We start from the raw sequence: 133,746 nt of genomic DNA, 5'->3' as shown, positions 1-133,746 counted from the left end.
GGTCGCCATCTGATACTCTGCCAGCACCAGTTGTGTCATTGGCCATTCACAGAGTGGCCTAGTGGTGCCACCACTGCTCCGTGCCTCTGGAGACCTGAGTTCGATCGCGACTCTGGGCACAGTTTGCTCCTGCTCAGTGTGACCACGCGGGGTTCCTTTGGGTGCTCCAGTTGCTTCCATGTCCCAACGACACGCCAGTTTGTAGGTTAAATGGCCTCTGGTATGTGGATATGTGGGTGAGTATATGGAGGGGGTGTGGTTGATAGGAATGTGAAGAGAATAAGATTATTAGGATTGATATAAATGGGTGTTTGATGGTCAGCTTGGATGGTGGGGGCTGAGGGCCTGTTTCTCTCCTCTATCCCACTGGTAATGCACCTTCACAGCATCTCTTTTTACTCATCCCTTTACTCTGACCTTTCTCTCTTTGACCTTTTCTTGGACAGCCTTCCTCACAGATTTCTCCTCTAACATTCAAATGAAAGTCACAGGCCTGAAACATTAACTCTGACCTTTCTCTTCAGGCACTCTCCGACATGCTGACAATTCATTCCACGCTTCCCACCAGTTACCAGTTTTGCGACTGGTTTGTAACTCAGTCGCATTTGTTTCCTAGACAGTTTGGTATTTATTGTGTGTTTTGCTGTTGACAGATGATGACAATTGTAATATGCAATTATACACCGGCATAGTAGGAAGCGATTCTTTATACGTGAATCGGAATTGCACTGTACCACTGCACAGGTAGTTGTGTTTTGGTAAATAAGAGATTGTTTCATACAGTGCCCATTATTAAATGGACTGAAGCTCCAAGTGGACAATCATGGCTCAAGGGCTGTGTTTTTTTCTGTGTGTCAAATGTAGTAATTCTGGGAGACTTCCAGCCCCCGGATAACCACACCAGGAGCAGCTCCTCAGATCATGTGATAAGGAACTGGAAATGCAGCTCGATGACCTTCCACTCGTACAGAAGTGATAGATAGGAGCTACAGAGAGGCAGTCACACCTAGGTTGCTGGAAGCAGGCGACTGTCAGGAGAAGGGCAGCCCCTGTGGCCATTCCTCTCAATAATCTGTTGAGAGGGATGACCTACTGGGGGGGAGCAGCAGTGACCAGGTCTCGGACACAGATTCAGCCTGGTGCTGTGGCTCAGAAGAGTAGAGAGCTGAAAAGCACTGCTGTACTAATAGAGGAATAGAGAGGAGATTCTACGGATGCCTCCTTTGTGTCAGGGTCAGGATTGGGTCTATGACATTCTAAAGGGGAAGGTGAGCAGCCAGAAGTCTTGGTACATATTGGCACCAATGACATAGGTAGGAAAAGGAGGAGACCCTGAGGAAAGGTTTTAGGGAGTTAGGTAGAAAACTGAAAATCAGGACCTCTGGGGTAGTAATCTCAGGATCATTGTCTGTGCTGCACGCCAGTAAGAGTTAGAATAGGATGATTTGGCAGATTGATGTGTGGCTGAGGAACTGGTGCAGGGGGCAGGGTTTAGATTTCATTGGGGTCTCTTCTGGGGATGGTATGACCTGTATAAAAAGGGACAGGTTACATTGGAACCCGAGGGGATAATGTCCTTGCGGGCAAGTTTGCTCGAGCTGTCCAAGAGGATTTAGACTAATTTGGCAGAGGGATAGGATCCAGAGTGAGAGGGCTGAGGATGGGGCAGTTGGTTTACAAACAGAAGCACTGTGTAGTGAGACTCATAGCAAGGAGAAGCTTCCCTCGCTACATCGACGACTGCATTAGCGCCGCTTCCTGCATGCGTGCTGAGCTAATTGACTTCATTAATTTTGCCTCCAACTTTCACCCTGCCCTCAAGTTTACCTGGTCCATTTCTGACACCTCCCTCCCTTTCTAGATCTTTCTGTCTGTATCTCTGGAGACAGCTTACCTACTGATGTCTACTATAAGCTTACGGACTCTCACAGCTACCTGGACCATTACTCTTCCCACCCTGTCTCTTGCAAAAACGCCATCCCCTTCTCGCAATTCCTCCGTCTCTGCCGCATCTGCTCTCAGGATGAGGCTTTTCATTCCAGGACGAGGGAGATGTCTTCCTTTTTTAAAGAAATGGGCTTCCCTTCCTCCACTATCAACTCTGCTCTCAAACACATCTCTCCCATTTCACGTACATCTGCTCTCACTCCATCCTCCCGCCACCCCACTAGGAATAAGGTTCCCCTTGTCCTCACCTACCACCCCACCAGCCTCCGGGTCCAACATATAATTCTCCGTAACTTCCACCACCTCCAACGGGATCCCACCACTAAGCACATCTTTCCCTCCCCCCCCTTTCTGCTTTCCACAGGGATCGCTCCCTACACGACTCCCTTGTCTATTCGTCCCCCCCATCCCTCCCCACCGATCTCCCTCCTGGCACTTATCCTTGTAAGCAGAACAAGTGCTACACATGCCCTTACACTTCCTCCCTCACCACCATTCAGGGCCCCAGACGGTCCTTCCAGGTGAGGCGACACTTCACCTGTGAGTCAGCTGGGGTGATATACTGCGTCCGATGCTCCCGATGTGGCCTTCTATATATTGGTGAGACCCGACGCAGACTGGGAGATCATTTTGCTGAACACCTACGCTCTGTCCACCAGAGAAAGCAGGATCTCCCTGTGGTCAGACATTTTAATTCCACATCCCATTCCCATTCTGATATGTCTACCCACGGCCTCCTCTACTATCAAGATGAGGCCACACTCAGGTTGGAGGAAGAACACCTTATATTTTGTCTGGGTAGCCTCCAACCTGATGGCATGAACATTGACGTCTCTAACTTCCGTTAATGCCCCACCTCCCCCTCATACCCCATCCGTTATTTATCTATTTATTTATTTATTTATTTATTTCCCCCTCTTTTCTCTCTCTCTTTTTTCTCTCTGTCCCTCTCACTATAACTCCTTGCCTGCTCTCCATCTTCCTCTGGGCTCCCCTCCCCCTTTCTTTCTCTTTAGGCCTCCCATCCCATGATCCTCTCCCTTCTCCAGCCTTGTATCTCTTTTGCCAATCAACTTTCCAGCTCTTAGCTCCATACCTCCCCCTCCTGTCTTCTCCTATCATTTCGGATCACCCACTCCCACTCCCACTTTCAAATCTCTTACTATCTCTTCTTTCAGTTAGTCCTGACGAAGGGTCTCGGCCCGAAACGTCGACTGCTTCTTCCTATGGATGCTGTCTGGCCAGCATTGTGTGTGTGTTCCCTGAATTTCCAGCATCTGCAGATTTCCTCGTGTTTGCAAGGAGAAGCTGATGACAGGGCAAAACTGCAGTCAATGGGATGAGTTACAATGTAAGAGAGGGACAAAATCAAAAAGGGTGCTGTTGTGTGCTGGGGCAGCAGGCTGAGGGTAGCAGACACCAACAGAATCAACAAACTCATTCCTAAGGCCAATGATGTTGTAGGGATGGAACTGGACTCTCTCACGGTGGTGTCTGAAAAGAGGACGCTGTCTAAGTTGCATGCCATCTTGGTCAATGTCTCCCACCCACTACATAATGTACTGGGTGGGCACAGGAGTACATTCAGCCAGAGACTCATTCCACCGAGATGCAGCACAGAGCATCATAGGAAGTCATTCCTGCCTGTGGCCATCAAACTTTACAACTCCTCCCTTGGAGGGTCAGACACCCTGAGCCAATAGGCTGGTCCTGGACTTATTTCATAATTTACTGGCATAATTTACATATTACTATTTAACTATTTATGGTTCTATTACTATTTATTATTTATGGTGCAACTGCAACGAAAACCAGTTTCCCCCGGGATCAATAAAGTACGACTACGACTATGAATACAGGACTGAAAGTTCAAAATAAAATTTATTATCTGAATACATATATGTCATCACATACAATGCTGAGATTCTTTTTATGCAGACAAGTCTACAGAACAGTAACTGTAAACTGTAAACAAACTGTGCAAATACAGATATAAATAAATAGCAAAAAACAAGCATGAAATAACAAAATAAAAGAGAAGATAAGAGTCCTTAAGTGAGTGTAGCTATCCCCTTTTGTTCAAGACTCTGATGGTTGAGGGGTAGTAACTGTTCTTGAACCTGGTGGTGTGAGTCCTGAGGCTCCTGTACCTTCTACCTGATAGCAGCAGTGAGAAGAGAGCCTGGTTTGGGTGGTGAGGATCTTTGATGATGGGTGCTTCTTTTCCACAGCAATGTTTCATGTAGATGTGCTCAACGGTGTTTTACCTGTGATGTAAATGCCATACCAGGCCGTAATGCAGCCAGTCAGCACATTTTCCACCACACATTTATGAAAGTTTGCCAAGGTTTTTGATGACGTGCCAAATCTCCGCAGACTCCTGAGGAACTAGAGGTGCTGTCGTGTTTTCTTAGTAATTATATTTATATGCTGGGTCCAGGACAGGTCCTCTGAGATAGTGACACCCAGGAATTTAAAGTTACTGACTCTCTCCACCTCTGATCCTCTGATGATTACTGGCTCATGAACCTTTGGTTTCCCTCTCCTGAAGTCTACAATAAGTCTCTTGATCTTGTTGACATTGAGTGAGAGGTGCTTGTTATTACACCACTCAGCCAAGTTTTCAATCTCCCACCTTTAATATGGCCCACGACAGTGGTGTCATCAACAAACTTGTATATGGTGTTAAAGCTATACTTAGCCACACAGACATAGGTGTAAAGCAAGTAGAGCAGGGGGCTAAGCACACATCCCTGTGGTGTTCCTGTGCTGGTGGAGATTGTGGGAGAGATGTTTTTGCCAATCCTAACTGACAAGTGAGGAAATCCAGGATCCAATTGAACAATGGGATCGTATTGGTCCCAGGTCTTGGGGTTCACTGATTATTTTTGAAGGGATGATGGTTTTAAATGCCGAGCTGTAATCGATAAAGAGCATCCTGGTGTATGTATCTTTATTGTCCAGATGTTCCAGAGTTGAGTGAAGAGCCAACGAGATAGTGTCTGCTGTAGACCTGTTGTTTCAGTAGGTGAATTGGAGTGGATCTGAGTTTCCACTCAGACAGGAGCTGATGTGCTTCAACACCAGCCTCTCAAAGCACTTCATTACTGTAGATGTAAGTGCTACTGGGCAGTAGTCATTCAGTCTAGTTACCATGCTCTTCTTGGTCACCAAGACAATTGAAGCCTGCTTGAAGCAGTTGGGTAAGGCAGTGGTGAGGCCTCACTTGGAGTATTATGAGCAGCTTTGGGCCTTTTATCCAAGAAAGAATGTGTTGACATTGAAAAAGGTTCAAAGGAGGCTCATGGAGATTATTCTGGTATTGAAAGGTTTATCAGATGAAGAGTGTTTGATGGATCTAGGCCTGTACTCACTGGAATTCAGAAGAATGGGGGGTAACTCATTGAAACCCATTGAATATTGAAAGGCCTTGATAGAGTGGATATGGAGAGGATGTTTCCTGTAGTGGGAGAGTCTAAGACCAGAGCACACATTCTCAGAATGGAGGGACGTCCACTTAGAACGGATATGGAGAGGAATTTCATTAGCCAGAGCGTGGTGAATCTGCTGAATATGTTGTCACAGGAGGCCGTGGAGGCGAAATCATTTGGTCTATTTGGCAGAGGTTGATAGATACTTGATTAGTCAGGGCATGAAGGCAGGACTTTGGGTCCGAGAGGAAAATGGATCAGCCGTGATGAAATGGCGGAGCAGACTCAATGGGTCAAAAGCCTAATACTATATCTTTTGGTCTATATCTTCTGCTCCTATATCTTATGGTCTTAAGACAAAGAAACATTTTCCCTAGTAGTTGCAATGCTCCATTCTGACCCAGAATACTGGTTTATGCAGTGAACAAATCAGTCAGCATCTGTGATCAAAGTGTTTTTTGAGTTGAGACCTTTTATCTGGACTAAAAGAGTAAAGTGGAGCTAGGTGATGTTGGAATTGGTTGTCTTTGTATGTTTTTATTAAGATATTAGTGAATTAATGCAAAAGTAAAATCATAGTTTTACTAATACACAATTGGAATTTTTAACTTGTCTATTTTCACAATATGTAGTATTTGTCTCCACCGATTGGCGGAAGAGTGATATAGCAGATATGTTATGGTTTGTCACCTTTTCATTTTTCATTGGTTACCTCGACGCGTGCTGTAACTGACTTTTATTTGGTCTTTCTTTATCCTAGGAATTTGTCTTCACTCAAGTTCAAAAGTGCCAGCCTCTGAAAACATTGCCATCTTTGTCTCTTTGTCCCTTGTGGTTTCATATGCCCTGTATCTGTTCTTTTGTTTAATTTTAAAACTAAACAGTTGTGAAGCAATACATTTTCACTTACTCTTGGACTCCTAAAAGAACCTGGCTATTGAGGAATCACCAGATCCCACAGTGGATCCCAGTGAGGAGAGGTACTGAGCAGACATTGGAGGAAACAGTGGAACAGTGACAGGTTGGGAGTGATAGATGGAGGTGACAGAGGGCAACAGGTGATGGAATCTGATTGGAGATGAAGATGAGCATGGAACCAAATAATGGAAGATAGCAATATCAGGGGAAAGGAGACTCCGCGGGAGAAGTAAGTGGGTGATGGATTAGGTGGGTTGTGGGGGAATAACTGGGAGATGGGTTAGAAAAAAGATGGTGTAAGAGAGGGCCTGGGTAAAGCACAAGGAGAGAGAATGGAGCAGAGGGAGAAGCTACCCAGTTGGAATACAAGATGCTGATCCCCTAGTTTGAGTTTGGCCTCACCCTTTCAACGGAGGATGCTGAGGATAGACATATTGATGTGGCAATAACAAAGGGTTGGGCAGATGTTGAAATGCTTGGCAAATGGGAGCTCCAGATATCCATGGTGGATAAAGTACAGACTCAGAAAAGCCTCGCCTGGTCTGCCATGTGGGGTGGGCAGGGGAAGATGTAACTTCTGTGAATGTGAAAGGAAATGAATGGAAAGATGCTTCATCTACACGACCAACTGAGTTTTCTGTAGCACCCTGCATTTTGTTCTAGGTTCCAGTCTTTAAAATCTCTGAGAAAATGCTGCATGGTCACAGGTTCCATATCTGGAATTCATTTAACTGTGGTTTTATTTTTAGAGTAGGAGAGTTTTCCTGGCAATCCAGAGAGCACTTAACTTCCATCAACATTAGTATGCCCTGCTGAAGGGTCTTGGCTTGAAACATTGACTGTACTCTTTTCCATAGATGCTGCCTGGCCTGCTGAGTTCCCCCAGCACCTTGTGTCCGATGCTCTGGATTTCCAGCATTTGCAGATTTTCACTTGCTACTGTGCTGATTATCTGGTGGCCCTCATATTGCTGATGTGGGATCTGGCTTTTCTACACCACAGCCAGTCACCGGGCTCAAACACAGCCTGTGCTCTGCTCAGAATGTTTACCTTTTTTGCTGCCACAACGTTTTTACAATCTTGTTGTAAAGCTAGACAGGATGGTGAAGAAGGTGCTTGGCATGCTGGCTTTCTTCAGTCAGGGCACTGTGTACAAGAGTTGGGATATCCAGATACAGTTGTACAGGGCATTGATTATACTCCAGTTAAGAGCATTGTGTGCAGTTCTGGTCATCCAGCTAAGAGAATGACAGGAAGGGTGCAGAAATGATTCAGGAGGATCATGCTGGCACTGGAGAGTTGAGACTTTCATCCCCTGGAGCATAGGAGACTGAAGGGTGACATTACAGAGGGGCATCGATAAAGTCAATTGAGACAGTCTACCTTTCCCGAGTGGAGGGGAGCCCCAAAACTAGCACAGGTAGATTTCAGGTGAGAGGGGAAAAATTCAGGTTAAAGGGGACCTGAGGACAAATTTTTCCACACAGATGCTGGTGGGTGTATGGAATGAATTGCCAGAGGGAGTGGTAGATGCAGCATTTACAGCAAAGTATTTAAAAGACATTTGGAAAAGTTAATGGATGAGGAGGATTCATTGGGATATGAGCCAATTACAGGCAAATGGGACTAACTTGGGTTGGCTACTTATTTGGCTTGTTTGAGTTGGGCCAAGGGGCTTGCTTTGGTGCTGTATAACTTCGTGGCTCCATCATTATGTGTTTGAAGTGATTAATTTTGCAAATCAGACACTGGCATGGTGCTTGGGAAAATTTTGTACGACTCCTTCCTGAATGATGGAGGGCAATACGGTAACCTGGGTCAGTGTAGAATCTGGGATTCAATATCACATTCAATCCAAATGATAATGAGAGTTCCATAGTCAGAATTCAGTCACGGGATAGCATGCAGACAATGGGTTGTAATTCAAAGGACTGTACGCAGACCTCAACAGACAATGGGTTGTAATTCAATCAGAGGACTGCATGCAGACTATTCAATGGACAATTGATTGTAATTCAGTCACAGGATAGCATGAATCAAGTCAAACAAGTGGAAACAATCAAAGGTTGGAGTTCAGTACTGAGAGTAGAAAGGGCTCTGGAATTGGTTAAAGAAACACAAGCATTGGAGTTAAATATTGACACAGGCAAAGGGATTCAATGAATTCTATATGGTCATGAGATTTGATACAAGGTAGATCGCAGGCAGAGGGACTAGGATTTATTGCAGGGCACAGTTTAAGGTGAGGGACTGGGATCCGAAGGTTGGTGGTGTGATGTAGAAAGTTGTCATTGGTTACATTAATAGGATGCTGAACTGTGCTGTGAATTGGAAGATGGAGTTCAATTCAGAAAAGTATTAAGTGATAAACATGAGGCTACTAAACGAGCTAAGAGCCCATGGTATTACAAGAAAGATACTAACATGAACAGAAGATTGGCTGACTGGGAGGAAGCAAAGTGGGAATGAAGCTGGTATTTTCTTGCTGCCTGCTGGTGATGAATGGTGTTCCGCAGGGGTCGGTGTTGGAACTGCTTCCTTTCACATTGTATGTCAATGATTTGGATGACAGAATGATGGCTTTGAGACCAAGTTTGTGGACAATACAAAGATGGGTGGAGGGGCAGGTAGTGTTGAGGAAGCAGAGAATTTGCAGAAGGACTTAGATTAAGAGAATGAGCAAAGAGGTGTCAGATGAAATACAGTATCGGGAAGTGTATGGTCATGCACTTTGGTAGAAGGAATAAAAGCATAGACTATTTTCTAATTGGGGAGCAAATTCAGAAATCAGAGTGTATACGGCCTTGGGAGTCCTCATGCAGGATTTCCTAAAGGTTAACTTGCAGGTTGAGTCGGTGGTAAGGAAGGTAAATACAATGTTAGCACTCATTTCAAAAGGACTATGGTAGGGGATTCTAAAACAAGAGGGCATGACTTCAGGATTGAAGGATGCTGTTTTAGAACTGAGATGTGGAGAAATTAACTTTAGTCAGAGGGTGGGAAATCTGGAATTTGTTGCCACGAGTGGCTGTGGAGGCCAAGTCATCAGGTGTATTTAAGGCAGAGATAGATAGGTTCTTGATTAGCCAGGGCACAATGGGTATGGGGTGAAACAGGAGAGTGGGGATGACTGGAAGAATTGGATCAGCCCGTGACCAAATGGCGGAGCAGACTCGATGGGCCGAATGGCCTACTTCTGCTCCTATATCTTATGGTCTTATGGACTAGAATATAAAAGCAAGGATGTAATACTGAGGTTTTATATGGCATTGGTCAGATCGCACTTGGAGTATTGTGAGCAGTTTTTGGCTCCTTATCTTCGAAAGGATGTGCTTGCCTTGGAGAGGGTCTCGAGGAGGTTGATGAGAATTATTGTGGGACTGAAAGGGTTAATGTATGAGGAGTGGTTGATCACTTTGGGCCTGTACTTGCTGGAGTTAGAAGAATGAGGGGAAATCTCATTGAAACCTATTGAATATTGAAAGGCCCAGACAGAGAAGAGGGGGAGAGGATATTTCCTGTAGTGGGAGAGTCCAGGACCAAGGGCTGCCCATGGTTATAGACCGCACTTGGACTATTGTGAAGGTGCAGAGAACATTTACCATGCTGCCGGGATTACAGAGCATGTCTTGTGAGAAAGGTTGTGTGAGCTAGGATTTTAATCTTTGCAGCAAAGGAGGATGGGAGGAGTCGTATAAGATGATAAGAGGCATAGACAGAGTTGACAGCTAGTACCTCTTCCCCAGGAAGGAAGTGGCTTATATGAGAGGTGATACTTTTAAGGTGATTATAGGAGGAATATCAGAGTTAGCTTTTTAACAAAGAGAGTGGTGGGTGCATGGAATGTGCTGCCAAAGATGGTGGTAGAGGCAGATACATCTGGGACATCAGAAGATTATTGGATGGGCACATGGATGTAAGTAAGATGGGGGCTAGGTGGTAGGAAGCATTGGATTGACCTTGGAGTAAGTTAAAAGGTTAGCACCACATTATGGGTCGAAGAGCCTCTCCTATGTATGCTCTATGGGGAAGGACACAGTGCATGGACTGGGACAGGGATCAGGTGCAGGACGGTCCTTAAGACATTGGAGCATAATTTATCCATTTGGCCCATCTGCTCCGACATTCGATCATGGCTGATCTATTTTCCCTCTCAAATCCATTCTCCTGCCTCCTCCCCATAACCTTTGATGCCCTTACTAATTAAGGCCATTCAATCTCTTCATATCCAATGAATTAACCTCCACAGCTATCAGTGGCAATGAGTTTCACAGATTCATCACGCCCTGGCCAAAGAAATTCTTCCTCATCTCTGTTCTAAAGGGATGTTCTTCTATTCTGAGGTCATGCCCTTTGGACCTAAACTCTCCCACTACTTGAAAATCCTCTCCATGTCCACTGTACCGAGGCTTCTCAATATTCAGTATTTTTCAATGAGATCCCCCCTCATTCTTCTGAACTCCAGTGAGTACAGGCTCAGTGTCATCAAACACTCCTCATGCATTAACCCTTCCATTCCTATCACTCTTGTAAACCTCCTCTGGACCCACTCCAATGCCAGCACATCCTTTCTTAGGTATGGGGATCAAAACTGTTCACATTACTCCAATTGTGGTCTGACCAATGTAGCATAATGCCTCAGTATTATAAAATCCTTGCTTTTATATTCTCATCCTCTTGAAATGAATGTTAACATTGCATTTGCCTTCCTTACTACCAACCCAACCTGCAAGTTAACCTTTAGGGAATCCTGCACAAGGACTCCAAAATCCTTTTGCAGCTCCGATTTCCGAATTTACTCCCTGTTTTGAAAATAATTTTCACCTTTTATCATACACTTCCTGACAATGTATCCATCTGCCAATTCTTTGCCCATCCTCCAAATATGTCCATTTCCTTCTGCAGATTCCTTGCTTTCTCATCATTATTTGCCCCTCCACCTATCTTTTATCATCCACAAACTTGGCCACAAAGCCATTAATCCTGCCATCCAGATCATTAACATATAACATGGAAAATAGCAGATCCAACACCATTGAGAAACACTGGCAGCAAAACCAAAAAAGGCTCTTTTTATTCCTACTATTTGCCTCCTGCCAGTCAGCCAGTCTTCTGTCCATGCTAGTATTTTCCCTGTAATACCATGGACTTTTAACTTGCTGAACAGCCTCACGTGTGGCATCTTGTCAAAAGGCTTCTGAAAATCCAAGTGAACAACATCCACTGACTCTCCTCTGTCTATCCTGCCTGTTATTTCCTCAACGAATTCCAATACATTTGTCAGGCAAGATTTCCCCCTAAGGAACCCATGCTGACTTCGGCCTGTTTCATTGTGTGTCTCCAAGTACCCCTAAACCTCATCCTTAGTTCCAGGCTTGGAATGGAATTTGGTGCGCAAGGTGTCTAGGAACTGGGATGGGGTTTCAGTGGATGAAAGTTCATATCACTAGATTTTTGGCACGGGTTCTTCCTCATGCACCAATAACAGTGGATTGTTGGCCTTGACTGTACATCTGTAATCTTTGGGGTGTATTGGTCACTGCTGTTCTCTGGTTTCATCAGCTGCCTGGAGAGGTGGGGCACGTTGCTCGGGCAACAGCTTGCTCTCCATATCATACTGAGTATCACATAGACAGCTGAGATACAACATCCAAGGCCGACCCCAACCATGGAGATCCTTACTATTGTAATCTTTGTTAGACCCTGAGTGGTACTAGAGTAAATGAGTAATGAAAGGTTTACAGAATTAAGTTTTCATTTACTGTGTAAACTGCACACATACCATACACAAATAAGAACAAATCAGATATAAAAATAGAATCAATTTAACATTGACCATAAGAGTATATTCCTTCCAAAGATATATCGGTGGAAAATAGGAGCAGAGTGTTTCCAGTGGGATTGGGAAAACTGACCCAATGGTTAAGTGGCACCACTAGTGCTGGATAGCTTTGCCAAGTTTGTTTGCTGCTGGTTGTCCTGCCACAGGCATGCGATGGACAACTGGTCTTTGGGGGTTTCCACATGCAAATTTCACTCCACATTCTGTTGTTTATCACACTCTGAGTCCTCTTCCTGCATTTCTGGTGGCTTCCTGCTGGTTGCCTGCCTGTGTCCATCTGCACTGTCTGTAGCAGTGGAGTCCAGAGGCTGTCTTGTACTCGAAGGTCCTCTGCTGGGATTGTGCATTGCCACTGTTGTCCCACTCACAACTTTGGGTAGCAAGAGTTTGTTGGCCCCGACCATCAGTTTTAGGAGTCTCTGTGCTTTGATCTTCTTGCAATTCACTGCAGGGTTGATGGCTTGAGATGCTGATGGACAGGAGTCAAGTGAAGTTGGGACCTTGGAGATCCCATCCTCAGTATTGTTCACACCTCTGTCAAAGTGTCACAAGATACCCTTGTTATTGTACATAAGAGAACAGTAGTGTGCCAATACCATGCAAACTTGAAAGGTAATAATCCAAATTTAGACAGGATACTTTATACTGCAGTCCAGTAACGGGCTTCCTCCTCGTCACAGTCTGAAAACAGAGACTGGGATATGATGCAGGATACAGTCCAGGGATAAGGTTTTTGGACAGAGGTTGGGATACATGCAAGGGGCAGGGACTAGTCTTTAAAGTAGGACGCTGTCTAAGGATAGGCATTTCGGATTAGGATTAGGATCATTGCAAAGTACCGTTCAGCATTTACTGTCGGCTACTGTCTAGGCGTAGGGATTTGGGATTGATGTAGGATAATACAGCGCAGAGACAGACGATACAGTCTATGGTCAGGGTCAGAAACCGAGGAATACAATGCCTAGGAAGAAAGGTATAGGGTGCTACCCACATTCCCTCAAATTCTCTTCAGCCTCTTCCCCTCCCAAAAGCCCCTCTTCATCCCTGTCTGCCATTTCATCTCAAACACACACATTATAGCATTTTAGCATCCTAACGTAAACCAGAAAAATGGGGCTTGTTGAGGTTTGATCTTAGTCCCTCCTGGTATCCTGCCCAGCTGTATCTGAGCCTTGGCTGCTCACAGCAGCTCAGGAACCAGGATACTGCTGTGTAACAATGGGTAGTCTGTTTCTCAGGAGACAGTCCTTAGCCCTCAGGGCTCCTGGATACGTTTGTTGCTTGATAGCCCTCCCTCCTCCTCCTGCTATAGCTTCCAGTGATGGCCAATGGAACATAAAGTGGGCAGGTGTCAGCAGGCCCAGTTAGGTTCAAGATGGATGCTGAAGGATGAGAGAATATGAGTTGGAGGACCAAGAGATGATATCCCAGTTCAAAATACAACAAAAATTGGTGCTGAAGAAAAAAAAGTACAATTTTACAAAACTGGAAAGTTGCACAGACACACACACACAGACACACACACACACGCACGCACACACACACACACACGCACGCACACACACACACACGCACACACACACGCACACACACACACACACACGCACACACGCACACACACACACACGCACACACGCACACACACAAAAAGAACAGGTCAGCCAGAATCTATGGCGGGAAATGAACAGTTGATATTTCGGGCATCAAATCCCGGCCTGAAACATCAACTGTTGGTTTTCTTCCATCGATGCAGCCTCACCTGCTGACACCGTCCGGCATTTTGTAGATATGCAGTATCTACAGAATCTCGTGCCAACATCTCAGAACGGGTGTAAGTTATCGTACAAGGATGCACAAGATTTGGAGCAGATGTATTACAAATTAAAGCAGGAGCACACACATTTAGGGTTCAAGGACAGGTCGTATTAACATAGCCTGTATTCTCTTAAATAGAGCAGGTTGAGATGCTGTGATTAGGATTAAAGGATTAAGGATTAAATGCAGGAATGGAGAGAAATCACTCCCACTGGCAAGAAACTCTGAGTAAGCCAGCCAAAAAAACAGGATGTTGAGAGGTGCAAACCCTCAGCTCTCCTCCCCATCCTCACCCACCTTCAGGTGAGCTGAGCCCAGTTCCACCTGGGGCAGGGAGCTCCCAATGTCCTGACACAAACAACACCTGCCTCCGAGATGACTTACTCATTCTGCTCCTGCACAGTGTCCAGGCTGACCAGGGAAGCTGTTGCCATCTTGAGCATGACTGGTGGTGCCTGCTTCCCCTTCTCAGTCTTGCGCACCCTTGATCCACTGCTACTCTGAACCATTTTCGGAGACTTGCTGACATCAGGCAAAGCTTTGATATACTTCCTGTATACAGACAGAAACCGAGATTAATAGAAGAAAGTACTACACCAGGCACATCAAGGACTCTGCAGAGGATGACAGCATGCAGTCTGGGCACTGGCCTGAGTGTTGATACTGTGTGGGTACTGGACTGAGTGACCACACACAATGTGGGCATTGGACTGAGTGCTGGTACAGTGTGAGTGCTGGGCTGAGTGTCGGTATAGCGTGGGCACTGGGCTGAGTGTCGGTACAGTGTGGGCATTGGACTGAGTGACGGTATAGCGTGGGTACTGGACTGAGTGTCGGTACAGTGTGGGCATTGGACTGAGTGTCGGTATAGTGTGGGCACTGGGCTGAGTGTCGGTACAGTGTGGGCACTGGGCTGAGTGACGGTACAGTGTGGGCACTGGGCTGAGTGTCGGTACAGTGTGGGCACTGGGCTGAGTGACGGTACAGTGTGGGCACTGGGCTGAGTGTCGGTACAGTGTGGGCACTGGGCTGAGTGACGGTACAGTGTGGGCACTGGGCTGAGTGTCGGTACAGTGTGGGCACTGGGCTGAGTGTCGGTACAGTGTGGGCACTGGGCTGAGTGTCGGTACAGTGTGGGCACTGGACTGAGTGTAGGTACAGTGTGGGCACTGGGCTGAGTGTCGGTACAGTGTGGGCACTGGACTGAGTGTCGGTACAGTTTTTTTTACAAAATTCTTTATTGCAAATGTCGGTGCTATACAATATTTACAAGCCCAGTGACTAACACATTTACTACACTACAAACAGACAATACATGTTAAACCAATATATTGCCATCCTCATCAATGATGGCATTTACACCCCGCGGAGCCCAACGGTCCCAGAACATCTCGACGGTCGCCGTGGATACTGGGCTAGTGTGGGTACTGGGCTGAGTGTCGGTACAGTGTGGGTACTGGGCTGAGTGTCGGTACAGTGTGGGTACTGGACTGAGTGTAGGTACAGTGTGGGTACTGGACTGAGTGACGGTACAGTGTGGGTACTGGGCTGAGTGTCGGTACAGTGTGGGTACTGGACTGAGTGTAGGTACAGTGTGGGTACTGGACTGAGTGTAGGTACAGTGTGGGTACTGGACTGAGTGACGGTACAGTGTGGGTACTGGGCTGAGTGTCAGTACAGTGTGGGTACTGGGTTGAGTGTCGGTACAGTGTGGGTACTGGACTGAGTGTCGGTACAGTGTGGGTACTGGGCTGAGTGTAGGTACAGTGTGGGTACTGGGCTGAGTGTCGGTACAGTGTGGGTACTGGACTGAGTGATCGCGCAGTGTGGGCACTGGGCTGAGTGTCGGTACAGTGTGGGTACTGGGCTGAGTGTCGGTACAGTGTGGGCACTGGGCTGAGTGACGGTACAGTGTGGGCACTGGGCTGAGTGTCGGTACAGTGTGGGCACTGGGCTGAGTGTCGGTACAGTGTGGGCACTGGGCTGAGTGTCGGTACAGTGTGGGTACTGGGCTGAGTGTCAGTACAGTGTGGGCACTGGGCTGAGTGTCGGTACAGTGTGGGTACTGGGCTGAGTGTCGGTACAGTGTGGGCACTGGACTGAGTGTTGGTACAGTGTGGGTACTGGACTGAGTGTAAGTACAGTGTGGGTACTGGACTGAGTGTAGGTACAGTGTGGGTACTGGACTGAGTGATCGCGCAGTGTGGACACTGGACTGAGTGACGGTACAGTGTGGGCACTGGGCTGAGTGTAGGTACAGTGTGGCCACTGGACTGACTGTCGGTACAGTGTTGCCACTGGACTGAATGCCATTCAGTATGGCCACTAGACTGAGTGTAAGTACAGTGTGGGTACTGGACTGAGTGACCGCACAGTGTTGACACTGGACTGAGTGTCGGTACAGTGTGGGCACTGGGCTGAGTGTAAGTACAGTGTGGGTGCTGGACTGTATGTCAGTACAGTGTGGGCACTGGGTTTTCCGAGGCTCTCAGTTCACCTTGATGACATGTCAGATCCCATACACATCTCATCTTTCTCATTGCTCTGGGGCAGGCAGGTTGTCTCCCTGATGTGTAGACGTTCCCCAGCTAAGAAAAACATATTAGAGAAGAGAATTATAATAATATATAGGACAATAAGTCACTGATCAATAATTGATGGAAATGCTCTGAGAGACAGCACTGACTCTGGGCAGAATGGCAGGAAGTAAAGAAGTGCAAGAACAAAAGTGAAACAGTATACCCGCAGCCTCTGCACTCGGTGGCCACTTTATTAGGTACACCTGTATGCTCGCTCGTTAATGGAAGTAGCTAATCAGCCAATCATGTGGCAGCAACTCAATGCATAAAAACATGCAGAAATAGTACAGAGGTTCAGTTGTTCAGATCAAACCAAACATCAGAATGAGGAAGAAATGTGATCTAATTGACTTTGACTGTGGAATGATTGTTGGTGCCAGGCAGGGTGGTTTGAGTAACTCAGAAATTGCTTATCTCCTGGAATTTTCATGCACAATAGGATTTACAGATAATGGGGATAAAATACAAAAAAAACATCCAGTGAAAGGTAGTTCTGTTGGTGATAATGCCTTGTTAATGAGAGAGGTCAGAGGAGAATGGTTCAAACTGAGAATAAGGGGCTAGTAACTCAAATAACCATGCACTACAGCAGTTGTGCACAGACATGCATCTCAAATAACAACACATTGAACCTTGAAGTGAATTGGCTAGCAGCAGAAGACCACAAAAATACACGCAATGGTCACTGAGTGTATATTAGTGATATTATACCCGATCCGGATTCTGATTCTGATCTTGTATTCATTAAGGAGAATGATGCTATAACTCAGGCACGGTGGTGTGGAATTTGTGTCCTGTTTGAGTACTGTTTGGGGGGACGGCCTACCTGGGGGAAGCAACAGTGGCCGCGCCTCTGGCACAGAGTCTGGCCCTGTGGCTCAGAAGGGTAGGGAAAGGAAAAGGATGGCAGCAGTGATAGGGAACTTGAGAGTTAGGGGGTCAGACATCGATTCTGTGGACGCAGGAAAGAAACACAGATGGTAGTTTGCCTACCAGGTGCCAGGGTCCGGGATGTGTCGGATCGCGTCCACGATATCCTGAAGTGGGAAAGTGAACAACCAGAGGTCATGGTACATATTGGTACCAATGACATAGGCAGGAAAAGGGAGGATGTCCTGAAAGCAGACGACAGGGAGTTAGGAAAGAAGCTGAGAAGCAGGACCTCAAAGGTAGTAATTTCGGGATTACTGCCTGTGCCACGTGACAGTGAGTATAGGAATAGAGTGAGATGGATGATAAATGTGTGGCTGAGGAATTGGAGCAGGGGACACGGATTCAGATTTCTGGATCATTGGAACCTCTTTGGGCAGGTGTGACCTGTACAAAAAGGACGGGTTGCACTTGAATCCTAGGGGGACCAATATCCTGGCAGGGAGGTTTCCTAAGGCAATTGGGGAGAGTTTAAACCAGAATTGCTGGGGGGTGGGAACCAAACTGAAGAGACAGAGGAAGGGGCGGTTGGCTCACAAATAGAGAAAGCTTGTAGGCAGTGTGAGAGGGAGGATAGGCAGGTGATAGAGAAGGGATGTGCTCAGACTAATTGTCTGAAATGTGCCTATTTTAATGCAAGGAGTATCATGAACAAAGCGGATGAGATTGGAGCATGGATCAGTACTTGGAGCTATGATGTTGTGGCCATTACAGAGACTTGGATTGTTCAGGGGCAGGAATGGTTACTTAGAGTGCCAGGCTTTAGATGTTTCAGAAAGGACAGGGAGGGAGGCAAAATAGGTGGGAGGGTGGCACTGTTGATCAGAGATAGTGTCACAGCAGCAGAAAAGGAGGAAAGTCATGGAAGGATTGTCTACGGAGTCTCTGTGGGTGGAAGTTAGGAACAGGAAGAGGTCAATAACTCTACTGGGTGTTTTTTATAGACCACCCAATAGTAACAGGGACATTGAGGAGCAGATAGGGAAACAGATTCTGGAATGGTGCAATAATAACAGGGCTGTCGTGATGGGAGATTTTAATTTCCCCAATATTGATTGGCATCCCCCTAAAGCAAGGGGTTTAGATGGGGTGGAGTTTGTTGGGTGTGTTCAGGAAGGTTTCCTGACATACTATGTAGATAAGCCTACAAAAGGAGAGGCTTGATCTGATATTGGGAAATGAACCTGGTCAGGTGTCAGGTCTCTCAATGGGAGAGCATTTTGGAGATAGTGATCACAATTCTATCTCCTTTACCATAGCATTGGAGAGGGATAGGAGCAGACAAGTCAGGAAAATGTTTAATTAGAGTAAGGGGAAATATGAAGCTATCAGGCTTGGAAGCATAAATTGGGAGGTGATGTTCTCAGGGAAATGTACAGCAAAAATGTGGCAAATGTTCAGGGGAGATTTGTGTGGTGTTCTGCATAGGTACGTTCCAATGAGACAGGAAAAGGATGGTGGCGTACAGGAACCATGGTGTACAAAGGCTGTAGAAAATCCAGTCAAGAAGAAAAGAAAAGCTTACGAAAAGTTCAAAAAACTAGGTAATGATCGAGATCTAGGAAATTATAAGGCTAGCAGGAAGGAGCTTAAGAATGAAATTAGGAGAGCCAGAAGGGGCCGTGAGAAGGCCTTGGCAAGCAGGATTAAGGAAAACCCCAAGGCATTCTACAAGTATGTGAAGAGCAAGAGGATAAGACATGAGAGAATAGGACCAACCAAGTGTGGCAGTGGAAAAGTGTGTATGGAACCGGAGGAGATAGCAGAAGTACTTAATGAATACTTTGCTTCAGTATTCACTATGGAAAAGGACCTTGGCCATAGTAGGGATGACTTACAGTGGACTGAATTGCTTGACCTTTAGGCATTAATAAAGAGGATGTGCTGGAGGTTTTAGAAAGCATTAAGTTGGATAAGTCACCGGGATCGGACGAGATATACTCCAGTCTACTGTGGGAGACGAGGGAGGAGATTGCTGAGTCTCTGGCAATGATCCTTGCATCATCAATGGGACAGGAGAAGTTCCAGAGGATTGGAGGGTTGCAGACATTGTTCCCTTATTCAAGAAAGGGAGTAGAGTTAGCCCAGGAAATTATAGACCAATGAGTTTTACTTTAGTGGTTGGTAAGTTGATGGAGAAGATCCTGAGAGGCAGGATTTATGGACATTTGGAGAGGCATGATATGATTAGGAATAGTCAGCATGGCTTTGTCAAAGGCAGGTCGTGCCTTATGAGCCTGATTGAATTTTTTTGAGGATGTGACTAAACACATTGATGAAGGTAGAGCCATAGATGTAGTGTATATGGATTTTAGCAGACATTTGATAAGGTACTCCATGCAGGGCTTATTGAGAAAGTAAGGAAGCATGGGATCCAAGGGGACATTGCTTTGTGGATCCGGAACTGGCTTGCCCACAAAAGGCAAAGAGTGGTTGTAGACGGGTCCTATTCTGCATGGAGGTCAGTGACCAGTGGTGTGCCTCAGGGATCTGTTCTGGGACCCCTACTCTTTGTGATTTTTTAAAAATGACCTGGATGAGGAAGTGGAGGGATGGGCTAGTAAATTTGCTGATGACACAAAGGTTGGAGGTGTTGTGGATAGTGTGGAGGGCTGTGAGACATCGCTAGGATGCAAAACTGGGCCGAGAAGTGGCCGATGGAGTTTAACCCAGATAAGTGTGAAATGGTTCATTTTGCTAGGTCAAATATGATGGCAGAATATAGTATTAATGATGAGACTCTTGGCAGTGTGGAGGGACCTTGAGGTCTGAGTCCATAGAACACTCAAAGCTGCTGTGCAGGTTGACTCTGTGGTTAAGAAGGCATACGGTGTATTGTCCTTCTTCAACCATGGAATTGAGTTCAAGAGCCAAGAGATAATGTTACAGCTATACAGGACCCTGGTCAGACCCCACTTGGAGTACTGTGCTCAATTCTGGTCACCTCACTACCGGAAGGATGTGGAAACCATAGCAAGGGTGCAGAGGAGATTTACAAGGATGTTGCCTGGATTGGGGAGCATGCCTTATGAGAACAGGTTGAGTGAACTCGGCCTTTTCTCCTTGGAGCGACGGAGTGTGAGAGTTGACCTGATAGAGGTGTACAAGATATTGAGAGGCATTGATCGTGTGGATAGTCAGAGGGTTTTCCCCAGGGCTGAAATGGCTAGCAAATGAGGGCATAATTTTAATGTTCTTGGAAGTAGGTACAGAGGAGATATCAGAAGTAAGTTTTTTACGCAGAGAGTGGTGAGTGCGTGGAATGGGCTGCCGGCGACGGTGGTGGAGGCGGGAACGATAGGGTCTTTTAAGAGTCTCCTGGATGGCCACATGGAGCTTAGAAAAATAGAGGGCAATGGGTAAAGCCTAGGTAGTTCTAAGGTAGGGACATGTTCAGCACAGCTTTGTGGGCCGAAGGGCCTGTATTGTGCTGTAGGTTTTCTATGTTTCTATGTTCATTGCCTTGAGGTGGAGACTGGAAAGGCATGGAAAGAAACTTTTTCCCTTAGTAGAAATGTCTATAACAAGAGGACATGGGTTTAAGGTTTAGAAGGGATGTGAGGAAGATCTTTCTCTTCCAGAGGGTGTTTCGAATCTGAAACACTGCCTGAGGAGTGGTGGGGGCCGAGACTCCAGACAAGCACTTGAATCATGAAAGCATGGACAGCTATGGACCAAGTGCTAGAAATGGAATCAGTTTGAAAATCAGCACAGATGCACCGAGCTAAAGAGCTGTGTGACTATAATCGATCTATAACTAATTACAAAACCCTATTTACTTTAGTGATAACCAGCAGGATTGAAAACATTCAAAACTGCCCTCTATGCTTCTTGGAAGAAAATGGAACTTGGATCTTTCTGGCCCATACTCTCTGAAAAAGGATTAATTGGAGACAGTATTGAGTACGAAGTCGATACGTCAGAGGGCACAGAATAAACAATGGAAGATGCACACTACGTCACAAACTCCCCAGCTGCCTGTCTCACCACCAGCATCCCAGAACCCACCTGTGGCCGACTCTGGCCTTCTTACACTGGGCTCATCAATCACCTCCGATCCCACAAAACCGGAACAGGTTTCGTCCTTGTACCAAACTCTCGAGCCCATGGGACTGCCTGAGGAAAAAGATCAGGAAGCTCTGTTACACAAATCTGCAGAATCTCATATCTGTCAGTTACACACATTGCGGAATCTACACCGCAAGACAATTTCCTGTGGAAGATACTGTACAGGGAGGGCGCAAGGGTCCAACTACCAAGGCAGGTCAGCAAGAGAGCTGTGGGAAATAGAGATGGGCTAGTGGTGAGGGGAGAGGGGAAAGGAATGGGAGGAAGAGGGGAGAGGGGAAAGGACTGGGAGGTAGAGGGGAAGGGACTGGGAGGAAGAGGGGAGAGGGGAAAGGACTGGGAGGAAGAGAGGAGAGGGGAAAGGACTGGGAGGAAGAGGGGAGGGGGAAAGGACTGGGAGGAAGAGGGGAGAGGGGAAAGGACTGGGAGGAAGAGAGGAGAGGGGAAAGGACTGGGAGGAAGGGGGAGAGGGGAAAGGACTGGGAGGAAGGGGGAGAGGGGAAAGGACTGGGAGGAAGAGGGGAGAGGGGAAAGGACTGGGAGGAAGAGAGGAGAGGGGAAAGGACTGGGAGGAAGGGGGAGAGGGGAAAGGACTGGGAGGAAGGGGGAGAGGGGAAAGGACTGGGAGGAAGAGGGGAGAGGGGAAAGGACTGGGAGGAAGGGGGAGAGGGGAAAGGACTGGGAGGAAGAGGGGAGAGGGGAAAGGACTGGGAGGAAGGGGGAGAGGGGAAAGGACTGGGAGGAAGAGGGGAGAGGGGAAAGGACTGGGAGGAAGAGGGAGAGGGGAAAGGACTGGAAGGAAGAGAGGAGAGGGGAAAGGACTGGGAGGAAGAGAGGAGAGGGGAAAGGAATGGGAGGAAGAGGGAGAGGGGAAAGGACTGGGAGGAAGAGGGGAGAGGGGAAAGGACTGGGAGGAAGGGGAGAGGGGAAAGGACTGGGAGGAAGAGGGGAGAGGGGAAAGGACTGGGAGGAAGAGGGGAGAGAGGAAAGGACTGGGAGGAAGTGGGGAGAGGGGAAAGGACTGGGAAGAAGAGAGGAGAGGGGAAAGGACTGCGAGGAAGAGAGGAGAGGGGAAAGGAATGGGAGGAAGGGGGAGAGGGGAAAGGAATGGGAGGAAGGGGGAGAGGGGAAAGGAATGGGAGGTAGAGGGGAGAGAGGAAGAAAGACTGGAGGATGGGGGAGTGGGGAACAAGGGCTTGGAGGAACAGGGGAGAAGGGACAAAGTTGGGTAGAGGGGCTGCGGGGAGAAGGGTTGGGATAGAATTTCCTGGCTGTAACAGAGAGGAGGAGGTGGAGGATGGAGGGAGGGTGCAGTGAGGAGGAGAGGTTAGAAGGAAAATTGCGGGGTAGAGGAAAATTAGAGATGGGGAGGTGAGTATGGAGGGTTGGAAAGGTGAGAGTTGTCGGTAGGGGAGGAAGTGAGGGATTTGAAAGTGGAGCAGGGCGGAGAGGAAGTGGCAAGTTGTGGCCTTACTGTACACGTTTCCAATCGTATCAGTGATCATTTGACAGCCATTGTATCTCACACAGGATCAGATTTCCTGGGAATCTGGGAATTGAAACCCTGCCCTGGTCATGGGCTGATCAGAGCCAAATGAACACAGCTGGGAATTGAAACACTGGGAGATGTCATGTGAACCCATTGACAGTGGCCTCTGTACCAGGTGCGCAGGTATGGAGGAGTCTGGTGTGGCTGGTCCTCCATTCAGAATCTGGTATGTATATATTGAACAACAGTATTAGACCAGAAGACTATAAGATATAGGAGCAGAAGTAGGCCATTCGGCCCATTGAGTCTGACACGCCATTCAATCAAGGGCTGATCCAATTCTTCCAGTCATCCCTACTCCCTGCCTTCACCCGATACCCTTTGATGCCCTGGCTAATCAAGAACCTATCTATCTCTGTCTTAAATGCACCCACTGACTTGGCCTCCACAGCCGCTTGTGGCAACAAATTCCACAGATTTACCACCCTCTGACTAAAGTAATCTGTCCGCATCCCAGTTCGAAATGGACGTCCTTCAATCCTGAAGTCGTGTCCTCTTGTCCAGATTCCCCTACCATGGGAAATGACTTTCTTCCTCTCAGTCCTTTCCCCTCTCCCCTCTTCCTCCCATTCCTTTCCCCTCTCCCCTCACCACTAGCCCATCTCTATTTCCCACAGCTCTCTTGCTGACCTGCCTTGGTAGTTGGACCCTTGCGCCCTCCCTGTACAGTATCTTCCACAGAAATGAATCTGTTCAGGCTTTTTAACATTCGGAATGTTTCTATGAGATCCGCCCTCATTCTCCTGAACTCCAGGGGATATAGCCCAAGAGATGCCAGACGTTTCTCATATGGTAACCCTTTTATTCCTGGAATCCTTCTCGTGAATCTTCTCTGAACTCTCTCCAAAGTCAGTATATCCTTTCTAAAATAAGGAGCCCAAAACTGCACTCCAAGTGTGGTCTCACGAGTGCCTTATAGAGCCTCAACATCACATCCCTGCTCTTGTATTCTATACCTCTAGAAATGAATGCCAACGTTGCATTCGCCTTCTTCACAACTGATTTAACCTGGAGGTTAACCTTTAAGGTATCCTGCGCAAGAACTCCCAAGTCTCTTTGCACCTCTGCATTTTGAATTCTCTCCCCATCTAAGTAATAGTCTGCCCACTTATTTCTTCCACCAAAGTGCATGACCATACACTTTCCAACATTGTATTTTATTTGCCAATTCTTTGCCCATTCCCCTAAACTATCTAAGTCTCTCTGCAGGCTCTCTGTTTCCTCAACACTACCCACTCATTCACCTATCTTGTATCATCGGCAAATTTAACCACAAATCCGTTAATCCCATTGTCAAATCATTGATGTACATCGTAAAAAGCAGCGGTCCCAACACCGACCCCTGTAGAACTCTACTGGTAACTGGCAGCCAGCCAGAATAGGATCCCTTTATTCCCAATCTCTGTTTTCTGCCGATCAGCCAATGCTCCACCCATACTAGTAACTTCTCTGTAATTCCATGGGCTCTTATCTTGCTAAGCAGCCTCATGTGCGGCACCTTGTCAAAGGCCTTCTGAAAATCCAAGTACACATCTACTGCATCTCCTTTGTCTACCCTGCTTGTAATTTCCTCAGGAAACCACGCTGGCTTTGGCCTATCTTGTCATGTGCCTCCCCTCTCCCCCCACTTTGTGAAGGAGCACAGTACCTGACTCTGCAGCGGTGATTGGCTTGGGTTTCACTGTGGTGCCCAGGCTGGCTGTTAACCCATCAGCAGCTGGATTTGGAACTTCCGAGGGTGCCAGCAGCTTCAGCTTGTCCAGATGAGAAATCGCTGAGCTTGACGTGAGCTGTCGATTTGTTTGCCGGGCCCTGCAGCCTGATGCTGAGTATGTGTTTAGAGGTCTGCGCAGGGAAGAGCCTGTCAATGTGGCTCTGCATACCCTGAGACACCAAGAACAAACCAGTCTTTCTCTCCACCTAAGGGGCACATCAATCTGTGTCCCACCCCGCTTCAGGGACAATTCAATCTGAATCCCCATTCACCCCACCCCCTCCCAGGCCCACCAGTCTGTGTTCCCACCTTCCCTGAATAATACCAAATTGTGTCCTCACTTTCCCTGGACACGTCCCCACCCCTGAAGATTCATCAGTCTGTGTACCACAGCTCTTGGGGTACCCCATTCTGTGTCCCCACCCCCTGGACACTCTAGTCCAAATCCCCTTCCCCTGGACTCACCAGTCCATGTCCCCACAATGACCTGTATCTCTATGTATCCCTGTTCCCCACCCCCCCCCCCCACCAGTTACAGAATGTTTTGTCTCCCCACCCCTCCACCAGGACACATAGGTCTGTGTTTCACACCTAGGCTAAGAAAGGATGTGTTGGCATTGGAGAGGTTCCAGAGGAGGTTTACAAGAATGATTCTAGGAATGAAAGGGTTAATGTATGAGGAGCATTTGACTAGCCTGTACTTGCTTGAGTTTAGAAGAATGAGGGGGAGAATCTCATTGAAACCTACCAAATATTGAAAGTCCTAGACAGAGCGGATGTGGAGAGAATGTTTTCAATGGCAGGGAAGTTAAGACCAGAGGGCACAGCCTCAGGATAGAAGGACATCGTACCTTCAGAACAGAGAAGAGGAGGAATTTCTTTAGCCAGAGGGTGGTGAAATCTGTGGAACTCATTGCCACTGACAGCTGTGGAGACCAAGTCATTGCGTTTATTTAAAGCAAAGTTGATAGGTTCTTGATTAGTAAGGTTACGGGGAGAAGGCAGGAGAATGGGTTTGAAAGGGAAAATAAATCAGCCCTGATCGAATGGCAGAGAAGATCGATGAGTCAAATAGTTAAATCCTGTTCCTATGTCTTACTGTCTTGAGACTCAGCAATGAGTGTCTCAACCCCAGTCACATTGATCCATGGCTCCTCATTCCCACCCTTCATGTTCCTTCCTTATGGTGTGTTGTGTTGTGTCACATAACACAACATAACATAACACACAGTTATGTTGTGACTTTGATGACTGAAATCTCTTTTGCTCCATCATCAGGCAAAGTTCAGGTGTCCAGAAAGCAACATGCCTGCTGCTGATGGCACCCTGTGACAAGTGGAAGCCTGTGGTCCTAGTCCCGTCACATGCCCTCACCACTTACTCTGACAAGAAAGAGGGGTCAAAAGGTTGGTGCTTGTTGCAAACAGAGACCTTCAGAGGCTGAAGCCAGACTGAGACACTGCAAATATCTCCAGCTCCAACATATATATTATAAAAACTAGGAGTCTCAGCAGTGATTCCAGCAGTGAGAATTCAAGACAAGTATGGCAAAGTTCAGAACATTGGCTGATAAGAGATATTGTAAGTTTAGCCGAAAACAAAACGAAGGTTGAGGAAGCTGAAATCATACAAAGGCATTGAGAAGTATAATTGAAGCAGAAAATAACTTGAAATTAGGAGAGCTTAAAAGGTATCATGAAATTTCCTTGGTGAGTAGGATTAAGGAGAATCCAAATGCATTTTATACGTATTTTAGAAGCAAGAGGCTGCTAGGGAAAGGGTCAGTCCATTCAAGGGCAAAGGAGGAAATTTATGCGTGGAGCCTGAGGAAGTGAGGTCTTCACAAAGAGAACGATATGGATAATGAGTTCTGGGAGGTTTGCTGATAATCTAAGCATGTCATTATTAAGGAGAAGGAGGTGTTGTAGGGTTTTGAAAAACATTAAGTTGGTTAAGTACCCAGGGTCTGATGGAATCTATCCCAGAGCACTGAGGGTGGTCAGAGAGGAGATTGACAAGATCTTAGTGTTCTCTGTAGCCAAAGGAAAGGCACCAGAGGACTGGAGAATAGCCAATATTGCTCCATTGTTCAAATTATAAAGGGATACACCAGGAAATTATAGGCCACTGAGCCTTACATCAGTTGCTGGAGAAGATCCTTTGGAGTAGGATTTACTTACATTTGGAAAATCACTGATTCATTAAGGAAAGTCAGTATGCCTCTATGCTGGGGGATGCTGTCTCACACATTTGTTTGAGCTTTTTGAGAAAATGATGAAGAAAATTGATGAGGGTAGGGAAATGGATGTTGTCCACATAGACTTCACTAAAGGATTTGATAAGGTCCCTCATTCAGAAGATTGAGTCACATTGGATCCACAATAAGTTATTGAATTTGCTCCAAAATTGCCTTGGTTGCAAGAAACAGAGGGTATTGATAGAGGTGCATTTCTCTTGACGGTTCTGCTGGGACCTTTGTTGTTTGTAATATATACTAATGATTTTGATGAAAATGTATTCAGTTTGATTAGTAAGTTTGCAGACACAAAAACTGACGAAGTTGTATTGTGAGGAAGGTTGTTAAAAGATACACAGATCAGTTTGAAATATAGGTGAAGTTTTATCCAGACAAAGTATTGTACTTTGGAAATCCAAATGTAAGGGGAAAGCATACAATAAATGGCAGGATCTTAGAAGCAGAGAGGGATCTTGGGGGTGCAAGTCCATTAAATGTCCTGGTCCAAACATACAATGGATGCCATGGCCAGAGCTTTACTTTCCCAGCAAGCTAAAGAAACTTTGCATTACCTTTGACCTTCATCAATTTATATTGAATCACTGTAGAACACATCCTTTCTGGATGTATCAGTGCTTGGAATGGCAACTGCTCTGCCTGAGACTACAGAGAGTTGTGAGCACGGCTCAACACATCATAGAAACCAACCTCCACTCCATGGTCTTCTCAGTGCCTTGGTAAAATGACCAAGTGCACCTACCCCACACATTTCCTCTTCTCCCCTCTCCCATCAGGCAGAAGATATAAAAGCTGGAAAACGTACCACCAGAATTCTATATCCTGCTGTTATTGAATGGTTCCCTTGTATGATAGAATGGACTGCTAACCTCACAATTTACCTCATTATGGGCTTGCACACTACTGTACTATACGTCTGCACTGCACTCTCTCTGTAACTAGCACTAATTTCTGCAAACAACAGGAATTCTGCAGATGCTGGAAATTCAAGCAACACACATCAAAGTTGCTGGTGAATGCAGCAGGCCAGGCAGCATCTGTAGGAAGAGGTGCAGTCGATGTTTCAGGCGCAGACCCTTCAGTTAGTCCTGACGAAGAGTCTGGGCCTGAAACGTCGACTGCACCTCTTCCTACAGATGCTGCCTGGCCTGCTGCGTTCACCAGCAACTTTGATGCGTGTTGCACTAATTTCTGCATTCTGTTACTGTTTTCCCTTGTGTTACTGCACTGTGTAACACAATGCTCTGTATGGATGGCAAGCAGAACAAAGTGTTGCAGTGCACCTTTGGAGATGTGACACTAATAAACCAAATTACCATAGCTCCCCAGAAGAGACAACATACAGTAAGTGGACAGGGTGCTGAAGAAGCCTGAAATACAAGCTTACTTGCTTATATTGATCAGGACACTGAATATAAAAATTGAAAGATCTTATTGCAGCTGTATAAAACTTTGGTTAGGCCACATTGCAGTACTGTGTGCAGTTTTGGGCACCACAGAGGGTGCAGACGATGGTCACCAGGATGTTGCCTGGATTAGAGAGGATTAGCTAGAAGGAAAGGATGGACAAACTTGGACTGTTTTGTCTGGAGTGTTGCATGCTGAGGGATGACCTGGTGGACGTATATAAAATTATGGCAGATAGATTAGGTAGAATTTCAGAGTTTTTTTCAAATACTAGAAGGCATTGCTTTAAAGTGAGAGTGGGGAAAGTTTAAAAGAGATTTATGAGGCAAGTTTATTTTACACAGAGAGTGGTAGGTGTCTGGAACATGCTGCCAGGAGAGGTGGGTGGAAGCGAATAAAATAGCATTAAGAGGCACTTAGACATGAGCAGGCAAGGATTCAAGGAACATAGACCATGGCATTGGTTAGATTAGTCAGTGTAGACATGGTGGGCCGCTGACCCTGTTTGATGTTCTATGTTACTACGTATAACACTTGTTATAGAATACCAGTCAGAAAAATATCCCTCCATCACCACTGACCCTGTTTCCTATTATCAAGCCAGTTAAGTTTGGCAACGCATCTTATATTCCTTGTACCTACCATATGGGACCTTGTCAAAAGTATTTTGGAATAGCAATAACAGATGCTGAGGTCCAGCCTTGATTGAGGTGAATTAATTTACAAGTGTTTCGGATAAAAGATTACTTGTCCATTAGCAAATCCACAGAGCATTAGATGTCAATTAGAAGGAATAGGATATGAAGAAGAATTTTCCACCTAGAAGTTGCTGGGCTACAGTACACACTGCCTGAAATGGTGGGAGCAGCAGAAATTGGCACTATGTGTCAATTTCAAACCTAGACCTCGAAGGGCAGAGTATGAGGTTAATGTCAAGATTTTTAGCATTTTGGAGGAACAAAGAGATCTTGGGGGTCCAAGTATATAGATCTCTCAAAGATGCCACACATATGGAAAGGGTGGTTATGATGTGCTGGCCTTCATTAATTGGGGGATCGTAAGGTAGTGTTAAGCTCTATAAAACTATTGTTGGACCAGACCTATTGTGTTCAGTTCTGGTCACTTCGTTGTAGGAAGGATGTGGGAACTTTATCGAGAGGTTACAGAACAGACTTGCCAGGATGCTGTCTGGATTAGAGAATGCGTCTCTTTGAGGAATGGTTAAGTAAGCTTGGGCTTTTCTCTTTGGAGCGAAGGAAGATGAGAGGTGATTTGATAGATTATAAGGGGAGTAAACAGAGTGGATGGCTGCACCTTACTGCCCAGAGCAGTAATGACCATTTGTTTAAGATGGGTGGAGGAGAGTTTAGGAAAGATGGCCAAGGTAGTTTTTTTTAATATATACAATGAGCAGTAGGTGTTTGGAATGCATTGCTGGGGGGCAGTGGAGGATGATGCAATAGGGACATTTAAAAAAAATCTCAAATAGTGAGATGGATGAAAGAGAAATGGAAGGTTATGGGCTGTGTAGGAGGGGAGGAATAATCTGATCCTGGAGCTGGTTATATAGATTGGGCTGAACAACCCAGACAATGTTGTAGTGCTCTATGTTTATAATCTGCATCTGAATATGAACTTCAGAAGCTTTGACTACAGGGATACCATACTGGAAGGTAGACGTTAGCTGAGCAGACAGAAATTGACTGATATCGTACTTTAAGGAAGTATTAGGCCAGGTGATTAAAACCGGTCAGAAGGATCGCAGGTTTAGCTCACCATGTGCATGGAGAACAGGGAGACACACATAGAGGGAGGGAGATGGTGAAACATTGAAAATGGGAATGAGCACATGAGCAGTATTAGAGAGGTGTAGAAAGTCGAGGCAGGTGGGGTTCAAACAGCCTACAAAAGATATGAAAACGGGGATGGAGACTGACATAAAAACGTGGATACCTACCGACTTGGGGTTGTCACAGTTGCGGAGGAAACACATCTCAGAAGTGAACTGCCTAGGGAGTAAGAGGAGGCATAAAGTCACATACACTCAGATCTCAAGACTACGTGAGTCAGGGAGTCACGTTACAGCTGTATATACCTTTGGTCAGAGCCTATTTGAAGTATTGTGTGTAATTCTGGTTATAACATGACAAGAAGAACATGGTGAGGTTCTAGAAGACGATTACCTAGAATGTTGCCTGCATTAGAAAGTATTAGCTGTGCGAGGCTGGACAAAATGTTTTCTGTCAAGTGGCAGAGGCTGAGGGAAAAGCTAATCAAATATACAAGATTACAAAAGGCTCAGATAGGGAAGATAGAGCTTTCCCCCCCAGGGTTGAAATGTCAAATATGAGAGGGCACAGCTTTTACAGACAGGAACTGGAGGGACATGGATCACACACAGGCAGATGAGATTAATTGAATGGTTGGACATGCTCCTGTGCTCCAGTGTTCTACGTACACTTGGTTTCATTTGGAAATCTCAATTGAGATCTCTTTTTCCCGACTATTAAATGGAGTTTAGGCTCCCTGACATGATGGAGCATTAGGGAGATACAGTTATGAGTGGATATAGTTCATGTGGTTAGTAGAGGTTTCTGTGATGGGGTTGGTTGTAGAATGAGATTAAGTAATCAACAAAAGGGCAATAAATGGTGTGGGTGGTGGCAGACAGATATAAGGTTCATGGGTAGTCAACTCACAATGGGAAGAGTGTACAGGATCTATGGAAGAAATTCAAATGGAGGAGAGAAGTGGCAGAATCCATCAAGTGGATGAGGTAACAGAAGTTAGACATGGGATCAAATAGGCTAGTCCTGTCATAGCGGCTTGGGAGTGCATGGGATCTGAAAATGAAATAAATGGGTTGAGTCGATGGTAATGTGGTTTACAAGGGGACAGTGGAAAGAGAGTAGATGGATGTGTTCAGGCAATGGTAGTCAAAACAAAGAATGCAAAATCTTAGCTATGGAATAAAGCAGAACACTCAGCCATTCTGGAGGGAGAAAGAGTTAGCATTCAACCTCAATGGCCTCTCATTAAGTTAAACTTCTGTTCTTTTCTCTCTGAACACCTTCTGCCCAGATGCTGAGTATTTAAAGCATTTTGCTTTCTTTGAATCTGTGGCAGTGTGGTTTGTAAAAAGAGACTGGGAGGATATGGAATCAATTGGTAAATTCCACCTTAACTGGGCTGGACAGTTTGAGTTACAAGGAGAACCTGGATAGGCTGGGAAATTTTCTCTAGAGTGAAGGAGGCTGAATGGTGACATTTTAGCGATTAATAAGATCATGAAGGACATACGTAGGTTGAGTGGTCACATCCTTTTTCCCAGGGTTGAGGAATCTGAGATGAACAAGTGTATGTCGTGTATCTGAGATGAACGGGTGCGGGTCGTGGATCGGAAATGAACGGGTGCTGGTCGTGTATCTGACATGAACGGGTGCTGGTTGTGGATCGGAAATGAACGGGTGCTGGTCGTGTATCTGAGATGAACGGGTGCTGGTTGTGGATTGGAAATGAACGGGTGCTGGTCGTGTATCTGAGATGAACGGGTGCGGGTCGTGGATCGGAAATGAACGGGTGCTGGTCGTGTATCTGAGATGAACGGGTGCTGGTCGTGGATCGGAAATGAACGGGTGCTGGTCGTGTATCTGAGATGAACGGGTGCTGGTTGTGGATCGGAAATGAATGGGTGTGGGCCGTGTATCTGAAATGAATGGGTGTAGATTGTGTATCTAAAAAGAACGAGTGTGGGTCGTGGATCTGAGATGAACGGGTGCGGGTCGTGGATCGGGAATGAACGGGTGCAGGTCGAGGAGCCTGAGATGAACGGGTGCTGGTCGTGGATCAGAAATGAACGGGTGCAGGTCGAGGAGCCTGAGATGAACGGGTGCTGGTCGTGGATTGGGAATGAACGGGTGTAGGTCGAGGAGCCTGAGATGAACGGGTGCTGGTCGTGGATTGGGAATGAACGGGTGCAGGTCGAGAAGTCTGAGATGAGAGGGTAAATGTTTTCAGTGAGTGATTGGACATTTAAAGAGGACCTGAGGGGCAGGTTTTTTCACCAAGAGCATTGGGGTGATGGGGGAGTGTTCACTTATTTACAATAATGGCATTTAGACAGTTACATGAAATGTTGAGATGGATATGGCTGGAAGGCAAATGGAACTAGCTGAAATCCGCAATTTGTTCGCCGTAGGTGAGTTGGTCCAAACGGGCCTGTCTATGACTGTACGAGAGCTGAATCCTTTCTGAATGAAGACCTTATCTCTTCCTTGGCTGCGTGACCATGCATCTGACGTTGGCCAAACCTCCACCAGGAAGCCGAACACTCTGTAATCACTGATGGAGACTTCCACGTCTTCAGGTAGGAACCATACTACTGTACTGGCAAAACCTCCACATCACTGCTTTGAGAATGAATTAATATCTACAGTGAGCATATTACTAGTTCAACAGAGCTGTGAGCAGCCCCATGATGAGTGTGGGGGCCCAGCTTCTGTCATCCACTGTTTCTTCCCTTTCAGGTCACCTCTCACCTGGTTTCCAACTGTAGTCACTCAGGTTCTGCTGCAAGGTGTCTGTGCAGGTCACGTCAGCCTCAAAGGGAAGCAGGTGTAGTTTGATGGGGATGCAGGAGCCCTGCTGCGGATGCCAGGACTGTTGTCGGTCGACGATGCTCAAAGGAAGGGCAAGGCGCTGACAAGCAGATCGCTGCTGGAGGGCCACTGGACTGGGCCTGTTGGCATTGCCCCCGTTGTCCCAGGCAAACCGGTCTGAGAGAGGGAGAGAGGGGAGAGAATGAGTGAGTGGGAAAGAGAGTGTGGTGGGAGAGGGAGAGCAAGTGGGGAAGAGAGAGCTAGTGAGAGGGAGAGAGTGAAAAGGAATGATGGAGTGAGAAAGAGCTAGAGAGAAAGTGGGAAAGAGAGCATGTGTGGGAGAGGAAGAGAGGGAATGAGAGGATGTGAGAGAGAATGAAAGTATGTGTGTGTGTGTGTGTGTGTGTGAGGGGGGAGTCAGAAAGTGAGAGGGACTGAGAGTGTGTGTGAGAGAGAGAGTGAAAGAGAGAAAATCAGACAGTGAATGATAGTGAAGGAGAGAGAGTAAGTGAGTATTCTCACGTCCCAAAAGCGAACTGGACATTAGGGGAATGGACTGAGTCTAGAGCTACGAGTGACTAATAGGATGGAATTTCTTTCTAGAGGTAGAAGTTAATCAATGTATCAGTGATATTTACAATATATCTCTAGAAGCAGGGACAGGCTGCCTTCTGATTTTCCAAGGTTCTGTAGCTCCTTAACTGGCCAGTTACCTGCTCCTGCTGTCCAGCATGTGGCCGTGGTGAAGGGGTGACTGAGGAGTGACACAAACTCCTTCACTCAATCAATGCCACTTGACAGCTACAACCAAAAAAATGTCACTTCTGGATTTGCAAAGCACAACCTGCTGGGAATGGCCCAGTCAGTCAGCTTGAGCAGAGATTAGAAACTGCAGGTTGCAGACATTGCTAACCACTGCAGGTCCCGCCAGAGCTCAAGCTGCTACCTGATGTTTCTTCAGAATGTCTCATCAGAACCGTGTCTCTTTCAGAGGGGAAGCTGGTTGTCCTGCTAGCTGTAAACATCTAATTTTATTTAGGGTTTATGGAACATTACAGAGGCGAAGCCAAGGGTTGAGTTTCACTCCCATCTAAATGCCAAGCTTTTGGCTGAGTTATCTGCACCATTATCCAGTAGGCTGGGTCAGTAGAGGGATGCTCAGTTACCCCCATAATACTGGGGCCTTGGTGGACTGGTGGACTGGTGCACTGGGACTGCTGAGTACTGGGGCCACTGGCTCAGGGGCTGAGGAACAGATTTGAGAAGGTGGGAGATAAGAGTCGAGCTGCCAACTATTAATGCAACCTGGCAGTTTTCAACATAATGGACTTATTAAATTCTGACAGCATTGTTCTGTGGAGGTTGAAGAGATGGTGCAGAGAAGATTCATAATGCTGCCTGGATTACAGAATATGTCTTAAAAGGAAAGTTTGAGTGAGCTAGGGCTTTTGCCTTTAGAGCAAAGAAGGATGAGAGATGACTTGACTGAGGTGTACAAAATGGGAAGAGTCATAGACAGAGTGGACGACCAGCACTTTCCCCCCACGCTAGTGATAGCTGATATGCTTTCAAAGTGAGTGGCGGAATGTTTGGATGAGATGTCAGAGGTAATTTTTATTTATACAGAGAGCGGTGGTACCTGGAACACACAGCCAGGGGTGATGGTACATTAGGGACATTTGCAGAGAGAGAAATAGAGTTAATTATTCAGGTAAATGACCCAATGGGTGGGACAGGGAGAATATTTTTCTGGAGGAAGTCCTACTGAACTTAAACTGGGTTCATGGGGAAAAAAGCCCCAAGTAATTGGCTTTGTGGGTCATGAAGTATGAAATCAGGATTGCATTGAGTTTGCGTTTGAATGCAGAGATGTGGAGAGGTTGAAAAGAGGAGGATCAAGATAGCAAAACTTTAGGGGTAAGAAGAGTGTGAGTGCCAATAACCTTCAATTTCAAAACTGAAATAATCATATAACAGGATTGACTTTACACTGCACAGCACTGCTTTGGAAACACACGTGTGAGCTCTCAATAATTACAGATATAAAGCTTGAATTAACACCTTATCTGTAACAATGAAAGTTCACACACACACACACACACACACTCACACACAAACACACTCACACACACACAGACCGACACACAGACAGACACACAGACACTCACATACAGACACACACACAGACACACAGACACACACAGACAGACACACACACAGACAGACACACACACACAGACACACACACACACTCACACACACAGACAGACACACACACTCACACACACACACACAGACACACAGACACTCTCACACACACACAGACACACACACACACTCACACACACAGACAGACACACACACACACTCACGCACACACACACAGACAGACACACACACAGAGACACACACACACAATCACACACACACAGACACACACACACTCACACACACAGACACTCACACACACACACACACACAGACACACACACAGACACACACACACTCACACACACACACACACACACACACTCACACACAGACCGACACACAGACACACTCACACACACACAGACACTCACACACAGACACACTCACACAGACACACACAGACAGACAGACACACACACACACACACAGACACACACACACACACACACACACACAGACACACACACACTCACACACACACACAGACACACACACACAATCACACACACACAGACACACACACACTCACACACACACACACACAGACACTCACACACACACACAGACAGACACACACACAGACACACACACACTCACACACACACACACACACACACACACACACACACACACTCACACACAGACCGACACACAGACACACTCACACACACACAGACACACAGACACTCACACACAGACACACTCACACAGACACACACAGACAGCCACACACACACACACACACTCACACACACACACAAACACACACAGACACACACACACTCACACACACAGACACACACACACACTCACACACACACACACAGACAGACACACACAGACACACACACAATCACACACACACAGACACACACACACACACACACACACACACTCACACACACACACACACACAGACACACACACAGACACACGCACACACTCACACACACACACACACACACACACACACACACACACACAGACCGACACACAGACACACTCACACACACACAGACACTCACACACAGACACACTCACACAGACACACACAGACAGACACACACACACAGACACACACACACACTCACACACACAGACAGACACACACACTCACACACACACACACACACGCACACACACACAGACAGACACACACACACAGACAGACACACACTCACACACACACACACACACAGACACACACACATTGGTGCACAGGAAGACCAATCACATTGTCTTCAGTGCAAGCGATAATATCTTCAACAGAGTGCACATCTACAAGGTGTCAATGGGGAAGATCAGAACGAGAGACTATGTAAAATGGTCACTAAGAACTCAGGAAGGCATGAGAGTGGGATTTGCTTCCACAGGGAGGAATTGATTATTATACACACCTTTAAGAAGCTAGGTGGACACAATATGGGGATGGAGCAGGAGCTTGTTGGGCCAAAGCCTTGTTTCTCTGCTCTATGTTCTGTACAAATACCATCTACTGCAGGGGTTTGTGTGAAGAAAGGATACGTGAGCTTAGTGCTTTTCTTGATGTAGAGTTCTGACCCAAGATGTAGACGTTTCCTTGGTCCATAGCGATGTTGCTTGACCTGCTGAGATCCTCCAACAATTAAGTGGCACTCCAGATTTCAGCATCTACATTTCCTTGTGTCTCCTAACACTTACCTTGTAATTTAATTCTCTCAACTGAGGCCAACTACCTTGGCAGAACAATCTAATAATGCACAGACTGAAGGCAAAAACATTGCAGTTATTTTCATCTGTCTAAGCTGTCAGTGTTTGTATCCTAGGTTCGATGAGAAGCAATAAGTAATTTTAATAGCAGTCATTCAAAGCTCATATCTTAAAGAGTAAAAATGAACTTCAATATTGTATAGTGGCCAATGATGATTTGGTAATTTATTTTTAAATACCTAGCTGGTCCATGAATTGAGAGAAGAAAGATGTCACTGTGCACAGCGTTGGATACAAGACAAATCGCCACTCCATCAAGCTACTTTATTTTCTCCTTTTTCTCCTTTTACTGAATCCTTGAGCCAGTGTGAGCATCAAAACCTGTACTGAGAGTGTTGGTTTCTGATGCCTGTGCTGAAACCCATTCACCCTTTTCACTACAGGTATGATATTCGCAGAAAGACTTGGAGCCCTTCGTCAGTCTCTGTCAGGGACTGAACAAGGGATTCCTGCACTCTGGAGACACAAGAAACTGCAGTCATTGGAAACTGGAGTAACTCACAAAGTGCTGGAGGAACTTAGCAGGTCGAGCAGAATCGACGGAGGGAGTGGACGGTTGACATTTTAGGTCAAGGCTCTCCTTTTCCACACTGATACTGGAAAATCTTACCATACTTGTGCCCTGGAGTAGCATTGTGCTGCCTGTGCAGGTAAGCCGCGGACACTGCCTCAAGCCAAGCAGCCTGCAAAGGTAGAGACACATCCGTCAAAGGTGCGCTAATACTGTAGCATTGTTTTAAAGTCACAAACAACAGCAGGAGACTGACCCAGAGTCACAGGTTCAAATCCCACCCTGGTAGTTGGGAATTTAAATTTAAATAAATAAAAAATCTTAAAAAATAAGAAAACTATTTAGTACAGTGACAATTACTGGATTGTTGTTTGTGGTTCATGAGGGCCCAGAAGTCTGATATACTGTACTTGAATGGGTGACTCCATAACTGCCTTCTCACATCCGTGAGATATATGAGCAGAATTAGCTCGTTTACTTGGTGTACCCTGAATGTTTAGGTCCAGCTGTGATCTTCTTTCAGTGAATACTCTGTGATGCCCACAATGTTGCACCTACCAATCTCCAGCTAATATAATCTCAGTTTTGTATACTCATTTTAGAGATGGACAACAGATACCAGCAATGCCCAGGTCCCATATGCATCTAAGTGATAGTAACAGAGCTGGTTAACCGTATCAAAGAGGCCTTACACGGGCACACCAAGAGTCAGGAAGTACTGGACATACATTTTGTGGTATGTGAGAGTGTGCAGCCTGGTAAGTGCCCCTTAACGAATGTCTTTACAACTGATTGTGCTGGATCATCTGCAATGGATCTTGCTGTGCACAAACCTGTGCTGCCTGCTTTGAGACAGTCATGATGCCTCAAGGCTGAGGAGCAGGCTTGTAGAACGGCTAGGCTTCAGGGAGGGTGGAGAAGTTCCCGTTCAGTAACTTTGTGTGGTCCAAACTCCGAAAACTGCCGTGCAGCACTGTTTTCCTTAAACCTTCAATCACAGACCTGTGTCTCGTGCTCAAGGCATGACAACGGTGGATGAAGTGGGAGCTGCAGGCAGACTGGCCGAGATAGAATGACAGCGACAGAGAGCACCGTCTCTGTGCCTGGAGGTGGGTTCACCTGAAATCAATCTCAACGCACATGGCCCAGAGGAACCAGAGGCAATAGAGAAAGGTTGGGGAGTTGGGTGTGCTGGAGAAGTTGAGAGCAGAATCAGTCTGTTCACTAGGAGTTGGGGTACACCCCACAGTCTGTTCACTACGAGTTGGGGTACCTCCCACATTCTGTTCACTACGAGTTGGGGTACATCCCACGATCTGTTCACTAGGAGTCAGGGTACACCCCACGGTCTGTTCCCTAGGAGTTGGGGTACACTGCACAGTCTGTTCTCACGGAGTTGGGTACACTGCACAGTCTGCTTAGTAGGAGTCGGGGTACACTGCAGACTGTTCACTAGGAGTCAGGTTACATTGCACAGTCTGTACACTAGGAGTTGGGGTACACAGCACAGTCTGTTCACTACGAGTTGGGGTACATCCCACGATCTGTTCACTAGGAGTCAGGGTACACCCCACGGTCTGTTCCCTAGGAGTTGGGGTACACTGCACAGTCTGTTCTCACGGAGTTGGGTACACTGCACAGTCTGCTTAGTAGGAGTCGGGGTACACTGCAGACTGTTCACTAGGAGTCAGGTTACATTGCACAGTCTGTACACTAGGAGTTGGGGTACACAGCACAGTCTGTTCACTAGGAGTTGGGGTACACTGCACAGTCTCTTCACTAGGGGTTGGGGTACACCCCACAGTCAGTTCACTAGGAGTTGGGGTAGACTGCACAGTCTGTTCTCTAAGACTCGGTTACACTGCACTGTCTGTTCACTAGGAGTCAGGTACACTGCACTGTGTGTTCACTAGGAGTCAGGGTACAACCCACAGTCTGTTCACTAGGGGTTGGGGTACAGCCACAGTCTGTTCACTAGGGACCAGGGTACATCCCACAGTCTGTTCACTAGGAGTCGGGGTACACCCACAGTCTGTTCACCAGAAGTCGGTGTATACACCACAGTCTGTTCAACTAGGAGTTGGGGTACACCCACAGTCTGTTCACTAGGAGTCAGGGTACACCGCACTCTCTGTTCACTAGGGGCCGGGATAGACCCACAGTCTCTTCACTAGGAGTTGGGGTAGACTGCACAGTCTGTTCACTAGGGGCCGGGGTACACCCACAGTCTCTTCACTAGGAGTTGGTGTACACCCACAGTCTGTTCAATAGGAATAGGGGTACACCCACAGTCTGTTCACTAGGAGTTGGTGTACACCCACAGTCTGTTCAATAGGAATAGGGGTACACCCACAGTCTGTTCACTAGGAGTCAGGGTACACAGCACTGTCTGTTCACTAGAGGTTGGGGTACACCCACAGTCTGTTCACTAGGAGTTGGGGTACACCGCACTCTCTGTTCACTAGGAGTTGGGGTAGACTGAACAATCTGTTCTCTAGGACTCGTGTGCACTGCACAGTCTGTTCATTAGGAGTTGGGATACAGTCACATTCTGTTCACTAGGAGTCAGGGTACACCAACAGTCTGTTCACTAGGAGTCAGGGTACACTGTACAGTCTGTTCACTACGAGTTGGGGTACACCCACAGTCTGTTCACTAGGAGTCAGGGTACATCCCACAGTCTGTTCACTGGGGGTCAGGGTACACTGCACAGTCCGTTCACTAGGAGTCAGGGTACACCCCACAGTCTCTTCAATAGGAGTCAGCGTACACTGCACAGACTGTTCACTAGGAGTTGGGGTAGACTGCACAACCTGTTCCCTAGGACTCGTGTGCACTGCACAGTCTGTTCACTAGGACTCGGGTACACTGCACTGTTTGTTCACTAAGAGTCAGGGTACACCCCACAGTCTGTTCGCTAGGAGTCAGTGTACACCCCACAATCTGTTCACTAGGCATCGAGGTACACCCCACAGTCTGTTCACTGGGAGTCGGGGTACACCCCACAGTCTGTTCACTAGAAGTTGGGGTACACTGCACGGTCTGTTCACTAGGGGCCGAGGTAGACCCATAGTCTCTTCACTAGGAGTTGGTATACACCCACAGTCTGTTCACTAGGAGCTGGGGTACACTGCCCAGTTTGTTTACCAGAAGTCAGTGTATACCCCACAGTCTGTTCACTAGGAGTTGGGGTACACTGCACAGTCTGTTCAATACGGTCGGGGTACACCCACAGTCTGTTCACTAGGAGTCAGGGTACACCCCACAGTCTGTTCAGTAGGAGTCGGGGTACACCCCACAGTCTGTTCACTAGGAGTTGGTGTACACCCACAGTCTGTTCACTAGGAGTGGGGGTACACTGCACAGTATGTTCACTAGGAGTCGGGGTACACGGCACAGTCCGTTCACTAGGAATTGGGGTACACCCCACAGTCTGTTCACTAGGAGTTGGGGTACACCCCACAGTCTGTTCACTAGGAGTTGGGGTAGACTGAACAATCTGTTCTCTAGGACTCGTGTGCACTGCACAGTCTGTTCACTAGGAGTCGGGGTACACCCTATGATCTGTTCACTAGGAACTGGGGTACACCCACAGTCTGTTCACTACGAGTTGGGGTACACCCACAATCTGTTACTGGGAGTCAGGGTACATCCCACAGTCTGTTCACTGGGAGTCAGGGTACACGGCACAGCCTGTTCACTAGGAGTCGGGGTACACCCCACAGTCTGCTCACTAGGAGTCAGGATACAGTCACATTCTGTTCACCAGAAGTCCGTTTACACCCCACAGTCTGTTCCCTAGGGGCCGGGGTAGACCCACAGTCTGTTCACTAGGGGCCGGGGTAGACCCACAGTCTGTTCACTAGGGGCCGGGGTAGACCCGCAGTCTGTTCACTAGAGGCCTGGGTAGACCCACAGTCAGTTCACCAGCAGTTGGGATACACCCACAGTCTGTTCACTAGGAGTTGGGGTAGACTGAACAATCTGTTCTCTAGGACTCGTGTGCACTGCACAGTCTGTTCACTAGGAGTTGGTGTACACCCACAGTCTGTTCACTAGGAGTGGGGGTACACTGCACAGTATGTTCACTAGGAGTCGGGGTACACGGCACAGTCCGTTCACTAGGAATTGGGGTACACCCCACAGTCTGTTCACTAGGAGTTGGGGTACACCCCACAGTCTGTTCACTAGGAGTTGGGGTAGACTGAACAATCTGTTCTCTAGGACTCGTGTGCACTGCACAGTCTGTTCACTAGGAGTCGGGGTACACCCTATGGTCTGTTCACTAGGAACTGGGGTACACCCACAGTCTGTTCACTACGAGTTGGGGTACACCCACAATCTGTTACTGGGAGTCAGGGTACATCCCACAGTCTGTTCACTGGGAGTCAGGGTACACGGCACAGCCTGTTCACTAGGAGTCGGGGTACACCCCACAGTCTGCTCACTAGGAGTCAGGATACAGTCACATTCTGTTCACCAGAAGTCCATTTACACCCCACAGTCTGTTCCCTAGGGGCCGGGGTAGACCCACAGTCTGTTCACTAGGGGCCGGGGTAGACCCACAGTCTGTTCACTAGGGGCCGGGGTAGACCCGCAGTCTGTTCACTAGGGGCCTGGGTAGACCCACAGTCAGTTCACCAGCAGTTGGGATACACCCACAGTCTGTTCACTAGGAGTTGGGGTAGACTGAACAATCTGTTCTCTAGGACTCGTGTGCACTGCACAGTCTGTTCACTAGGAGTTGGGGTACACCCCACAGTCTGTTCACTAGGAGTTGGGGTAGACTGCACAGTCTGTTCACTAGGAGTTGGGGTACACCCACAGTCTGTTCACTAGGAGTTGGGGTACAGTCACAGTCTGTTCACCAGAAGTCAGTGTATGCCCCACAGTCCATTCACTAGGGGCCGGGGTAGACCCACAGTCTCTTCACTAGGAGTTAGGTTACACCCCACAGTCTGTTCAGTAGGAGTTGGGGTACAGTCACATTCTGTTCAGCAGAAGTCAGTGTACACCACACAGTCTGTTCACTAGGAATCGGGGTACACCCCACAGTCTGTTCACTAGGAGTCGGGGTAGACTGCACAGTCTGTTCTCTAGGACTCAGGTTCACTGCACAGTCTGTTCACTAGGAGTCGGGGTATACTCCACAGTCTGTTCACTAGGAATCAGGGTACACCCCACAGTCTGTTCACTAGGAGTTGGGCTACACCCATAGTCTGTTCACTACGAGTTGGGGTACTCCCCATAGTCTGTTCACTATGGGTCGAGGTACACCCACAGTCTCTTCACTAGGAGTCAGGGTACAATGACAGTCTGTTCCCCAGAGGTCAGTGTACACACCACAGTCTGTTCACTAGGAGTTGGAGTACACTGCCCAGTCTGTTCACTAGGAGTCAGGGTACACCCATGGTCTGTTCACTAGGGGTCAGTGTACAGTGCACAGTCTGTTCACTAGAGGTTCGGGTACACTGCACAGTCTGTTTACTCGGAGTTGGAGTACACTGCACAGTCCATTCACTAGGAGTCAGGGTACCCTGCACAGTCTGTTCACTAGTACGTACCACTGTCTGTTCACTAGGAATCAGGGTACACTACACAATCTGTTCACAAGGGGTTGGGGTAGACCGCACAGTCTGTTCACTAGTATGTACCACTGTCTGTTCATTAGGAGTTGAGGTCTTTTGATTAGGGGTTGGTGTACACACCACTGTCCATTCACTGGGGATCGAGCACAACCCAACACCCATGTAGTGGTGGTTGTGGTATACCACAGTGTCCATTCTCTGAGTGACAAGATGTGTTGTTTTGTGGGGGGATTTGATCCTACAGCCTGAATTTGGTTCCAAAAATATACCTTGTTTTTGGTGTCCATACTACAGATGTCTGATAGTCCACTTGTGTGGCTGGGTATCCAGGGCTGTGGCTTCAGAACTTGGTCCCTGTGTCTGTGCTGCAGCTGAACCTAGGGACAAGATCAGACAAGTCATGTCTCCAGCCGACTGTCATCTCTCTTTGTGGAAAACAGTCACCCACCACACCCATGTGTCACAGAGACAGCAGTCCACGGACATGTAAACAGCAGAGGGATTGCTGCCTCTCCCACTGCTTCAGGCATCGAGTTCCAGAGCTCAGCAAAATCTCATCTCTCTCTCATCAATCCAACATTAGGGAGAGTGAACAGGAGATAGAGAGGAGCTACAGGGAGTTAGTCACCCCGAGGCTGCAGGAGTCAAATAAGTGAGTGACGGTCAGGGAAGCAAGAGAAAGAACTCAGATAGTAGAGGGCACCCCTGTGGCCATCCCCCTCAGTAATCGTAATCTAGTTTTGGATGCTGTTGAGGGTTTGACCTGACAGAGGTTGACCACGGCGATCGGGTCTCTGGCACTGAGCCTGGTTCCATGATGCAGAAGGTAGAGAAGAAGATGAGGAATGTGGTAGTCACAGGGGATTCCATAGTGAGGGGAACAGATGAGGTTCTGTCAGCCTGATAGAGATACCCACATGGTGTGTTGCCTCCCAGGTGCCAGGGTACGGGATGTCTCGGATCGGGTGCAGAGTCTTCTGAAGGGAGAGGGTGAACAGCCAGAAGTCTTGGTACACGTTGGTACCAATGACATAGAGAGAAAAAAGGAGGAGGTCATGAAGAGAGAATTCAGGGAGTTGGGTAGGAAGCTGAAAGGCAGGTTCTCCAGGGTAGTATTCTCAGGATTGCTGCTTGTGCCATGTGCAAGTGAGTGCAGGAATAGTGCATGATCAGGCATATTAATATGTGGCTGAGAGACTGGTGTAGGAGGCAGGGATTCAGATCCCTGGATCATTGGGGCCTCTTCTTGGGGAGGTACGACCTGTACAAAAAGGACTGGTTACATCTGAACCCAAAAGGGTCCAATATCCTAGCACAAACACAAGGAAATCTGCAGATGCTGGAAATTCAAGCAACACACATCAAAGTTGCTCCAATATCCTAGCAGGCAGGTTTAATAGAGCTGTTAGGGAGGATTTAAACTAATTTGGTAGGGGGATGGGAACCAGAGTGATGGGGCTGAGGAAGGGGAAAACAGAAATAAATCAAAGATAGCACGCAATGAAGATGATAGAAAGAATAGGCAGGAGATGAGGCTTAATCAAAGCCAGTGGCATGAGTTACAGGGTGATAGAGGCGTGGTGCAGTTAAAACAGAAAGCAACAAGTACTAGACTGAGAGTGTTGGATTTGAATGCACACAGCATGAGAAATAAAATGGACAATCTTAAAATTCAGCTACAGCTTGGCAAATATGACGTTGTGGCCATCTCTGAAACTTGGCTAAAGGATGGCTGCCATTGGGAACTGAACGTCCAAGGATATACGGTGTATCGGAAAGATAGGTTAGTAGGCAGAGGGGTGATGTGGCTCGGTGTATAAGAAATAATATTAAATCATTGGAAGGAGATGACGTAGGGTCGGAAGGTATAGAGTCTCTACGGGTTGAGTTAAGAAATGGCAAGGGTAAAAGGATCCTAATGGCAGTTGTATACAGGCCTCCAAACAGCAGCCAGGATGTGGATTACAAGTTACAGTAGGAGATAGAAAAGGCATGTCAGAAAGGCAATGTCATGATAATCATTGGGGATTTTAACATGAAAGTGGATTGGGAAAACCAGGTCAGTACTAGACCTCAAGAGACAGAATTTGTAGAATGTCTAAAGGATGGCTTTTTAGAACAGCTTGTTGTTGAGCCCACTAGGGGATCGGCTGTGCAATGATCCAGAGGTGATACGAGAGCTTAAGGTTAAGGAACCTTAAGGGGAACAGTGATCACAATATGATTGAATTCACATTGAAATTTGAGAGGAAAAAAATAAAATCCAATGCGTCGGTATTTCAGTGGAATAAAGGAAATTACAATGAGAGGGGAACTAGTTGAAGTTGACTGGAAAGGGACATTTGCAGGAAGGACAGCAGAGCAGCAATGGTTGGAGTTTCTGCAAAACGTCTTTGGGTTCTCCTTAAATCCTAAAATCCTGGTGCTAAAACCTGGCAGCCAATTAGCGGGATGATCCTGAAACCATTAACAGGGCCACATTAGCTATCCATACTCTGGAGAGTTAGGGCATCGAAATTCCAGAAGCAGGCATGGTCGGGTGCAAATCGCTTGGAGAGACAGTGTTGGTAGCCATGGATGAGAGTCGGATCCAAGATGTCCTTTTCAGGCACCCAGCGCATCTCCTCAGGTTTGAACCCTTGGCCTTCTGCTTTGGAAAGAGTGGCACAGAATACCCAAACTGGCATTTAAACGATGAATTCTTTAAGGTGTTGTGGGTGACCTGTATCCACATCAAATGGTCGCACCACTCCTCAGGCCTTTCTGAGGCCAGGTACTTAAAGTTTGTTCCAAATCTTGGTGGATGTGCTGCGTCTGGCTGTTAGACCGCAGGGGAGACTCAGTGGAAAGACTCGCTGTTGCCACATTCACCTTACAGAACACCCTCAGAAACATGGTGTGAATTGTGGACCATGACAATCTCCACCGGGAATCTGTGGATCATGAAGACCTGATTCAGGACAATCTCAGCCCTCTCCACCTCAGATGGTAGCTTGTCCAAGGCAATGAATTTGCAGGCCTTCAAAAACTGAACAACAATTACCATGATGACAGGCGGAAGACCTGTGACGAAGTCCATGGAGGTGTGTGTCCATGGTCAGTCTGTCTGGAACCGGGTAAGGGTGGAGGAATCCTTGAGGGAGGATAGGGGGCTCCTTGTTCCGAGCACACACCTCACATGGCTGCACAAATTGTCCAACCTCTTTCACCGTTCCAGGTACCTTCTCCTGATGAAATAAAGGGTTCAGGTGATTCCCAGGTGAGTGGTTATTTGTGATGAATGTCCCCAGTGGAGTACCTATGGTCTAACGGAACCTGGGACACACAGGCACGCTGGAGGACCATTCTCGGGACCTTCCCCCTGCACTTGGGCCTTGGGAGCAAGTTAACCAATTTCCCCAGCAGACCGGTGTTATCACCTCGGCCTGGGGAAAAATGATGTAGGCTGCTCCCCTCTGTTGGGTTCATCAAACTGACGAGACAAGGACTCAGGTTTCTGGTTCCTTTGACTCCGGTTGATGGGTCAGGACAAAAATTAAAATGGTTAAAGAAATGAGACCACTTGTCCTGCTGGGAATTCAGTCTTTTGGCCTCTTGAATATAAGTCTGGTTCTCATGGTCAGTCCAAACAATAAAAGGGCTCTTGGCCCCCTCAAGTCAGTGACGCCATTCCTCTGAGGCTAATTTAACTGCCAGTAGCGCCCAATTCCCAATGTCACAGTTTCTTTCTGCCAAGGATTGGAGGAAAATGCACGTGGGTGCAGTTTACTGTCTGAAGGTGACCGTTGAGGCAACAGTATGCCCACTCTGATGTCTGAGGCGTCCACCCCCACGATGAAGGAAAGATCCAAATTAGGTGAAACCAGGATGGGAGCTGAAGTGAACCGCTATTTGTGTGCTGCAAAAGCAGCCTCCGCTTCAGTAATCCAGACAAAAGCAGCCTCCGCTTCAGTAATCCAGACAAAAGCAGCCTCCGCTTCAGTAATCCAGACAAAAGGGCCTGCAGATTTCTTAGCACTGTCAGCAGAGCTGTCACCGAGCTGAAGTTCCTGATGAACCCCCAGCAAAAGTTAGCAAACCCAGGAATTATTGGATTTGTTTGACACTGGATGGTGGTGGCCAGTCTCCGACTGCCTAGGTCTTAGTAGAGTCCATCTTGAGATTGCATTGGAGATGATGAAACCCAAAAATGAAATGGTAGTCATGTGAAGTTCAGACTTCTCCAGCTTAACATAAAGTCCATGGTCTAGAAGCCTCTAAAAATGTCCCTGATGTGACTGATGAGCTCCTCCATTGTCTTCAAGAAGATTAGGATATCATCCAAGCAGACAAAGGCATACTTGTGGAGAGTATCTCAGAGCTTGTCGTTTAAAAACTGCCGGAACATTCACAAGACCAAAGGGCATAACCAGGTACTCCTAGTGTCCCATCAGTGCACAGAAAGTGGTCTTCCACTCATTGCCCTCCTTTAAGCGGACCAGATTGTATGCACTCTGCAAGTCTAGCTTCATACCCCTCAGGGAATCTCGAAGGCAGTATTCACGAGTGGAACAGGGCAACGATTCTTGACTGTTAGACAGTTGAACCCTCTTTAATCAATGCATAGCTGCAGGTTCCCATCGTCCCTTTGTATGAAGAAGTCTGAACCGGCTGGTGAGGTAGAGGGCTGAACGTAGCCCATGGCAAGAGCATCCTTTATGTACTCCTCCATAGTGCTTCTCTCTGGGCTTGAGAGCACACACAAATGACCCTGTGGAGACAAGTACCAGGCAGCAGATCTATAGCGCAGTCATAGGGTCGGTGTGGTGGAAGAGTCGAGGCTATTCCCTTGTTAAAGACTTGTTCCAAGTCCTTGTAAATAGAAGGAACTTCGACTGGTCTGGGCCTTGCAAGTTCCTCAGAATATTCCTTCAAGGGTGACTCTTGAGGCTTCTGAAGTGGCAGGAGTGGTTTGACAGAACTCAGAGTCTCTGCCTTAGGTTTACTAAACTCCTTTGTTGAACCAGTAGCTGAACCAGGGTCCAAATCCTCATCCGTCTTCTCAGGCAACAGCAACGAGGTGTTACAGGTGGTCCTTGCACCCCTGGGAATGGACTCCAAGGGTCTGCATTAGGAGTCTTTCCTTTAGTTGGGACCTGGCGGCTGGATCCCTTAGGCTTTGCTGCAGAGTTCCTGACTCCTTGGGCACCTCCTTGGTCTTCACCTGAACTAGAGATTCCCTCTCTCCAGTTCCAGCAAGCCCCCGACGAGACAGGATTGGGACTCACACAGTTCTGTTGGCTGGGACCTGCTTGTCCGTCTTTGAGGGCAGGATTAGGCTTTGGGTTTCCTAACACTAAAGTCTGTCCTCGTGTTGAACATGTTTTTGAATATCAATTTCTCAATCATCTGGTATTGCACCCCTTCCCTTTCTTCCATGTCCTTCTACCTTCTCCTATCAGATTCCCTTCCCCAGCCCTTTATTTCTTTCACCTATCAGCTTCCCAGCTCTTTACTTCACCCCTCCACCTATCACCTACCACCTTGTACTTCTTCCTCCCCTTCCTCCACCTTCTTGCTCTAACTGCTCATCTTTTTTTTCCAGTCCTGATGAAGGGTCTCAGTCTGAAATGTCAACCATTTACTCTTTTCCATAGATGCTGCCTCGTCTGCTGAGTTCCTCCAGCATTTTGTGTGTGTTGCTTGGATTTCCATCATCTCTAAATTTCTCGTCTTTCTGCCCTCTTGTTGGCCATTGGTCTCAGGAGAGTCTGGGGGAGGGGGTCAAACCCCCATGGCCCAAACATACCCTCTTACAATGACTGGGCCAAGCAATGATTCTTCCTTCCTTCCATTTCACAGAAAGGTTATGCTGGGACAGCCAAGGGTGCCCGAGGATCAGAGGAGAGTCAATGATGTAGAAACTAATGTCCTCTGCGTGATCCTCAATCCTCATCTGCAAGACCAATGTCTGTTGTTGGATCCGCCCAAAACCTAGTGGATGGCCATCCAAGACAGTTGCAAAACTGGACTGGCTCAACTTTCTAAGCAGTCTATTGAGCCAACAGGTGGTCTCCAAGTCCAGGAAATTACCAGCTGCCCCAGAGTCCACAAAAGCCTTCACTTCTCTTCAGTTCTTATCCCAGGAGATCTCCACCTTGAGCTTGATGCCAGAATCCATAGGGTTGGGAGTGGTGTCGCAGTCCTCCCGGCACAGGCTGGCCTTAGCAGTTCTCCCAATGGCTGCAACCTTCCGCCAGTCAGCCCGCAGGTGACCTGTCGCCCCACGGTAACATCAGCAGCCTGGACTCCAAAGCCGGGACCTCTCATCGGTGGAGAGCCTTGTGTAACAGATTTGCACGGGCACAACAGGATCTTGAGCAGATTATGACTGGTTATGGTTGGGGAATGGTCAAGACATACTGGGGTCAGGCTTGGACTAGCCTCCTTTGACCTCTCGAGGTAGTCTCACTTACAATCTGCCAGACGATTATCGAGACAAATGGACTGGTCAATTAGAACCTCCGAGTCCTCTCATGGCTCTCTCAAGGCGAGGGCATCTTTCAGCTCATCTCAGAGTCCATAGCGGAATAGAATAGCTAAGGCCTCCCCATTCCTGCCACTGTCTTGGGTCAAGGTCTGAGACTCGATAGTGTAGTTGGCCACTGACCGTCTGCCCTGTCATATCTTCATCAGATGGTCCAAGGCTCGGTTTCCTCCAGGAACACCTTCCTCATGGTGGCTATGAATTCCTGGGAATCCAAGCATATCTCCCAATGTGCGGTGGGCCAGGCCAGGGATTTCCCAGTCAGAGAGAGATAATGAAGGCCACCTTTCTGTGCTCAGAAGGGAACTAAGACGGCTGGAGTTCGGACACTAATGAGCATTGAGTGAGGAAGCCGTGGCAAGAACCTGGGTCTCTGTTGAATTTCTCCATGGTCAGAAGATGTACAGCTCTGCAGAGCGACTGACAGGCTCACCCGATTGACTCTGACTTCCTCCTTGCGAAGGTTGACCAAAGGCAACCTGGAGATCGTGCAACTCCAGGCTGTGTCTGGAAATCCTCTCCTCTGGACACAGCAGATGAAAGACTTTGATATCCTGTGGATCCATGCTGGCTCAATTGTATTGTGACCAGGATGGTTTGGACCCAAATGCTGGAGTATCCAAGGCTAGGATTGAGACACTGGAAATGGAATGAGAACTGAGCACTAAACAAGACACTAGACAATATCTCTAGTTGAGCACTGAACCTTAGTTCAGGTGTTCCTTAAATACTGAAATCCTGGCTCCAAAACATGGCAGCCATTTAGCAGGGCAATCCTGAATCTTAAAAGGGGCAACTCCAGCTATCCATACTCTGGAGAGTTAGAGCGTCAAAATTCCCGAAACTGGCACAGTCGGGTGCGTGTGGTAACATAAACAGCCAAAACAGTAAACAACTGACAGCTACAAACCTGCATCTCAATTGGAAACTCTGCACTCCTTTCATATCTAGTTGTGATCAGTCATCTACAATGAAATGGTTAACAAAAGGAGAAGGCTCCAGGAACGTACCCCTCCTCAGTGATGGCAGGGCTCAGTATATGACTGGTTAAAAACTACACACTTACAATCCTCTTCAGCCAGAAGCAAAGAATGGGTGGTCCACCTCAGCTTCCTCTAGAGATCACCACCATCAGAGCCAACTCGATTCACTCCATGCGATGTCAGAAACGGCCAAGAGCACTGGATACAGTAAAGGCTATGAGACCAGACAACATCCCAGCTGAGCACTGAACAATAGACACAAAACACTGGAGGAACTCAGAAGGTCAGGCAGCACAGAAGGAAGAAAATAAAGAGCTGACGTTTTGGGCGAGACACTTCATCAGTTCCTTCAACATCTTGTGTGTGTTGATCCAGATTTCCAGCATCTACAGTGTCTCTGTAGCACTGAAAACCTGTGCTCCAGAAGACCAGAGCCCTTTACTGCACTGGAGGCATTGTACAATGACAAATTATATTATTGGTAATGTCAGGGAAATGAGGAAATTGGTCAGTGTTGTGTAGCTGAGCTTCAGCACATCCATTCTTTCTGCTATGGCCAGGCAGCAGCCAGGCCTGTGACGTCCATTCTGTTAGGCCTTCTCTACCAACTGCCTGGGAAACCAGGAACCACAGCCCATCTTGGTGAGCACAAGCTTTGTCATACAAATGGCTAGGAAGGCTCCGCTGCCAGAAACTGCTGTCCGATGAGGGAAACTTGCTGCGTGAGGTTGGCGGCTAGTCACTGACATCACACTTGGCTGAGGTTGAGGAACTCTTACTGATACTACCTTGGCAATTTTTGTCTTGGCTTTTCCTGCTTTTTCAAAGTGAACTGGGGACTCATTCTCCTCGGTTCTCTTCTTGCCCGAAGCCTTGATAAAAAAAACAGCAGAGGAATCAAGGTGAATACTTTGCCACAGTCATTTGAAGTTAATGACAGTGATTTGGGATGAATGATAGACAGGGTCTAAATGTGGGTTGCCCACTCATTGATATAACTCCCTCCCTCATTGTCTGTCATTTATCACCCGCAACCATCCTTCCCTCGACCTTCACACCGCTCTCAAACACTCCCCTCCCCTCCCTCCAACCCCAACACACTCCCTCCCTCCCCTCCAACCCCCACGCACTTCCCTCCCTCCCGTCCAATCCCCACACAATTCCCTTCCTCCCCTCCAACCCCCACACACTTCCCTCCCTCCCTCTCTCCAATCCCCACACACTTCCCTCCCCTCCCCTCTAATCCCCACACACTTCCCTCCCCTCCCCTCCAATCCCCACACACTTCTCTCCCCCCCCTCCAACCCCCACACACTTCACACCCTCCCTCTCTCCAATCCCCACACACTTCCCTCCCTCCCACCAATCCCCACACACTTCCCTCCCTCCCTAATCCCCACACACTTCCCTCCCTCTCCTCCAATCCCCACACACTTCCCTCCCCTCCCCTCCAATCCCCACACACTTCCCTCCCTCCCACCAATCCCCACACACTTCCCTCCCTCCCTCTCTCCAATCCCCACACACTTCCCTCCCCTCCCCTCCAATCCCCACACACTTCCCTCCTCTCCCTCCAATCCCCACACGCTTCCCTCCCCTCCCCTCCAACCCCCACACACTTCCCTCCCTCCCACCAATCCCCACACACTTCCCTCCCTCCCTCTCTCCAATCCCCACACACTTCCCTCCCTCCCACCAATCCCCACACACTTCCCTCCCCTCCCCTCCAATCCCCACACACTTCCCTCCCCTCCCTCCAATCCCCACACGCTTCCCTCCCCTCCCCTCCAACCCCCACACACTTCCCTCCCTCCCTCTCTCCAATCCCCACACACTTCCCTCCCTCCCACCAATCCCCACACACTTCCCTCCCCTCCCCTCCAACCCCCACACACTTACCTCCCTCCCTCCAGTCCCCACACACTTCCCTCCCCTCCCCTCCAATCCCCACACACTTCCCTCCCCTCCCTCCAATCCCCACACGCTTCCCTCCCCTCCCCTCCAACCCCCACACACTTCCCTCCCTCCCACCAATCCCCACACACTTCCCTCCCTCCCTCTCTCCAATCCCCACACACTTCCCTCCCTCCCACCAATTCCCACACACTTCCCTCCCCTCCCCTCCAATCCCCACACACTTCCCTCCCCTCCCTCCAATCCCCACACGCTTCCCTCCCCTCCCCTCCAACCCCCACACACTTCCCTCCCTCCCTCTCTCCAATCCCCACACATTTCCCTCCCTCCCACCAATCCCCACACACTTCCCTCCCCTCCCCTCCAACCCCCACACACTTACCTCCCTCCCTCCAGTCCCCACACACTTCCCTCCCCTCCCCTCCAATCCCCACACACTTCCCTCCCCTCCCTCCAATCCCCACACGCTCCCCTCCCCTCCAACCCCCACACACTTCCCTCCCTCCCTCTCTCCAATCCCCACACACTTCCCTCCCTCCCACCAATCCCCACACACTTCCCTCCCCTCCCCTCCAACCCCCACACACTTACCTCCCTCCCTCCAGTCCCCACACACTTCCCTCCCTCCCTCCAGTCCCCACACACTTCTCTCCCTCCCACCAAACCCCACACACTTCCCTCCCCTCCCTCCAATCCCCACACACTTACCTCCCTCCCTCCAGTCCCCACACACTTCCCTCCCTCCCACCAATCCCCACACCCTTCCCTCCCCTCCCCTCCAACCCCCACACACTTACCTCCCTCCCTCCAGTCCCCACACACTTCCCTCCCCTCCCCTCCAATCCCCACACACTTCCCTCCCTCCCACCAATCCCCACACACTTCCCTCCCCTCCCCTCCAACCCCCACACACTTACCTCCCTCCCTCCAGTCCCCACACACTTCCCTCCCTCCCTCCAGTCCCCACACACTTCTCTCCCTCCCACCAAACCCCACACACTTCCCTCCCCTCCCTCCAATCCCCACACACTTACCTCCCTCCCTCCAATCCCCACACACTTCCCTCCCTCCCTCCAATCCCCACACAATTCCCTCCCTCCCTCTCTCGAATCCCCACTCACTTCCCTCCCCTCCCCTCCCCTCCAATCCCCACACACTTCCCTCCCTCCCTCCAGTCCCCACACACTTCCCTCCCTCCCATCCCCACACACTTCCCTCCCTCCCTCCAGTCCCCACACACTTCCCTCCCTCCCATCCCCACACACTTCCCTCCCTCCCTCCAACCCCCACACACTTCCCTCCCCTCCAAGCCCCATACACTTCCCTCCCCTCCAATCCCCACACACTTCCCTTCCTCCCATTCCCACACATTTCCCTCACCCCCTCCAACCCCCACACAATTCCCTTCCTCCCCTCTGACCCCCACACTCTCACCTCCCTCCCTCCAGTCCCCACACACTTCCCTCCCCTCCCCTCCAATCCCCGCACACTTACCTCCCTCCTTCCAGTCCCCACACATTTCCCTCCCCTCCCCTCCAATCCCTACACACTTCCCTCCACTCCCCTCCAATCCCCACACACTTCCCTCCCTCCCTCTCTCCAATCCCCACACACTTCCCTTCCTCCCATTCCCACACACTTCCCTCCCTCCCTCCAACCCCCACACACTTCCCTCCCTCCCTCTCTCCAATCCCCACACACTTCCCTTCCTCCCATTCCCACACATTTCCCTCACCCCCTCCAACCCCCACACAATTCCCTTCCTCCCCTCTGACCCCCACACACTTCCCTGCCTCCCCCCCGACCCCCACACACTTCCCTCACTCCAAAAACCCCACACACTTCCCTCCCTCCCCTCCAATCCCCATACACTTCCCTCCCTCCCTCCAATCCCCACACACTTCCCTCCCTCCCTAATCCCCACACACTTCCCTCCCTCTCCTCCAATCCCCACACACTTCTCTCCCTCCCTCCAATTCCCACACACTTCCATCCCTCCCTCCAACCCCCACACACTTCCCTCCCCTCCAACCTCCACACATTTCCCTCCCTCCCTCCAATCGCCGCACACTTCCCTCCCTCCAACCCCCACACACTTCCCTCCCGTCCCCAATCGACACACACTTCCCTCCCCTCCCCTCCAATCCCCACATACTTCCCTCCCTCCCTCCAATCCCTACACACCCCTCCCTCCCTCCAACACCCACACATTTCCCTCCCTCTCTAATCCCCACACACTTCCCTCCCTCCCTAATCCCCACATGCTTCCCTCCCTCCCTCCAATCCCCACACACTTCCCTCCCTCCCTCCAATCCCCACACACTTCCCTCCCTCTCCTCCAACCCCCATACACTTCCCTCACTCCTCTCCAATTCCCATACACTTCCCTACCCTCCAACCCCCACAAACCTCCCCTCCCCTCCAACCCCCACACACTTCCCTGCCTCCCCTCCAATCCCAACACACTTCCCTTCCTCCCATTCCCACACACTTCCCTCCCTGCCTTCCAACCCCCACAAACCTCCCCTGAACTCCAAACCCCACACACTTCCCTCCCTCCGCTCCAACACCCATACACTTCCCCTCACTCCCCTCCAATTTCCACACACTTCCCTCCCCTCCAATCACCACACACTTCCCTCCCTCCCCTTCAATCTCCACACACTTCCCTCTCTCCCCTCCAATCCCCACACAATTCCCTCCCTCCCTTCCAATCTCCACACACTTCCCTCTCTCCCCTCCAACCCCCGCACACTTTCTTCCCTCGCCTCCAACACCCACACAATACCCTCCCTCCACTCCAACCCCCACATACTACCCTCCCTCCCTCCAACCCCCACAAACCTCCCCTCCTCTCCAATCCCCACACACTTCCCACCCTCCCCAATCCCCACACACTTCCCTGCCTCTCCTCCAATCCTCACACACTTCCCCCCTCCCCTCCTATCGACACGCACTTCTCTCCCCTCCCCTCCAATGCCCACACACTTCCCTCCCCACCTAGCCCACACACTTCCCTCCCCTCCCATTCCCACACACTTCCCTCCCTCACTCCCATCCCTACACACTTCCCTCCCTCATTCCAACCCCCACACACTTCCCTCCCTCCCCTCCAAACCCCACACACTTCCCTCCCCTCCAACCCCCACAAACCTTCCCTCCTCTACAATCCCCACACACTTCCCTCCCTCCCCTACAACCCCCACACACTTCCCTCCCCTCCACCACACACTAACTTCCCTCCCCTCCCCAATCCCCACACACTTCCTTCCCCTCCAACACCCAGACACTTCCCTCCGCTTCAACCCCCACACACTTCCCTCCCTCCCCAATCCCCACACTCTTCCCTGCCTCTCCTCCAATCCTCACACACTTCCCCCCTCCCCTCCTATCGACACACACTTCTCTCCCCTCCCCTCCAATGCCCACACACTTCCCTCCCCACCTAGCCCACACACTTCCCTCCCCTCCCATTCCCACACACTTCCCTCCCTCACTCCCATCCCTACACACTTCCCTCCCTCCCTCCAACCCCCACACACTTCCCTCCCTCCCCTCCAAACCCCACACACTTCCCTCCCCTCCAACCCCCACAAACTTTCCCTGCTCTACAATCCCCACACACTTCCCTGCCTCCCCTCCAATCCCCACACACTTCCCTCCCTCCCTCCCATCCCTACACACTTCCCTCCCTCCCTCCAATCCCTACACACCCCTCCCTCCCTCCAACACCCACACATTTCCCTCCCTCCCTAATCCCCACACACTTCCCTCCCTCCCCAATCCCCACACTCTTCCCTTCCTCCCCTCCAACCCCCACAAACCTCCCCTCCCCTCCAATTCCCACACAATTCCCTCCCTTTCCTCCAATCGACATACACTTCCCTCCCCTCCAATCCCCACACACTTCCCTGCCTCCCTTCCAATCCCCACACACTTCCCTTCCTCCCCTCCAACCCCCACAAACCTCCCCTACCCTCCAATCCCCACACACTTTCCTCCCTCCTCTCCAATTGACACACACTTCCCTCCCCTCCCCTCCAACCCCCACACACTTCCCTCCCTCCCTCCAATCCCCGCACACTTCCCTCCCTCCCCTCCAACCCCCACACACTTCCCTCCCCTCCAACCTCCACACACTTCCCTCCCTCCCTCCAATCACCGCACACACTTCCCTCCCCTCCAACCCCTACAAACATCCCCTCCTCTCCAATTCCCACACACTTCTCTCCCTCCCCAATCCCCACACACTTCTCTCCCTCCCCAATCCCCACACACTTCCCTTCCTCCCCTCCAACCCATAAACCTCCCCTCTCCTCCTATCAACACACACTTCTCTCCCCTCCCCTCCAACTCCCATACACTTCCCTCCCTCCCTCCAACCCCATACACTTCCCTCCCCTCCAACCCCCACAAACCTCCCGTCCTCCCCAATCTCCACACACTTCCCTGCCTCCCCTCCAATCGACAAACACTTCCCTCCCCTCCCCTCCAACCCCCACACACTTCCCTCCCCTCCAACCCCCACACACTTCCCTCCCCTCCAACCCCCACACACTTCCCTCCCCTCCAACACCCACACACTTCCCTCCCCTCCAATCCCCACATACTTCCCTCCCCTCCAACCCCCACAAGCCTCCCCCCTCCAATCCCCACACACTTCCCTCCCCTCCAACCCCCACAAACCTCCTCCCCTCCAATCCCCACACACTTCCCTCCCTCCCCAATCCCCACACACTTCTCTGCCTCCCCTCCAATCTCCACACAGTTCTCTTCCTCCCCTCCAATCGACACACACTTCCCTCCCCTCCTCTCCATTCCCCACACACTTCCCTCTGTCCCCTCCAACCCCCACACACTTCCCTCCTCTCCAACCCCCACACACTTCCCTCCCCTCCAACCTCCACACACTTTCCTCCCCTCCAACCCCCACAAACCTCCCACCCTCCAATCCCCACACACTTCCCTCTCCTCCCCTCCAATCCCCACACACTTCCCTCCCTCCCCTCCAATCCCCACACAGTTCTCTTCCTCCCCTCCAATCGACACACACTTCCCTCCCCTCCTCTCCATTCCCCACACACTTCCCTCTGTCCCCTCCAACCCCCACACACTTCCCTCCTCTCCAACCCCCACACACTTCCCTCCCCTCCAAACTCCACACACTTTCCTCCCCTCCAACCCCCACAAACCTCCCCCCCTCCAATCCCCACACACTTCCCTCCCTCCCTTCCAATCGTCACACACTTCCCTCTCCTCCCCTCCAATCCCCACACACTTCCCTCCGTCCCCTCCAACCGCCACACACTTCCCTCCCCTCCAAAAACCATACACTTCCTTCCCCTCTCCAATCCCCACACACTTCCTTCCCCTCCAACACCCACACACTTCCCTTCCCCAACGCCTACAAACCTCCCCTCCAATCCCAACACACTTCCCTGCCTCCTCTCTACTCCAAACCCCACACACTTCCCTCCCTCCGCTCCAACCCCCCATACACTTCCCCTCACTCCCCTCCAATTTCCACACACTTCCCTCCCCTCCAATCACCATACACTTCCCTCCCTCCCCTCCAATCCCCACACAATTCCCTCCCTCCCCTTCAATCCCCACACACTTCCCTCCCTCCCTACAATCCCCACCCACTTCCCTCCCTCCGCAAACCCCACACACTTCCCTCCCTCCCCTCCAATCCTCACACACTTCCCTCCCCTCCAACCATCACACACTTCCCTCCCTCTCCACACACTTCCCTCCCTCCAACCTCCACAAACCTCCCCTCCACTCCAAACCCCACACACTTCCCTCCCTCCGCTCCAACCCCCCATACACTTCCCCTCACTCCCCTCCAATTTCCACACACTTCCCTCCCCTCTAATCACCACACACTTCCCTCCCTCCCCTCCAATCCCCACACAATTCCCTCCCTCCCCTTCAATCCCCACACACTTCCCTCCTTCCCTACAATCCCCACCCACTTCCCTCCCTCCGCAAACCCCACACACTTCCCTCCCTCCCCTCCAATCCTCACACACTTCCCTCCCCTCCAACCATCACACACTTCCCTCCCTCCCCACACACTTCCCTCCCTCCAACCTCCACAAACCTCCCCTCCACTCCAAACCCCACACACTTCCCTCCCTCCGCTCCTACCCCCCATACACTTCCCCTCACTCCCCTCCAATTTCCACACACTTCCCTCCCCTCCAATCACCATACACTTCCCTCCCTCCCCTCCAATCCCCACACACTTCCCTCCCTCCCCTTCAATCTCCACACACTTCCCTCCCTCCCTACAATCCCCACCCACTGCCCTCCCTCCGCAAACCCCACACACTTCCCTCCCTCCCCTCCAATCCTCACACACTTCCCTCCCCTCCAACCATCACACACTTCCCTCCCTCCCCACACACTTCCCTCCCTCCAACATCCACAAACCTCCCCTCCACTCCAAACCCCACACACTTCCCTCCCTCCGCCCCAACCCCCATACACTTCCCCTCACTCCCCTCCAATTTCCACACACTTCCCTCCCCTCCAATCACCACACAATTCCCTCCCTCCCCTCCAATCCCCACACACTTCCCTCCCTCCCCTCCAATCCCCACACAAGTCCCTCCCTCCCTTCCAATCTCCACACACTTCCCTCTCTCCCCTCCAACCCCCACACACTTTCCTCCCTCGCCTCCAACCCCCACATACTACCCTCCCTCCCTCCAACCCCCACAAACCTCCCCTCCTCCCCAATCCCCACACACTTCCCACCCTCCCCAATCCCCACACACTTCCCTGCCTCCCCTCCAATCCCAACACACTTCCCTTCCTCCCCTCCAACCCCCACAAACCTCCCCTCCTCTCCAATCCCCACACATTTCCCACCCTCCCCAATCCCCACACACTTCCCTGCCTCTCCTCCAATCCTCGCACACTTCCCCCTCCCCTCCTATCGACACACACTTCTCTCCCCTCCCCTCCAATGCCCACACACTTCCCTCCCCACCTAGCCCACACACTTCCCTCCCCTCCCATTCCCACACACTTCCCTCCCTCACTCCCATCCCTACACACTTCCCTCCCTCCCTCCAACCCCCACACACTTCCCTCCCTCCCCTCCAAACCCCACACACTTCCCTTCCCTCCAACCTCCACAAACCTCCCTCCACTCCAATCCCCACACACTTCCCTCCCTCCCCTCCAACCCCGACACACTTCCCTGCCTCCCTCCCCTCCAACCCCCACACACTTTCCTCCCTCCCTCCAATCCGCACACACTTCCCTCCCTCCCTCCCTCCAATCCCCACATTTCCCTCCCTCCCGCCAAACCCCACACACTTCCCTCCCTCCCTCCAACCCCCACACACTACTCCTCTCCATCCCCTTCCTTCCCTGTAACATGTACCCTCACCTAAGCTCCCCCCTCCATCCCACAGACCCTATGGCCCCTCCACCTCTCAGGGTGTGCTCCCCCAACCCACCGTTAGGTGCCTTGGCGGGTCGGGTGCTGATGGTCTGGTGAGGAGGTGACGCTGTCGCAGCTGATTCCTCTCCCTCCTGCTCCTCAGCCTCTTTTTCTTCCGGTGAACCTTTGTGGAGGGAGCAGGGGTAAGGACAGGTGGGGGTACAGTACCTGTGTCCCATTCCACCCAGCACCTGAGATCGACACGGACACAGTGGTCTCACTCACAGCCAACGCCTGGATCTGACCTTGGCTCTCGGGAAACAGAGTGTCCTGAAACCCATTCTTCTCCCCTGGTGGACTCACCAACAACAAACTTGGCAGAAGTTAGGCCAACATGTGCCCTTAAGGATGAAAGGTAAGAGCAGCAAATCGCAAGGGCTTTGTGCCAAGCGATATTAGGGTCAGATAATGGGGAATATCACATGTATTAGGGTCAGATAATGGGGAATATCACATGTATTAGGGTCAGATAATGGGAAATATCACATGTATTAGGGTCAGATAATGGGAAATATCACATGTATTAGGGTCAGATAATGGGGAATATCACATGTATTAGGGTCAGATAATGGGAAATACCAGATGTATTAGGGTGAGATAATGGGGAATATCACATGTATTAGGGTCAGATAATGGGAAATACCAGATGTATTAGGGTCAGGTAATGGGAAATACCAGATGTATTAGGGTCAGGTAATGGGAAAATGTCGCATGTGTCAGTTACAGGGAGCTGAAAGCACGGGAGGTACTTCAACACTATGGAAATTGGAGAGAGGTACCTCAGAACCAGAATCAAATTAATATCATGGGCACTTGTCATTTTGCAGCATATTTCTGGTTTCCATGGAAACTAATGGAGATGTAGAAAGTGAGGCATATATTCTGGAATAGTGGAGGAGATATAGCAGGCACTTAGTCTCTAACTCCGCATCCTAGCTACGTACACATTGACGGTTGCCTGTACCTTTACGGCGAATCTCATTAAGTGTGCAGGAGGCCCGTCTGACTCAGTACTGTTTGATCCACTGGTGCTGTACAAAAAGGAGAGAGAGTAATGTCAACAAATCTCATACTGTGAGCAAACCTGCATCTCACACACCCATCACCCAACAGAACCAGGTACAAGCATAGACTACATAATCTCCCTGGAAACTACCCATGCCCTGTACACCATATGCAGAGTTACACACATCCTGCCCTGTACATATCCCACTGTCTGCAGATGCACCAACCCTGCCGTGTACACCATGCAATGTTCACAGACACACAAACTCTCCCTGTATATCATCTGCAAAGAGGAGGTAAGGCAGGATCACATATGGGAGAGTCATGAGACCAACAGACCACCTGTGTTGAATGTGGACCAGATCCAAAGTACAGTACAGTCTGCTTGGCATATTCTGTGGAGGCATCTTTGTATAAAACATTGGTGAGGCCACATTTGGAATATGGTGGTCAGATTTGGTCCCCCTGCTACAGGAAAGTTGTTATTAAACTGGGAAGAGTGGAGAGAAATTTATATAAGGAGAGGGTGGGCAGACTGACTGTATTCACTGGAGTTCAGTGGGGAGAGGGTGTGCAGACTGTGACTGTATTCACTGGAGTTCACTGGGGAGAGGGTGGGTAGAATGTGACTGTATTCACTGGGGAAAGGTTGGCAGATCGTGACTGTATTCACTGGAGTTCAGTGGGGCGAGGGTAGGCAGACTGTGACTGTATTCACTGAGGAGAGGGTGAGCAGTCTGTGACTGTATTCACTGGAGTTCAGTGGGGAGAGGCTGAGCAGTCTGACTGTATTCACTGGGGAGAGAGTGGGCAGACTGTGACTGTATTAACTGGAGTTCACTGGGGAGAGGGTGGGCAGACTGTGACTGTATTCACTGGAGTTCACTGGGGAGAGGGTGGGCAGACTGTGACTCTATTCACTGGGGAAAGGGTGGCAGACTGTGTATTCACTGGATTTCAGTGGGGAGAGGGTGGGCAGACTGTGACTCTATTCACTGGAGTTCACTGGGGAGATGGTGGGTAGAATGTGACTGTATTCACTGGGACAAGGGTAGGCAGACTGTGACTGTATTCACTGGGGAGATGGTGGGCAGTCTGTGACTGTATTCACTGGAGTTCAGTGGGGAGAATCTGAGCAGTCTGACTGTATTCACTGGAGTTCAGTGGGGAGGGGGTGGCAGTCTGTGACTATTCACTGGAGTTCACTGGGGAGAGGGTAGGCAGTCTGTGACTGTATTCACTGGAGTTCAGTGGGGAGAGGGTGGGCAGACCGTGACTGTATTCACTGGAGTTCAGTGGGGAGAGGGTGGGCAGACTGTGACTGTATTCACTGGAGTTCACTGGGGAGAGGGTGGGTAGAATGTGACTGTATTCACTGGGGAAAGGTTGGCAGACCGTGACTGTATTCACTGGAGTTCAGTGGGGCGAGGGTAGGCAGACTGTGACTGTATTCACTGAGGAGAGGGTGAGCAGTCTGTGACTGTATTCACTGGAGTTCAGTGGGGAGAGGCTGAGCAGTCTGACTGTATTCACTGGGGAGAGGGTGGGCAGACTGTGACTGTATTTACTGGAGTTCACTGGGGAGAGAGTGGGCAGACTGTGACTGTATTCACTGGAGTTCACTGGGGAGAGGGTGGGCAGACTGTGACTCTATTCACTGGGGAAAGGGTGGCAGACTGTGTATTCACTGGATTTCAGTGGGGAGAGGGTGGGCAGACTGTGACTCTATTCACTGGAGTTCACTGGGGAGATGGTGGGTAGAATGTGACTGTATTCACTGGGGCAAGGGTAGGCAGACTGTGACTGTATTCACTGGGGAGACGGTGGGCAGTCTGTGACTGTATTCACTGGAGTTCAGTGGGGAGAGTCTGAGCAGTCTGACTGTATTCACTGGAGTTCACCGGGGAGACGGTGGGCAGACTGTGACTGTATTCACTGGAGTTCACTGGGGAGAGGGTGAGCAGTCTGTGACTGTATTCACTGGGGAGAGGGTGTGCAGACTGTGACTGTATTCACTGGAGTTCACTGGGGAGAGGGTAGGCAGTCTGTGACTGTATTCACTGGAGTTCAGTGGGGAGAGGGTGGGCAGACCGTGACTGTATTCACTGGAGTTCAGTGGGGAGAGGGTGGGCAGACTGTGACTGTATTCACTGGAGTTCACTGGGGAGAGGGTGGGTAGAATGTGACTGTATTCACTGGGGAAAGGTTGGCAGACCGTGACTGTATTCACTGGAGTTCAGTGGGGCGAGGGTAGGCAGACTGTGACTGTATTCACTGAGGAGAGGGTGAGCAGTCTGTGACTGTATTCACTGGAGTTCAGTGGGGAGAGGCTGAGCAGTCTGACTGTATTCACTGGGGAGAGGGTGGGCAGACTGTGACTGTATTTACTGGAGTTCACTGGGGAGAGGGTGGGCAGACTGTGACTGTATTCACTGGAGTTCACTGGGGAGAGGGTGGGCAGACTGTGACTCTATTCACTGGGGAAAGGGTGGCAGACTGTGTATTCACTGGATTTCAGTGGGGAGAGGGTGGGCAGACTGTGACTCTATTCACTGGAGTTCACTGGGGAGATGGTGGGTAGAATGTGACTGTATTCACTGGGGCAAGGGTAGGCAGACTGTGACTGTATTCACTGGGGAGACGGTGGGCAGTCTGTGACTGTATTCACTGGAGTTCAGTGGGGAGAGTCTGAGCAGTCTGACTGTATTCACTGGAGTTCACCGGGGAGACGGTGGGCAGACTGTGACTGTATTCACTGGAGTTCAGTGGGGAGAGGGTGGGCAAACAGTGACTGTATTCACTGGAGTTCAGTGGGGAGAGGGTGGGCAGACTGTGACTGTATTCACTGGAGTTCACTGGGGAGAGGGTGGGCAGACTGTGACTGTATGCATTGTGGAGAGGGTGGGCAGACTGTGACTGTATTCACTAGGGATAGGGGCAGACTGTGACTGTATTCACTGGGGAGAGGGGCAGACTTACTATTCACTGGGGAGAGGGGCAGACTGTTACTATTCACTGGGGAGAGGGGCAGACTGTGACTGTATTCACTGGGGTTCACTGGGGAGAGGGTGTGCAGACTGTGACTGCATTCATTGAAGTACAGTGGGGAGAGGATGGGCAGTCTGTGACTGTATTGACTGGAGTTCACTGAGGAGAGGGTGAGCAGTCTGTGACTGTATTCACTGGAGTTCACTGGGGAGAGGGTGTGCAGACTGTGACTGTATTCACTGGAGTTCACTGGGGAGAGGGTGAGCAGTCTGTGACTGTATTCACTGGGGAGAGGGTGTGCAGACTGTGACTGTATTCACTGGAGTTCACTGGGGAGAGGGTGGGAAGACTGTGACTGTATTCACTGGAGTTCACTGGGGAGAGGGTGGGCAGACTGTGACTGTATTCACTGGAGTTCACTGGGGAGAGGGTGGGCAGACTGTGACTCTATTCACTGGGGAAAGGGTGGCAGACTGTGTATTCACTGGATTTCAGTGGGGAGAGGGTGGGCAGACTGTGACTCTATTCACTGGAGTTCACTGGGGAGATGGTGGGTAGAATGTTACTGTATTCACTGGGGCAAGGGTAGGCAGACTGTGACTGTATTCACTGGGGAGACGGTGGGCAGTCTGTGACCGTATTCACTGGAGTTCAGTGGGGAGAGTCCGAGCAGTCTGACTGTATTCACTGGAGTTCACTGGGGAGAGGGTGGGCAGACTGTGACTGTATTCACTGGAGTTCAGTGGGGAGGGGGTGGCAGTCTGTGACTATTCACTGGAGTTCACTGGGGAGAGGGTAGGCAGTCTGTGACTGTATTCACTAGGGAGAGGGTGGGCAGACTGTGACAGTATTCACTGGAGTTCAGTGGGGAGAGGGTGGGCAGACCGTGACTGTATTCACTGGAGTTCAGTGGGGAGAGGGTGGGCAGACTGTGACTGTATTCATTGTGGAGAGGGTGGGCAGACTGTGACTGTATTCACTGGAGTTCACTGGGGAGAGGGTGTGCAGACTGTGACTGTATTCACTGGAGTTCACTGAGGAGAGGGTGAGCAGTCTGTGACTGTATTCACTGGAGTTCAGTGCGGAGAGGGTGGGCAGACTGTGACTGTATTCACTGGAGTTCACTGGGGAGAGGGTGTGCAGACTGTGACTGTATTCACTGGAGTTCAGTGGGGAGAGGGTGTGCAGACTGTGACTGTATTCACTGGAGTTCACTGGGGAGAGGGTGGGTAGAATGTGACTGTATTCACTGGGGAAAGGTTGGCAGATCGTGACTGTATTCACTGGAGTTCAGTGGGGCGAGGGTAGGCAGACTGTGACTGTATTCACTGAGGAGAGGGTGAGCAGTCTGTGACTGTATTCACTGGAGTTCAGTGGGGAGAGGCTGAGCAGTCTGACTGTATTCACTGGGGAGAGAGTGGGCAGACTGTGACTGTATTAACTGGAGTTCACTGGGGAGAGGGTGGGCAGACTGTGACTGTATTCACTGGAGTTCACTGGGGAGAGGGTGGGCAGACTGTGACTCTATTCACTGGGGAAAGGGTGGCAGACTGTGTATTCACTGGATTTCAGTGGGGAGAGGGTGGGCAGACTGTGACTCTATTCACTGGAGTTCACTGGGGAGATGGTGGGTAGAATGTGACTGTATTCACTGGGACAAGGGTAGGCAGACTGTGACTGTATTCACTGGGGAGATGGTGGGCAGTCTGTGACTGTATTCACTGGAGTTCAGTGGGGAGAATCTGAGCAGTCTGACTGTATTCACTGGAGTTCAGTGGGGAGGGGGTGGCAGTCTGTGACTATTCACTGGAGTTCACTGGGGAGAGGGTAGGCAGTCTGTGACTGTATTCACTGGAGTTCAGTGGGGAGAGGGTGGGCAGACCGTGACTGTATTCACTGGAGTTCAGTGGGGAGAGGGTGGGCAGACTGTGACTGTATTCACTGGAGTTCACTGGGGAGAGGGTGGGTAGAATGTGACTGTATTCACTGGGGAAAGGTTGGCAGACCGTGACTGTATTCACTGGAGTTCAGTGGGGCGAGGGTAGGCAGACTGTGACTGTATTCACTGAGGAGAGGGTGAGCAGTCTGTGACTGTATTCACTGGAGTTCAGTGGGGAGAGGCTGAGCAGTCTGACTGTATTCACTGGGGAGAGGGTGGGCAGACTGTGACTGTATTTACTGGAGTTCACTGGGGAGAGAGTGGGCAGACTGTGACTGTATTCACTGGAGTTCACTGGGGAGAGGGTGGGCAGACTGTGACTCTATTCACTGGGGAAAGGGTGGCAGACTGTGTATTCACTGGATTTCAGTGGGGAGAGGGTGGGCAGACTGTGACTCTATTCACTGGAGTTCACTGGGGAGATGGTGGGTAGAATGTGACTGTATTCACTGGGGCAAGGGTAGGCAGACTGTGACTGTATTCACTGGGGAGACGGTGGGCAGTCTGTGACTGTATTCACTGGAGTTCAGTGGGGAGACGGTGGGCAGACTGTGACTGTATTCACTGGAGTTCAGTGGGGAGAGGGTGGGCAAACAGTGACTGTATTCACTGGAGTTCAGTGGGGAGAGGGTGGGCAGACTGTGACTGTATTCACTGGAGTTCACTGGGGAGAGGGTGGGCAGACTGTGACTGTATGCATTGTGGAGAGGGTGGGCAGACTGTGACTGTATTCACTAGGGATAGGGGCAGACTGTGACTGTATTCACTGGGGAGAGGGGCAGACTTACTATTCACTGGGGAGAGGGGCAGACTGTTACTATTCACTGGGGAGAGGGGCAGACTGTGACTGTATTCACTGGGGTTCACTGGGGAGAGGGTGTGCAGACTGTGACTGCATTCATTGAAGTACAGTGGGGAGAGGATGGGCAGTCTGTGACTGTATTGACTGGAGTTCACTGAGGAGAGGGTGAGCAGTCTGTGACTGTATTCACTGGAGTTCACTGGGGAGAGGGTGTGCAGACTGTGACTGTATTCACTGGAGTTCACTGGGGAGAGGGTGAGCAGTCTGTGACTGTATTCACTGGGGAGAGGGTGTGCAGACTGTGACTGTATTCACTGGAGTTCACTGGGGAGAGGGTGGGAAGACTGTGACTGTATTCACTGGAGTTCACTGGGGAGAGGGTGGGCAGACTGTGACTGTATTCACTGGAGTTCACTGGGGAGAGGGTGGGCAGACTGTGACTCTATTCACTGGGGAAAGGGTGGCAGACTGTGTATTCACTGGATTTCAGTGGGGAGAGGGTGGGCAGACTGTGACTCTATTCACTGGAGTTCACTGGGGAGATGGTGGGTAGAATGTTACTGTATTCACTGGGGCAAGGGTAGGCAGACTGTGACTGTATTCACTGGGGAGACGGTGGGCAGTCTGTGACTGTATTCACTGGAGTTCAGTGGGGAGAGTCCGAGCAGTCTGACTGTATTCACTGGAGTTCACTGGGGAGAGGGTGGGCAGACTGTGACTGTATTCACTGGAGTTCAGTGGGGAGGGGGTGGCAGTCTGTGACTATTCACTGGAGTTCACTGGGGAGAGGGTAGGCAGTCTGTGACTGTATTCACTAGGGAGAGGGTGGGCAGACTGTGACAGTATTCACTGGAGTTCAGTGGGGAGAGGGTGGGCAGACCGTGACTGTATTCACTGGAGTTCAGTGGGGAGAGGGTGGCAGTCTGTGACTATTCACTGGAGTTCACTGGGGAGAGGGTGGGCAGACTGTGACTCTATTCACTGGGGAAAGGGTGGCAGACTGTGTATTCACTGGATTTCAGTGGGGAGAGGGTGGGCAGACTGTGACTCTATTCACTGGAGTTCACTGGGGAGATGGTGGGTAGAATGTTACTGTATTCACTGGGGCAAGGGTAGGCAGACTGTGACTGTATTCACTGGGGAGACGGTGGGCAGTCTGTGACTGTATTCACTGGAGTTCAGTGGGGAGAGTCCGAGCAGTCTGACTGTATTCACTGGAGTTCACTGGGGAGAGGGTGGGCAGACTGTGACTGTATTCACTGGAGTTCAGTGGGGAGGGGGTGGCAGTCTGTGACTATTCACTGGAGTTCACTGGGGAGAGGGTAGGCAGTCTGTGACTGTATTCACTAGGGAGAGGGTGGGCAGACTGTGACAGTATTCACTGGAGTTCAGTGGGGAGAGGGTGGGCAGACCGTGACTGTATTCACTGGAGTTCAGTGGGGAGAGGGTGGGCAGACTGTGACTGTATTCATTGTGGAGAGGGTGGGCAGACTGTGACTGTATTCACTGGAGTTCACTGGGGAGAGGGTGTGCAGACTGTGACTGTATTCACTGGAGTTCACTGAGGAGAGGGTGAGCAGTCTGTGACTGTATTCACTGAGTTCAGTGCGGAGAGGGTGGGCAGACTGTGACTGTATTCACTGGAGTTCACTGGGGAGAGGGTGTGCAGACTGTGACTGTATTCACTGGAGTTCACTGGGGAGAGGGTGTGCAGACTGTGACTGTATTCAATGGAGTTCACTGGGGAGAGGGTGTGCAGACTGTGACTGTATTCACTGGAGTTCAGTGGGGAGAGGGTGTGCAGACTGTGACTGTATTCACTGGAGTTCAGTGGGGAGAGGGTGTGCAGACTGTGACTGTATTCACTGGAGTTCAGTGGGGAGAAAGGTGATCTTACGGAGATGCATAAAATCGGGGGACATAGATACAGCAAGTACATTGTCTTTTTCTGAGGGTGGGGCAATCAAGAACTAAAGGATATAGATTTAAGGTAATATGGGGAGATGTAATAGGAGTTTACCAATTTTAAACTCATTTTTATGCACGGTTATCAAAATGATCATAGTGTTGTTAAACCGCAGTGACTAGGACCATGCTGGGCAGTTCACCAACTGAGAGTTTGAAGGGAAGTATGTAGTTGTACTTGAACACGGTGGAGCGGTAATTCAGGTTTCTGTTCCTTGTGCTCAGTAGTAGCTGTGAGAGGATGGCAAGCCATAGATAGTGGAGATTTTGATGACTGATATTGCCCTGAGGATTCTACTGACGGTGGGGAGGAATGTATTGGGCAGAGTCATCAACGCTCTGTCACTTCATACTTCACAGTGCCTGAAGAGTCCTCTATCTTGATACCTTCTGGATTGATTAGTTAACATCAGATATAGTCATCGTCATAGTCATAGTCATACTTTATCAATTCCGGGAGAAATTGGTTTTCTTTACAGTTGCTCCATAAATAATAAATAGTAATAGAACCATAAATAGTTAAATAGTAATATGTAAATTATGCCAGTAAATTATGAAATAAGTCCAGGACCGGCCTATTGGCTCAGGATGTCTGACCCTCCAAGGGAGGAGTTGTAAAGTTTGATGGCCACAGGCAGGAATGACTTCCTATGACGCTCAGTGCTGCATCTCGGTGGGATGAGTCTCTGGCTGAATGTACTCCTGTGCTCACCCAGTACATTATGTAGTGGATGGGAGACATTGACCAAGATGGCATGCAGCTTAGACAGCATCGTCTTTTCAGACACCACCGTCAGAGAGTCCAGTTCCATCCCCACAACATCACTGGCCTTTTGAATAAGTTTGTTGATTCTGTTGGTGTCTGCCACCCTCAGCCTGCTGCCCCAGCACACGACAGCAAACATGATAGCACTGGCCACGACAGACTCGTAGAACATCCTCAGCATCGTCCAGCAGATGTTAAAGGACCTCAGTCCCCTCAGGAAATAGAGATGGCTCTGACCCTTCTTGTAGACAGCCTCAGTGTTCTTTGACCAGTCCAGTTTATTGTCAATTCGTATCCCCAGGTATTTGTAATCCTCCACCATGTCCACACTGACCCCCTGGATGGAAACAGGGGTCACTGGTACCTTAGCTCTCCTCAGGTCTACCACCAGCTCCTTAGTCTTTTTCACATTAAGCTGCAGATAATTCTGCTCACACCATGTGACAAAGTTTCCTACCATAGCCCTGTACTCAGCCTCATCTCCCTTGCTGATGCATCCAACTATGGCAGAGTCATCCGAAAACTTCTGAAGATGACAAGACTCTGTGATATGAAGAACAGCTTCCAGTAAATAGAAGTAGATATAACCAGTCAATGTCAATAAAAGGAACAGACTGATTTAATTCACAGCCGGGAGCTAATGCAAAGTTCACTTGGTAATGTTACATTGGGGGCTTGGAAAAAGGCATGTTATACAACTGATATGTTTGATTTTGAGACACAGCAATACATTTGGATAGTATTTTTAAAGTACTTCTAAGGTACAGTCTGACTGAGCCTGTCACAGACTTAACCTGTTGGGACTGTATCTGTCTGCTCTTCCCGATAGGGCCCTGTGGAGTGTTGTAGAACAGAGGGATCAGGAAGTACAAGAACATGATTCCCTGAAAGGGATGTCATAGGTAGACAGTGATGACGAAGGCTGACTGTACTTTGGGTATTGAGTAGGAAAGTTTGCATGTTTGTTGCACTTGTACAAGATATTCATGAGGCTGCATTTTGAATATTGTGTTCTGTTTTTGTCAACCTGATATAGGAAGGATGCTTTTGAGCTGGAAAGAGTGCAGAGGAGATGTGCCAGGACTCGTGGGACTGAGCTACAGAGAGAGGTTAGACAGGTTAGGACATTATTCAAGGGAGCATAGGAGAATGAGAGTTGATCTTATACAGGTGTGTAAAATCATGAGGGACATAGGTATCGTGAATATTTTTTTTCCCAAGGTTGGGGAATCAATGTTCAAAGTACATTTATTATCAATATGCATAGACATCACCATATACTACCCTGAGATTCATTTTCTTGCGGGCATTCACAGTAAACACAAAGAAACACAACAGAGTCAATGAAAAGCTACGCACAGCAAAGACTGACAAACAACCAATGTGCTAAACACTGTACAAATATGAAAAACAAAATAAAAAATAATAGTGAATATTGAGAACATGAATGTCGAGTTCTTGAAGGGGATCCACAGAGGTCTTAATAGGCTGGATGTGGAGAAACAGTTCCTTTTGTGGGAGAATGTAGAACTGTATTTATTGTTTAATAGATGGGTCATCCATTTCACATAGAGTCGGAGCAGTTTTCTTTTAAATCTGAGAGTGCAGTGCAAAGGGTAGCGGAAGGAGGGTCTTCAGTGATGTTAAAGCAAATATAGGTAGATTCTTGGCAAAGAAGGGAGTGAAAAGTTAGACGGGAATGTGGAGTAGAAGTTACATCCTTCATCTCATCGAATGGTGGAACAGGCTCGAGGGCTGAGTGCTCTTCACTAATACTTAATCCATACTTACTGAATTAGATTGTGTGTGTGTATAAGTGAGATGCAGTCTGTTTATCAGCCTATAACTACTCTGCTACCATACTACCCAGCACTTGTCATTCATTTCCCTTTCTCACATCTAGCACTCCAGCACCCTCTTCATCCGATCTGTGCTCACACCTCGATTCCAAGTCTGATATGGAGAGATCACTGAGTGCTACATCCAGGTTATATTCGCGCCCCATCCTCTCCAGCCGCTGCCGCACCTCCTTCTGCAGAGTTGCATGAACCTCTGCCAGGCACTGCTCGAACTGTAGGGTGTGAGAGAAACTAGAAATCAGAGCTTTGTAGGCACGAAGTCGATACACAGTGGGTACACATCACATGGACCTCAGTTTTTTTTGTAATATAATTTTTATTGAATTTTCAAAAAGAATACATGAAAAAATAGAATCTACCCTCCCCCCTCCCCTTAACCCTCCCCCCCCCCATATATAGTCCTACCTAAAAAGAAAGAAAGAAAGAAAAGAGCCGCCTGGGTATTGGAAGGTTTCCACATGCTCCATGGGATTCAAAATAAATTTGGTATAATTATTCGTTACTTTCCCCAAGGGACCAAAGTCTTTATCGGAGACCTCAGTTTACAGTTATCATGAACACACTGCATGTGTTTACATCATCGCATGTCAGCCACCCTCACACTGGCTATGACCAACACACTCTTTCGTGTGTGGGGTGCTTAAGACACATTATGTGGAGCCATACGTCTAAGTGTAGTGCTGAGAGGACCCGTGAGCCTTGGTAAAGACTGCTCTTCACTGGAAATAAAAGCAGTTCGATACCCTATGGTTTCTCAGCTTTGACTAACCTTTGAGTGGTCTGGATCACAAAAGTCCAGAAGAGTGTCACAGAAGTGGTATCCTAGTGACTTCAGGTCTTCTGTGCTGAAGTGGGTGGCCCTGCGGTTGCCTGTAAGATGGTAACATTTACAGCTTTCAGTAAAACAGTACATCAGGCTCCGTGCCTAATAATACACCTCAGCTCCAACCTACTCAAAGACCCTCTTCACCTCTGCAAGTGGTACTAATCCCTTCTCAGAGCTGTGCTTCTTTCATTCCTCCAGCAGACAGGTGTCCCTAAGTTTGCTATAAACTGGCTCTCCAAGACAGAGACACAAGTGCAGTTTGCTTGATGCTATTACAGCTCGGGGCATTCCGCAGTACAGACTTCAATTCCATAAGGAGTTTGTACCTTCTCCCCATGATTCACATAGGTTTCCTCCGGGTGCTCCGGTTTCCTCCCACAGTCCAAAGACGTACCGGTTGGTAGGTTATTTGTCATTGTAAGTTGTCCTGTGATTAGGCTGGGGATTAAATAGGTGGGTTGCTGGGCAGTGTGGGACTGCTTTGCACTGTATCTCTAATTAAATATGAAGAGATACTGCACATCTTGAGCAACACACAGAAGTGCTGAGGAACTTCATCAGAGACAGTCCCAATGAAGGGTATTGGCCAAAATATCGACGGCTGATTTCCCTCCATTGAGACTGAGTTCCTCCAGAATTCCATGTACCTTGCTCACTCCAAAAGACTGGATTCTGTGGGATCCAAGGCAAATTGGATCCAAAGTCGACTTGGTAATGGGAAACCAAGGGCAATGTTGGGAGATGGTGGAATACCCAGATCAGTGCTGTTTACCATGCTTGTTAACGTAGGAGGCTTTATTTCTAAATGTGCAGATGATACAAAGACTGGTGTTGTAGATAGCGAAGTGGAGAGTTTTAGGCACGGAATGATATTGGGCAGATCAATGACAAGTGGAACTTAATCCTGATCAGTGGGAGGTCAAATGGGGGTAGGATCTACGCCATGAATGAGTGGGCTGTAGGAACAGAGAGACTTTGGTCAACACAGACAAGGTGCTGGGGGAGCTCAGCAAGTCAGCAGAGGGACTTTGGTACCAAGTTCAAAGATCCCTGAAGATGCCACGATTTTTCTAGTTCTGAAGAGAGACTGGGAAGGCTGATTTCCCTGGAGAAGAGGAGGCTGCGGGGTAACCCGATTCAGGTGTGCAAAGTTACTGAGAGGTAGAGAAAGCACGGATCATGAACAAACTTTCCCCTTCGGTGGATGTATCTATCACCAGAGGGCAGAGATTTAAGGTGAGTAACAGATTTTGAGGGGATACTAGCCAACATTTTTTGTCACCCAAAAGGTAGTTGGATTTTGAACCATACTGCCTGAGTATCTAGGTGAGCAATTAAATCAGCAGAGCATAGATAATTGAATGGGTATTTGATTGTCAGCAATGGACAAGGTAGTCCTGAGCCTATTCTTGTGCTACATGACTCTGACTCCATGTCTATTCCCATCGAAAAAGTTGCAGTGGTCAACACCAAGCAGTAGTGACCCTGTCAGTTCCATGAGTGTGGCAGAGACGGGGCAGCCCATGGGGCTGAGGAGCTGCAAAGCAGATTCATGTGATAGTAAAACACCCTGTCCTGCATCACCCTTCTGCTGAAGATCAAAACATTATGGACCTACCAAAGGGTCTCTGTCTCCATGGGAGCTGCCTGGCCTACTGAGTATTTTCAGCACAGTCTGCTTCTGTTCCTGTTCCCTGGTGTTACCCGCGGCTCGCCAATGGTTAGCTGACCTACATTACCAACCTAGGTCAAGGCAATGTGCCTACAGTTAGATGGGCACCAGGTCTCCTCAGTGCACACTCCAACTGCCAGACATCACCAACACGGTACTCACAGGCTGAATACAGCTTCAGGCACTCATGTGTACATGCACACACACTCCCTCTCTCACACACGTGCATGCATCAACACACACAGACACTGATTCACACATACAAACCCATAAACACAAACACATAGGCTCAGGCACACTCTGTATCTGTCTCATCCCAAAATGTCAAGTATTCATTTTTCTCTGTATATGTTTCAAATTTCCAGCATCTGTAGTCTCGTGACTCCTCTCTTGCACTCGCACACAAACCCCAAAACACACACACACACACACTTCCTCTCTCTCTCTCACACACACACAAAAACTCAAACAAATTCACTTTTTCTCTCTTTCTCACACACCCTAAAATTCAAACAAACTCACTTTCTCTCTCTCCCTGACACACACACACCCAAAAGCTCAAACTCACTTTCTCTCTCACACACACACAGACACCCAAAAACTCAGACAAATTCACTTTTCTCTCTCTCTCTTCCTCCCCACTCCCCTCTCTCTCCCCCACTCCCCACTCCCCTCTCTCTCCCCCCTCCCCACTCCCCTCTCTCTCCCCCCCTCCCCACTCCCCTCTCTCTCCCCCCCTCCCCACTCCCCTCTCTCTCTTCCTCCCCACTCCCCTCTCTCTCCCCCCCTCCCCACTCCCCTCTCTCTCCCCCCCTCCCCACTCCCCTCTCTCTCTTCCTCCCCACTCCCCTCTCTCTCCCCCCCTCCTCACTCCCCTCTCTCTCCCCCCCTCCCCACTCCCCTCTCTCTCCCCCCCTCCCCACTCCCCTCTCTCTCCCCCCCTCCCCACTCCCCTCTCTCTCTTCCTCCCCACTCCCCTCTCTCTCCCCCCCTCCCCACTCCCCTCTCTCTCCCCCCCTCCCCACTCCCCTCTCTCTCCCCCCCTCCCCACTCCCCTCTCTCTCCCCCCTCCCCACTCCCCTCTCTCTCCCCCCCTCCCCACTCCCCTCTCTCTCCCCCCCTCCCCACTCCCCTCTCTCTCCCCCTCTCCCCACTCCCCTCTCTCTCCCCCCCTCCCCACTCCCCTCTCTCTCCCCCTCTCCCCACTCCCCTCTCTCTCCCCCCCTCCCCACTCCCCTCTCTCTCCCCCTGCAGATGCTGGAACTCTAAAGTAACCCTCACAAAATGCTGAAGGAGCTCAGCAGGTCAGGCAGTATCAATGGAGAGAAATAAAGAGTCAATGTTTTGGGCTGAGACCCTTCATCAGGTCTGGAAATGAAGGGGCCAGAAACTAAAATAAAAAGGTGAGGGGAGGGGGAGGAGTCAAGATGGCAGGTGATAGGTGAGACCAGGTGAGGGAAAGGAGGGAGGATGTGAGAAGCTGAGAGGTGATTGGTGGAAGAGGTCAAGGGCTGAAGAAGGAGGAATCTGATAGGGTAGGACAGTGGACTGTGAATTAAAGGGAAAGAGAGAGGGAACCAGATGGAGGTGATGAGCAGGGGTGGAGAAGAGAAGAGGTGTAATTTCGTCCCCAAAGGTGCAGAGTGACTCTGCAGTCTCTGTAACGTCACAGAGACAGCAGCAGGAACAAAACTAGAGTGTTGATGCCAAAGTTTGGAGTGGGGTAGGTGGGATGAATGTTTGCACCAGTTGTATTTGAAACAGGTTACCCCACGGGCTGTACGCAGCATGCACAGGAAAAGGCAGGAGCCTTGCGTCTGACCGTCGGGAATGCAGGGTGGAGAAAGCTCTCACTCACCCAGTGTAGATCCGGCGAAGGTTGTTTCCATAGTGTAACTGTGAGTGATCCCCATCTTCCACATCACGACCCGGCCTGTGCCCGCCTTACTCTTTTGGACCTTGAACTTGCAGCTCTGATAAGAGAACTGTCACCAGCAGGAGCCGTGAACGGCCTGGGCATTCACCGACACGTCACGTCACCCTCCCTCGTTACACAGCTGGCCTTTACTCCCCACCTGACAGACTTCATGAGGAAGTCACCACAGCAGCCGGGCAGGTTTCAGTCTGCTTACAGATGGACCCCGGTGAAGGGTCAGGATGGTGGGTGGAGTAGTTATTGACTAGCGAGCCTGGTGGCAGGGGCCATGGGACACAAGAGCTCCCTACACTATGTCACACGGCTGGAGCTCGATGTATTGATCCACAGTAGCAAGTCAGCTAAGCACAAGGTGCTCCCCACTGCAAACATTTGGCAGCCCCCCCCACCCCTCTCTCCATCTGCCCACTTCCTCTGCCCCACCTGTCAATCCCTCCCTCACACCTCACCCCTCCTCATCCTACCCCATTCCCTCTTTTCCCAACCTTTCTACTCCATTTGCCCCTCCATAGCCCAGATTCCCCCCCCCCACCGTGTCCCCCTCCTCCACCCTTCCTCCGGCCCCTCCCCTTCCGACATGCCTTGTCAGCTGCGTTCTTGCTCATCATCAAAGGAAAGACCCTTTCCCCGAGCGGCTGTGCACGCGGCTGGTTGTCACTGCAGCCGTACATGAAGGCGTTGTTCTTCCTGCTGTGTCCGTGGAAGTCACAGTAGATGATCACATCCCGCTCTTCCATCAACCTGTCGAGGCAGCCACAGACCTGTCAAGTCACACTCAGACAGACAGACACAAACCAGACAGATTCAGATACAAGAGACACAGACCCAGACACAAACCAGACAGATTCAGATACAAGATACACAGACCCAGACACAGACCAGACAGATTCAGATACAAGATACACAGACACAGATACAAACCAGACAGACTCAGATACAAGATACACAGACCCAGACACAGATCAGACAGACTCAGATACAAGAGACACAGACCCAGATACAAACCAGAGAGACTCAGATACAAGATACACAGACCAGACAGACTCAGATACAAGAGACACAGACCCAGATACAAACCAGACAGACTCAGATACAAGATACACAGACCCAGACACAGACCCAGATACAAACCAGACAGACTCAGATACAAGAGACACAGACCCAGACACAGATCAGACAGACTCAGACACAAGATACACAGACCCAGATACAAACCAGACAGACTCAGATACAAGAGACACAGACCCAGATACAAACCAGAGAGACTCAGATACAAGATACACAGACCAGACAGACTCAGATACAAGAGACACAGACCCAGATACAAACCAGACAGACTCAGATACAAGATACACAGACCCAGACACAGACCCAGATACAAACCAGACAGACTCAGATACAAGAGACACAGACCCAGACACAGACCAGACAGACTCAGATACAAGATACACAGACCCAGATACAAACCAGAGAGACTCAGATACAAGAGACACAGACCCAGATACAAACCAGAGAGACTCAGATACAAGATACACAGACCAGACAGACTCAGATACAAGAGACACAGACCCAGACACAGACCCAGATACAAACCAGACAGACTCAGATACAAGAGACACAGACCCAGACACAGACCCAGATACAAACAAGACAGACTCAGATACAAGAGACACAGACCCAGACACAGACCCAGATACAAACAAGACAGACTCAGATACAAGAGACACAGACCCAGACACAGACCAGGCAGACTCAGATACAAGATACACAGACACAGACCAGACTCAGATACAAGAGACACAGACCCAGACACAGACCAGACAGACTCAGATACAAGATACACAGACCCAGACACAGAGCAGACTGACATTGACATCACAAACACACACTCAGACGCAGACTGCACAGACCCAGACACAGACTAGACAAACTCAGATATAACACCACATGGACAAGACCAGATAGACCCAGACTGCACAGGATCAGACTAAGTTTACAGAGATCCATCACAACACAGACTCAAACTGCTCTTGTACGATCCTACTGCCCTCGCCCTCTCCCTCTCCCTATGAACACTCCAGACATAACTGCATCTCCCCACCCTCACACTGCAGCACTCCACAAATTCTCAACCCTTCCTGACAACGCCAGATATCTTTCCGTACACTTTCCAGAACGTCCTTCTGTCCAGTTTGACCTTACGTTCTCCAAAGTGTCCCGGTGTCCCTTAGGTAGATAATGGCTTTGTGAAGACTTTGGGACATTTTATTGTTTATTGTTATTCCATATATCTCCACCACAAACTGTAGATTCCTCCCCTACTCCCAAACCTCACTTCCTCCACCCCTACTCCCAAACCTCACTTCCTCCACCCCTACTCCCAAACCTCACTTTCTCCACCCATACTCTCAAACCTCATTCCCTCCCTCCCCTACTCCCAAACCTAACTCTCTCCCTCATTCCCCATCTCTCAGTCCCAACCCTCATTCTCTCTCTCTGTCCCAACCCTCATTCCCTCTCTCTGTCTCAACCCTTATTCCCCTTCTCAGTCCCAACCCTCATTCCCTCTATCTCAGTCCCAATCCTCATTACCCCTCTCTCAGTCCCAACCTTCATTCCCCCTCTCTCAGTCCCAACCTTCATTCCCCTTCTCTCAGTCCCAACCCTCATTCCCTTGTCTTAATCCCAACCCTCATTCCCTTCTCTTAGTCCCAAACCTCTTTCCCCCTCTCTCAGTCCCAACCCTCATTCCCTTCTCTTAGTCCCAAACTTCTTTCCCCTTCTCTCAGTCCCAACCCTCATTCCCCTTCTCTCAGTCCCAACCCTCATTCCCTTCTCTTAATCCCAACCCTCATTCCCTTCTCTTAGTCCCAAACCTCTTCCCCTTCTCTCAGTCCCAACCCTCATTCCCCCTCTCTCAGTCCCAACTCTCATTCCCCCTCTCTCAGTCCCAACCCTCTTTCCCCCCTCTCAGTCCCAACCCTCATTCCCCTTCTCTCAGTCCCAACCCTCATTCCCTTCTCTCAGTCCCAACTCTCATTCTCCTTCTCTCAGTCCCAACTCTCATTCCCCCTCTCTCAGTCCCAACCCTCATTCCTTCTCTCAGTCCCAACCCTCATTCCCCCTCTCTCAGTCCCAACCCTCATTCCCCCTCTCTCAGTCCCAACCCTCTTTCCCCCTCTCTCAGTCCCAACCCTCATTCCTTCTCTCAGTCCCAACCCTCATTCCCCCTCTCTCAGTCCCAACCTTCATTCCCTCTCTCTCAGTCCCAACCCTCATTCCCCTTCTCTCAGTCCCAACCCTCATTCCCTTCTCTTAGTCCCAACCCTCATTCCCCTTCTCTCAGTCCCAACCCTCATTCCCTTCTCTTAGTCCCAACCCTCATTCCCTCTCTCAGTTCCAACTCTCATTCCCCTTCTCTCAGTCCCAACCCTCATTCCCCCTCTCTCAGTCCCAACCCTCTTTCCCCCCTCTCAGTCCCAACTCTCATTCCCCTTCTCTCAGTCCCAACCCTCATTCCCTTCTCTTAATCCCAACCCTCATTCCCTTCTCTCAGCCCCACCACTCATTCACCCTCTTTCAGTTCCAACTCTCATTCCCCCTTCTGTCAGTCCCAACTCTCATTCCCCCCCTCAGTCCTAACCCTTATCCCCCAACTCTTAGTCCCAACCCTTACTCCCCCTTCCCTAGTCCCAACACTCACTCTCCATCTATTAATTCCAACCCTCACTACCCCCTCCCCAGTACCAATCCTCCTTGCCTGTATCAACTCTTACATCCTTCTCCTACCCCTCTTCTGCACCACCCCCATCACCTCCCTCAAGTCCCTCCTTCCTCTGCTTGTTCTTGCCTTCTACCCTAGTGGCCTTGCTTACTTCCTCCTTCCTACTCTTCTTCATCCCACCCAGCCAATCCCCTCCCCACCACCTCCCCCACCCAGATTGTCTACATCCCTATGGCACCACACTCTCATCTCCTCCCCACTTCCTCCACATCACACTCCCTCCCCCTCACCCTCCTCTCTGTACAGGCAAGGGTGGTGCTGAAGGAGATGATGAGATGGAACAGTCACGTGGGGAAAGTTTAAACATGTGAGTTCTGTTAGGTCTGCCTGTGTCATTGATTGTGTGTGAATTGTTGAGCACTTCCAGAGGCAAAGGCACAAAAAAAGCATACCATTTACTATACTGTTGAAGAGGTTTAGGATGTCACTAAACAGTCTATCGTATTTCTACCGATGCAACTTGGACAGCATTTTGACTGGTTTCATCACAGACTGGTTTGGAGGGTCCAATGTATATGATTGAAAGAAGCCTCGATGGGGACGTGGTACCTGGCCAAGTACTAAAGACCTGTGCTGATTAACTGGCCTTGATGGGGACGGGGTACCTGGGCTGGTACTAAAGACCTGTGCTGATCATCTTACTGGAGTGTTCACTAATATTTTTCCTCTCTCATTTGAGAATCTGAGGTGCCCATCTGCTTCAAACAGGCTTTAATTGTACCTGTTTCGAAGAATGTGGTGACCTGCCTCAATGACTATCATCGAGTAGTACTTCCATCCATTGTGATTAGTGCTTTGAAAGATTAGTAATGAACATAGCAGCTCCTGTCTGAGAAGTGACCTGGATCCACTCCAATTTGCCTACCATCACAACAGGCCAACAACTCTTCACTCAACCTTGGAACATCTGAGCAATGAACATGCATACATCATGATGATCTTTATTGACTACAGCTTGGCATTCAAAATGATCATCCCCTCAAATCAATAAGCTTCTAGACTTTGAACTCAATACATCCTTGTGCAATTGGATCTTCGATTTCTTCACTTGCAAACCCCAGTCAGTTTGGATTGGCAAAAACATCTCCTCCACAATCTCCATCAGCACAGGTGCACCACAAGGCTGTGTGCTTAGCCCCCTGCTCTACTCACTTTATACTTATGACTGTAAGGCTACGCACAGCTCTAATGCCATATTTAAGTTTCCTGATGACACCACTGTAGTTGCCTGAATCAAAGGTGGTGATGCGTCAGCACATAGGAGCGAGTTTGAAAACCTGGATGAGAGATGCCGCAACAATCTCCTACTCAATGTCTGCACGACTAAGGAACTGATTATTGACCACAGGAGGAGGAAACTAGAGGTCTATGAGCCATTCTCATCAGGGGAGAAGGTCAGCAATTTTAAGTTCCTTGGTGTTGTTATTTCAGAGGGACCTGTCCTGGGCCCAGCACTTAAGAGAAAGCATGACGGCTCCTCTACTTTCTTAGAAGTTTGTGAAGATTCAGCATGACTTCTGAAACTTCGACAAGCTTCTATTGATATATGGTGGAGAGTATATTGACTGATTTTATCAGAGCCTGGTATGAAAATACCAAAGCCCTTGAATAGTGAATCCTATAAAAAGTAGTGGATACAGCCCAGTCTATTGGGTAAAGCCCTCTCTACCATTGAGCACATCTAGACAAAGCACAAAAGCAGCATCCATCGTCAAGGACCTTCAGCAGGTCATCCAGGTCATGCTCTCTTCTCACTACTGCCATCAAGAGGGAGGTACAGGAGCCTCAGGACTCACACAAACAGGTTCAGAAACAGTTATCACCCCTCAACCATCAGGCTCTTGAACCAGAGGGGATAACTTCAGTTGCCCCATCACTAAACTGTTTCCACAACCTATGGACTCACTTTCAAGGGCTCTTCATCTCATATTCTCGATATTTATTGCTTATTATTATTATTTTCTTTTGCATTTTCACAGTTTGCCTTTTGCACATTGATTGTCAGTTCTGTTGGGTGTGCCCTTTGAGTTTCTTGGACTTACTGTGAATGCCTGCAAGAACTGAATCTCAGAGTTGTATATGGTGACATATATGAACTTTGATAATAAATTACTTTGAAATTTGAATGATAGTAAATATCATTCTAAAAGGCAGCAGGAGGTGGAGTTCCACAGGGCCCAGGGGTTGGCCCCTGCTCTTTGTGGTATATATTTAGACTTGCATTTATTTTCGGGATTTGGGCATTACTGGCATTCACAAATGTAGGGAGCACAATTTTGGCAATGACACAAAAACTGGTTGAATCGGAGGAAGGAGGATGTAGGCTGCAAGTGACGGCTATGCTATAGTTGTGGTAACACTAACGTTCCATATTGAACTCAAATTCCAAAATAGGAAGACCCTGTGAAGGCGACAAGGCAAGAGAATAAAACAGGTATTAGGACTGGAATGCGGATCTCTGAAGGTAGACAGCAGGCAGATAAGATGGATAGATGAGGTTGTTAAGAGGTCAGCAAGGAGAATTTGTTAAAACTCTACAAAATTAGTAAGACCACAGTAGGAATACCGTGTCCACCTCAGGTTGCCAGGTACTAAAATGACGTGATAGTACCAGAGAGGGTGTGATGATTTGAGGATGCTACCAGAGCGGTCTTAAGGAGAGAATGTCTAGGCTGCGGTTATTTTCTTTGGCACAAATTGACCAAAGGAGGATTGAGGTGTTTAAAATTAGGAGACTTTCAGAGGGCAAGTAGAATGAATCTAATTCCTTTAAGCAAATAGCTTACAATAAGTAGGAAGTGTAGACTGAGTTAACTAGTTGAGTTGAGAAAGAAGTTTGTTCTCTCAATGTGTGGTGCAGTTTGTTACTCACTGCCAGAAAGGGTGATGGATGCAGAAATCTTGATCATATCTACAAAGTTTTCAGATATGCACTTAGAGTCATAACCACTCACCTTCCACCAAAGTGTTGGGAAACGGGATTATTCAGAAGTACATTTTTGGCCACATGGACAAGATGGGCCAAATGGCCTGCTTCTGCTCTCTATATTTATGTGATCCCATGTACCATCCTCACCAGCTCTGCATGAAGTGTAAAGATACTGATGTGGGCTACTTGAGACTGCTCCAGCATTCCACAAAACCACAGCTGATCTGCTTGTATCCTGGAGTCTTCATTCACATCCATCTACAATAACCTGTCACTCCCTGCCAACCAAGAACCTGTCTTAAAACGACAAAACTTCTAGGAAAAGAGTACCAAAGACTCGCTATTTATGCCGGAAAAGAACTTCTCTTCATTTTGGTCAAAAATTGGTGAACCCTTAGTGTAAAATAGTGACCCCTCAGCACCGAGATTCTGCTAACACTCTCTCTACACCCACCCTGTCAAGAACTCTTAGGATTGTACATGTCCAAGTCAAATTGCCTCTCATTTTCCTAAATTCCTGCAGGTACATTCAGCCTGACCAACACAATCAGCAATTGTGACAGTCTACCCATTCCAAGTATCAGTGTAGTAAACCTGGCCTGAAATGCTTCACAAGCGTTGCTATTTCTATTTTTAAAAATCCACAATATTTTGGATGTGGTCTCACCAATGCCCTGTACAACCCATCTGCCCTGTATTCAATGAGCAATAACGTTCTTGCTTTTCCCACATTAAGCTTTTGTTACCTAGGTCCTGGCGCACCCAGATCTCTGCACCTCAGCATTCTGTAACCTCTCAAAGTTTGGACAATATTTTGCTTTTCTCCTGCCAAAACGTACAATTTCACATTTTCCCACAGTATCGCCCACTTTTCAGATCTTTGCTCACCCACAAACTATCCCTTTATACCCTCTTCACAACTTATTTTCCAAGTTATCAGCAGATCCAGCAACGGTTACCTTAGGTTAATTTTATAAACTGTATACTGTAACTGTTTCCTGGGGGAAGCAACAATGGCCGTGCCTTCCGCACATAGTCTGGCCCTGTAGCTAAGAAGGGTAGGGAAAGGAAGAGGAGGGCAGTAGTAATAGGGGACTTGATAGTTAGGGGGTCAGATGGACAGGGTCTGATTAGGAAAAGTCAACATGGATTTGTGCGTGGAAGGTCATGTTTGACAAATCATTGAATTTTTTGATGAGGTTAGTAAGAAAATTGACGAGGGTAAAGCGGTGGATGTTGTCTATATGGACTTCAGTAAGGCCTTTGACAAGGTTCCACATGGAATGTTAGTTAGGAAGGTTCAATCGTTAGGCATTAATATCGAAGTAGTAAAATGGATTCAGCAGTGGCTGGATGGGAGACGCCAGAGAGTAGTGGTGGATTACTGTGTGACAGATTGGAGGACGGTGTGTAGCGGTGTGCCTCAGGGATCTGTACTGGGTCCAATGTTGTTTGTCATATGTATTAATGATCTGGATGATGGGGTGGTAAATTGGATTAGTAAGTATGCAGATGATACTAAGATAGGTGGCGTTGTGGATAATGAAGTAGGTTTTCAAAGCTTGCAGAGAGATTTAGGCCAGGTAGAAGAGTGGGCTGAAAGATGGCAGATGGAGTTTAATGCTGATAAATGAGAGGTGCTACATTTTGGTAGGACTAATCAAAATAGGACATACATGGTAAATGGTAGGGCATTGAAGAATGCTGTAGAACAGAGGGACCTAGGAATAGTGGTGCATAGTTCCCTGAAGGTAGAATCTCATGTGGATAGGGTGGTGAAGAAAGCTTAAATCAGAACATTGAGTATAGGAGTTGGGATGTAATGTTGAAATTGTACAAGGCATTGGTGAGGCCAAATTTGGAGTATTGTGTACAGTTCTGGTCACCAAATTATAGGAAAGATGTCAACAAAATTGAGACAGTACAGAGGAGGTTTACTAAAATGTTACCTGGGTTTCATCTGCTAAGTTACAGAGAAAGGTTGAACAAGTTAGGTCTTTATTCTTTGGAGCGTAGAAGGTTGAGGGGGGACTTGGTAGAGGTGTTTAAAATTATGAGGGGGATTGATAGAGATGACGTGGATAGGCTTTTTCCATTGAGAATGAGGGCGATTCAAACAAGAGGACATGAGTTGAGAGTTAAAGGGCAAAAGTTTAGGGGTAACATGAGGGGGAACTTCTTTACTCAGAGAGTGGTAGCTATGTGGAATGAGCTTCCAGCAGAAGTGGTTGAGGCAGATTCGATGTTGTTGTTTAAAGTTAAATTGGATAGATATATGGACAGGAAAGGAATGGAGGGTTATGGGCTGAGTGCAGGTCGGTGGGACTAGGTGAGAGTAAGAGTTCGGCATGGACTAGAAGGGCCAAGATGTCCTGTTTCCGTGCTGTAATTGTTATATGGTTACACAGCCCTCCTCCTTCCTGTGCCCTCCGCCAGCCGCCTCCTCAAACCTGCTTCCTGACCCACGAGTCGCCCCTCTCACCATCTCCCCATCCCAACAGTCCCCCCAAACATCCCTTCCCCTCACACTTCCTCTTCTGATACACCTCCTGTCCTGTCCTACTAGCTTAACATTTGTTCTCCACCCCATCCACACCCCCTCCCCTGTCCCACTGCCAACACCCCCTCACACACCTCTCCCTCCGTCCCACCAACTCTCCATTATCCATTCTGGTTTCCTTTTTGCACCACAACCAGTGCTGACAGTGTCTCCGGTACTGGAACTGCCCCCCCCCCCCCCCCGGCTTCGGTGTCAGCCTCAGAATGAGCACCGAGCACAGGGCCATGTTCACAGTTCCAGCTACCTCTGCCACTGACAGCAGTGTGGGACCCACCTCTGAACCATGTTCCTGGTGTGCCACACGGACGGGAAGCAGTCCGGCAGCGCCGTGCTGTAGTTGCGGTTCAGGTCCCGGCCAATCAATGAGCAGCGGTAATTCCCCACGATCACACCGTCCGGGTTCAGCATGGGCACCACCTTAAAGAGAAACGTGTCCCGCAGGAGCTGGGCATCATCGGAGCTACCCAGGATGTGCTCCAAGAAGCCCACCATCACCCAAGACCCACTGGTCTCGCCAGGGTGGACACGGGCAGTGACTACCACTGCCTGCTTGTGTGGGCGGGGTTCCTGACTGCCATTCGGAGAGGTGATGGTCAACACATGGACCACGTTGCCTGCCAAGCTGCGGCAGAGCACCCGCAGCTTGCAATACTGGGAGCGGACGGGGTCGTTGGCGATGACGCTCAGGTAGCCCTGCAGGTTTGAGTAAGTGTAGGGGTAGGAGTGGGCGAAGAAGCAGGTGTCGTTGGCATGGGGGAACTGGCAGGTCCAGGTGAGAGAGTACAGCCTCCTGCCCTCCTGGCCCAGGTTGTTCCTGTAGTAGCAGATGTCCTGGCCCACACGGTGCCAGCCCACCTGCCTCAGTTGTGCCTCTCGCTCGGAGTACAGCAGTGGCTTCAGGCCCTGGCTGTACAGGCTGGTGCGCTTCATCAGGTTGACGATGGTGAAACGGTACGTGACCCCAGGCTGCATGTTCTGGACACGGAAGTAGTACCACTGCGTGTGTCTGTCGGTGTAGAGGTCTGTGCGCAGGGTGAGCACATACTCAAAGGTGTCGCTGCAACAGAGAAACAGGATAAAGGGCACATTCACACTGTAAACGACCGGGCTGGAAAACGGTGGGGTGACCGGTAACGGGGCAGGTCATAGGGGCAGCGGGGGGGGGAGGGGGGTTAACGACTGGGCTGGAAAACGGTGGGGTGACCGGTAACGGGGCAGGTCATGGGGGCAGCGGAGGGGGGAGGGGGGTTAACGACTGGGCTGGAAAACGGTGGGGTGACCGGTAACGGGGCAGGTCATGGGGGCAGCGGGGGGGAGGGGGGTTAACGACCAGGCTGGAAAACGGTGGGGTGACCGGTAACGGGGCAGGTCATGGGGGCAGCGGGGGGGGGGGAGGGGGGTTAACGACCGGGCTGGAAAACGGTGGGGTGACCGGTAACGGGGCAGGTCATGGGGGCAGCGGGGGGGGGAGGGGGGTTAACGACTGGGCTGGAAAACGGTGGAGTGACCAGTAACGGGGAAGGTCATGGGGGCAGCGGGGGGGGGGAGGGGGGTTAACGACTGGGCTGGAAAACGGTGGGGTGACCGGTAACGGGGCAGGTCATGGGGGCAGCGGGGGGGACGGGGGTTAACGACCAGGCTGGAAAACGGTGGGGTGACCGGTAACGGGGAAGGTCATGGGGCTGCTGACAAGGGGTAATGGGAGTGAGAGAGGAGATAATGAGTGAGTGACAAGAGGTAAATGGAAGAGTGATAATGTAGTATTGGCACAGTGACAAGGGGGGTGATGTGGGGTTAAGGAGAGGCAATGAGATGACATCAGGATGGTGATGGGAGGGTGACGGTGGGGGTAATGGGTGATGGTGGAGGAATGGGAGGGTGATGGTGACAAAGGGATAATAGGAGGTTGGTGGGAGGTAACAGAGTGGTGAGGGTGTGTGGTGGGAAGAGATGGAAAGGTGACAGACAATAGGGTGAGGGGAGAAAATGGGAGGGTGAAAGGCGGTCAAAGGGAGAGTGATGAGTGGTAATGGGAGGGTGATAGGGATCAATGGAAGGGTGACTGGGGGGTTAATTGATGATGGGAGTAATAGATGGGTGATGAGGAGCAATAGCAGATGATGCTAGGGGTAATGGATAGGTGATGGTGGGGGCAATGGGAGGGTGGTGATAGGGATAATGGGAGGGTGAGAGGCTGGGTCATGAGTGGTTACTACAATCAACATCATATCAGTACTGGGGTTCTCCCTGCATCTGGGTGGGTTCTGTGATTATTCACCATTCATAAAGAGCAATTTCCAGCTCCATTCATGTTTTACATGTAGCTGTGCAGTGATGTGGTCTATGGCCTTACTGGGTAGGCCAGACAGAATAATTGACTCCTCAGTTTCTGCTGAGGATGGAGCCAACGGCTATGCAACAAAGACTATTCCCCAGGGAGACGTGGTCCTGAACCACAGGAGACACACTTCACTTCGAGATGAGATAGGCCCAAATAATTAAGCTGCTTACGCACAAAACGCTGGAGGAACTCAGCAGGCCAGGCAGCATCTATGGAATAGAGTAAACAGTCGACATTTTTGGCCAAAACCCTTCATCAGCACTGGAAAGAAAGAGAAGTCAGAGTCTGAGCAGGATGCTGCCTGGCCTGCTGAGTTCCGCCAGCACTTTGTGGGTGTTGCTTTGGATTTTGAGTATCTGTAGATTTTCTGTGTTTGTGAACCAAAGCTGTTGCCGTTTGAGATTGATGAAACAACAGGGGAAATTTTGACACAATCTCAACCCATTCCAGCACCTGTAGGTTTATATGGAGACAGAAGAGCGGAGAGAAAACGGATGGAGGAACGGAGGTCGGGCTAACAGAACAGAAGGCCAGCTGCACAGGGGTGTCAGCAACCAGTGTGGGTGGAGATGACTGGGGAGACGGGAGCCCAGTGAAATAATGTCCCAGTTCATTCCAGACAAAGGCAGGCTGAATCTACTCACACTCTAGTTGCTTTCTGCAGGTTTCCACTCTCAAACCTTGATTCGAAGATCAGCATGCTGGAATTTTTACCACTTGAATCAACCGTAGCTGTGCTCAAAGGGCCGCGGTGACCTCCGACACGGGAAAGGGTGAAGTAAGAATCTTTGCTAGCTGTAAGATGATAAGGTGTTGGTCAATGAGTAACATCAGACCCAAACACAGACAGTGACAGTGAAACACAGACAGTGACAGTGATACACAAATAGTGACAGTGAAACACACAGTGACAGTAAACACAGACAGTGACAGTGAAACACACAGTGACAGTGATACACAGACAGTGACAGTGATACACAGATAGTGACAGTAAACACAGATAGTGACAGTGATAAACAAATAGCGACAGTGAAACACACAGTGACAGTGAAACAGACAGTGACAGTGAAACACAGACAGTGAACACACAGTGACAGTGAACACAGATAGTGACAGTGAAACACACAGTGACAGTGAACACAGATAGTGACAGTGAAACACACAGTGACAGTGATACACAGGTAGTGACAGTAAACACAGATAGTGACAGTGATACACAAATAGCGACAGTGAAACACACAGTGACAGTGATACACAAATAGCGACAGTGAAACACACAGTGACAGTGAACACAGATAGTGACAGTTAACACAGATAGTGACAGTGAAACACAGAGTGACAGTAAACACAGACCGTGACAATGAAACACAGACACTGACTGTGATACACAGATAGTGCCAGTGAACACAGATAATGACAGTGAGACACACAGTGACAGTGAAACACAAATAGTGACAGTAAACACAGATAGTGACTGTGATACACACACAGTGACAGTGAAACACACAGTGACAGTGATACACAGACAGTGACAGTGAACACAGATAGTGACAGTGAACACAGACAGTGACAGTAAACACAGACAGTGACAGTGAACATAGATAGTGACAGTAAACACAGAGAGTGACAGTAAACACACAGTGACAGTGAAACACAGATAGTGACAGTAAACACAGATAGTGACAGTGAACACAGATAGTGACAGTGAAACACAGATAGTGACAGTGAATACAGATAGTGACAGTGAAACACAGTGACAGTGAAACACAGATAGTGACAGTGAAACACACAGTGACAGTGAACACACAGTGACAGTGAAACACAGATAGTGACAGTGAAACACACAGTGACAGTGAACACAGATAGTGACAGTGAAACACACAGTGACAGTGAACACAGACAGTGACAGTGAAACACAGACAGTGACAGTGAACACAGATAGTGACAGTAAAACACACAGTGACAGCGAACGCAGATAGTGACAGTGAAACACAGACAGTGACAGTGAAACACACATTTACAGTGAACACAGATAGTGACAGTGAAACACACAGTGACAGTGATACACAGATAGTGACACTGAAACACAGACAGTGACAGTGAAACACAGATAGTGACAGTGATACACAGACAGTGACAGTAAACACAGATAGTGACAGTAAACACAGACAGTGACAGTGAAACACAGATTGTGACAGTAAACACAGACAGTGACAGTGAACACAGATAGTGACAGTAAAACAGATAGTGACAGTAAACACAGACAGTGACAGTGAAACACAGATAGTGACAGTAAACACAGATAGTGACAGTAAACACACAGTGACAGTAAACACACAGTGACAGTGAACACAGATAGTGACAGTAAACACAGACAGTGAGTGTGAACACAGATAGTGACAGTTAACACAGATAGTGACAGTGAAACACAGAGTGACAGTAAACACAGACCGTGACAATGAAACACAGACACTGACTGTGATTAACAGATAGTGCCAGTGAACACAGATAATGACAGTGAAACACACAGTGACGGTGAAACACAAATAGTGACAGTAAACACAGATAGTGACTGTGATACACACACAGTGACAGTGAAACACACAGTGACAGTGATACACAGTGACAGTGAACACAGATAGTGACAGTGAACACAGACAGTGACAGTAAACACAGACAGTGACAGTGAACATAGATAGTGACAGTAAACACAGAGAGTGACAGTAAACACACAGTGACAGTGAACAAAGATAGTGACAGTAAACACAGACAGTGAGTGTGAACACAGATAGTGACAGTAAACACAGACAGTGACAGTGAACACAGATAGTGACAGTGAAACACAGATAGTGACAGTGAATACAGATAGTGACAGTGAAACACACAGTGACAGTGAACACACAGTGACAGTGAAACACAGATATTGACAGTGAAACACACAGTGACAGTGATACACAGATAGTGACAGTGATACACAGAGAGTGACAGTAAAACACACAGTGACAGCGAACGCAGATAGTGACAGTGAAACACACAGTGACAGTGATACACAGATAGTGACAGTGAAACACAGACAGTGACAGTGAAACACACATTTACAGTGAACACAGATAGTGACAGTGAAACACACAGTGACAGTGATACACAGATAGTGACACTGAAACACACAGTGACAGTGAAACACAGATAGTGACAGTGAACACAGATAGTGACAGTAAAACACACAGTGACAGCGAACGCAGACAGTGACAGTGAAACACACAGTGACAGTAAACACAGACAGTGACAGTAAAACACAGATAGTGACAGTGAACACACAGTGACAGTGATACACAGACAGTGACACTGAAACACACAGTGACAGTAAACACAGACAGTGACAGTAAAACACAGATAGTGACAGTGATACACAGATAGTGACAGTGAAACACAGATAGTGACAGTAAACACACAGTGACAGTGATACACAGACAGTGACAGTAAACACAGATAGTGACAGTAAACACAGACAGTGACAGTAAACACAGACAGTGACAGTGAAACACAGATTGTGACAGTAAACACAGACAGTGACAGTGAACACAGATAGTGACAGTAAAACAGATAGTGACAGTAAACACAGACAGTGACAGTGAACATAGATAGTGACAGTAAACACAGATAGTGACAGTAAACACACAGTGACAGTGAACACAGATAGTGACAGTGAAACACAGAGTGGCAGTAAACACAGATAGTGACAGTGATACACAGACAGTGACAGTAAACACAGATAGTGACAGTGATACACAGATAGTGACAGTAAACACAGACAGTGACAGTGAAACACAGATAGTGACAGTAAACACCGACAGTGACAGTGAACACAGATAGTGACAGTGAAACACATTTAGAGACAGTAAACACAGACAGTGACAGTGAACATAGATAGTGACAGTAAACACAGATAGTGACAGTGAAACAGAGAGTGACAGTGATACACAGATAGTGACAGTGAAACACACAGTGACAGTAAACACAGATAGTGACAGTGAAACACAGACAGTGACAGTAAACACAGATAGTGACAGTGAAACACACAGTGACAGTGAAACACAGATAGTGACAGTGAAACACACAGTGACAGTGAAACACAGATAGTGACAGTGAACACAGATAGTGACAGTGATACACAGACAGTGACAGTAAACACAGATAGTGACAGTGATACACAGATAGTGACAGTAAACACCGACAGTGACAGTGAACACAGATAGTGACAGTGAAACACATTTAGAGACAGTAAACACAGACAGTGACAGTGAACATAGATAGTGACAGTAAACACAGATAGTGACAGTGAAACAGAGAGTGACAGTGATACACAGATAGTGACAGTGAAACACACAGTGACAGTAAACACAGATAGTGACAGTGAAACACAGACAGTGACAGTAAACACAGATAGTGACAGTGAAACACACAGTGACAGTGAAACACAGATAGTGATAGTGAAACACACAGTGACAGTGAAACACAGATAGTGACAGTGAACACAGATAGTGACAGTGAAACACACAGTGACAGTAAACACACAGTGACAGTAAACACAGATAGTGACAGTGATACACAGATAGTGACAGTGAAACACACAGTGACAGTGAACACAGATAGTGACAATGAAACACAGATAGTGACAGTAAACACCGACAGTGACAGTGAACACAGATAGTGACAGTGAAACACATTTAGAGACAGTAAACACAGACAGTGACAGTGAACATAGATAGTGACAGTGAAACACACAGTGACAGTGAAACACAGATAGTGACAGTGAAACACACAGTGACAGTGAAACACAGATAGTGACAGTGAACACAGATAGTGACAGTGAAACACACAGTGACAGTAAACACACAGTGACAGTAAACACAGATAGTGACAGTGATACACAGATAGTGACAGTGAAACACACAGTGACAGTGAACACAGATAGTGACAATGAAACACAGGTAGTGACAGTGAACACAGACAGTGACAGTGAAACACACAGTGACAGTGATACACAGATAGTGACAGTGATACACAGACAGTGACAGCAAACACAGACAATGACAGTAAACTCAGACAGTGAAGTAAACACAGATAGTGACAGTGAAACACACAGTGACAGTGAACACAGACAGTGACAGTGAAACACAGAGTGGCAGTAAACACAGATAGTCACAGTGAAAGACAGTGACAGTGAAACACATATAGTGACAGTAAACACAGACAGTGAGTGTGAACACAGATAGTGACAGTGATACACAGACAGTGACAGTGAACACAGACAGTGACAGTAAACTCAGATAGTGACAGTAAACACACAGTGACAGTGAACACAGACAGTGACAGTGAAACACAGACAGTGACAGTGAACACAGATAGTGACAGTAAAACACACAGTGACAGCGAACGCAGATAGTGACAGTGAAACACGGACAGTGACAGTGAAACACACATTTACAGTGAACACAGATAGTGACAGTGAAACACACAGTGACAGTGATACACAGATAGTGACACTGAAACACACAGTGACAGTAAACACAGACAGTGACAGTAAAACACAGACAGTGACAGTGAAACACAGATAGTGACAGTGATACACAGATAGTGACAGTGAAACACAGATAGTGACAGTAAACACACAGTGACAGTGATACACAGATAGTGACAGTGATACACAGACAGTGACAGTAAACACAGATAGTGACAGTAAACACAGACAGTGACAGTAAACACAGACAGTGACAGTGAAACACAGATTGTGACAGTAAACACAGACAGTGACAGTGAACACAGATAGTGACAGTAAAACAGATAGTGACAGTAAACACAGACAGTGACAGTGAACATAGATAGTGACAGTAAACACAGATAGTGACAGTAAACACACAGTGACAGTGAACACAGATAGTGACAGTAAACACAGACAGTGAGTGTGAACACAGATAGTGACAGTGAAACACAGAGTGACAGTAAACACAGACCGTGACAATGAAACACAGACACTGACTGTGATACACAGATAGTGCCAGTGAACACAGATAATGACAGTGAAACACACAGTGACAGTGAAACACAAATAGTGACAGTAAACACAGATAGTGACTGTGATACACACACAGTGACAGTGAAACACACAGTGACAGTGATACACAGACAGTGACAGTGAACACAGATAGTGACAGTGAACACAGACAGTGACAGTAAACACAGACAGTGACAGTGAATACAGATAGTGACAGTGAATACAGATATTGACAGTGAAACACACAGTGACAGTGAACACACAGTGACAGTGGAACACAGATAGTGACAGTGAAACACAGATAGTGACAGTGAAACACACAGTGACAGTGAAACACAGATAGTGACAGTGAAACACACAGTGACAGTGAAACACAGACAGTGACAGTGAAACACACAGTGACAGTGAACACAGACAGTGACAGTGAAACACAGATAATGACAGTGAAACACACAGTGACAGTGAACACAGATAGTGACAGTGAAACACACAGTGACAGTGAAACACATATAGTGACAGTGAAACACACAGTGACAGTGAAACACAGATAGTGACAGTGAAACACACAGTGACAGTGAAACACAGACAGTGACAGTGAAACACACAGTGACAGTGAACACAGACAGTGACAGTGAAACACAGATAATGACAGTGAAACACACAGTGACAGTGAACACAGATAGTGACAGTGAAACACACAGTGACAGTGAAACACATATAGTGACAGTGAAACACACAGTGACAGTGAACACACAGTGACAGTGGAACACAGATAGTGACAGTGAAACACAGATAGTGACAGTGAAACACACAGTGACAGTGAAACACAGATAGTGACAGTGAAACACACAGTGACAGTGAAACACAGACAGTGACAGTGAAACACACAGTGACAGTGAACACAGACAGTGACAGTGAAACACAGATAATGACAGTGAAACACACAGTGACAGTGAACACAGATAGTGACAGTGAAACACACAGTGACAGTGAAACACATATAGTGACAGTGAAACACACAGTGACAGTGAAACACAGATAGTGACAGTGAAACACACAGTGACAGTGAAACACAGACAGTGACAGTGAAACACACAGTGACAGTGAACACAGACAGTGACAGTGAAACACAGATAGTGACAGTGAAACACACAGTGACAGTGAACTCAGATAGTGACAGTGAAACACACAGTGACAGTGAAACACAGATAGTGACAGTGAAACACACAGTGACAGTGAACACAGACAGTGACAGTGAAACACAGATAGTGACAGTGAAACACACAGTGACAGTGAACACAGATAGTGACAGTGAAACACACAGTGACAGTGAACACAGATAGTGACAGTAAAACACACAGTGACAGCGAACGCAGATAGTGACAGTGAAACACAGACAGTGACAGTGAAACACACATTTACAGTGAACACAGATAGTGACAGTGAAACACACAGTGACAGTGATACACAGATAGTGACACTGAAACACACAGTGACAGTAAACACAGACAGTGACAGTAAAACACAGATAGTGACAGTGATACACAGATAGTGACAGTGAAACACAGATAGTGACAGTAAACACACAGTGACAGTGAAACACAGATAGTGACAGTGAAACACACAGTGACAGTGATACACAGACAGTGACAGTGAAACACAGACAGTGACAGTAAACACAGATAGTGACAGTGATTCACAGATAGTGACAGTGAAACACAGATAGTAACAGTGAACACAGATAGTGACAGTGAACACAGATAGTGACAGTGAAACACACAGTGACAGTGAACACAGATAGTGACAGTGAAACACACCGTGACAGTGATACACAGACAGTGACAGTGAAACACAGGCAGTGACAGTAAACACAGATAGTGACAGTGATTCACAGATAGTGACAGTGATACACAGACAGTTGCAGTAAACAGACAGTGATAGTGAACACAGATAGTGACAGTAAACACAGACAGTGACAGTGAAACACACAGTGACAGTGAAACACAGATAGTGACAGTGAACACAGATAGTGACAGTGAAACACACAGTGGCAGTGAAACACAGACAGTGACAGTGAAACACAGATAGTGACATTAAACACAGATAGTGACAGTGATACACAGACAGTGACAGTAAACACACAGTGACAATGATACACAGACAGTGACAGTGAAACACCTAGTGACAGTAAACACAGATAGTGACAATGAAACACAGATAGTGACAGTAAACACACAGTGACAGTGAAACACAGATAGTGACAGTGAAACACACAGTGACAGTGATATACAGATAGTGACAGTGAACACAGATAGTGACAGTGAAACACAGATAGTGACAGTGAACACAGACAGTGACAGTGAAACACACAGTGACAGTGATTCACAGATAGTGACAGTGAACACAGACAGTGACAGTGAAACACTCAGTGACAGTGATTCACAGATAGTGACAGTGAAACACAGATAGTGACAGTGAACACAGATAGTGACAGTGATACACACAGTGACAGTGATACACAGATAGTGACAGTGAAACACAGATAGTGACAGTAAACACACAGTGACAGTGAAACACAGATAGTGACAGTGAAACACACAGTGACAGTGATATACAGATAGTGACAGTGAACACAGATAGTGACAGTGAAACACAGATAGTGACAGTGAACACAGACAGTGACAGTGAAACACACAGTGACAGTGATTCACAGATAGTGACAGTGAACACAGACAGTGACAGTGAAACACTCAGTGACAGTGATTCACAGATAGTGACAGTGAAACACAGATAGTGACAGTGAACACAGATAGTGACAGTGATACACACAGTGACAGTGATACACAGATAGTGACAGTGAAACACAGATAGTGACAGTGAACACAGATAGTGACAGTAAACACAGATATTGACAGTGAAACACACAGTGACAGTGAACACAGATAGTGACCGTGAAACACACAGTGACAGTGATACACAGACAGTGACAGTGAAACACAGACAGTGACAGTAAACACAGATAGTGACAGTGATTCACAGATAGTGACAGTGAATCACAGATAGTAACAGTGAACACAGATAGTAACAGTGAACACAGATAGTGACAGTGAAACACACAGTGACAGTGATACACAGATAGTGACAGTGAATCACAGATAGTAACAGTGAACACAGATAGTAACAGTGAACACAGATAGTGACAGTGAACACAGATAGTGACAGTGAAACACAGACAGTGACAGTGAAACACACAGTGACAGTGAACACAGACAGTGACAGTGAAACACAGATAATGACAGTGAAACACACAGTGACAGTGAACACAGATAGTGACAGTGAAACACACAGTGACAGTGAAACACATATAGTGACAGTGAAACACACAGTGACAGTGAAACACAGATAGTGACAGTGAAACACACAGTGACAGTGAAACACAGACAGTGACAGTGAAACACACAGTGACAGTGAACACAGACAGTGACAGTGAAACACAGATAGTGACAGTGAAACACACAGTGACAGTGAACACAGATAGTGACAGTGAAACACACAGTGACAGTGAAACACAGATAGTGACAGTGAAACACACAGTGACAGTGAACACAGACAGTGACAGTGAAACACAGATAGTGACAGTGAAACACACAGTGACAGTGAACACAGATAGTGACAGTGAAACACACAGTGACAGTGAACACAGATAGTGACAGTAAAACACACAGTGACAGCGAACGCAGATAGTGACAGTGAAACACAGACAGTGACAGTGAAACACACATTTACAGTGAACACAGATAGTGACAGTGAAACACACAGTGACAGTGATACACAGATAGTGACACTGAAACACACAGTGACAGTAAACACAGACAGTGACAGTAAAACACAGATAGTGACAGTGATACACAGATAGTGACAGTGAAACACAGATAGTGACAGTGAAACACACAGTGACAGTGATACACAGACAGTGACAGTGAAACACAGACAGTGACAGTAAACACAGATAGTGACAGTGATTCACAGATAGTGACAGTGAAACACAGATAGTAACAGTGAACACAGATAGTGACAGTGAACACAGATAGTGACAGTGAAACACACAGTGACAGTGAACACAGATAGTGACAGTGAAACACACAGTGACAGTGATACACACAGTGACAGTGAAACACAGATAGTGACAGTGAAACACACCGTGACAGTGATACACAGACAGTGACAGTGAAACACAGGCAGTGACAGTAAACACAGATAGTGACAGTGATTCACAGATAGTGACAGTGATACACAGACAGTTGCAGTAAACAGACAGTGATAGTGAACACAGATAGTGACAGTAAACACAGACAGTGACAGTGAAACACACAGTGACAGTGAAACACAGATAGTGACAGTGAACACAGATAGTGACAGTGAAACACACAGTGGCAGTGAAACACAGACAGTGACAGTGAAACACAGATAGTGACATTAAACACAGATAGTGACAGTGATACACAGACAGTGACAGTAAACACACAGTGACAATGATACACAGACAGTGACAGTGAAACACCTAGTGACAGTAAACACAGATAGTGACAATGAAACACAGATAGTGACAGTAAACACACAGTGACAGTGAAACACAGATAGTGACAGTGAAACACACAGTGACAGTGATATACAGATAGTGACAGTGAACACAGATAGTGACAGTGAAACACAGATAGTGACAGTGAACACAGACAGTGACAGTGAAACACACAGTGACAGTGATTCACAGATAGTGACAGTGAACACAGACAGTGACAGTGAAACACTCAGTGACAGTGATTCACAGATAGTGACAGTGAAACACAGATAGTGACAGTGAACACAGATAGTGACAGTGATACACACAGTGACAGTGATACACAGATAGTGACAGTGAAACACAGATAGTGACAGTAAACACACAGTGACAGTGAAACACAGATAGTGACAGTGAAACACACAGTGACAGTGATATACAGATAGTGACAGTGAACACAGATAGTGACAGTGAAACACAGATAGTGACAGTGAACACAGACAGTGACAGTGAAACACACAGTGACAGTGATTCACAGATAGTGACAGTGAACACAGACAGTGACAGTGAAACACTCAGTGACAGTGATTCACAGATAGTGACAGTGAAACACAGATAGTGACAGTGAACACAGATAGTGACAGTGATACACACAGTGACAGTGATACACAGATAGTGACAGTGAAACACAGATAGTGACAGTGAACACAGATAGTGACAGTAAACACAGATATTGACAGTGAAACACACAGTGACAGTGAACACAGATAGTGACCGTGAAACACACAGTGACAGTGATACACAGACAGTGACAGTGAAACACAGACAGTGACAGTAAACACAGATAGTGACAGTGATTCACAGATAGTGACAGTGAATCACAGATAGTAACAGTGAACACAGATAGTAACAGTGAACACAGATAGTGACAGTGAAACACACAGTGACAGTGATACACAGATAGTGACAGTGAATCACAGATAGTAACAGTGAACACAGATAGTAACAGTGAACACAGATAGTGACAGTGAACACAGATAGTGACAGTGAAACACAGTGACAGTGATACACACAGTGACAGTGAAACACAGATAGTGACAGTGAAACACACAGTGACAGTGATACACAGACAGTGACAGTGAAACACAGGCAGTGACAGTAAACACAGATAGTGACAGTGATTCACAGATAGTGACAGTGATACACAGACAGTTGCAGTAAACAGACAGTGATAGTGAACACAGATAGTGACAGTAAACACAGACAGTGACAGTGAAACACACAGTGACAGTGAAACACAGATAGTGACAGTGAAACACAGATAGTGACAGTGAACACAGATAGTGACAGTGAAACACACAGTGGCAGTGAAACACAGACAGTGACAGTGAAACACAGATAGTGACAGTAAACACAGATAGTGACAGTGATACACAGACAGTGACAGTAAACACACAGTGACAATGATACACAGACAGTGACAGTGAAACACCTAGTGACAGTAAACACAGATAGTGACAGTGAAACACAGATAGTGACAGTAAACACAGGCAATGACAGTGAACACAGATAGTGACAGTGAAACACACAGTGACAGTGAAACACAGATAGTGACAGTGATACACAGACAGTGACAGTAAACACAGATAGTGACAGTAAACACATAGTGACAGTGAACACAGATAGTGACAGTGAAACACAGATAGTGACAGTGAAACACACAGTGACAGTGATACACACAGTGACAGTGAAACACAGATAGTGACAGTGAAACACACAGTGACAGTGATACACAGTGACAGTGAAGCACAGACAGTGACAGTAAACACAGATAGTGACAGTAAACACAGATAGTGACAGTGAACACAGATAGTGACAGTGAAACACACAGTGACAGTGATACACACAGTGACAGTGATACACACAGTGACAGTGAAACACAGATAGTGACAGTGAAGCACACAGTGACAGTGATACACAGACAGTGACAGTGAAACACAGACAGTGACAGTAAACACAGATAGTGACAGTGATTCACAGATAGTGACAGTGAAACACAGATAGTAACAGTGAAACACATAGTTACAGTGATACACAGATAGTGACAGTAAAAACACAGACAGTGACAGTGAACACAGATAGTGACAATGAAACACAGATAATGACAGTGAACACAGACAGTGACAGTGAACACAGATAGTGACAGTGATTCACAGATAGTGACAGTGAAACACAGATAGTGACAGTAAACTCAGACAGTGACAGTGAAACACACAGTGACAGTAAACACAGATAGTGACAGTGATACACGGACAGTGACAGTAAACACAGATAGTGACAGTGATACACAGATAGTGACAGTGAACACAGATAGTGACAGTAAACACAGACAGTGAGTGTGAACACTGATAGTGACAGTGATACACAGATAGTGACAGTGAAACACAGATAGTGACAGTAAACACAGACAATGACAGTAAACACAGATAGTGACAGTAAAACACAGATAGTGACAGTAAACACAGACAATGACAGTGAAACACACAGTGACAGTGATACACAGATAGTGACAGTGAAACACACAGTGACAGTGAACACAGATAGTGACAGTAAACACAGACAGTGACAATGAAACACAGACTGACAGTGATACACAGATAGTGACAGTGAAACACAGACAATGACAGTGAAACACAGATAGTGACAGTGAACGCAGATAGTGACAGTGAAATACAGACAATGACAGTAAACACAGACAATGACAGTGAAACACAGATAGTGACAGTGAACACAGAGAGTGATAGCGAAACACAGATACTGACAGTAAACACAGACAATGACAGTGAAACACAGTGACAGTAAAACACAGATAGTGACAATAAACATACACAGTGACAGTGAAACAGACAGTGACAGTGAAACACAGACAGTGAACACACAGTGACAGTGAAACACAGACAGTGACAGTGAAACACTGACAGTGAACACACACAGTGACAGTGAAGCACTGACAGTGAACACACACAGTGACAGTGAAACACAGACAGTGACTCTGAACACAATGTGACAGTGGATCACAGACAGTGAAGGTAAACACAGTGTCAGTAAACAGAGACGATGAGAGTAAACACAGACAGTGACCATAAACACAGACAGAGACAGTAAATACAGACTGTTCTCTGAGGATTAGGGAGATAGAGTGTTGGGAATGGAAGACAGTGAGTCTGCAGAGGACTGGGAATGCGAGACAGTCTGTTGACATAGGATTGGGAATGGGAGATAGTCGGTCTACTCAGGATTGAGAATGGGAGGCAGTCTGTAAAGGATTGAGAATAGGATACAGTCTGTCTGCAGAGGATTGGGAATGCGAGTCATGTGTTTTCAGCAGATTGGGAATGTGAGACTCTTTCTGGAGAGGGTTGGGAATGAGGCATTCTGTCTGCGGAGGATGGGAATTGGAAGTAATCTGTTTGGATCTGATTGGGAATGGGAGATAATCTGTTTGCAGAGATTTGGGAATGGGAGATAGTCTGTCAATGGAGACATCTACCCTAAAGCTGGTCATACAGTTAACTGGTAATACAAACAGAAATCTCAAGCACTTCAGGCCTCATTCATAAATTTTCACCAATGGGGTGAGAGTGTAGAGCTGAGAGATGCAGAGTCGTCAGGGTGCCTCTGTGCATGATTTATCAAAGGTTGGTATGTAGATACAGCAAGTATTTAGTAAAGTTCACAGGGTGCTATCACTTTGCTAAGGAGATTGGATGCAAAAGTATGGAGGTATTACAACCAACAGAGAAACAGTCACACCCCACCCCACCCCACCCCACCCCACACCCTGCTCCTAACACCCAAGGAGACAGGTTATTGTATTATTGAGTATACAAATGCAGACTTATTACTAAATACAAAATCATGTTGTAGTGGGAGCTGACTGCTGGATACTTTGGGAGAAGCCATGGCCTTGGCCAGGGACGGTTTGGAGATTACCTGCATCAATGGCAAATACTGTGTTTTTCCCTTCATCCCCCAAGCAGGCGGGCACGTACTCCTGCTGGCTAGGCTGGTACAGCTTCTCCGGTTCTAGTGGGCTCCACTCTGCATAATAAAAATTGATCATTCATTTTCACCACCAAGACAACAGTCTCATCTACGTCTTAATCCAGAACAGATTGATAAATTCAAACAACAGGAATTCTGCAGATGCTGGAAATTCAAGCAACACACATAAAAGTTGCTGGTGAACGCAGCAGGCCAGGCAGCATCTCTAGAAAGAGGTACAGTCGACGTTTCAGGCCGAGACCCTTCGTCAGGACTAACTGAAGGAAGAGTGAGTAAAGGATTTGAAAGTGGGAGGGGGAGGGGGAGATCCAAAATGATAGGAGAAGACAGGAGGGGGAGGGATGGAGCCAAGAGCTGGACAGGTGATTGGCAAAGGGGATATGAGAGGATCATGGAACAGGAGGTCCGGGAAGAAAGACAAGGGGGGGACCCAGAGGATGGGCAAGGGGTATATTCAGAGGGACAGAGGGAGAAAAAAGAGAGTGAGAGAAAGAATGTGTGTATAAAAATAAGTAACAGATGGGGTACAAAGGGGAGGTGGGGCATTAGCGGAAGTTAGAGAAGTCAATGTTCATGTCATCAGGTTGGAGGCTACCCAGACGGAATATAAGGTGTTGTTCCTCCAACCTGAGTGTGGCTTCATCTTCACAGTAGAGGAGGCCGTGGAAGCGGGTATCCATGTAAGCGGAACAAGTGCTACACATGCCCTTACACTTCCTCCCTCACCACCATTCAGGGCCCCAAACAGTCCTTCCAGGTGAGGCAACACTTCACCTGTGAGTCGGCTGGGGTGATATACTGCGTCCGGTGCTCCCGATGTGGCCTTTTATATATTGGCGAGACCCGACACAGACTGGGAGATCACTTTGCTGAACACCTACGCTCTGTCCGCCAGAGAAAGCAGGATCTCCCAGTGGCCACACATTTTAATTCCACATCCCATTCCCATTCTGACATGTCTATCCACGGCCTCCTCTACTGTAAAGATGAAGCCACACTCAGGTTGGAGGAACAACACCTTATATTCCATCTGGGTAGCCTCCAACCTGATGGCATGAACATCGACTTCTCTAACTTCCGCTAATGCCCCACCTCCCCCTCGTACCCCATCTGTTACTTATTTTTATACACACATTCTTTCTCTCACTCTCCTTTTTCTCCCTCTGTCTCTCTGAATATACCTCTTGCCCATCCTCTGGGTACCCCCCCTTGTCTTTCTTCCCGGACCTCCTGTCCCATGATCCTCTCGTATCCCCTTTGCCTATCACCTGTCCAGCTCTTGGCTCCATCCCTCCCCCTCCTGTCTTCTCCTATCATTTTGGATCTCCCCCTCCCCCTCCAACTTTCAATCCCTTACTCACTCTTCCTTCAGTTAGTCCTGACGAAGGGTCTCGGCCTGAAACGTTGACTGCACCTCTTCCTAGAGATGCTGCCTGGCCTGCTGCGTTCACCAGCAACTTTTATGTGTGCAGATTGATAAATTGGTTGATTATTTTGGCATGTACAGTTAAAACCTGTCTTGCATACCGTTCGTACAGATCAATTCATTCCATCAGTGCACTGAGATAGTTCAAGGTGAACAGTAACAGAGCGCAGAACGAAGTGTTACAGTTACACAGGAAGGTGCCGTGCAGACAATAACGTGCAAGACCATTGTGAGGTCTCACCTGAGGGCTCTGTAGCACTTCTCTCCCCCCACTCTACACCACTTCCTCATGCAACAACTGCCCAGTTCACAGAATCAGAGATATTGGGCATTGCCCACCTGTCCCACTCACCTTCCACTTCATTGTCAACCTCTGTGCAGCCCTCCAACCTGCATAACACCATCGTCTGTCAGTCTAACCACACCATCTCCACCTCAAACCCCACCACCCCCTCCAACCCCCGGTCCTATTCCCTCCTTTTTATGCCCTTTTACCTCCAAGCATACACTTTTACACTCTCCTTCCAAGCCCTCTCCTACTCTTCCCCCTCACACTTCACTATTTTGGTACCTTTGGATTAGAAAATAAAATCGTTATTTTTCACATATGCTTGTTTGTATTTTTATATAAAAACCTATATACGAAGGTGTAATTGTTCAGTGATTATATTAAGTAATTGTAGTATAACTGATTCTGTATTTTCTGGAAGCTTCTGTGCAGTGGGTGTCATGCCAATGAATCTGGCTATTTCATGGGTTACTCTTATTGCTGGAATGTCTTATTGTCCAGTCTGTGATAGCTCTTAGTATTCAACTTTGTTCTTTGCCTTTTCTTTGTTTGTTCTTTGTTCTTATTACACTTAATAAACGGCCATAACCAACAAGTTTTATGTCTTATTCTTCAACTCGGAAGAACCTTTGGATGGCAAAACCACCAAGATTCAAGGGTAGCCCCCCGCCTCACTCTGCTACCTTCCTCCTTTCTGATTCATTGCCTTCTTGTGCTTGCTGTCCAAACCTCCACTTGGTCATCTCCTGGCCTCATTGAAGGTCAGCTGTGAGCAGTTATCCAGACCTCAGCTCCGGTCCTTCAGCTGAACCTTCCCACCCTGGTTGTACCCCCTCCCAACCTTCCTCTGCAATTCCCCCATCCAGTCAAATTCCCAGAACTTGCCCATCTGCACCAACTTTACCAGAAACATTTCTGTATAAACCCCAACTCATCTAAAACCACCCAATGAAACCCGACCCCATCTAGATACTTCTCACCTAGGCCTGCCATGATTACAACCCTTCCATCTCAACCCTCACCTTCTGCCAGAACACTCCCTTCTCAACCCATATCTACAACCAGAACCCTCTATGAACCAGTACACTCCCACCTAAACACTGGTTTCAAACAGAACACTCCTGCCTAAAGTCTTACCAGGAATCAGGACCCTTATTCCAAAGATTACCTCAATTAGAACTCTCCCACTTCATTTGAAATCTCCCTACCCAAATGCCCCCTGATTCAGAATCTTTCAACTTGAATCCATCTTGTCTAGGCCCCACACTTCTGAAACCTACCTTATTTACGACCATTTTGACTCAATTGCCACCATGTGCAAACCACACCCCCCCCCCCCCGGCAACTCCCCACATATGCCCTGTCTCACTTCAGTTAGAACATTTTCAATCAAGCTCACCTGGACCATTCTCCCAACTCCCCTCCCTAGCACCATCTCAACTGCAGCCATTGTTCCCCACTACCTCAACTGTTTTAACCATTGTTTGGAGAGTCCATTTCAAAAACTCTTCCATTTAAACCCTACCTCAGACAAAACTCTCCCCATACAACCTGAACTCCACCTAAAATCCTCCTATTCACCCCTCCACTAAACTCTTCCCACTCATGAAGCTTTGTAACATCACAAAAACATTTAAAACCCCTACCCAATTATCAGTACATCTACATCTGGGGAGTGGTTGGATTAAAAGGAAGTGATGATTTTACTGGTAAAGGCAGAGGTCTGTTAACAGATAAGAACTGGCAGGAAGGTTAAAGAACTCAACAAGACATTCTAGTTTTGTCAAAAGACAATTTCATAACCGTAGCAAAGTAAATTACCCTACTCACACCTCCCCAGAATAAACCCTTGTTTGCCCATGACTGGAGATCAATTTCCAATTTGCACTCATTTGGCACACTTACTGCTCACTAACCTCACTCCCATGTGTTTGGCACACTCACTGCTCACTAACCTCACTCCCATGTGTTTGGCACACTTACTGCTCACTAACCTCACTCCCATGTGTTTGGCACACTCACTGCTCACTAACCTCACTCCCATGTGTTTGGCACACTCACTGCTCACTAACCTCACTCCCATGTGTTTGGCACACTCACTGCTCACTAACCTCACTCCCATGTGTTTGGCACACTCACTGCGCACTAACCTCACTCCCATGTGTTGTTCAAACACAACTCATAGAACATAGAATGACACAGCACAGCACAGTGCAGGCACTTTGGTCCACTATGTTGTGCCAACCTTTTAACCTACTTCAAGATCAATCTACCGCATCCCTTCTGCATAGACTTCATTTTTCTTTCATCCATGTGCCTATGTAAGAGCCTCTTAAATGTTCTGAATGTATCTGGCTCTACCATCACCCCAGCAGTAATTTCCACACACCCCTCACTCATTGTGTGAAAAAACCTACCTCAGACATCCCAACTATAACTTCCTCTAGACACTTTACGTAGCGAGAGGCTCCTCCTCATTGTTAGCTTAGACCTTAACAATGACAGCCACCAACATGCCTCCAGACGTAGAGCAGTTCTTTCCACTTTGATTAACCATGAAAAAACTATTTTGGATCCGGATGGTCTCCCCGAGGAAATAAGACGATTACGTATGACATTTCTACAGAATGGCTACAAGGTGAAGGAAATCAATTAGCCCCTTAAAAGGGCTGATATGAAAACCAGGAACCCGTTGCTACCGCCTGTCTCGCCTATATTTCCAGGGTTTCTGGAGGGATCGCCAGAAGAAGTTACCCAGAGAAATCAGCGGAGGCAGAACATCATATTCACAATGGCTATAGGATTGACTTCGGTGGCACAAAACTACAGTGCTGCTCCAGTGGCTTTTGGGACCACCTGGTAAAAGAAAGCCATTGAAATAAAACCAGAGAAAAAGAATCTTAATCCAGATGAAGGTCTTACTCTAAGTAAGAACTGGAATTCGGTTCTAAACAAGGCGGGAGAGCGGAAACATGATTGGATGAGAACTAACCAATCAGAAGAGGTGAATTATAGAGGTACAAATACCCCTGGACTAGACATGCCCAGTCAGATGACAGAGTTAGTCATTGAATCATCAGTTATAATCAATACCTATACCCGCTTGGAGCCAGAGAAGAATTTATATAAGGTATATCCCATCCGGCCCCAGGGACTTATCTATCCTAATGTTTTTCAAAAGTTTCTTAATGTCAACATATTCCAGTATATTGGCTGGTTTACGATGTCCTTGCATTTGTCAAGGTCCCTCTTACTGGTGAATACTGAAGCAAAGTATTCACTGAGGAACACCCCACTCCAGGCACACGTTTCCTCTTTTATCCCTCATCATACCTATCCTCTCTCTACTCATCCTTCTGTTCTTCACATACGTATAGAATGCCCTGGAGGTTTCCTTAATCCTACTCACCAATGCCTTCTCATGTCCCCTTTTAGCTCTCCTAAATCCCTTTTTAAGCTCCTTCTTGTCTACCTTGTAACTCTCAAAGTAGCCTTGTTTGATCCTTGTTTCCTAAACCTTAAGTATGCTTCCTTCTTCCTCTTGGCTAAACGTTCATCTTTTGTCAACCATGGCTCCTTCCCCTAACATCCTTTCAATGTCTTAATGGGGCAAACCTATCCAGAACTCCTATAAGTAATCCCTAAACAGCCTCCACATTTCCGTTATGCATTTCCCTCAGGTTACGCTCCCAAGTTCCTGCCTAATAATTTGCCATTCCCTATTTAAGTACTTTTCTATACCATCTGGGCCAGAGAGTTGTGCTCACTACATCTGAAATGTACACGCTCTGCGAGATCTGTCACCTGACCAGGTTCATCCTTAGCACTAGATTCAGTATACCCTGTACTCCAGCTAGCCTGTTCACATATTTTGTCAGGAATCAAATATGATGGCAGAATATAGTATTAATGGTAAGACTCTTGGCAGTGTGGAGGATCAGAGGGATCATAGGGTCCAAGTCCATAGGACACTCAAAGCTGCTACCCAGGTTGACTGTGTGGTTCATTGGCCTACATCAACCATGGGGTTGAGTGTAAGAGCCGAGAAGTAATGTTGCAGCTATATAGGACCCTGGTCAGACTGTGCTCAGACTTGGAGTACTGTGCTCAGTTCTGGTCGCCTCACTGCGGGAAGGATGTGGAAACTATAGAAAGGGTGCAGAGGAGATTTACAAGGATGTTGCCTGGATTGGGGAGCATACCTTATGAGAATAGGTTGAGTGAACTCAGCCTTTTCTCCTTGGAGTGACGGAGGGTGAGAGGTGATCTGATCAATGTGTACAAGATAATGAGAGGCATTGATCGTGTGAATAGTCAGAGGCTTTTTCCCAGGCTGAAATGGCTAGCACAAGAGGACGCAGTTTTAAGGTGCTTGAAAGTAGGTACAGAGGAGATGTCAGGGGTAAGTTTTTTACGCAGAGAGTGGTGAGTGCGTGGAATGAGCTGCCAGCAACAGTGGTGGAGGTGGATAAAATAGGGTCTTTTAAAAGACTTTGGATAGGTACGTGGAGCTTAGAAAAATAGAGGGCTATGGGAAAGTCTAGCAATTTCTAAGGTAGGAACATGTTCGACACAACTTTGTGGGCCAAAGGGTCTGTACTGTGCTGTAGGTTTTCTATGTTTCTAATCCTTCCTGGACATACCCTAAAATATTCTCTCCCCTCCAAACCAATACCAATCAATATGAGGGAAATTGAGATCACCCATGACAACAATCCTGTCATTTTTGCATCTTACCAAAATATGCCACTGATCTGCTGCTCTGTATCTCTGCTGCTATGGGGAAGGTGGGGGGGGGTGGGTTGCTTTAGAATACTCCCAATAAAGTGATTGCACTCTTCCTGCTTCTGACATCCACCCACCTTGACTTAGTAGATGATTCCTCCACAACGTCCTCCCTTTCTGCAGCTGTGATATTAGCAATGCCACCCCCCACACCTCTTTTATCTCCCTGCATGTCCCTTTTGAAACATCTAAACTCTGGAACATCTAGCACGCATTTCTGTCCTTATGACAGCCAAGCTTCCATTTACTGATGAAAGCTCTGAGTTCATCACCTTTGTTCCTGACACTTTTCATATTAGATCCATGTCAACCCATCCAACTGACCCAGGATCAGACCATCCCCCTAAACCCCCTCCGCAGGATCAGACACCCCTAAACCTCTTCCCCAGGATCAGACACCCCTAAACCCCTTCCCCAGGATCAGGCCCCACCAAACACCCTCCCCAGGATCAGACCATCTCTTATAAACCCCTTCCCCAGGATCAGACCCCCCTAAACACCCTCCCCAGGATCAGACCATCCCCCTAAACCCCTTCCCCAGGATCAGACCCCCACTAAACCCCCTCCCCAGGATCAGACACCCCTAAACCCCTTCCTCAGGATCAGACCCCCCTAAACCCATTCCCCAGGATCAACCCCCCCCCCCAAACCCCTTCCACAGGATCAGACCATCCCCCTAAACCCTTTCCCCAGGATCAGATTCCCCCCAAATCCCCTTCCCAGGATCAGACCATCCCCCCAAACACCCTCCCCAGGATCAGGCCTCCCCCCCAAACCCCCTCCCCAGGATCAGACCATCCCTCATAAACCCCTTCCCCAGGATCAGACCCCACTAAACACCCTCCCCAGGATCAGACCCCCCAAACCCCCTCCCCAGGATCAGACCCCCCTAAACACCCTCCCCAGGATCAGAACCCCCCCAAACCCCCTCCCCAGGATCAGACACCCTTAAACACCCTCCCCAGGATCAGACCCCCCCAAACCCCCTCCTCAGGATCAGACACCCCTAAACACCCTCCCCAGGGTCAGACCACCCGCTAAACCCCTTTCCCAGGATCAGACCATCCCCCTAAACCCCTTCCCCAGGATCAGATCCCCCCCAAACACCCTCCCCAGGATTAGACCACCCCCTAAACCCCTTCCCCAGGATCAGACCCCAACTAAACCCCCTCCCCGGGATCAGACACCGCTAATCCCCTTCCCCAGGATCAGACACCCCTAAACCCCTTCCCCAGGATCAGACCATCCCCCTAAACCCCTTCCCCAGGATCACTGAGTGGGAAGCTGGATGATTGGAAAGCTTTCAAAACCCAACAAAAGGCAACTAAAAAAGCTATAAGAAGGGAAAAGGTTAAATATGAGGGCAGACTAGCCGATAATATAAAGCAGGATATTAATAGTTTTTTCAGCTATATAAAGGGTAAAAGGAGGTGAGAGTTGATATTGGACCACTGGAAAATGATGCTGGTGAGTTAGTAATGGGGGACAAAGACAAAGACTACATCCCAGAGACTGAGAGAAGTTGCTGAAGAGATAACGGATGCTTTAGCCATGATCTTTCAAGAATCGCTTGACTCTGGTTTGTTCCTGGAGAACTGGGAGATAGCAAATGTCACTCCACTCTTTAAGAAAGGAGGAAGGCAAAAGAAAAGAAATTATAGGCCAGTTAGCCTAACATCAGTGGTTGGGAAAGTGTTGGAGTATTATTAAGGATGAGGTTTCAGTGTACGTGGAGACTAATGATAAAATAAGTCAAAGTCAGCATGGTTTCTGAAAGGGGAAATCTTGCCTGACTAATCTGTTAGAATTCTTCGAGGAAGTAACAAGCAGGTTGGACAAAATAGAGGGAGTGAATGTCATTTACTTGGATTTTCAGAAGGCGTTTGATAAGGTGCCGCACGAGGCTGCTTAACAAAATAAAATCCCATGGCGTTACAGGAAAGATACTGGCAGGAGGCAGTGAGTGAGAATAAAGAGGGTCTTTTTGAGTTGGCTGCCAGTGACTAGTGGTGTTCCTCAGGGGTCAGTATTGGGACCATTATTTTTCATGTTGTTTGTCAATGATTTAGATAACAGAATTGATAGCTTTGTGGCAAAGTTTGTGGATGAAATGTAGATAGGTGGAGGGGCTGATGGGCTGAGGAATCAATGTGAATACAGCAGGACTTGGACAAACTGGGAGAATGGACAATTGGAAGAAAATGGAAGTGGCAGATAGAATACAGTGTTGGGAAATGTATGATAATGCATTTTGGTAAAAGGAACAATAGTGCAGACTATTATCTAAATGAGGAGAAGGTTCAAACATCAGAGGTGCTGAGGGACTTAGCTGTTCTCGTGCAAGAAGGATAATTTACAGGTTGAATCTGTGGTAACGAAGGCAAAGCAATGTTGGCATTTATTTCAAGGGGAATAGAATATAAAAGCAAGGAGATAATGCTGAGCCTTCATAAGACACTGGTCAGGCCATGCTTGGAGTACAAGTTTTCCCCGCTATCCGAAGGTAGGGCATTCCTATGAAACCGTTCGTAAGTCGAAATGGCGTAAAGCGAAGAAGCAATTACTATTAATTTATATGGGAAAAAATTTTGAGCATTCCCAGACCCAAAAAATAACCTACCAAATCATACCAAATAGCACATAAAACCTAAAATAGCACTAACATATAGTAAAAGCAGGAATGATATGATAAATACACAACCTATATAAAGTAGAAATAATGTATGTACAGTGTAGTTTCACTTAACAGAATCGGGAAGATTTAGCCAAAACTGATTTGTAGAAAAAAATCAGTATGTTCACGCATGTGCACACACCTGCCCACGTAAGGTTTCACGGTCATGGTAGTCTTTCTCGGGGTAAACACAAGTAAAAGCAAAAATCCTCTTTCAGTTAGCGAAAACAGGTACTAATGTAGGCCTTTTGTAAAAGCGAAGTGGCGTAAAGTGAACGTTCATAAAGCAGGGGACACCTGTATTGTCAAGAGCTTTGGGCCCCATATCTCAGAAAGGATGTGTTGTCATTGGAGAGAGTCCAGAGGAGGTTCACGAGGATTATTCTAGGAATGAAGGGGTTAACATGAGGAGCATTTGGTAGCTTTGGGCTGGTACTCACCGGAACTTAGAAGAATACTGGTGGATCTCAATGAAACCCACTGAATGTTGAAAGGACTAGATAAGGTGGATGTGGAGAGGATGTTTCCTATAATGGGGGTATCCAGAACTAGAGGGCACAGCCTCAAAACTGAGCGGTGTCCTTTTAGAATAGAAGTGAGGAGGATTTTTTTTTAGCCAGAGAGTAGTGAATCTGTGGAATGTGCTGCCATAGACTGCAGTGGAGGCCAATTCCGTGTGTATATTTATGGCCGAAGGTGATTGTTTCTTGATCGGTCAGGGATCAAAGGATATGGTGAGAAGGCAGGTGTATGGCGTTGAGTGGGATCTGGGATCAGCCATGATGGAATGGCAGAGCAAACTTGATGGGCTGAATGGCCTAATTCTGCTCCTATGTCATGGTCTCTCCTATGTCAGACCCCTCTCCTCGCCCTCCCTAGATCAGACCACGACCCTCTCCCCTGTATCAGACACCAAACGTCCTCTTCTCTGAGTCATTCCCCTTCCTTGTGTCAGACTCCTCTTGCCCCCTCCCCTAGGTCAGACCTCTCTCTCTACCGCTGGGCACTTACCAATGTGGTGTATTTTCTCCCTGATGACCTGGCACTCTATTGGCCAGCGAGGGAGAAGAATGGAGCCTCTTCCAGCCACGGTGTAGAGATTGCGTGGTTCCCGCAAACGGGGGACGTGCCTCCCAGCATGATAGTCAAACACCAGCTGCCTTGTCCGTAACAACGGGTACTCGTTGATGAAAGAATCTGAACAGGTTGTAAAGGAGGACAGCCCTAGACTCATACATTGGCATCAACAGTTCTAATAGTGACAGAGACATCTAATGTTCACAGGGTCACAACACACACACACATGACAAATACAGGTTACCGAACAGTCTGCATGTAACGCGTATACACACACACACACACACACACACAGATACAAACACCATAAAGTGTAGGTGCAGGAAAATATATTTACCTGGAACCATCTAGTTGTGCACTACGTGTGTAAAACCTTTGATAAATGTCCCAGTTGAAGGGATGTATGTGCAGGCTGAACCAGCATTTAATGGCCCACTCCGAGGTGCCCCTGAGAAGGTAGTGCTGAGGTTTGCATGTGTGCACTGTGCTGTCAGGGAGAGAGTTCCAGGAGCATTTTGACCCAGTGACAGTGAAGGATATTGATAGTGGGGGGATAGATTTCCAAGTCTAGATGGTGTGTGGGTCAGAGGAAAATTCCAGGTAAGAGCTTGCTGTCCTTGTCCTTCCAGCTGGTAGAGGTGGTGGGTTTGGAAGCTGTTGTCTAAGGAGTCTTGGTGAGCTGCTACAACACATCCTTTAGGGGGTACAAACTATTCTACTGTCCTTCGGTAGTGGAGTGAGTGAATGGTTGTGGATGGGGTGTCCTTCACACTGTATGCTGTCAAGGGTCCTGGGTATTGTTGAAGCTGCACTCATTCAGGCAAGTGGAGAGCACTCCCCCACACTCCTGACTTCAGCTTGTAGGTGGTGCACAGGCACTGGGTGTGAGGAACTGAGTGACTTACCACTGGATCTGTTCTGAAGCCTCAATCTGATTGTGGATTCTCCAGTTCAGTTTCCAGTCAATAGTAAACCACCCTCCAGCACACCACCCGTCAGGATATTGATAGTGGGGGTTCAGTAACGGAAACACTAGTCAATGTCAGGGGTGACAGCCCCAGGATATTGATAGTGGGGCTTCAGTAACGGAACGACGAGTCAATGTCAGAGGCTGGGCACCCCACCAAGATATTGATAGTGGGAGAATTCAGTAACAAAAACACCAGTCAATGTCAGGGGTGACACCCCCCCCCCCACCAACAAGATATATTAGTGGGGGATTCAGTAACAGAAACACTGGTCAATGTCAGGGGGTGAACCCCCCAGGATATTGAATCCCCCACTATCATTGACAGAAACACTGGCCAATGTCAGGGGGTGAACCCCCCAGGATATTGAATCCCCCACTATCAGTGATAGAATCACTGGTCAATGTCAGGGGGTGAGGACCCCCAGGATATTTAATCCCCCACTATCAGTGACAGGAACACTGGCCAATGTCAGGGGGTGAGGACCCCCAGGATATTTAATCCCCCACTATCAGTGATAGAATCACTGGTCAATGTCAGGGGGTGACCCCCCCCCCCCAGGATATTGAATCCTCCACTATCAGTGATAGAATCACTGGTCAATGTCAGGGGGTGAGGCCCCCAGGATATTGAATCCCCCACTATCAGTGATAGAATCACTGGTCAATGTCAGGGGATGGTGGCTGGATTTTCTCTTGCTGGATATCATAATTTCATTGGCACTTGTGTAATGTTAATGTGATGTCATCTATCAGCCCAGGCCTGGATATGGAGCAGGATTTCCTGCATTTGGGTGTGGACTGCTTCATCAGCTGAGGAGTGGAATGGTGGAGAACGTGGTATATCATCATCAGTCCCCGTCTCTGACCTTACAACTGAATGAAGAGCTGAGGACACTGGCCTTGAGGAACTCCTGCACAGACATGCTGGTACTGTGATGATTGACTCCAACCACCATCGCCTTTGTGCTGAGTCCAATTGCAACCAGCGGAGAATTTTCCACCTGACTCCAGTTGAGCCAGGGCTCTATGATTCCACACTCCATCAAGTAATGGTAGTGGTGCGATCACTCGAGTTGAGTATGATGTTCTCCTTAGGGGTTGTTTATTCAGGTAGCTGTGGAGGCCGATCTGGGATCCACATATTCCTGTCCATTGTATGAGCAACAGTAACTGGTGGCTGTGGTTAGCAGTTTGGTCTTTTGGTTGATCAGTCTCTCCCTTGGCAGCTGTCACTTGTTCTCTGCGACACAGTGGAGTTGGCTCTCATGTAGCACTGTGCCCTCTTGAGCGGATCTCTGCTATTGAGTGTAATGTTCCATTTCATCCGGCCGATTTTGCTGTTATCTTTGAAGAATTCCTTTTGCCTACCAGGCATTCACTGACCCTCCTTCAGCAAGTACTGCCTTGGGGCAGTTACTCTCATTTCACCTCTGTAGTTCATGTTTGGACCAAGGTTGTAATGAGGTGAGTAGCTGAGCGACTTTGTTAATACCTCACTCATACCTCACATCATACACACATACACACCATTACACACACTGATACACCTACCGTGCACACACACATACTCACTGACACACCCACATACTGTACACTCTCTAACACACACACTGATACACCTGCTATGTGCACACTCACACACTCACTGACATGCCCACACACTATACACTCTCTGACACACACACTGTACACACACATACAGTACTTTCACTGACACACTGTGACACAAATACCACATACACACTGACACACCCACAGGCACATACTTTTACTGACATACTCTCACTCATTCACTGACACACCCTCGCAATCTATGGCATGGCACCCCAACTGACACATCATACATACTGTATGACACTGCCACCACATGCACATATAGTCACTGACACACACTCACAGACACTCGTGCACCAGCTCTCATTAACACAAACTTACAGCTATACTGCCACACTTGCTAATCTACGCTCACACACTCACTGGCACTTTCACCAGCTGTGCAGTGATGCTTTCCCAGCACACATGCATTCACTGACACTCTCGTACCTCCCTCACATACCTGAGACGCCACCCACACACAAACACACACACACACTGACCTCACCTCAACCCTGGAGATGCACAATACCCAACATGTTCAAACAGACACATTCATCTCACCCTCACTACACCCACCCCCTAGCAATTCCCAAACTCACTGACCCACCCCCCCGTACACTCCTCGACTCCCCCAGAGCTCCTCCTGCCCTGCCACTGTCCAGCTCCACACTCACAGTTCAGTCGCTGGGGCTGCTCCTCGTTGGTGGGGCTGCTGCCATCGCTGGGCTCCAGGGAGTTCAGGTTTGAGGAAGGGCTCTCCTCCAGCTGCCAGCTCTGCAGTTCCATCAACCTGGAGTAGGCGCCTCTGCAGTCTGACCAGAGTGACAGTCAATGACCCTCTCTACCACCTGAAGCCTGTGGGTCTTGAGTGGGGCCTCTCTGAAGGAGCGACTGTAGGTGGGTACAGTGTGCGCGTAGGCGAGGACATGATCAGAATGGGGAGAATGCAGTCTAAGCAGAGAAGATATCCTGAGATGGTGGGCAAGGTCTGGGTCTCCGGTGGAACACCTCTGATGCGCTTGGTTTTGGGGAGCGGGAAGTGTGCTGGCTGGTGACCCTGCCTCAGAAGCCTGTTTCACAGGGTCACAGTTGTACGGCCTAGAAACAGGCTCTATGGCCCACTATGTCTACTCTAGCACTTGCTTATTCAAATACCTGTAAAATACAGAGACTGTATCTGATTCCACCCCCTCTGGAGGCAAGCTCTCTCTGTCTAAATAAAAACCTCCCCCAATTCTGTTCAAAACTCCTTCTCATCTTAAGCCTGTGCCTTCTTATTTTTGATAACTCCTCTGCCCTGTCTATGCCTTATCTCATATATTTCGTACAGGCCGCCTCCCGCCTCCTCCACTCCAGGGAAATAAGCCCAGTTTATCTCAGGCAAGTGGGTCTCAGCCCAAAATGTCATCTGTACCTCTTCCTGTAGATACTGCCTGGCCTGCTGCGTTCACCAGCATTTTTTGTGTGTGTTGCTTGAATTTCCAGCATCTGCAGATTTCCTTGTGTGTCCATGTTTTTGTGTTTGTATTCTTCCCTCTGGTGTAAGTCTGTCTCTCAGGGAGAGGAGTGGGGGAGGGTCAGGACAGCTCACTCTGCCAATGTCGGAAAGGGGAGTACAGGACAAGGTCTGAAGGAGGAGGGTGAAATGTAAAGTCCTCAATGGAGACTCTCAGCTTTCATTTACGAGAGATGTGAATGGGTGGAAGAAGGGATCTTCCTCGGGGGGTGTCTGTGCCCCTGGCTCTGACTGTATCATGGGTGCTGGGGGGGGGTGGTGAGGTGGGATGACTGTCTGAGGAGAACTACTGAAGAAGAAGACTGCTGGCGGTGTCAGTGTGTCCCCTTGCCCACTCCCCTATTTGCACTCAACTTTAGCTGTAACTATCCTTCACTGGGCACTCCACCACTGATGCTGACCGCTGGCTATTGTGCTGACAGCTCTACCATGCTTCCATCTTCCCTTCTCTCTAAACCAGCACCAGGCCCAACTCCATTCCCCAGCCGACCAAGTCGCCTCCCTCAGTGGCTCCAATCCCCGTCCCCAATGTCTGACCCTCGAAACTCACCTCCCTCGGTCCCTCCAGTGCCCGTCCCAGCGACGCGCCCGCCCTCGAAACTCACCTCCCTCGGTCCCTCCAGTGCCCGTCCCCGCCGTCCCAGCGACGCGCCCGCCCTCGAAACTCACCTCCCTCGGTCCCTCCAGTGCCCGTCCCCGCCGTCCGAGCGACGCGCCCGCCCTCGAAACTCACCTCCCTCGGTCCCTCCAGTGCCCGTCCCCGCCGTCCGAGCGACGCGCCCGCCCTCGAAACTCACCTCCCTCGGTCCCTCCAGTGCCCGTCCCCGCCGTCCGAGCGACGCGCCCGCCCTCGAAACTCACCTCCCTCGGTCCCTCCAGTGCCCGTCCCCGCCGTCCGAGCGACGCGCCCGCCCTCGAAACTCACCTCCCTCGGTCCCTCCAGTGCCCGTCCCCGCCGTCCGAGCGACGCGCCCGCCCTCGAAACTCACCTCCCTCGGTCCCTCCAGTGCCCGTCCCCGCCGTCCGAGCGACGCGCCCGCCCTCGAAACTCACCTCCCTCGGTCCCTCCAGTGCCCGTCCCCGCCGTCCGAGCGACGCGCCCGCCCTCGAAACTCACCTCCCTCGGTCCCTCCAGTGCCCGTCCCCGCCGTCCGAGCGACGCGCCCGCCCTCGAAACTCACCTCCCTCGGTCCCTCCAGTGCCCGTCCCCGCCGTCCGAGCGACGCGCCCGCCCTCGAAACTCACCTCCCTCAGTCCCTCCAGTCCCCGTCCCCGCCATCCGAGCGACGCGCCCGCCCTCGATACTCACCTCCCTCAGTCCCTCCAGTGCCCGTCCCCGCCGTCCGAGCGACGCGCCCACCCTCGATACTCACCTCCCTCAGTCCCTCCAGTCCCCGTCCCCGCCGTCCGAGCGACGCGCCCACCCTCGAAACTCACCTCCCTCAGTCCCTCCAGTCCCCGTCCCCGCCGTCCGAGCGACGCGCCCACCCTCGAAACTCACCTCCCTCAGTCCCTCCAGTCCCCGTCCCCGCCGTCCGAGCGACGCGCCCACCCTCGAAACTCACCTCCCTCAGTCCCTCCAGTCCCCGTCCCCACCGTCCGAGCGACGCGCCCACCCTCGAAACTCACCTCCCTCAGTCCCTCCAGTCCCCGTCCCCACCGTCCGAGCGACGCGCCCACCCTCGAAAATCACCTCCCTCAGTCCCTCCAGTCCCCGTCCTCACCGTCCGAGCGACGCACCCACCCTCGAAAATCACCTCCCTCAGTCCCTCCAGTCCCCGTCCTCACCGTCCGAGCGACGCACCCACCCTCGAAACTCACCTCCCTCAGTCCCTCCAGTCCCCGTCCTCACCGTCCCAGCGACGCGCCCACCCTCGAAAATCACCTCCCTCAGTCCCTCCAGTGCCCGTCCCCGCCGTCCGAGCCGCGTACACACCCTCGAAACTCACCTCCCTCAGTCCGTCCAGTCCCCGTCCTCACCGCCGAGCGACGCGCCCACCCTCGAAACTCACCTCCCTCAGTCCCTCCAGTCCCCGTCCCCGCCGTCCGAGCGACGCGCCCACCCTCGAAACTCACCTCCCTCAGTCCCTCCAGTGCCCGTCCCCGCCGTCCGAGCGACGCGCCCACCCTCGAAAATCACCTCCCTCAGTCCCTCCAGTCCCCGTCCCCACCGTCCGAGCGACGCGCCCGCCCTCGAAACTCACCTCCCTCAGTCCCTCCAGTCCCCGTCCCCACCGTCCGAGCGACGCGCCCACCCTCGAAACTCACCTCCCTCAGTCCCTCCAGTCCCCGTCCCCACCGTCCGAGCGACGCGCCCGCCCTCGAAACTCACCTCCCTCGGTCCCTCCAGTGCCCGTCCCCGCCGTCCGAGCGACGCGCCCGCCCTCGAAACTCACCTCCCTCGGTCCCTCCAGTCCCCGTCCCCGCCGTCCGAGCGACGCGCCCGCCCTCGAAACTCACCTCCCTCAGTCCCTCCAGTCCCCGTCCGCACCGTCCGAGCGACGCGCCCGCCCTCGAAACTCACCTCCCTCAGTCCCTCCAGTGCCCGTCCCCGCCGTCCGAGCGACGCGCCCGCCCTCGATACTCACCTCCCTCAGTCCCTCCAGTCCCCGTCCCCGCCGTCCGAGCGACGCGCCCACCCTCGAAACTCACCTCCCTCAGTCCCTCCAGTCCCCGTCCCCGCCGTCCGAGCGACGCGCCCACCCTCGAAACTCACCTCCCTCAGTCCCTCCAGTCTCCGTCCGCACCGTCCGAGCAGCGTACCCACCCTCGAAACTCACCTCCCTCAGTCCCTCCAGTCCCCGTCCTCACCGTCTGAGCAACGTATACACCCTCGAAACTCACCTCCCTCAGTCCCTCCAGTGCCCTTCCTCACCGTCCGAGCGACGCGCCCACCCTCGAAACTCACCTCCCTCAGTCCCTCCAGTGCCCGTCCTTACTGTCCGAGCAACGTATCCACCCTCGAAACTCACCTCCCTCAGTCCCTCCAGTCCCCGTCCTCACCGTCCGAGCGACGCACCCACCCTCGAAAATCACCTCCCTCAGTCCCTCCAGTCCCCGTCCTCACCGTCCGAGCAACGCGCCCACCCTCGAAACTCACCTCCCTCAGTCCCTCCAGTCCCCGTCCTCACCGTCCCAGCGACGCGCCCACCCTCGAAAATCACCTCCCTCAGTCCCTCCAGTGCCCGTCCCCGCCGTCCGAGCCGCGTACCCACCCTCGAAACTCACCTCCCTCAGTCCCTCCAGTCCCCGTCCTCACCGCCGAGCGACGCGCCCACCCTCGAAAATCACCTCCCTCAGTCCCTCCAGTCCCCGTCCTCACCGTCCGAGCGACGCGCCCACCCTCGAAACTCACCTCCCTCAGTCCCTCCAGTGCCCGTCCTCACCGTCTGAGCGACGTACCCACCCTCGAAAATCACCTCCCTCAGTCCCTCCAGTCCCCGTCCTCACCGTCCGAGCGACGCGCCCGCCCTCGAAACTCACCTCCCTCAGTCCCTCCAGTCCCCGTCCTCACCGTCCGAGCGACGCGCCCGCCCTCGAAACTCACCTCCCTCAGTCCCTCCAGTCCCCGTCCTCACCGTCCGAGCGACGTCCCCACCCTCGAAACTCACCTCCCTCAGTCCCTCCAGTCCCCGTCCTCACCGTCCGAGCGACGTACCCACCCTCGAAAATCACCTCCCTCAGTCCCTCCAGTCCCCGTCCTCGCCGTCCGAGCGACGCGCCCACCCTTGAAAATCACCTCCCTCAGTCTCTCCAGTGCCCGTCCCCGCCGTCCGAGCGACGCGCCCACCCTCGAAAATCACCTCCCTCAGTCCCTCCAGTCCCCGTCCTCACCGTCCGAGCGACGCGCCCACCCTCGAAACTCACCTCCCTCGGTCCCTCCAGTCCCCGTCCCCGCCGTCCGAGCGACGCGCCCGCCCTCGAAACTCACCTCCCTCAGTCCCTCCAGTCCCCGTCCTCGCCGTCCGAGCGACGCGCCCGCCCTCGAAACTCACCTCCCTCAGTCCCTCCAGTGCCCGTCCCCGCCGTCCGAGCGACGCGCCCGCCCTCGATACTCACCTCCCTCAGTCCCTCCAGTCCCCGTCCCCGCCGTCCGAGCGACGCGCCCACCCTCGAAACTCACCTCCCTCAGTCCCTCCAGTCCCCGTCCCCGCCGTCCGAGCGACGCGCCCACCCTCGAAACTCACCTCCCTCAGTCCCTCCAGTCTCCGTCCGCACCGTCCGAGCAGCGTACCCACCCTCGAAACTCACCTCCCTCAGTCCCTCCAGTCCCCGTCCTCACCGTCTGAGCAACGTATACACCCTCGAAACTCACCTCCCTCAGTCCCTCCAGTCCCCGTCCTCACCGTCCGAGCGACGCGCCCACCCTCGAAAATCACCTCCCTCAGTCCCTCCAGTGCCCGTCCCCGCCGTCCGAGCGACGCGCCCACCCTCGAAACTCACCTCCCTCAGTCCCTCCAGTGCCCGTCCTCACCGTCTGAGCAACGTACCCACCCTCGAAACTCACCTCCCTCAGTCCCTCCAGTGCCCGTCCTCACCGTCCGAGCGACGCGCCCACCCTCGAAACTCACCTCCCTCAGTCCCTCCAGTGCCCGTCCCCGCCGTCTGAGCAACGTATCCACCCTCGAAACTCACCTCCCTCAGTCCCTCCAGTCCCCGTCCTCACCGTCCGAGCGACGTCCCCACCCTCGAAACTCACCTCCCTCAGTCCCTCCAGTCCCCGTCCTCACCGTCCGAGCGACGTACCCACCCTCGAAAATCACCTCCCTCAGTCCCTCCAGTCCCCGTCCTCGCCGTCCGAGCGACGCGCCCACCCTTGAAAATCACCTCCCTCAGTCTCTCCAGTGCCCGTCCCCGCCGTCCGAGCGACGCGCCCACCCTCGAAAATCACCTCCCTCAGTCCCTCCAGTCCCCGTCCTCACCGTCCGAGCGACGCGCCCACCCTCGAAACTCACCTCCCTCGGTCCCTCCAGTCCCCGTCCTCGCCGTCCGAGCGACGCGCCCGCCCTCGAAACTCACCTCCCTCAGTCCCTCCAGTGCCCGTCCCCGCCGTCCGAGCGACGCGCCCGCCCTCGATACTCACCTCCCTCAGTCCCTCCAGTCCCCGTCCCCGCCGTCCGAGCGACGCGCCCACCCTCGAAACTCACCTCCCTCAGTCCCTCCAGTCCCCGTCCCCGCCGTCCGAGCGACGCGCCCACCCTCGAAACTCACCTCCCTCAGTCCCTCCAGTCTCCGTCCGCACCGTCCGAGCAGCGTACCCACCCTCGAAACTCACCTCCCTCAGTCCCTCCAGTCCCCGTCCTCACCGTCTGAGCAACGTATACACCCTCGAAACTCACCTCCCTCAGTCCCTCCAGTCCCCGTCCTCACCGTCCGAGCGACGCGCCCACCCTCGAAAATCACCTCCCTCAGTCCCTCCAGTGCCCGTCCCCGCCGTCCGAGCGACGCGCCCACCCTCGAAACTCACCTCCCTCAGTCCCTCCAGTGCCCGTCCTCACCGTCTGAGCAACGTACCCACCCTCGAAACTCACCTCCCTCAGTCCCTCCAGTGCCCGTCCTCACCGTCCGAGCGACGCGCCCACCCTCGAAACTCACCTCCCTCAGTCCCTCCAGTGCCCGTCCCCGCCGTCTGAGCAACGTATCCACCCTCGAAACTCACCTCCCTCAGTCCCTCCAGTGCCCGTCCTCACCGTCCGAGCGACGCGCCCACCCTCGAAACTCACCTCCCTCAGTCCCTCCAGTGCCCGTCCTCACCGTCCGAGCAACGTATCCACCCTCGAAACTCACCTCCCTCAGTCCCTCCAGTGCCCGTCCTCACCGTCCGAGCGACGCGCCCACCCTCGAAAATCACCTCCCTCAGTCCCTCCAGTCCCCGTCCTCACCGTCTGAGCAACGTACTGAAGCTGCAGAAATAGAACAAGCAGGTAGGACAGACTAGATTGCCCCTGCATAGGTTTAGCACAGGCTTGATGGCGAATTAGCCTTCCTCAAAGCAAGGAAGCAGAAAGGAAAATGATGTTTAGTACAAGAGCAGAGCTGTCTTTGTATCAACATTGAAGATGGGAGAATTACCTTAAATTTGGTTCATGGGGCATTGGATGAGAAATATGGAAGGGGTTGGGTCAAAGGTCAGACGGTGACTAATGAAAGAGTTTGAGGGCTAAGTTCTGGCAACTATTTCTTTACACCTACCTCCTAACCGTTCGCACTCCCGTTACACTTGTTCTTCTGCACCTGCCCAAGGTGGACCCAGACAGCCTGCAGACCCTCTATTTTGCCAGCTCTGAGCAGTGAGGGCAGGCTCTTGTGTGCACTGACCTGTGTAATAGCCATGGTGTTGCATGTGATAGCACGTGAGCCTCTCGTAAGGGTCATCCAGCACCTGCAATCACATCAGTAAGGGTAACTTTAACCGTGCGTGGCTGTGACACACATTTACACTGCTTGTTCTTCAATAGCTGTGTGATGGATCATAAACTGTTCACTTTAAGAAGATTCATTGGAAAAACTGACCTTTCCCCCATCGACCTGTGCAGTGATGAGGATGCGTCTGTTTCCTCTGGAGTACTGGGGTTGAGGGGAGAACTGACAAGTTTATAACATAAAATAATAAGAAAACTTTGACAGACTTCATTAGACATGTAGTGGAGAGTTTATCGACTGGTTGCATCATGGCCTGGTATGGAAATACCAATAGTCTTGAATGAAAAAGCCTACAAAAAGTGTGAAATGTACAGGTGAAGTGGAAAAAACTTAACTTCCAGCAGCTTCACAGGCACATAGCATCAGGTAAGCAGCATTCAGAAGAAAAGCATTAACACAATTTTTACAAGGAAAAGCACAATTAGTACAGATATGTGGAGGAAGATTATTTTTGCACACAGAGAGTGGTGGGTGCCTGGAGAACGGGTCGAGGCAGACATAATAGTGACGTTAGACAAATACATAAAAATACAGTGTTGGAGGGATACGCAGGCAGCAGGATATGAGCATTCTGTTCAGCATAACATGATAGGCTGAAGGCGTACAGTTCTCTGCTATATCATCCACTGGTTAACATCACAGTGATTCTACCAAACCCAGCTGTAAACCCACTTACAAATAACAGCTCAGGGACAGACCCAGCAGTGAACAATGCCAATCCCAATTAATCCCTTCTGCCTGCAAATGGTCTACATTCATACGTTCCCTGCTTGCTCATGTACCTGTATCTATTCACCCGGTACGTTCCACCCCACTCTGTATATTCATCCAGCACATTCCACCCCACTCTGCATATTCACCCGGCACATTACACCCCACTCTGTATATAAACCCGGCACATTCCACCCCACTCTGTATATTCACCCGGCACATTCCACACCACTCTGTATATTCATCCGGAACATTCCACACCACTCTGTATATTCATCCGGAACATTACACCCCAATCTGTATATTCAACCAACACATTACACCACACTCTGTACATTCACCCGGCACATTCCACCCCACTCTGTAAATTCACCCGGCTCATTCCACCCCACTCGGTATTTTCACCCGGCTCATTCCACGCCACTCTGTGTATTCACCCGGCACATTACACCCCAGTCTGTATATTCACCCGGCACATTCCACCAAACTCTGCATATTCACCCGGCACATTCCACACCACTCTGTATATTCACCCGGCACATTCCACCCCACTCTGTATATTCACCCGGCTTAATCCATGCAACTCTGTGTATTCACCCGGCACATTACACCCCACCCTGTATATTCACCCGGCACATTCCACCCTACTCTGTATATTTACCCGGCTCATTCCACGCCACTCTGTATATTCACCCGGCACATTCCAACCCACTATGTATATTCACCTGGAACATTCCACGCCACTCTGTATATTCACCCGGCACATTCGTCACAAACTCTGTATATTCACCCGGAACATTCCACACCACCTTGTGTATGCAACCACACCATTCCACTCCACTCTGTATATTCACCTGGCATATTCCAACAAACTCTGTATATTCACCCGGTACATTCCAACCCACTCTGTATATTCACCCGGTACATTCCACCCAACTCTGTATATTCACCCAGCACATTACACCCCAATCTGTATATTCACCCAACACATTACACCCCACTCTGTAAATTCACCCGGCAAATGCCAGCCCACTCTGTATATTCACCCGGAACATACCACCCCACTCTGCATATTCACCCGGCACATTCCACCCCACTCTGTATATTCTCCCGGCACATTACACACCACTCTGTATATTCACCTGGCACATACCACCCCACTCTGTATATTCACCCGGCACATTCCACACCACTCTGTATATTCACCCGGAACATGCCACCCCACTCTGCATATTCACCCGGCACATTCCACCCCACTCTGTATATTCTCCCGGCACATTACACACCACTCTGTATATTCTCCCGTCACATTCCAGACCACTCTGTATATTCACCCACTACATTCCACCCCACTCTGTATATTCTCCCGTCACATTCCAGACCACTCTGTATATTCACCCACTACATTCCACCCCACTCTGTATATTCTCCCGTCACATTCCAGACGACTCTGTATATTCACCCATCACATTTCAGAACACTCTGTATATTCACCCGGCGCATTCCACACCACTCTGTATATTGATCCGGCACATATCACCCCACTCTGTATATTCACCCGGCACATTCCACCCAACGCTGTATATCTTCCCGGCTCATTCCAGCCCACACTGTATATTCACCCGGCTCATTCCACCCGACTCTGTATATTCAACTGGCACATTCCACCAAACTCTGTATATTCACCCGGTACATTCCACCCCACTCTGTATATTAACCCGGCACATTCCACCGCACTCTGTATATTCACCCGGCACATTCCACCCAACTCTGTATATTCGTCCGGCACATTCCACACCACTCTCTATATTCACCCGGCACATTCCACACCACTCTGTATATTAACCCGGCACATTCCACCGCACTCTGTATATACACCCGGCACATTCCACACCACTCTCTATATTCACCCGGCACATTCCACACCACTCTGTATATTAAACCGATACATTCCCCACCAAACTGTATATTCACCCAGCACATTACACACCACTCAGTATATTCACCTGGCACATTCCACCCCATTCTGTATATTCACCCAGCACATTCCACACCACTGTGTATATTCACCCGGCACATACCACCCCACTCTGTATATTCACCCGGCACATTCCACCCCACTCTGTATATTCACCCAGCACATTCCACCCCACTCTGTATATTCACCCAGCACATTCCACCCCACTCTGTATAATCACCCGGCTCATTCCACACCACCATGTATATTCACCCAGCACATTACATCCCACTCTGTATATTCACCCGGCACATTCCACTCCACTCTATATATTCACCCGGCACATTCCACCCCACTCTATATATTCACCCGGCACATTCCACACCACTCTATATATTCACCCGGCACATTCCACCCCACTCTGTATAATCACCCGGCACATTCCACCCCACTCTGTATAATCACCCGGCACATTCCAGACCACTCTATATATTCACCCGGCACATTCCACCCCACTCTATATATTCACCCGGCACATTCCACCCCACTCTGTATAATCACCCGGCACATTCCACCCCACTCTGTATATTCACCCGGTTCATTCCACCCCACTCTGTATATTCACCCGGAACATTCCACGCCACTCTGTATATTCACCCGGCACATTCCACCCCACTCTGTATATTCACCCGGCACATTCCACCCCACTCTGTATAATCACCCGGCACATTCCAGACCTCTCTGTATATTCACCCGGTTCATTCCACCCCACTCTGTATATTCACCTACTACATTCCACCCCACTCTGTATAATCACCCGGCAGATTCCACACCACCGTGTATATTCACCCAGCACATTACATCCCACTCTGTATATTCACCTGGCACATTCCACACCACTCTTTATAATCACATGGCACATTCCACACCACTCTGTATATTCACCCATTAAATTCCACACAACTCTATTTTCACCCGGCTGACTCCACACCACTCTGTATTTTCACCCTACACATTCCACCCCACTGTGTATATTCAACAGGCACATTCCACCAAACTCTGTATGTTCACCATTTACATTCCACCCGACTCTGTATAATCACCCGGCACATTCCAGACCACTCTGTATATTCACCCGGCACATTCCACACCACTCTGTATATTGATCCGGCACATTTCACCCCACTCTGTATATTCACCCGGCACATTCCACTCCACTCTATATTCACCCGGCACATTCTAGCCCACTCTGTATAATCACCCGGCACATTCCAGACCACTCTGTATTTTCACCCCGTACATTCATCACCTCAGGGCATTTTAACCCGGCACATTCCACACCTCTCTGTATATTCACCCAATACATTCCACCCTACTCTGTATATTTGCCTGGCACTTTCCACACTACTCTGCATATTCACCCAGCACATTCCACCCGAGTCTGTATATTCACCCAGCACATTCCATACCACTCTGCATATTCACCCGGTACATTCCACCCGAGTCTGTATATTCACCCGGCACATTCCACAGCACTCTGTATTTTCACCAGATACGTTCTACACCACTCTGTATATTCACCCGGCACATTCCACCCCTCCATGTATATTCACCCGGCACATTACACCCCACTCTGTATATTCACCCGGCACATTACACACCACTCTGCATGTTCACCTGTCACATTACACCCCACTCTGTACTTGCGCCAAGCACATTCCAGAACACCCTGTATATTCACCCAGAACATTCCACTCAATCTGTATTTTCACCCGGCACATTCCACACCAATCTGTATATTCACCCGGCACATTCCACCCCACTCTGTACATTCACCCGGGACATTCCACCCACTCTGTATATTCACCCGGCACATTCCACACCACTGTGTATATTCACCCGGAACATACCACCCCACCCTGTATTTTCATCCGGCACATTCCACAACACTCTGTATATTCAGCCGATACATTACACACCACTCTGTATATTCACCCGGCATATTTCACCCCACTCTGTATATTCACCCGGCACATTCCAGCCCACTCTGTATATTCACACGGCGAATTTCGAACCACTCTTTATATTCACACGGCACATTCCACCCCACTCTGTATATTCCCCTGGCATATTCCACACCACTCTGTATATTCACCCGGCACATTCCACCCCACTCTGTATATTCACCCGGAACATTCCACCCACTCTGTATATTCACCCGGCACATTCCACCCCACTCTGTATATTCTTCCGGCACATTCCACAACACTCTGTATATTCACCCGGCACATTACACTCCACTCTGTATATTCACCCGGCACATCCACACCACTCTGTATATTCACCCGGCACATTCCACCCTACTCTGTATATTAACCCGGCACATTCCAAACCGCTCTCAATTTTCACCCGGAACATTCCACCCAACTCTGTATATTCACCCGGAACATTCCGCCCCACTCAGCATATTCACCTGGCATATTTCACCCCACTCTGTATATTCACCCGGCACATTCCAGCCCACTCTGTATATTCACCCGGCACATTTCGCACCACTCTTTATATTCACACGGCACGTTCCACCCCACTCTGTATATTCACCTGGCATATTCCACCCCACTCTGTATATTCACCCGGCACATTCCACCCCACTCTGTATATTCACCCGGCTCATTCCACCCCGCTCTCAATTTTCACCCGGCACATTCCACTCCACTCTGTATATTCACCCGGAACATTCCACCCCACTCTGTATATTCACCCGGCACATTCCACCCCACTCTGTATATTCTCCCGGCACATTCCACACCACTCTGTATATCCACCCGGCACATACCAGCCCACTCTGTGTATTCACCCGGCACATTCAACCCCGCTCTCAATTTTCACCCGGAACATTCCACCCCACTGTGTATATTCACCCGGAACATTCCACCCCATTCTGCATATTCACCCGGCACATTCCACCCTACTCTGTATATTCACCCGGAACATTCCACCCACTCTGTATATTCACCCGGCACATTCCACCCCACTCTGTATATTCTCCCGGCACATTCCACACCACTCTGTATATTCACCCGGCACATACCACCCCACTCTGTATATTCACCCGGCACATCCACACCACTCTGTATATTCACCCGGCACATTCCACCCTACTCTGTATATTAACCCGGCACATTCCAACCCGCTCTCAATTTTCACCCGGAACATTCCACCCCACTCTGTATATTCACCCGGAACATTCCGCCCCACTCAGCATATTCACCTGGCATATTTCACCCCACTCTGTATATTCACCCGGCACATTCCACCCCACTCTGTATATTCACCCGGCACATTCCAGCCCACTCTGTATATTCACCCGGCACATTTCGCACCACTCTTTATATTCACACGGCACGTTCCACCCCACTCTGTATATTCACCTGGCATATTCCACACCACTCTGTATATTCACCCGGCACATTCCACCCCACTCTGTATATTCACCTGGCATATTCCACCCCACTCTGTATATTCACCTGGCATATTCCACCCCACTCTGTATATTCACCCGGCACATTCCACCCCACTCTGTATATTCACCCGGCTCATTCCACCCCGCTCTCAATTTTCACCCGGCACATTCCACTCCACTCTGTATATTCACCCGGAACATTCCACCCCACTCTGTATATTCACCCGGCACATTCCACCCCACTCTGTATATTCTCCCGGCACATTCCACACCACTCTGTATATCCACCCAGCACATTACACCCCACTCTGTATATTCACCCGGCACATCCACACCACTCTGTATATTCACCCGGCACATACCAGCCCACTCTGTGTATTCACCCGGCACATTCCACCCCGCTCTCAATTTTCACCCGGAACATTCCACCCCACTGTGTATATTCACCCGGAACATTCCACCCCACTCTGTATATTCACCCGGCACATTCCACCCGACTCTGTATATTCACCCGGAACATTCCACCCACTCTGTATATTCACCCGGCACATTCCACCCCACTCTGTATATTCTCCCGGCACATTCCACACCACTCTGTATATTCACCCGGCACATACCACCCCACTCTCTATATTAACCCGGCACATTCCACCCCACTCTGTATATTCACCCGGCACATTACACACCACTCTGTATATTCACCCGGCACATTTCACCTCACTCTGTATATTCACCTGGCACATTACACACCACTCTGTATATTCACCTGGCACATACCACCCCACTCTGTATATTAACCCGGCACATACCACACCACTCTGTATATTCACCCACTACATTCCACCCCACTCTGTATATTCTCCCGTCACATTCCAGACCACTCTGTATATTCACACATCACATTCCAGAACACTCTGTATATTCACCCGGCGCATTCCACACCACTCTGTATATTGATCCGGCACATATCACCCCACTCTGTATATTCACCCGGCACATTCCACCCTACTCTGTATATTTGCCTGGCACTTTCCACACTACTCTGCATATTCACCCGGCACATTCCACTCGAGTCTGTATATTCACCCGGCACATTCAACCCCACTCTGTATATTCATCCGGTATATTCCACACCACTGTGTATATTCACCCGGTACATTTGACACGACTGTGTATATTCACCAAGCACATTCCACCTGACACTGTGTATTCACCCGGCACATTCCACTCGAGTCTGTATTTTCACCCGGCACGTTCAACCCCACTCTGTATATTCATGCGGTATATTCCACACCACTGTGTATATTCACCCGGCACATTCCACCCCACTCTGTATATTCTCCCGGCACATTCCACACCACTCTGTATATTCACCCGGCACATACCACCCCACTCTCTATATTAACCCGGCACATTCCACCCCACTCTGTATATTCACCCGGCACATTACACACCACTCTGTATATTCACCCGGCACATTTCACCTCACTCTGTATATTCACCTGGCACATTACACACCACTCTGTATATTCACCTGGCACATACCACCCCACTCTGTATATTAACCCGGCACATACCACACCACTCTGTATATTCACCCACTACATTCCACCCCACTCTGTATATTCTCCCGTCACATTCCAGACCACTCTGTATATTCACACATCACATTCCAGAACACTCTGTATATTCACCCGGCGCATTCCACACCACTCTGTATATTGATCCGGCACATATCACCCCACTCTGTATATTCACCCGGCACATTCCACCCTACTCTGTATATTTGCCTGGCACTTTCCACACTACTCTGCATATTCACCCGGCACATTCCACTCGAGTCTGTATATTCACCCGGCACATTCAACCCCACTCTGTATATTCATCCGGTATATTCCACACCACTGTGTATATTCACCCGGTACATTTGACACGACTGTGTATATTCACCAAGCACATTCCACCTGACACTGTGTATTCACCCGGCACATTCCACTCGAGTCTGTATTTTCACCCGGCACGTTCAACCCCACTCTGTATATTCATGCGGTATATTCCACACCACTGTGTATATTTACCCGGTACATTTCACACGACTGTGTATATTCACCCAGCACATTCCACCCGACACTGTGTATTCACCCGGCATATTACACCCCAATCTGTATATTCACCCAACACATTCCACACCACTCTGTATATTCATCCAGTATATTCCACACCACTGTGTATATTTACACGGTACATTTCACACGACTGTGTATATTCACCCAGCACATTCCACCCCACTCTGTATATTCACCGGCATATTCCACCCCACTCTGTATATTCTCCCAGCACATTGCACACCACTCTGAATATTCACGTGGCACATTCCACACCACTCTGTTTATTCACCCGGCACATTCCACACCACTCTGTATATTTACCCGGCACATTGCACCGCACTCTGTTTATTTACCCTGCACATTCCACACCACTCTGTATATTCACCCGGCACATTCCACCACACTCTGTTTTTTCACCCGGTATATTTCACGGCCACTGTGTATATTCACACGGCACATTCCACTCCACTGTGTATATTCACCCGGAACATTCCACCGCACTCTGTATTTTCACCCGGCACATTCCACACCACTCTGTATATTCACCCGGCACATTACACCTCACTCTGTATATTCACCTGGCACATTCCAGCCCACTCTGTATATTCACACGGCGAATTTCGAACCACTCTTTATATTCACACGGCACATTCCACCCCACTCTGTATATTCCCCTGGCATATTCCACACCACTCTGTATATTCACCCGGCACATTCCACCCCACTCTGTATATTCACCCGGAACATTCCACCCACTCTGTATATTCACCCGGCACATTCCACCCCACTCTGTATATTTTTCCGGCACATTCCACAACACTCTGTATATTCACCCGGCACATTACACTCCACTCTGTATATTCACCCGGCACATCCACACCACTCTGTATATTCACCCGGCACATTCCACCCTACTCTGTATATTAACCCGGCACATTCCAAACCGCTCTCAATTTTCACCCGGAACATTCCACCCAACTCTGTATATTCACCCGGAACATTCCGCCCCACTCAGCATATTCACCTGGCATATTTCACCCCACTCTGTATATTCACCCGGCACATTCCAGCCCACTCTGTATATTCACCCGGCACATTTCGCACCACTCTTTATATTCACACGGCACGTTCCACCCCACTCTGTATATTCACCTGGCATATTCCACCCCACTCTGTATATTCACCCGGCACATTCCACCCCACTCTGTATATTCACCCGGCTCATTCCACCCCGCTCTCAATTTTCACCCGGCACATTCCACTCCACTCTGTATATTCACCCGGAACATTCCACCCCACTCTGTATATTCACCCGGCACATTCCACCCCACTCTGTATATTCTCCCGGCACATTCCACACCACTCTGTATATCCACCCGGCACATACCAGCCCACTCTGTGTATTCACCCGGCACATTCAACCCCGCTCTCAATTTTCACCCGGAACATTCCACCCCACTGTGTATATTCACCCGGAACATTCCACCCCATTCTGCATATTCACCCGGCACATTCCACCCTACTCTGTATATTCACCCGGAACATTCCACCCACTCTGTATATTCACCCGGCACATTCCACCCCACTCTGTATATTCTCCCGGCACATTCCACACCACTCTGTATATTCACCCGGCACATACCACCCCACTCTGTATATTCACCCGGCACATCCACACCACTCTGTATATTCACCCGGCACATTCCACCCTACTCTGTATATTAACCCGGCACATTCCAACCCGCTCTCAATTTTCACCCGGAACATTCCACCCCACTCTGTATATTCACCCGGAACATTCCGCCCCACTCAGCATATTCACCTGGCATATTTCACCCCACTCTGTATATTCACCCGGCACATTCCAGCCCACTCTGTATATTCACCCGGCACATTTCGCACCACTCTTTATATTCACACGGCACGTTCCACCCCACTCTGTATATTCACCTGGCATATTCCACCCCACTCTGTATATTCACCTGGCATATTCCACCCCACTCTGTATATTCACCCGGCACATTCCACCCCACTCTGTATATTCACCCGGCTCATTCCACCCCGCTCTCAATTTTCACCCGGCACATTCCACTCCACTCTGTATATTCACCCGGAACATTCCACCCCACTCTGTATATTCACCCGGCACATTCCACCCCACTCTGTATATTCTCCCGGCACATTCCACACCACTCTGTATATCCACCCAGCACATTACACCCCACTCTGTATATTCACCCGGCACATCCACACCACTCTGTATATTCACCCGGCACATACCAGCCCACTCTGTGTATTCACCCGGCACATTCAACCCCGCTCTCAATTTTCACCCGGAACATTCCACCCCACTGTGTATATTCACCCGGAACATTCCACCCCATTCTGCATATTCACCCGGCACATTCCACCCGACTCTGTATATTCACCCGGAACATTCCACCCACTCTGTATATTCACCCGGCACATTCCACCCCACTCTGTATATTCTCCCGGCACATTCCACACCACTCTGTATATTCACCCGGCACATACCACCCCACTCTCTATATTAACCCGGCACATTCCACCCCACTCTGTATATTCACCCGGCACATTACACACCACTCTGTATATTCACCCGGCACATTTCACCTCACTCTGTATATTCACCTGGCACATTACACACCACTCTGTATATTCACCTGGCACATACCACCCCACTCTGT

General features: G+C 49.1%; 1 protein-coding gene and 1 long non-coding RNA gene across 3 annotated transcripts; one reads left to right on the top strand and one right to left on the bottom strand.

Moving 5' to 3' along the window:
- Window positions 1-12,065: 12,065 nt before the first annotated feature.
- Window positions 12,066-122,726, bottom strand: LOC140205486 (cytosolic carboxypeptidase 2-like). 2 transcript variants are annotated; one of them, XM_072273098.1, is made up of 22 exons: window positions 122,695-122,726; window positions 115,535-115,672; window positions 112,229-112,414; window positions 101,972-102,079; window positions 88,010-88,160; window positions 85,299-86,081; window positions 76,333-76,492; window positions 75,674-75,800; window positions 72,087-72,187; window positions 71,399-71,529; window positions 60,958-61,024; window positions 60,010-60,117; window positions 51,409-51,492; window positions 43,381-43,488; window positions 37,623-37,695; window positions 32,993-33,229; window positions 30,412-30,463; window positions 24,728-24,963; window positions 21,471-21,578; window positions 16,451-16,541; window positions 14,338-14,505; window positions 12,066-12,672 (listed from the first exon to the last, which is right to left on the bottom strand). In XM_072273098.1, exons 1-22 carry the CDS (start codon window positions 122,717-122,719, stop codon window positions 12,330-12,332), a joined length of 3,585 nt encoding a protein of 1,194 aa, XP_072129199.1. In that variant the 5' UTR covers window positions 122,720-122,726; the 3' UTR covers window positions 12,066-12,329. The 2 variants fall into 2 exon arrangements, with proteins under 2 accessions (XP_072129199.1, XP_072129200.1); XM_072273099.1 differs by having other exon boundaries at window positions 24,728-24,924.
- LOC140205037 (uncharacterized) lies at window positions 23,088-37,787 on the top strand. The gene is made up of 3 exons (XR_011887736.1): window positions 23,088-23,245; window positions 32,653-32,820; window positions 37,396-37,787. It is a non-coding gene; the product is annotated as an uncharacterized lncRNA (long non-coding RNA).
- Window positions 122,727-133,746: the final 11,020 nt, after the last annotated feature.

The sequence above is a fragment of the Mobula birostris genome, chromosome 11 (assembly GCF_030028105.1).
Source record: "Mobula birostris isolate sMobBir1 chromosome 11, sMobBir1.hap1, whole genome shotgun sequence".
Lineage (NCBI taxonomy): Eukaryota > Metazoa > Chordata > Chondrichthyes > Myliobatiformes > Myliobatidae > Mobula > Mobula birostris.
Note: the sequence above shows the minus strand (reverse complement) of the source record. Positions and strands in the feature narration are given on the sequence as shown.

Bases quoted from the DNA above. Each gene is read 5' to 3' on its own strand.
- LOC140205486 (XM_072273098.1), bottom strand. From the start codon at position 122,719: ATGCAACACCATGGCTATTACACAG. The intron at 60,118-60,957 runs GTACAGGCAACC...CCCTCCACAAAG, and splicing joins TAATGAGATTCGCCGTAAAG to GTTCACCGGAAGAAAAAGAG. The intron at 24,964-30,411 runs GTAGGTATCCAC...TTGGTGTCTCAG, and splicing joins ACTGTGACAACCCCAAGTCG to GGTATGCAGAGCCACATTGA.